Source organism: Chiloscyllium plagiosum, unplaced genomic scaffold (assembly GCF_037043375.1).
Source record: "Chiloscyllium plagiosum isolate Xiang-an unplaced genomic scaffold, Cpla_swu_hap1 HiC_scaffold_22, whole genome shotgun sequence".
NCBI lineage: Eukaryota > Metazoa > Chordata > Chondrichthyes > Orectolobiformes > Hemiscylliidae > Chiloscyllium > Chiloscyllium plagiosum.
The window spans coordinates 70,362,067-70,506,245 of NW_028270160.1; positions in this window are offsets into that span (position 1 = coordinate 70,362,067).

Below are 144,179 nucleotides of genomic sequence, written 5' to 3' on the forward strand. Positions count from 1 at the left end.
TGGGGCACATAGACGTTGACGAAGGAGCTGAAGATGTTTGTGCTGAGGAAGTTAATCTGAGGATTTCCTGAAGAGATGTCCCGGGACTGAGAGGATTGTCGGCCACCGACCACAAACATCTTCCTTCGTGCTCTGAAAGACCCCAAACAGTGAGGAGGTGAGACCTGATTCTCATTAAGCTCAAATAAGTAGACGGTCTCGATGACATCCTCAGTCAACTACTGCGTTGATATCAAGGCCATTCACTCTTTCCTGAGCCCCTGTGTTCACCTCTTGTTCATATCAATAGGTGACGGTGTATGTGTAGAGAGTGTTTTCCTCTCACAGAGGGTAATCAATATCAGGAATTATCTGAACTAGAGAGTTCGGGGAGCTACATCACTGAAAGTATTTAAAGAGGTGGTACATGAATCTTTGACCTGTCAGAGAGCTGACGGCTGTGAAGAACTGGGCATTAAGGAGGAGTTAATACTAACAGTACATCAGCCATGATCGTATACAATATCTTGACCGTCCGAATTACTTATTCGTGTTCCTTATGTTTTCATTTTCTGTAATTTCAAAGTAAACGGCTGTAATTTTCCTGGATGTACTGTATTTGTATGTTGTAATGAGAGAGAGCAAAGCATTTTTGAGTCATCTCTGAGTGAGGTATGGAGCTTTATTCATAACGAATCCTGGTCTAGACCAAGACCAACAAATGCAAACAGACCAGAGGCGTCATTCAAAACTAGTCTGGATTTCCAAATAACATTTTCCAATGCATACCAATCTGTGTGTGACAGTTGTGAGGGATTATTTGAGATCCTGTGTTACTGTGGACCAGGTATTTGGAGCAAGTGGCCCCCATCTGCACCTTACAGGAGTTGTGAGAGGCTGAAGGCACCATAGTAACACAGGACTGTGGAGCAAGAGTGGGTCATCAGACACTTTGTCATGGCTCTACCATGCACTATGATCTGATTAAGGTCTCAGCAGCACTTTTCTGTCAGTGTACCATTTGTCTTTCAAATGTCTTAAAAGGATAATTTTGAACAAATGGAAATATCCAGGCATCACAATCTTCTGTGGAAGGGAATTCACACCTTAACAACCCTTTGAGAATCACTTGTTCGTGTTCTGACCAATGTTGGAGGGTCACTGATGTCTTCTCGCACTCCTCTATTAGAGAAAACAAATTTTAAATGTTACCAGTTGAGTACTGTGTCCAATGATATAGGTATCAGTCTGGGTAATTTTCTAGAAAGATCTGAGACACAGAAAGTTGAACTGTGAACAAATGGTAAAATGATAGAGTGTCTCAAAAATTTTTCTGACTTTGAACTTATTCTGCTCACAGAAATGTCTGGGATTGAGGATTTCTTCCCAGAACAGTTGGATTTGGCTGAATTCCCTTTGCTTCGAGCTGTACAGAGATTCCTATGAATCCTCATCAGGAATCTTCCACGAGTGGTAAAGATGACTCAGGAATTTTCTGCTCTCACACCTTGTTTTCAGGCAGAACAAAGTAAGAGAGAGAGAGAGAGAGAGAGAGAGACAGAGAGACCAATTGGCTGCTGCTTCTGAGGCAGGTAATATTTTTCTCCGTCTCTGTGTGGGAAAATACAAGAATGTCAACTGTACACCAAACTGGACCATGTGCACTCTCCATGTACGTTCTCTGGAATGAGTGATAATAGACTGTATGTTGTATGCAGCATCATTGCTGTAGTTGTGCACAGTGCCTTTCATTAGCAAAATAAAATAATGTGCCCGGTTTATGATTTGATGAGATGTTTATATGCATCTGTGTAATTTTTAAAAATGGGTTGATATCTTCATAATATTTGTGTTAATATCAATGCATCTCATTCAAAAAAATATTATCTAGCTTTAGTTTTCTTAACAAGAAAAAATATGTATCCAGCTGAAGGACTTCTCTGAAAATCGTGGTTCAGTAAGATTTCTCATCTAAGATCTAAACAGATAATCCCCGATAACAAAAGGCCTTCATTTCAGGAATGAGTAAAGGGAAGCATCTTTGAACATCTTTGAAATGAATTGTATCTGGTTTTTAGTTTAGAGGATCAGACCTGCACCCTACAGTGATCGCTGAGTCAAAACTAGTTACAGTTTTGTTTAAAATATCATATATCACAACTGTCTATTTCCTGTTAGTGACAGCATCCCTGTTCCTATGCAGCTGTTCAGGCGGGTTGAATGGCCTCGTCCTGGGCTGTGGGCTGTGTAATGTACTCATTGAGCTGAATTACTTCATCCTATATTCCTGTGTAATTCTTTGGAGGGGCAGAATGGTCTCCTCCCGTCTCATTGTAACGATCCAGTCTGGCTGAATGGGATATGCCTCTACCCTGTAATCGCACTGAGGGGTGGATTGAGGGAACAACATATGGAGTGTGGTCAGCAGTATATCTCTGTAACAGCATCGAGGGGTGGATTGAGGGAACAACACATGTGGTAGGGGCAGCAGTATATCTCTGTAACGGCCGGGAGCGTGGATTGAGGGAACAATACATTGGAAAGGGGCAGCAGTTGGCCATTTGGTGGCACCATTCAGAATGCTCATGGCTGATCCGAGTGTGTCTGACCATCCGTCTCCTGTCTGTTCCCAATAAACATTGACTCTCCTGTCCGACAAAGATCAGTCAATCTCAAACTAAAATACCTAAATTAACCGAGTCTTCACTACTCCCTGAGGATGAGGACACCACAAATAGCACAACAGTAAAGGGAAAGGGACATCCTTCTTTCATTGTGGGACACAATTCTTTAAAAAAATTGTGTTGACCTCATATCAAATCACTGCCCCTTTTCGGATAAAGTGGTACAATAACTAGGAATAGACATTAACCAGTCTGCCCTCCAATCTTTTCCCACATTACCACTGACTGTTTCCAATCAAATATGTTGCTGCTACTGTCTCATGAAGAGAATAGCTGATAGCATAACACCACACGAGCGTTAAAAAAGGAGCAGAATTAGACCATTTGGCCTATCGAGTCTGATATACCATTCAGTTATTTCTAATATGTTCCTCAACATCATTCTCACACCTTGCCCTGGAATCCTGGATCTCCTTATAAATCAAAAACTTATTTATTTGTGTCCTAATGACACTCTTGTCTGTGTCTTAATGTGCATTTATGTATGTGTGTGTCCATGTACTTGTTACTTTTGTATTTGTGTGACTATGTCTGTCTGTCTTTTATCAGCCTGTGTGTTTCTATCTCTGTTTGTGTCTATTTGTGTGTGACTGTTTATGTCTTTGTGTGCTTCTCCGTGTGTGCATGCTTATCTCCTTGTATGCATTGTGCATGTTAATATAATGGGGCATTTACCAATACGTCTGTGTATTTCAATGCCTGCATCTCTGTGCAATGGGGTATTTGTTCTTCTGCGAGTGAGAGAGATGAAGCTGGAACTGACAGCAGGTTTGAATTGAGAATTGCTCTTTACTGAACACTGCTTCTTATTCGGTAGGTGGGACGTGGATGTTTCCGAATCTCCACACAAGGCCTCCTGGTCTTTTCCGGTTATCTCCAGGATCCTCCCCACATATCAGGGTAGGGGTTGAGGGGACGGATATCCGGCACTCCACCACCCGGCTTGACCCTTTCTGTCCTATTCCAGGCTGTTTCTCCTGGAATGGGAGAAAGGGATGGAATGAGTGAGGGTGGGAGTGGATGGCCCTGCTGTTAGTGCTGGGCTGGGTAAGGTGTAACATGGTGAGGTGGCCGGAGGGAGTCTGTCCATAGTGTTGTATCCATGTAGTGCTATTAGTGTGCGGGGCTATTGCACCAGGGACAGAAAATGTGGGGGAGGGAAGGTGCTGAATTCAACAATGAGAGTGGTTGTTCTTGAACCTTATCTGGAGATAGAGTGTGAGCCTTGGTCAAGGGTAGGTGCTATAAGAGACATACAGTGAGTGTGAGGGAGCAGTGAGAATATACGGTGACACTTATCCTGACAGAGCGGGTTGGATATTGATGCTTGTCCTGTATTGCTTGACATGTCTTCAGATCATCTCAGCATCGAGATGAGCCTCCCCGAATGCCTTATCCAACTCTATCACTAATAACGACACAGGCTCTGTCCCTCAGATTCCACAGAATGAGTTTGGGTGGGTCTTACAAATAGCAAGGAGAAACAAACTTGTGTTATACATCTGAACCAAAACTGTCGCACAAATATTTTGCATCATATGCTCTGGAAATCATATATGCAACTATATGCAAAGGGAAGCTATGACATACTGATATTAACGCTGGGCTCTTAACCCAGAGACCCAGGTAATGTTCTGGGGACATGGTTTCAAATCCTGCCATGGCAGATTGTGGAATTTGAATTCAATAAGTATCTGGAATCAAGGATTTATGGTGATCGGGAATCCATTCCTGATTGTTGGAAAAACGCATCTGGTTCACTAATGTCCTTTAGGGAAGGAAACGGCTGTTCTTATCTGGTCTGGCCTGCATGTCACTCCGATCCAAGGCAATGCTGTTGACTCCTAACTGCCGTCTGGCATGGCCAGTAAATGCTGGTTATCCAGCTAAGCCCTCATTCTGTGAATGAGTAGCAAATATTTGTGGGTTCTGCAGTAATAATGGATGGTGTCAAGTTGCATCGAAACTGAGTTAACTAAGTGACTGCTAATGTTGTGAAAAATAAATTCCTTTAGTGTATATCAGGTAGGTTGAATAGAATGTTGTGAACCAAATAGAGAGCAGATTATTTCGGATTTGGTGTTGTGGGATACTGATTAAGGATGATCAGTCATGATCATATTGAATGGTGGTGCAGGCTCGAAGGGCAGAATGGCCTACTCCTGCACCTATTGTCTCTAGTCTATTGTCTATTGTGTGATCGGAAGGACTAATTACTGACCTTGCTCTGAAGCAGCTTTGGAGGAATAGTGACATGAATATTTTGAATTTTACACGGCGTCTGCATTCAATGTGGAATGTTTGAACATTCTGGTCAAACATCATGGAAGCCCAGAGGCTAGAGTGTCAAGTTCGCTCCAGTGAATTGAGAAAATACATTATAACATTCAGTAGGAGAACAATGGTTGTTAGACCCATATAGTCTTACAGCACGGAGAGAGGCTATTTTGCCCAAACTGGTCCATTTTGAACAAAATGTCCATTCACACTAACCCCATTTCCCTGTCATTTCCCTGTATCCTTCCAATCCTTTCCTACCTATGTATTTGTCCAAATTTATTTTAAATTTTGTGAATGTACCCGCCTCAACCACTTCTGCTGGCAGCTCATCCCATATGCATACCACTCTGTGTTTAAAAGAAATTGCCCCTCAGGTTCCCTTTTACTCTTTCCCCTCTGACCTTAGTTTGATGCCCTCTAGTCCGTGATTGCCCAATCCTGGGGAAAAAAGACTGAGTGCATTGACTCTACCCATGCATCCCATCATCTTATACACTACTATCAGATCCCCCTCAACCTCATACATTCCAAAGTAAAAACTCCTACCTTGTTCAATCCCTCAGTACAACTCAGACCATTGAGTCTTGGCAACATCCTTGTAAATTTCTTCTGCACTCTTTCCAGTTTAATGACATCCTTCCACGAGCAAAGTGAACAAAACTGAACATGACGCTACAAGTATGGATTCGCCAATATATTGTATAACGGCAATATAACTCCCTAATTTCGATACTCAGTGCTCTCACTGATGAAGGCCAGTGAGTCAAATGCCTTTTTCAGTGCCTTGTCTACCTGGGACTCCACTTACAGAAAACCGTGCACCTGAATTCCAACGTCACTCTGTTCCACTGCACTGCTTAAGGCCCTGCCATTCACCATGAAACTCCTGCCTTGATTTGACTTTCTAAAATGCAAGACCTTATACTTATCTGAATTAAATTCCATTTGCCATTTCTCGGCCCACTTACCCACCTGATCAAGGTACTGCTGTGATTTCTGAAATTTCTGAGAACCTTCCTCACTGTCCACGATACCACCTATTTTAGTGTCACCTTGAAAGTTAAAAATTATGCCTGCACATTCTCATCTCAATCATGGATATTTGTAATATATGAATATGTGGTCCCAGCACCGACCCCTGAGGCATTCCACTCATCACAGGCCTCCAGTCCGACAACCATCCTTCCACGATTACCCTCTTCTTCCTATCATCAAGCCAATTTTGGACCTAATTTGCCAGCTCCCCCTCAATTCCATATGATCTAACCTTCCAGAGCAGAGTACCATGTGGAACCTTATTGATGGCCTTACTGTAATCCATACAGACTATATATACAACCGTGCCCTTGCCAAAGTTACTGGTCACTTCATCAAAGCAGTCTAACAAATGTGTGAGCCATAATCCCCCATTCACAAGGCCCTGTCTTTCCAAATGCACGTATATCTTCTCCCTCAGAATCTTCTCAAGTAACTTACCTGCGACATATTTTAGGTTTACTGGTCTATAGTCCCCCGGTTTTTATTTGTAGCCCTTCTTGAATAACGGCACAGCATTCACTACCCTCCAATCCTCCAGGACTTCACCCGTTGGCTCCCGCTGATGCAAAAGTACCAACCAGGGCCCCCGCTATTTCTTTCCTGTCCTCCTGCAATGTTCCTGAATATAACTGGTCAGGACCAGGAGATTTATAGAAATACTACAAAGTTTGAAAAAAATGTCTATTTATGCGGAGTGGACTCGATGGGCCGAATGGCCTTAATTCCACTCCTATGTCTATGTCTTATGGCCTTATTTAGGTAAAACACTCAAGAGTGAGAAAATGAGTTAACAATGGTTAACATAATAAATTAAAGATTACATGAATCACAGGAAGTGACTTCAGAAGAATTCCAGACATTGTGGAATCCTGAGAATTCTCAGAAATTTACGATCCAGAAAAGGAGGGCCATGAAACGGGTAAGGAAATCAAAAAGCGAACACACATGCAAACAAACAGGAACACAAAGACTGCATAAATCTATGTTCTATATTTCAAAGGAAAGAGAAAAGCAAAGTCAAATGTGGAAATCTGCAATCAGGAAAGACGAGATTATTATGGATAACAGGGAAATAGCCTAGCAAATAACCAATTACTTTCCATCTGTCTTCATGGAGGAAGATCCGGCAAATCACTCAGAAATACAACGTCATTATATAAGACTTGTGGATCGAAAGACATAAAGTCAATTTATATTAGTAACAAGGCTCTACTTTAACACGCAGCTGGATTGAGCATTGCTAACCTTGACAAACAAAATGTACTTCAAACCAAAATCTTCTGAAATAAACCACTAATAGAAGTATTAGTTGCACTGTCGATGACTGTGTTCTATTACCCCGTGCATTCTACAACGGAAGCCGTTGTAGATAAATGGACATTCGTAAACGTGATCCAAGCACTATAGATATACGGTAGTGATCCAAGCATCCAGAAAGGGAAGAAGAGTTAGTGTGGAAAACTGCAGACCAATTAACTTGACATTTGTGGGGAAACTGTTGGAGTCTATTATATAGGATGTGATATTCGTTATTTAGAAATTAACAGCAACATTGGAGAGAATCAGTATGCATTTCTGAAAGGGCAATCATACTTGACAAGCTTTGGAATTGTTTGAAGTTGATTCTTACAACATAGATAATGGGGAACCAGTACAACTGGCATATTTTAGATTATCAGAAGGCTTTCTATAAGAACTCACACAATGAGTTCGTAAATGCAATGAATGTGAAGGGTATTTGGAGGAATATATGCAAGTGGTCAATTAAAGATTGGATTGCCTTCCTTTAAGGGAGTCAGAATATAGATGTAAAGACATGTTGAAGCAGTTGAACAGCATGTTAGTGAGTAATGTACCTGGGATATTGAGTACAGTTTTGATTACCAAATCTGAGAAAGAATATACTGACCACAGAGGAAGCTCAATGGACATTCTCCAGATTAATCCCTCAATTGGCGAGATTGCGTGATGAGGAAACTCCGCCTGTGTTCTCTAGAGTTTCAAAGAATGAGAGGTGGGTCACTGTGAAATGTATAAAATTCACAAAACATGTGACAAGTTGGAAATTAATAGGATGTTTCTCCGGCTGCCTAATACACAATCAAGGGAAATAATGGCAGGATAAAGGTCAGACCATTTAAGACTGCAATAAGGAGGAAATTCTGCACGTGTAGGGGACTAACTAACACAGGGGCATGGAAACCTGCTGGCAGGGCAAGATTAGGGAGAATTCACAGATATTCTACAAGTGTGTCTAGCGGAACAGAATGACCAGGGAACAGGTAGGACTCATTAGTGACTTGCCAAATTGCATCCAAATGAAGTTTTGTGGTAGGAGACACAAGATGGTGGTTGACTCCTTGTGTGACTGGAGGCCATTGTCCAATCGTATACCACAGGGATCAGTGTTGTTTCCCTTATTATTTGTGATTCGGAGGTGCTGGTGTTGGACTGGGTGGACAATGCGAAAAATCGCATAACACCAGATTATAGTCCAACAGCTTTATTCGGCAGCACTGGCTTTCAAAGTTCTGCTTCTTCATCAAAGCGCACAATCACCTGATGAAGAAGTAGCACTTCGAAAGCGAGTGCCTCCGAAGAAACCTGTTGGACTCTAACCTGATATTGTGCGATTTTCAACTTTAATATTTGTGATACTCATAAATGATGTAGCTGTGAATATGGACGAGGAATTGTGAATACGGTGGGGAATGAGAAAAATAAGTTTGTGTTTGATACGCAGATTAGCCGGTTGGTTGGCAGTGGGGAGGAAGGCCTTAAGTTACGGGAAGATACAGATGGAATGGTCAGCTGGGAAGATCAATGGCAGATGGAATATAACCCTGATAAATATGAGGTGATACACTTTGGAAGAAGGAACCAGACAGGAGAGGACTCAATGAATGGCAGCACACTAGGAAGGTCAGAGGGTGCTTCTCCACACATCCCTGAATGTGATGTACAGGTTAAGACACAATTTGGGAAAGCATAGGGGACTGTAAACAAAACCTTGATTCATTGAGGCACAGATTATAAGAGCTATGCGGAACTTTGGTGAGGCCAAGATGGAATACTATGTGTAGTTCTGAGAATCACATTGCAGGAAGGATGTGAATGCACTGGAGGGGTTGCAGAGGAGATTCACCAGGATGTTCCCTGAGATGGAGCATATCAGCTATGGAGAGAGGCTGGATAAGCTTGGGTTGTTTAGTTTGAGGGAGTAGAGGCTGAGGGAGACGTGATTCTAAAGGATAGGATTACGAGGAGCATGGACGGGGTGGATGGACAGCAGCTGTTCCTTTTAGTCAAAGGGCCACACTTTTAAAGTGAAGGGTTTGCGGTTTAGTGAGGATTTGAGGATTGCTTTTCACCCAGAGTGTGTTGGGGTCTGAAATGCATTTCTTGAGAGGCGAGTTGTCATGGTAACCTCAAAATTATGAGAAAATACCCGGCAGCGCACTTGAAATGCCTTAAGATTCACGGCTATGGTTATTGTGTCGCGAAGTGGGTCTAATGTAGACCGTGCTGTATTTATGATAGTACAGAGTCTTTGCTTCTGTAATTGTATGGCTGTGGAAGGCCAATCACTGAGTACCTTAAAATAGGAATTGATAGGTTTCTGAAGAATATCTTAACAAAGTTTATAAGACAGAACTTATAATATTTTCTGAAAATATGTCAATGTCAAAATTAAGGGAAATAAATGTGCAGCTTTCCTACGGTTTGATACCAGATAATTGAGGACCGGGAAATAGCAGAACTATGGAGCAAATACTTCAGTTATGCCTTTACGGAAGAAAGCAAAACAAAAAAGAAAACTTCCTAGTAATACGAGGGAACTTTACTCTGGTGAGCAAAGGGGAATAGAATTAAATTATCAACTAAACAGTTTAGAGAAAGTATCAGACTGAAATTAATGGGCATAGACAAAGTCAACAGTGATTCATGAAATAGGAATCATATTTGAGAAAGCGGCTTTAAGCAAAATTATGTAGAAGCTATCATTGCAATCCGAGTGGAATTTCAGAAAGATTTTTGATAAAGCCCCAAGCCTATTGTGCAAATTCGAATCCAGTGGGACTGGGGCTAATACATGGTCATTGTTCTCGAAGGACAGAGCTGGCAGGAAACAGTGAGAAGGAATAAAACAACATTTTTTTTTAGTGGAAGGCTAGGGATATATCGCAAGGATCGTGGCTTGAGCGCCAGTTCTTGCCAATATACATCATATATTTGGTTGAGTGTCTCAAATGCAATATTCCCAAGTTTGCTGACAGCAGTAAACAATGTCAGTTTGTGAGTGGGTGAGGAGGATGTAAAAAAGCTCCAAGGTGACTGAGATAAGTGAAATGACTGGACAAATACGTGGCGGATGGAGAGCAATGGGAGAGATGAGATGCTGTGTACTTTGATGGGAACAAAAGAATGGCAGCCTATCATTTGAAAAGGGAGTGTTTGAAAAATGTTGCTCTATAAAGGAACTTAAGCTGCATTTTTGTTTATTTCTGTGCAGCCTCCGAATCCATGTAAGGCAGTGAGTTCTGAATCCAGGTGTCAATACTGGGAATGGCGTTGGCACGCTGACCAGTGTATATAGACCCAGCAAGTGGGGAGCTGTAACATTGAAAGGAATCTTGATCTCCCTGTCCACCAGTCACTGAAAGCAATATTTCAGGAGCAGCAAGTAGGGAGAAAGATAACTGCTGTATTCACCTTCATTTCAGGGGATTTGAGTACAGGAGTGCGAGTCTATTACTGCAGCGGTACAGGGTCTTGGTGAGACGCCATCTAGAACATTGTGCAGCATTGTGTGCAGTTTTGGTCTCTGTTCCTAATCGAGGACAAACCTGACATTGAGAGAGAGCAGTAAAGGATGACCAGAATGATCTCTGGGATGACAGACTTGTTATGGGATCTGAGTTTGGGGGTCTGGACTTGTATTCCATGCGGTTTAGGAAAATGAGTGGAGATCTCAGTGAAATATATAACACTCTGATTGGTCGAGACAGATTGGAAGCAGGGATGGTTATTCCCCTGGCTCGGATGTCTGAAGCAAGGGGCCACAGTATCAGGTACAGACAGGCCGCTTTGCATTGAGGTGAGAATAAATGTCTGCACTCTGAGACTGGTGAACCAGGGGTACTCTGTCCCAGATCAGGCTGTGGAAGTCATGGCGCTGAATATAAATAAGGATTTCTGGAAATTAAAGGGTAGGGATAGAGCAGGAGTACGGTGTGAAGATTGCAGATTAGCTATCAGTCCAAGTTGTTCTCCAATAACACAGTAACTGTGTTTCTGTGAAACAGTGTGTTGTTGAAAATCGTGCAATATTAATAATGGGGTCTATGGAAAAAAGAGAGTAAGGGGCAAACCCCCCAAAAAATCAGTAAAAACCAAAAATTAAGTTTGGTCTAACAACCATACTAGTTCAGTCTAAATAAATCTTTAAATCACATGTTGTAATGGAACAGTGCCGTAAATGTAACACTTTCACACTACAGTCACTCACTGGAGCACTGTACCGTTCACCAGAAAGCATGTGGGGGCTGAATAACCACGTGATGCCGATGGGGAATTCCGGTTCTCCTCAAGATTCTCTCCACAGTTTGAAATAAAGTTATTTCTAAATGTAGTCTACAATTTCCAGTTTGAGGCTCAGTTCAAGGCCTCCTGTGCGCATTGCATTCCTGTTTTAGCTGACCACATTGTTTGTACATTTTGCAGAGAGGATCCTGAGACAGGGTTTTGCTGTTCAGCTGGTTCCTGGCAAGGAATCGCGTCAAAGTGAACGGGAATTCACTTTATAGAAAAAAAGATTCACGAATCACATTGCAGCCAAATTGTATTTAATCAACACGTGTTTTCGGAGAACGGAGGAGCAAAACTGATGGGCTAAGGCAGATTTCATTTTATATTCACAATGTTTAAACATATTAAGGGATATCTGGATCAGTGGTGCTGGAAGAGCACAGCAATTCAGGCAGCATCCGAGGACAGGCAAAATCGACGTTTCGGGCAAAAGCCCTTCATCAGGAATAAAGGCAGAGAGCCTGAAGCGTGGAGAGATAAGCTAGAGGAGGGTGGGGGTGGGAGAGAGTGGCATAGAGTACAAAAGGTCAGTGGGGAAGGAGATGAAGGTGATAGGTCAGGGAGGAGAGGGTGGAGTGGATAGGTGGAAAAACAGCTGGGCAGGTCGGACAAGTCCGGACAGGTCAGGGGATCGAGTTTCTGGAGGTTAGAAGCTAGGATGAGGTGGGGGAAGGGGAAATGAGGAAACTGTTGAAATCCACATTGATGCCCTGGGGTTGAAGTGTTCCGAGGCGGAAGATGAGGCGTTCTTCCTCCAGGCGTCTGGTGGTGAGGGAGCGGTGGTGGAGGAGGCCCAGCACCTCCATATCCTCGGCAGAGTGGGAGGGGGAGTTGAAATGTTGAGCCACTGGGCGATGTGGTTGATTGGTGCGAGTGTCTCGGAGATGTTCCCTAAAGCGCTCTGCTAGGAGGCGTCCAGTCTCCCCAATGTAGAGGAGACCGCATCGGGAGCAACGGATACAATAGATGATATTAGTGGATGTGCAGGTAAAACTTTGATGGATGTGGAAAGCTCCTCTACACCTCCATCGATATCCAATCCCTCTACACCTCCATCGATATCCAATCCCTGAATTGCTGTGCTCTTCCAGCACCACTGATCCAGATATCCCTTAATATGTTTAAACATTGTGAATATAAAATGAAATCTGCCTTAGCCCATCAGTTTTGCTCCTCCGTTCTCCGAAAACACGTGTTGATTAAATACAATTTGGCTGCAATGTGATTCGTGAATCTTTTTTTCTATAAAGTGAATTCCCGTTCACTTTGACGCGATTCCTTGCCAGGAACCAGCTGAACAGCAAAACCCTGTCTCAGGATCCTCTCTGCAAAATGTACAAACAATGTGGTCAGCTAAAACAGGAATGCAATGCGCACAGGAGGCCTTGAACTGAGCCTCAAACTGGAAATTGTAGACTACATTTAGAAATAACTTTATTTCAAACTGTGGAGAGAATCTTGAGGAGAACCGGAATTCCCCATCGGGGGGCGGGGTTAGGCGCGGTGACGGAACACGGCCGGGGGGCGGGGTTAGGCGCGGTGACGGAACTCGGCCGGGGGGCGGGGTTAGGCGCGGTGACGGACAACGAGCACCCGAGCTACAAATATTCTCGCAAACTTTGAAGCCCTGCTGCCAATTGAAACCAGACACACAGAAACAAAATTACCTCGCCTCATAGTCTGTAAAAGTGTGAGTGACAAAGAACGACGAAATCCCACTATTTATAGAAACAATAACAGTTTATTCTTTAACTCGAAGAAAAAAAAAGAACGTCGATTTTCCTATGAATCTCCCTCTGTCGGTTTTCCAGGGTCCTTTCTTCGGTCTTCTGCTGCACAGATTTCATAGAAACAGGTACCTTTCAGAGAGCGATTCTGCAGGCAGTCTGCATTAGTGCTCTTTGCTGCTCTGACTAACTGTTCAAAATGCCCGCTTTTATACCACAAAACATCAAATTGTCTCATTGGTTTTATATCATTAAAATTAAATTCAATAATACTCAGCTCAGTTATTTGTTTCAGCCAAACTTTTCAGCACACTTTGTGCTTGTTAAGTCCTTGCCAACTTTCACACTCTTTAAAAGGTACAGTACCCGCCTATGCATTCATAACAATCAATACATTTTATTTTTTAAAATGTATTCCGTAGTTTTAAACACTCTAACAAGAGAAAATATGTATCCAGCTGATTTTTCTCAAAATCGTGTACGTTTCAAAAAAGATTTCGCATCCAATACATAAACTGATAATTCTTCATATCCCAGGAACGTGTGTACAGGGAGGAGGAGAGGCATGTTTCGGGCACGTTCCTGATGAAGGGCTGATGCCCGAAACATTGGATTTCCTGCTCCTCTGATGCTGCCTGACCTGCTGTGCATTTCCAGTGCAACACGTTTCGACTCTGACCTCCAGCATCTGCAGTCTCGCTGTCCAGATGCAGTAAACAATTCTGCGACTAGACCCGATACCCTTTCCCAGAAACAACATCATTTCAAACCACTTGCTACATCTGCAGACTAACTTCATGGATAGGAGCAGCAGTTGACCATTCGGCTGCACCATTCAGAATGCTCATGTCTGATCCGAGTGTGTCTGACCATCCATCTCCGGTCTGTTCCCAATAAACATTGACTCTCCTGTCCAGGAAAGATCACTCGAGCTCAGCCTTGAATATCTTCAATAATCGCGTCTTTACTGCTCTCTGAGGAATAGGGCACCACAGATAGCACAACACGAAAGGGGAAGGAATGATTTTATTTCATGGCAGGACCGATTATTTTAAAACTGTGTTAACCTAACATCAAATTGTCACCTTTTTGGAAACATATGGACAGTTTAATTAGGAATAGACGTGTCCAACATTACCACTGACTCCTTCCCTGCTCCTGTCCCAGGAAGAGAATACCAGATAGCATAACACCACACGAGCATTAAAAAAAGGAGCAGAATGAGGCCATTCGGCCCATCGAGACTGAATGTCATTTAATAATGGCTGAGAGGTTTCTCAACATCATTCTCCTGACTTCTCTCTGTAACCCTTGGTACCCTTATTCATCAAAAACCTATCTATCTCTGGCTTATAGACTCAAGTGTATGTGTTTCTTTGCGTCTGTCTGCATGCGCATCTTTTTGTTCATGTGTTTGCGTGTCTGTGTATTTGTATGTATACATTTGTTCTTCCGTGTATTAGCCTCTGCGTTTTATCTGTTTAAGTCTGTTTGTGTGTGACTGTGTATGTCTCTGTATACGTCTACATGTGTGCGGGTCCGGCTCAGTGCATGTGCTGTGAGTGTTAGTATATTGGCGTGTTTACATCTGTCTCTAAGTAATTCTGTGCCTGCATCTTTCTGCAATGGGATATTTGTTGTTTTGGGAGGGAGAGAAGTAGCAGAACAGACGGAGCGGTTAAAGTGAGTACTGCCCTCCACAGAACATTGTTTCTTATTCAGTTGTTTGGATGTGGATATCACAGAATCTCCATACGATTCACTCAGTCCACTTCGGCTCATGCTAGAGTCCTGCCAACATGGCGGGGAGAGGAGGGAAAGGGAACGGATATTGGACACGCCACCACCCGGCTTGGCCCTTTTTGTCTTGTTCCAGGCTTTTTATCCTGGAATGGGAGAAAGGGAAGTGGGGAATGATATGTTCGTACTGTTGTAGGTGGGGGAGAGCGTTGCTGAATGGTGAGGTATCTGAAGGGAGTCAGTCCACAGTGCAGAATCCATAAGATGTTATTGGTGTGGAGTTATTGCATAGGCAACAGACAAAATGATGGAAGGAAGCTGCTGAATTCAAGTTAGAGTGGTTGTACAAGAAGTTTATTTGGAGATAGAGCGTGAGCCTTAGAACATAGAGCATAGAAAATACAACGCAGTACAGGCCCTTTGGCCCTCGATGTTGCACCGATCCAAGCCCACCTAACCTACACTAGCCCACTATCCTCCATATGCCTATCCAATGCCCGCTTAAATGCCGATAAAGAGGGTGAGTCCACCACTGCTACTGGCAGGGCATTCCATGAACTCACGACTCGCTGAGTAAAGAACCTACCACTAACATCTGTCCTATACCTACCACCCTTAATTTAAAGCTATGCCCCCTCGTAATAGCTGACTCCATACGTGGAAAAAGGTTCTCATGGTCAACCCTATCTAAACCCCTTATCATCTTGTATACCTCTATCAAGTCACCCCTAAACCTTCTTTTCTCCAATGAAAACAGCCCCAAGTGTCTCAGCCTTTCCTCATACGATCTCCCTGCCATACCAGGCAACATCCTGGTAAACCTCCTCTGCACCCGTTCCAGTGCCCCCACATCCTTCCCATAGTATGGCGACCAAAACTGCACACAATACGCCAGATGCGGCCGCACCAGAGTCTTATACAAATGCAACATGACCTCAGGACTCCGGAACTCAATTCCTCTACCAATAAAAGCCAGTACGCCATATGCCGTCTTCACCGCACTATTTTCCTGGGTGGCAACTTTCAGAGATCTGTGTACATGGACACCAAGATCCCTCTGCTCGTCCACACTACCAAGTATCCGATCATTAGCCCAATATCCCAACTTTTTGTTACTCTTACCAAAGTGAATCACCTCACACTTACCTATATTTAACTCCACTTTGCCACCATTCTGCCCAGCTCTGCAGCTTATCTATATCTCGCTGTAACCTGACACATCCTTCCTCACTGTCAACAACTCCACCGACTTTCGTATCATCCGCAAACTTGCTCACCCAACCTTCTAGCCCCTCCTCCAGATCATTTATAAAAATGACAAACAACAATGGTCCCTAAACAGATCCTTGCAGAACACCGCTAGTAACCGCTAGTTCCTTGCTCAGCGGTAGGTGCTATAAGAGATATACAGTGAGTTTGAGGGAGCAGAGAGAATATAGTGACGCTTATCCTGGCAGAACGAGGGTACAGAATGTCCTGTATTGCTGGACATTTCTTCAGATCATCTCAGCGTCGAGGTGAGCCTCAATGAACGTCTTCTCTTCGTCTGTCACTAATAATGCCACCGACCCTGTCCCTCAGATCCCACAGAATCGGTTTGGTAGAATCTTAGCAATGAGAAACAAGCATTGGTGTGTTCTGCCGTGCAAAATTGTCGTGCAAATTTTGTATGTCTTATGCTGTGGAAAATTCGTATTGTTGGTGCTGCAGTAATACTGAATTATCTCACGTTACATCTAAACTGCGGAAGCTAAGTGACCGCCAATGCTGTGAAAAATAAATTCCAGAAGTGTGTATCAGGTAGCTTGAAGAGTGTGTTGTGATCCAAACTAGAGACAAGGTTAGTTTGGATTTGGTGATGTATGCTCAGAAGGATTAATTAATAACCTTGTTCTGAGGAAATGTGACATTAATATGTTGCATTTTGCACGGCATCTGCATATAATATCGAATGTTGAACATGATGGTCAAACATTATGGAAGCCTGGAGGCTGGAGGATCAAGTTCACTCCATTGAATTGGGAAAGTACAATATGGCATTCAGTGGGAGACAAGCAATGGTTGTTAGCGTCATAGAGTCCTCAAGCACAGAGGCAGACCTTTTGTTCCAAACCGGTCCATTCCGACCAAAATGTGCATTCACACAAACCCCATCTCCCTGCCATTGCCCCGTTTCCATCTAATCCTTTTCAATCCGTGTATTTGTCCAAATTCGTTTTAAATGTTATTAATGTAAACCCCTCAACCACTGGCTGCTCATTCCATATGTGCACCAGCCTCTGCGAAAAAAAAGTTGCCCCTCAGGTTCCCTTTAATTATTTCCCCTCTGACATTAAACTGATGCCCTTTAGTCTATGATTCACAACACTGGGAAAAAGATTGAGTGCATTCGCCCTATCTAGTCTCTCATGATCTTATATACTTCTGTAATATATCTTCTCAGTCTTGTACACTCTAAAGAAAAAAAATCTAGCCTGTCCAAACTCTCCCTATCATTCACCTATTGAGTACTGGCGATATCCTTGTGAATTTCTTGTGAACTCTTTCCAATTTCATCACATACTCATGGAGCAAATTGAACAAAACCGAACACAGTATTCCAAGCGCAGCCTCACCACCATCCTGTATAACTGCAATGTAACTCCCCAACTTCGATGTTCAATTCCCTGACTAATGAAGGCCAGTATGCCAAAAGCATTCCTCACTGCCGTCTACCTGTGACTCTACTTTGAGAGAACCGTGCACCTGAATTCCAAGGGCCCTCTGTTGCACTGCACTCCTTCAGGCCCAACCATTCACCATGAAACTCCTACATTGATTGGATTTTCCAAAATTCAAGACCTCACATTAATCTATATTTTACTCCATTTGCCATTTCTCGACCAACTACCCCAGCTGATCAAGGTCCTAATTCAATTTCTGATAACCTTCCTCACTTTACACGATACCGCCTATTTTAGTGACATCAGCAAAATTACGAATCATGCTTTGTACATTCTCAACAAAATCATTGATAGAGATAACAGCAATGGTCCCAGCACAGGCCCCTGAGGCACTCCACTTGCCACAGGCCTCAGTCCGACAAGCATCCTTCCACTATTACACTCTGCTATCTAACATCAAATCAATTGTGTGTTCAGTTTTCCAGCTCCCTCTGGATTCCATCTGATCGAACATTTCAGAGCAGCCTATCATGTGGAACCTTGGGGCGACGCGGTGGCTGAGTGGTTAACATTGCTGCCTCACAGCGCCAGGGACCTGGATTCAATTCCCGCCTCAGGCAACTGACTGTTTGGAGTTTGATCATTCTCCCGTGTCTGCGTGGATTTCCTGCGAGTGTTCTGGTTTCCTCTCACAGTCCAAAGATGTGCAGGTTACGTGAATTGGTCATGCTAAATTGCCCGTAGTGTTAGGTGCATTAGTCAGGGTGGGATGCTCTTCGGAGGGGTCGTGTGGGTTCCCACACTGTAGGGAATCTAATCTAATCTAAATGCCTTTCTGAAATCTATGTAGACTACGTTTGTCACCCTACCCTCGTCTATATTCCTGGTCAGTTCATCAAAGAACTCGAAACAATAGTAGTCATGATTCGGAGATGCCGGTGTTGGACTGGGGTGTGCAAAGTTAAAAATCACACAACACCAGGTTATAGTCCAACAGATTTAATTGGAAGCACACTGGCGTTCGGAGCGACGCTCCTTCATCACTTGATGAAGGAGCATCGGTCCGAAAGCTAGTGTGCTTCCAATTAAACCTGTTGGACTATAACCTGGTGTTGTGTGATTTTTAAATTTAAAAAATAGTAAATTGCGATCTTCCATGCACAAAGCCGTGCTGACTGCACCGTGATTTTCCAAATTTATGTGTATCTTATCACAGAGTCTTCTCAAGTAACATACCTATCACATTTGTGAAGCTAATTGGTTTCTTGTTCCCATGTTCTTCGTTGCAGCTCTTCTTGAATAAGTGCACAACATTCGCTCCCCACCAGCCTTCAGTGACTTCACCTGTGGCTAACGATGATGCAAAATTATCAGCCAGGGCTCCCGCAATTTCTTCTCTCTCTGATTGCTGTATTCTTGGATATATCTGGTCAGGGCCTGGAGATCTATAGAAATAGTGCATAGTCTGAAAATACATATTTTTAAAGGTACAATTACCAAAGAAAGGGCAAGTGATTTAATGATGGTTCCCATAACAAATAAAAAATTATATTAATCATAGGAAGTGACTTCAGGATAATTTCAGACATTGTGAAAACGTGAGAATACTCAGCAATTTGTCTCTATGGAGTTTCCAATGCTCCCCCTGTCTCCGTTGGTTTCCTCCGGATGCTCCGGTTTCTTCCCACAATCCAAAGATCTGCAGGTTAGGTGAATTGGCCATGCTAAATTGCTCCATAATGTTTAGGGATGTGTACCTTAGGTGCATTAGTCTGGTGTAAACGTAGAATTGTATGGAAATGGGTCTGCGTGGGTTACTCTTCGAAGGGGCAGTGTGGAACTGCTGGGCCCAACGGCCTTTTTCACAATGTTAGCATGCTCAGAGCACAAAATCTGCATAAACCTACAATCTGTATTTCAAAGAAAACAAAATAAAGCAAGTCCAAATTGGAAATTGTGTAATTGGGAGAGGAGAATATATTGTTGGAAACAGGGAAATGGCCGAGATATCAACCAGTTACTTTGCATCTGTCTGCATGGAGGAAGAGCCAGAAAATCACCCATAAATACGAAGTGATCATATGGAACTTGTGACACTAAAGACATAAAGTCAATTTATGTCAGTAACAAGGTAGTACGTGAACCTGTAGCTGGATTGCGCATTTCTAAGTCTGACAAACCAGATATACTTCACATCAAAATATTAGCAATAAATCAGCAAGAGAATTATTAACTGTGCTGTCGATGACTGCGTTATTTTCCTGCTCTTTGTGCAGAGGCCGGAAGCCATTGTAGATAAATGGAAGGAAGTAAACGTGTTCCAAGAATTGTAAGTAAATAGAATGGATCCGAGTATCTGCAACTGAAGAAGAGACAGTGTGGACAACTGCAGACCAATTAACTTGATATCTGTAAGAAAACCGTTGGAATCTTCTACATACCACGTGATGTTCAATATTTAGAAATTAACAGCAACATTTGAGAGTATCAGCATGTGTTTCTGACAGAGAAATCATACTTGACAAACTTCGGAATTATTTGAAATTGCTTCTTACAGCATAGATAATAGGGAACCAGTAGAATTGGCATAGTTGGATTTTCAGAAGGCTTTTGATAAGAAGTCATGCAGTGAGTTCGTAATAAAATTCGTGTGAAGGGCATTTTGAGGAATATATGTAAGTGGAAAGTTAAAGTTATGTTCGCCTTCATTTAAGGGAATCATAATATAGATGGAAATACATGTTGAAGCAGTTTCACAGCGTATTGGTGAGACTGTATTTGGAGTATTGTGTACAGTGTTTTTGATTCAATCTGAGAAAGTATATACTGATCGCAGAGGAGGTGTAATGGACATTCTCCAGATTAATCCCTCAGATGGCGAGATTGAGAGATGACTGCAGTGAAATTTAGAAAATTCACTGAACATATGACAAGCTGGAAACATATGGCAGGATAAGGGACAAGTCATTTAAAATAGAAAGAAGAAGCAAATCCATGACTTGAAGGGACTTACGAACACAGGGGCATGAAAACTTGCTGGCAGGGTAAGATTCGGGAGAATCCCCAGATATTCTGCAGGTATATCAAGCGGCAGAGTCGCTCAGTGGTTAGCACTGCTGCCTCACAGCACCAGGGTCCCAGGTTCAATGCACACCTTGGACAACTGTCTGTGTGGAGTTTGCCAGTTCTCCCCGTGTCTGCGTGGGTTTCCTCCGGGTGCTCCGGTTTCCTCGAACAGTTCAAAAATGTGCAGTTCAGGTGAATTCGCTATGGTAAATTGCCCATAGTGTTAGGTGCAATCGTCAGAGGGAAATGGATGGGGTACTCTTTGTGGACTGGTTGGGCCGAAAGGCCTGTTTCCACACTGTACGGAATCTAATCTTATTAAAAAGGGAACAATTCGCACTCATCAATGACTTGCCAAATTGCATCCAAATCAACTTAGTGTTAGCATACAGAGCATGGTGTTAGAAGGCTGTTTGTGTGACTGCAGATTGATGTCCAAAGTGCACCACAGGGATCAGTGCTGTGCCCTTGTTACTGGTAATTCGGATGTGCCAATGTTGGACTGGGGTGGACAAAGTTAAAAGTCAGATAACACTAGATTATAGTTGTTGTGGTTCTATTCGCCGAGCTGGGAATTTGTGTTGCAGACGTCTCGCCCCCTCAATGACATCCTCAGTGCTTGGGAGCCTCCTGCGAAGCGCTTCTTTGATGTTTCCTCCGGCATTTATAGTCGTTTGTCTCTGCCACTTCCGGTTGTCAGTTCCAGCTGTCCGTTGCAGTGGTTGGTATATTGGGTCCAGGTCGATGTGCGTATTGATTGAATCTTGGATGAGTGCCATGCCTCTAGGAATTCCCTGGCTGTTCTCTGTTTGGCTTGTCCTATAATAGTAGTGTTGTCTCAGTCGATTTCATGTTGCTTGTCATCTGCGTGTGTGGCTACTAAGGATAGCTGGTCGTGTCCTTCGTGGCTAGTTGGTGTTCATGAATGCGGATCGTTAGCTGTCTTCCTGTTTGTCCTATGTAGTGTTTTGTGCAGTCCTTGCATGGGATTTTGTACAATACATTGGTTTTGCTCATGCTAGGTATCGGGTCCTTCGTCCTGGTAAGTTGTTGTCTGAGAGTGGCTGTTAGTTTGTGTGCTTTTATGAGTCCTAGTGGGCGCAGTAGTCTGGCTGTCAGTTCGGAAATGCTCTTGATGTATGGTAGTGTGGCTTGACCTTTAGATTGTGGCATGTCTTCATTCCGTTGTCATCCCTTATGCATCTGTTGATGAAATTTCGGGGGTATCCTTGGACATCATCAGACATATACACATAGACAAGGAAGAAATTATGGTCTCATTCGATGTCATGTCACTGTTCACCTCTATCGACAACACCCTAGCCAGAGAAACAATAGCCAAACAGGTGGACATACAGAACAGACAACAGGACGGTGAACCTATCAACAAAGACGGCATACTCAAACTACTGGACCTGTGCCTCACAACAACACTTCACATTCCACAAACAAATATATGAACAAATCAACGGCACACCCATGGGCTCACCCATCTCTGGACTCATAGCAGAAGCGGTAATGCAAAGATTAAGATAAACAGTCTTACCGCAAATTCAACCCAAACTCTGGGTCAGATATGTGGACGACACCTTTGTATTCATTAAAAACACAGAAATCGAGAACACACACTGGATCATCAACACCACACTCACAGAATCCTATTCACTAGAGAGGAAGAAAAGGACAACCAACACCCATTCCAAGGCGTGATGGTACAGAGAACATCGAACGGATAATTCACCACAAATGTATACAGGAAAGCCACACACACAGACCAAGTCCTGAACTCCAAAAGCAACCACCCCAACGCACAAAAGAAGTTGCATCAAGACACTGTTCAAAAGGGCCACAACACACTGCAGTACACCAGAACTGCAAAAAGAGGAAGAAGAACACCTATACAATGTACTCGCCAAAAATGGATACCCGTGCAATTTCATCAACGGATGCCTAAGGGAAAGACAACGGAACGAGGACATGCTGTAACCCAAAGGACTAGCCACACTACCATACATCAAAAACATTTCCGAACTGACAGCCGGACTACTGCGACCACTAGGACTCATAACAGCACACAAACCAACAGCCACTCTCAGACAACTCACCAATTCGAAGGACCCGATACCCAGCATGAGCAAAACCAATGTAATGTACAAAATCCCATGCAAGGACTGCAAAAAACACTACATAGGACAAACAGGAAGACAGCTAACGATCCGCATCCATGAATGCCAACTAGCCACGAAACGACACGACCAGCTATCCTTAGTAGCCACACAGACAGATGACAAGCAAAATGAAATCGACTGGGACAACACTACCATTATAGGGCAAGCCAAACAGAGAACAGCCAGGGAATTCCTAGAGGCATGGCACTCATCCACAGAATCAATCAATCAACACATCGACCTGGACCCAATATACCAGCCACTGCAGCGGACAGCTGGAACTGACAACCGGAAGCGGCAGAGACAAATCACTATAAATGCTGGAGGCAACATCACATAAGCGCGTCACAGGAGGCTCACAAGAACTGAGGATGTCACCGAGACAGGGGACGAAACGACTGCAACACAAATTCCCAGCTCGGCGAACAGAACCACAACAATGAGCACCTGAGCTAAAAATCTTCTCCCAAACTTTGAACAAGATTATAGTCCAACAGATTTATTTGGAGGCAGCAACTTTCGAAGCACATCGTCACCTGATGAAGAAGCAGCGCATCGAAAGCTAGTGCCTCTGAATAAAATTGTTGGATTATAACCTGGTGTGATTTTGCAACCTTAAAAGCAATTAGCCAGTTGGTTGCAAATGAGGAGGAAAGTCTAAATTTACAGGAAGATGTAAATGGAACGGTCAGATGGGCAGATCAATGACAGACGGATCGTAACCCTAATAACGGCGATGATTAAGGGTCGTACTAAATGAATGGCAGCACACTAGGAAGCTCAGCGATTGCTTCTCCACACATCCCTGAATGGGTATGGACAGGGTAACACACAAGTTGATAAATCATATTGACTGTAAACAAGGTCTTTTTTGATCGAGGCATAGATTATAAGAGCTATGCAGAACGTTAGTTAATCCAAGATGGAATAATTTGCGTAGTTCTGGGATCCACGTTACAGGAATATTGTGATTGTACTGGAGGGGGAGCTTACAGAGGAGATTCACCAGGATGTTCACTGGGATGTACCATATCAGCTAAGGAGAGAGGCTGGATAAGCTCCGGTTGCTTACTTTGGATCAGAGAAGGCTGAGGGGGAGGTGATTCAGGAGGATAAGATTACGAGGGGCATGGAGAGCGTGGAGAGACAGCATTTGTTCCTTTTAGTCAAAGGGTCAAGAACAGGTCAGCGCAATTTTAAAGTGGAGAGTTTGAGGTTGAGTGAGAATTTGAGGATTCTTTTTAACCCAGCTGGTGGTGGGTCCTGGGATGTACTTCCTGAGAGGGGAGTTGTCACGGATAACCTAACAACTGTGAAAAAATGATTCAAGGTTGGGCACTTGAAATGCCATAACATTCCCGATTACGGGTCGTGGTTCAGGAAGTAGGACTAATGTCGACCGTTCTGTATTTGTGACGGTACAGAGTCTATGCTCCTCTGATTGTATGGTTGTGGAATGTCAGTCATTCAGCACCTGAAGCCGGAATTGATGAGTTTCTGAAGAGTATATTAACAAGGGTTATAAAAGTGAATTTATAATTGGTTCTAAAAACATGTACGTGGCAAAATTAAGGGAAAAACGGTGCATTTTCCTGACAAGCTGAAACCAGAGAATTGAGGACAGGGTCATGGCAGAACTATGAAGCAAATATTTCAGTTTTGTCTTCACAGAAAAAAATCAAATAAAAAAACAATCTTCCCAGAAATACTAGGAAACTTTAATCTGGTGAGAAAGAAAGTAAATAGAATGGAATTGGCAACTAAACAGTTTTAGAGGAAGTATTGGAACCAAAAGTAATGGGCAGAGACAAAGTCAATAGACATTTATGAATCATATTTGAGAAACTGACTGAGCAAAATTATGGGGAAGCAATCAATACAATATGAGTGGATTTTTTAGGAAAATAGGTGATAAAGCTCCAAGCCTACCATACAAATTCTAATCTTATGGGACTGGGGTTAATATGTGGACATAATTTAGAATGGGAGAGCTGACATGACACAGCGAATAGGAACAAAACAATGTGTTTTCGAGTGGAAAGCTGGGCGGGGGGGGGGGGGGGTGGGGGGGCGGTTGGTGGTATAGCAGGAATCGGGGCTTGGGTCCCAGCTATTCCCAATAAACACCAAACTTATGGGAATCAAATGCAATATTCCCAATTCTGCTGATGGATCTAAATGTCGATGTCGGATTGTGAGTCGTTGGGCAGGATGTAAAAAAGCTCCAAGGTGATTGAGACAAGTGAAGTGAATAGGCAAATACGTGGCAAACGGAGAGCAATGTGGGTAGATGTGACGTCGTGCCCTTTGGTGGGAAAACAGGACGGCAACCTAAAATTTGAAAAGGGATTCGTTGAAAAAATATTGATTTATCAAGGAACTTATGCTGCATTTTTGTTTCGTTCGGCGCAGACCTCCGAGGTCTATGCAAGGCAGTGCGTTCTGAAGCAAGCAGTCAATACTGGAAATGGCTTCGGCACGCTGACCAGTGTACACAGAGCCACCAAGTGGGGAGCTGTAACATTGAACAGGGTTTGGATCTCCCTTCACACCATTTACTGAAAGCATTATTGCAGGAACAGAAAGCAGTTAGGAAGATAAATGATGTGTTGACCTTCATTCCAGGGGGATTTGAGTCCAGGGGTAAGGGTGTCTTACTGCAGCTGTATAGGGCTTTGGTGAGACCCCATCTTGAACACTGTGCAGTATTGTGTGCAGTTTTGGTCTCCTTACTTAATAAAAGACAAACCTGACATTGAGGGAGAGCAGCGAAGGATGACCTGACTGATCTCTGGGATGACAGGCTTATTGTGGGAGCAGAGTTTGGGGCGACTGGGCCTCTATTCAATGGGCTTTAGGAAAATGAGTGGTGATATCAGTGAGATATATAAAACTCTGACAGGTTAAGACAGATTGGAAGCAGGGATGATAATTCCCCTGACTGGGATGTCTAAAACAAGGGACCACAGTGTTCGATACAGGCAGGTCAGTCTGCATTGAGATGCGAATAAATGTCTGTACTCAGAGACTGGCGAATCTAGGGAGCTCTCTCCCAGATCAGGCTGTGGAAACCAGGACATTAAATATAAATAAAAATTTCTGGACGCTAAAAGGATCAGCAGACAGATGGAGTACAGCTGTCACAGGCTCTCAGATGTTAAGAAGGAGATCTCAGCAGTGTGAACAGGACTGTGTTTCCCGTTCGCTTTTCCAACAACTAATTTTCTGTCGGTTTTATCGTTGCAAATCTTGGAGCAGTTTGATGATGGTGCAATATAAATACCGGGGCTATGGGAAAGAAGAGGTTCGGGGCGAACCCTGAAATATCAGTAAAAACCAAAAATGAAAGGTGGTCTAACACATACGCTAGCACAGTCTAAGTTAATATTTAAAACATATATTGCAATGAAATAGTACTTTACATGTAGCACTTCAACACTACAGCCACTGACTACAGCCCTGTACCTTTCACGATGCTCTTCACCAGATGTTTTCGGGGCTGACTGACCACGTGATGTTGCCATGGAATTCCAGTTTCCCCCAAATTCCCACCCAGTTTGAGATGATGTTTCTTCGAAATGTAACCTATAATACCCAGTGTGAGGCTCAGTTTCAAGGCTTGCACAGGGATTGCATCCCTGTTTTAGCTGAACACACTGAGTGTGCATTTTTCAGGTAGAGGATCACGAGCTTGGGTTTTGTTGTTCAGCCAATGTTGGAAATGGAATCGCGAACAGTGAACAGGAACTTGCTCTTTTTTTAAAGAAAAGCACACAATTCATGAACGGCACGGCAGCCAAACCATGATGAATAGGCATGTGTCATCACAGAACGGCCTGTATATTGATTGGACGAGCAAAATTGATGGACAACATGGATGACAGCAGTTCTTATTATATATTTCACGATGTTTAAGCATATTAAGGGAATCGAACACTGTGTGAGGAAAACTGTACTGAGGACATTTTCTCCATTAGCTAGAATGGGGAAGCCTCAATGTGTTGAATGCCCTACTCCTTTCTTGATGTTTCTGTGTAGTCTGTGGGAAAGCTCAGCAAACGTTGTCAATAGCTCTTAACATGTTCGGAAAGAAATCTCTTCAGGGTCGACAGGATTGTGTCTCTCGTTCCCTTTTCTGATACCGAGTCTAGTGCTGGGTATTGGGTCCGGTTTTACCCTTGAAGTACTCGAAGCAGTTTGATACAATTGAGAGACTTGCTTGGCCGTTTCAGAGACCATTGAAGAGTTTATCACATGTCTGTGTGTCTGGAGTCACTTTTAGGCCAGATCAGGAAAGTACGGGAGATTCACTTCCTGAAAGTACATTGGGGAAAGAAATAGATGCTTACAATCGACAATGGCTTTAGGGTCACCATTACTGACACCAAATTTTAGATATTTATATGTTATTAATTGTTTTATCTTCCACCAGCTGACAGAGCATTAGTCCGGTCTGGATTAGTAATCCAGTGACATTTCCACAATTGCACCATCTCCACATTGGGACCTATCAGAAACCACACTGAGTAGGTTATTTCTGTGCTGCATGACAACTCTGTCAGAAAGAACTCCCACCAATTTGAGTATCCAGATGGGACTGAGGGCGTGGTAATTTGTCAGAATGCAATTATTCTCCTCTTAGCAGACTGGACATAATTGAGTAATTTTTCGCATTGCCAGGGAGATGTCAGAGTTGGAGCTGGAATGAAACAACTTCTCCAGGGACACGGCTTGTTGTGCAGCACAAGTGTTAAGTCCTATTGCAGGAATGGTGTCACAGCACATTGCCATTGTCGTATCTACTGTGTCCAGCTGTTTCTTCATCTCACATGCAGCAAATCGAATTGATTGAAGACTGGTATCTGTAATTCTATAGGCATCATGGCGAGGGTGATCTGCATCATCCAAGCAACACTTCTTGCTGAGGATGGTGCACACACTGTATTGTTGTCTTTTACACTGATGTGCAGGTTTGTTCCATTATTTAGGATAGTGGTATATCTGGAGTCCTCTCCTCCAGTAAGTTTTTTTTTAATGATCCGTTGACATTTATGACTGGATGTGGCAGGATTGCAAATCTTAGATCTGATATGTTAGTCTTGGGATACTATCTCCCTCTGTCCCAAATGTTAGCCCTGATGTTTGGAATCCAACCAGTCAAGTGTGGTAGCTTTAATGAGTTATCATTACGTTTAGATACACATGATTCTGACTCTGGCACGTTCACCCCTCATTCGTCACTGAACCATAGATCAGTTTGATGCTCATGGTAGACTGGTGGATTATCCTGGGTAAACAGTTACAGACTGTGATTGATTACAACGCTGCTTCTGCTGCTGCTGTTGTCCACAGCATCACATGATAGAACCAGTTCGAAATGCAATATCTGTGATTCCATTCTCCTGACCATCCTGCAGTTCATATCGAGACCCATTCACCCATCAGCCCTGTACTCAGTGACCTAAACTGGTTTCTGATGTGGTACCACTTCCATTTTCATATCCTCATTCTGCTGAGGGTTTCTGCCGAGTGTCACGTGTCCAATTTGTTACATTACTCAAACACTTCAACATATTCATCTGAAACTTTTCCATTCCCGCAATGCCATCTTCTGTGTTTGAAGTGAATGTGCTTCCCTCTGTTTTTCTGCCTGACTATGATTATGACCTCTGTAGTATCAGTGGTGCCAAACGTATGGAAGCAAGGAATTTGTGCACCTTGTGTTATCGTTCACTTCCTGGTGTATGAAAGTCCACACTGAACAGGGCGTATGAGCGGCTTTGACACACAATTTTGGAACTTGTTCAAAAACAGAAATTGCTGAACAAACTATGCAGGTCTGGCAGCATATTCTGGAGTGAATACAGAGTTAATCTTTCAGCTAAGTGTCCCTTCTACAAAGCTCCCAGATCCTCCAGCAATTTTTGTATTTTTATTTCCAGTATCCATCGTTGTTTGTTTAATTGAAAATTTGTGCTGTGCCTATTCTGGAGAAACTCAGCAGGTCTGGCAACACTTGGAGAGACATAGGCACAGAGTTAGCGTTTCAAGTCCAGTGTGACGCTTGTTCAGAATTGCAAATGATTCTAAAATGGGCTTTTTAATCCCTTGTCAGAGGTGGCGGATGGATGACCGTGTAAAAAGAGTGTGGCAAAAGATAAATCGGACTTTTATCAGTGGTGAACGAGAAGATGATTTAAAATGTGTATAAATTTAGATGTGAGTTGGGGAAAGGAGTTCTCTATTATGAGTGCAAGCTAAAGAAGGCACAACCACATAGGGAGACCAGGAGGAAGAATGTTGACTATGTGGTATTACATAGATTTGGGCAGAGATACGTTTTCACTGTAGAGGTTTTCGCCCCCTTCAGACAAAGAAATTCAGGTGCTTGACTTCTTATTGGCACTAGTAAGAGTTTCATGCTGCCTTTGTAATGTAATATGGAGAAAAACAAATCACGGTATGAAGTTTTGGGCTGAGTGTTGTTTACCATTCGCTTTTAATATTGTTTCAACTTTGCAGTGATTATATTTAAATGCTTGATCTTGAAGTTAATATCAGATGGAGTGTAGGGGGTTGAGGGGTGAAATGAAAGAAGGGTATAAAATCATGAGAGACATGGATCGGTTACATAGCCAATGTCTTTTCGACAGGATAATGAATTTCATACATGGAGGACATAGCTTTAAGGTGAAAGGGGAAGATTTGAAAGGGACGAAGAAGCAAATTTTTTATGCAGAGGGTGACGTGTGCATGGAATGCGCTGCCAGAGGAAAGGTGGTAGATACAGCTACAATATTGCAAAGACAGTTGGACAAACATATTAATGGGAAACGAACAGAGGCATTTGGGCCAAGTGCAAGCAGGTGGAACTAGTTTAGTTTGGAAAACCTGGTCAGAATGGACAAGTTGGACCAAAGGGTCTGTTTCTGGGTGATATGGCTGTATCATTCTAGAAAGTGAGGAAAAAGAAATAAAAGATATGAGGTAAGTAAATTGGTAAGAAATATAAAAACAAGCAGCATGAGCGTTTCTGTGTTGATAACAAAAAAAAATGTTCAGGATGAGTGTGTGACTTTTTGTGGAAGTGAAGTCAGGAAAGTATATTAAGGATATTTGTAGGGTGTGACGGGGGAATTGCCCAGAGGGAATTTACAGGTAATTTACACGAATATTTTACATTGGTCCTGACAAGGTGAAGCACTGTAAATATTTCAATGCTGTAAAAAAACTGGTATTAGTAGGGAAGTTCTAACAAAAGCAACAAGGTTTTATTTTAAACAAATAGAGAAATGTAAGGGGGGGACAGGTCAGCAGAAGTTCATAGCTGGTTTTAAAGGAAAAGGTTACAGAGTGACTGGTGGCAGTGTGTAATATATTCCATAACTCTCTGGATTACAGGAGTGTTCCAGCGAAACTGGAGACCCTCCAATGTGGCGCCTGTCTTCAAGAAAGGAGCGAGACTGAAAGCAGGAACCATTTAGCTTCACCATTATTGCTGGGAATCTGCAAGAGTTTGTTATTAAGGAGGGAGTTGCAGGGCATTTAGAAATGCTTCAATCAGGGTCAGTATGGTTTTATGCAAGGGGATCTATAAAAAAATCATGAAAATTTTATCTGGATACCCCTGAGAATGTAACAAGCGGACTTGATGAAAGGGAACTGGTAGACATGAGGCTTTCGAGAGATTTTCCATAAGGTATCACAAAATAAAGGTTCTTACATAATACAGGAGCTCATAATATGACGGATAATATGTTTGCATGGAATGACGATTGGTTAACACATAGAAATTGGAGAGTAAGGATTAATAGATCTTTATGATAAAATGTATCAAGTGGAGTACCACAAATGGCATGAGTTATTGACCATCAATACTGATAGCCTGACGGTGGAGACTGAGTGCAATATACATCCGAGTTTGTGGATGACACTGAGAACCAAAAGATAGGCTATTATTTAATGAAAATGACTCCCAAAGAGCCAGCAGTTCAAAGGGATTGGAGTGTTTCTGTGTATGAAACATAAAGTCAGCATGCTGATGAAGCAAGTAACTAGGTTGGTTCATTAGGCAGATTCCTCGGATGAAAAGGTTGAATTATTGAGTACATCTAAATTGATGAGGCGATTGTTTATTGTGCCCAAAATTAATGACGGTGATATTACTGAAACGTACAAAATACAGAGAAGGCTGAAAGGTAAATATAGAGAATATGGTCCATTCTTGGCCAGAGTCTTGAATTCGGGGATTATAGGTACAGAATAAGGGATACCGAATTCAAACTGAGATGCAAAAAATGTTTTCTTTCTGAAGATAGTGAATATCTGGAATACACTCACGCAGAGAGTTGTGGGGGATGGGACACTGAATGTATTTACAGACTGAGTGGAATGGTTTTTGACATATCAGGGAGTTGAAGGATACAAGGGGTTAGCAGGAAAGTGGAGTTGAGCCCCTGTAGTAGATCAGCCATGTACTTATTGAAAGACAGTGTAGGCTTGAGCGGCCGAATAGACCTCTCCTGTTCCTATTTATTTCGTTCTTATGTTATGCTTTTGGAAAGTAACCGGTTATTTTCCTGGAAGTCGCGTTGCACAATCTTGCATTCAGGGAGAGTAGAGAAATTGTTTGAGCAAACTCTGGATGGGGTATGGGGGCTGTATCTGCAACGAATCTTGGTCTGTAACATAACCCAAGTGGGGAGCAGAAGATACAGAGAGGGGAGGCCTGGAAAGAGGGATTGGGGGGTGGGGGTCACTTGCTGACTTAGCCTGGATTTTCCAAGTACATTTCTGAAACTACACCTAACCACCGGAGTGGCCTCGATCAGCCTCTCTATAGCAGATCCGAAGGGATGAATGGAACATCCGAACATAGGGCTGACAGACACGATTGGGCCTTTCGGCCCTTTGACACTACTCCACCATTAAATAAGGACATGGCTCATCTCATTGTGTTCCCAGCTGTTCTTTCCTCTCCATGCACAATTATCCCTGATTCACTTGTATATGGAAAATCAGATGAATCCAGCAACGATATAATATAAAGATTCAGCCATTCCAAACTTCTGGGAAAGTGAATTCCCACTTGAATGAATTCGCACTTTGTGAATTTCTCCTCACTCTGGTTCTGACTGAGGTTGGAGGGTGTCAACATTTTCCCTTTCTTGCCCCATTCCTCCATTACTCACAACAAACTTTAACCAGGTTGGTGTTATGGCCGATGATAAAAGTCTCAGACTGCGTCAGGTTCAGTGACAGGAACAGTCATACAGTTTGTTTTTCTTAAGCTATAAGGAGCATGGTGGATCTGTATTCAGCACTGATGCCTCACATCACCAAGCAGCTGACGTTAATTCCAACTTTAGGCAACCCTCTATGTGGAGTTTAAACATTCACCCCCGTGTCTGTGTGGGTTTCCTCCCAGTGCTCCAGTTTGCCCCCACAATCTAAAGATGTGCAACTTAGAGTGGATCAGCCATGCCAGATTTCCCATAGTGCCCAGGGACGTGTAGGTTAGGTGGGTTAGTCATGGGAAAAGCTGTGTTACGTGGAAGGGGCAGGGCTGTCTGGGATGCTTTTCAGTGGGTCAGTGTGGACTCGATGGAGAGAATGTCGTGCTTCAACATTGTCGAAGTTCTACGAAAATGACACAAGTTTCGACTATAAACATTCCCAGTGTGTATTTACCTGATTCACTGTCCTCAAGGTTTGTGTGTTTAAATCAAGTCATGTCTCATTCCAAGAGTAACCTGTTAAAGCCTCCATAATATAAGCTCTTCATCGCAGTGATGTGAAATGTCTCTGAACTGCTTCCAATGTAATTATATCCTTTCTCAGATAAGGAGACAAAGAAAAATCTGACAGACAGATATGAGGTTAATTTTGTTTTTGTTAATTTGTTAATTTCTTTGCAGATCATTGGAGGCAGAGATGTTGATTATTATTTTAAGCACAGACCGCAAGGTTCATAAATAACGATGGAGTCATGGATTTTGGGGGAATGGGCAGGAATGTACAGTGTGGGGGAAATGCTGACAGTGGTACAAAATGACACTGCTCCACAACATTCAGGAATATAAGGCAAAACGAAATGATGACATGTACAACATTTTAAAATGTTACCAGTGATAGAATACAGTTCCAAAGGACCATGGGACTGCTCTGTCAATAGAGAGAGAAACCACTCGTGGTGGTTTACGCTGTGGGTTACCACGCCTCGGGTGATGGGGTGATGATGAGAGAGCGTCCCCTTCATGGTAACCTCTGTCAGGGTGGGGAATTGAAACTGGGCTGTTGGTTTCCCTGTGCATCACAAACCAACCGTCCAGCGAACTGCGTGGGAGACTGTGTAACTGCTACATACAGAAAAAGACACAGACAAAGGGCAATAGAAATTTTCATAACAAGGAAAAAGGTACAATTCAGAGAACGGTCAAGATAATGGCTGAGGATAAAAATGTTCTTTGCTATGATTTATATGTTATAATGAGAAAAGTGTTTAGAAGCTGACTTTAGCTGAATATAATAAGGTGAAACAAGTGAAATAACCAGAATTATTAATTGTAATTTTATATTGATAACCATAAAATAAGAGTATATTTTTGATTGGTCTGTGTAAAATGTGCTTACCATTACATAGACGTATACAGCTGGTGGAATATATTGTTAGGAGAGTCCGTCCCCCATGGGAAATGGCCTCGAACAGGTGCTTGAAGAAAACCGGGGTAAAAGTTCTTAAGTGTTGTCTGGTCAGTGACATAAACCCAGGGGATGAATGCCTGAAGCTCCTCTAAGATGGAGCTCAGGGCACAATCAGATCACCCCAGATCTTATTAATACTAGAGCACGTTTAAATGGTTGAATGGTCTCATGATGGATTTGAATAGCATGTGATTTTAAAAACATACATCTCTACTCCTTCCCCTTACGTATTACATACTGGGGCACTGACGTTTTTCTGAAAATTGGAATTACTTGGAACGTTGTTTGGAACATTCCATAATTGGCATTCTTCAGAACATTCTATCGCCGTGTGGAGGTATTGCAAAGGTGAGGGGAGGGGGAGAGAGAGAGAGAGAGAGAGAGAGAGAGAGAGAGAGAGAGAGAGAGCTGCATGCAGTAGAAGGAGCACCATTGAATGAGTGGGACACCATGGGGTGGGGCGGGTAGTTAATGAGGTGAGTACCATAAGATAGCACCAGGAAACTAGCTCAGCCTCGTACAGACAATCCCTCTGACACACTCAATGAAAATGGCACTGAGACAAACTATTGTTCAATTCAGCCCAATGAGTCATACACTCTGCTGACCTCACTCCCAGTTACAAAGCTGCAGAACAAATGCTTATCCAAAATTCTCCATCATCTGAACTGACACCAATGTCTCATTCACCCATCATTCCTGAGAATACTGGCTCTAGTTGAAGGATGGTCTCGGAATATCTTCATTCCAGCATTCAGAAACCTGTGATCTTCCATGAAGTTGTCTCTCAATCTCTCTTTCTCTTTTTCACAAAATGCTTTTGTTTGTAGGTATTTTAACTGATTCCTCTGTGATCACTCTCTGCCAGTGATTTATACACCCACAACACCCCTTGCCATTGCACAACGGAGGTATGGAGCTGTAAAAGGACGGGAGCTGCATATCCTGTCACTTCCAGCATGGGCTGCTAGTTTCTCCACACTGGGCAGGGATCTAACACAGTGTTACTGAACAATGCACTGGGGTGGTGCACACAGCTCTGCATGGTGGGAGGGTAACAGATGAATTCACTGCTATTCACAGTACAGCTCCCCACACTGAACATGTCCGCGTTTATAAAGGAAGACTCTGGTGTGGGCTATATGTTTCCTCAATTGGTTTTTGGACAAGTGTGCGTTTCTAGGATGTTACCATTTTGGAACCGTTACTATTTAGTAATTAAATAACCTATTAATCTGATAAGTTCTGTTACCCTCCCACCATCTGTTACCCTCCCACCATCGCCCTTGCTGGACAAACTGTTTTGTCCAGGCTTCATAATCAATGCACCAGTGTGGTCTGTACTGCTCCCCATGTTGGATAGATAGCTAGTGGATTACTGAGAGCTGCACAGTATTCCATCTTGGACAGATTGCTGAGTTGTACTGAGCCTGGTCTGCACAGTACTCCGTGCTGAGCAGATATCTCAGCTGGTCTTATACCTGGGCCGGAACTGTGATGTGGATTGTGTATCTGATATAATTTCTGATAGAGTTATCACTCATCCAGCTCGGCGCATTCAGCTGTCAAACCCCGTGTTCCTGAAATAATCATCCAATTAAAACATTATTATCTGTCCTTCTTGTTATGGACCCGAACAGACCCCTCTCATAATATGTGACGAAGGTCGTCTCGACCCGAACGTTTACTTATTTTAAAAGTAATTGTGAGGTGCTGTGTTTCAGGTGCACTTCGTTTGGTCAAAATATTTGAGATTAAGCAAAAAGCAATTTATTCAAACGCTGTAGACAAAAAAACAAAACAAAAAAGAGGAACTTGGAATAACTTTATTTATTGGAAAACTTAACAGATTAATAGGTTATTTAATTACTAAATAGTAACGGTTCCAAAATGGTAACATCCTAGAAACGCACACTTGTCCAAAAACCAATTGAGGAAACATATTGCCTGACCTGCAGTTCTCCAGTCCAGGAGGAATGAACATCAAAAGACAATTCTGAGAGAAATCTCAGAGTGTGCAGCAGCCAGGAGAGATTTTCTGCCTTCCAGCCCTGCTGAGACCCCAGCAATAACTGGTGAAAGGTAAAACTACGAAACCTAGTTCAGTGAGAGTTTGACCATCACTCTACAGGACCAGGCCGCGGCTGCAAGGACAACAAGGAATGAACTGTATCTACACCGTCTATACAGCTATAGTAGCTCTCTCAAAAATGCCTAACCCCACCTAAGACATGCAATGTTGGTAAGATCAATGTCAAAGTTAAATAGAAATAAATAAAGCCAAAGGATGCAGCAGGCCCTGTAATCAGACACAGCCTCAGGAGCCACGCAATTCCTAAACTGCCAAAAGAGAGGAGAATCACTGAGCTAGTGAAGAGAAAGCATCATCTCTCTGCCTCACCTCTAACTTTAAAATTCGTGACGTTACATTAGTCAGCAATGTCAACATCTCAGGAAGACCAAGTATTATTGCCATTTGTCATGGTTGTTGTGAAAGGTGTCAAATTGAGCTGTTTGTTCCGTGACTGTGATTGATGTCAGTCTTCATGGATCCTGTGTCCCTGGAGGCTTTCCTCTTCTATTAATAAGGGCCTTTCTTCAACCTGTTATCACATAGTATCAGCGGCAGTGTCATCCTCAAGATGATTGGGATCAGCAGCTACAGAGAGAGGGAGAGGAAGACAATCTTAGAACAATAGACTGGAATGTTCCATCAGTGGATCAGAATCTGAGAGTATTCAACTGGAATGTTCCAACAATGGACAGGAGTTTATCTGCGGGTCTTTACTGGCTTTCTCAGGATTGGGCATGGATAGAGTTGCGGATAGAAGCCGTACTGAGGCTTATTCAAGCTGGGTATTATCCCATCCTCGCTATTATCGGTGTTCCTGGTCAGCCAATTTATGGCCATTTTATAAACGATGGTGAAGGTTATTGCTGTTTCGATTATTTATATATTAAAAATGCATAAACTGTTATCTTCAGTTTTAGTCAAAAGCTCCACTTCATGTACATCAATATCAGACTCCTCACTCATAAACATCTAAGAAGGAACAATACAGTTCAGACCATTGAGTCTCCCTTTTTCCCCGAACTGCTTTATGATTTTGTATTCTCTCTGTCATCAAACATGCCTACACCAAACTTTATAATATCCCCAGTCTCCAACTCTACCTCAGTGCTGTTGCTGAATTAGCCATCATCTGCCTCCTTTATAACTTCATATTTTATGGCTCCAGTTCTTTTCTGACAACTCTTCCAGTTACAAAATCTTTGACCACACACTTTTTCTTGTCTCTCCAGTTATTTCAAAATAGGGATCTCATATCAGAGTAATAATGTCACTGGCCGTGTAATTCAGGTGCAATTCACAGCCACATGTTATGACTTTAAAAGCATTGGTTCAAATCCTCCCACAGCCGATGTTAAAACTTAAATTTGAATGGAAACAATTAGGATTAAACCTCATTTTACAAACGGCAACCATAAACAATCAGGATTTCTTTTATTATTTCACTGATAGCCTTTGGTAAAGAAATTACGTGTGACAAAAAAAAATCAGCTCCATACTGTCTTAACAAATGGTCTCGCAGTCAACGGCAATTAGTGATGGATGACAAATGCTGCCCTTGCCAGTGATGCTGACATTCTGTGAAACAACAGCATTAAAGGCGAAATAAACCAAGGAACTGTAAATAATGGAGATCTGAAATAAAATTCTCCAGTGTCTGAAAACGTTGGAGAATCTCAGCAAGTACGGCAGCGTCTGTCAGGAGAAAAAACAGGTAGAGAGCGAGCGAGAGAGAGAAAAATGGAAAGCGAACAAAGGGACAGCTGATGATGAAGCAGAAAGACAAAAAAATGGGAGCTTATTCTCAGATTTCCCCTTTTCACATATTCCTGAATATCATATTAATTTTGATGTGTCCCTGTTTAAACTGAGTTATATTCCCTCTGCCCTTCTTCTCTAAGTGTGGTAATCTACTACATCTGCAATACAAGTGCTGCCATTATAGTTGCTGAGATACAGAGAAAGGTAACGTTACATCTTCTCTGGAGAGAGGAACTGTGACTGTTGGACTGTGGAGAGATGTAACGGCTTTTTCTGCTAAGAAGAGAAACACTTTCAACACTAAATGGGTGCACCGTGTGCGTGAGGATTTGACTTGCTCCTGTCATTACAGAGTAAACAAAGGTTCTATGAACGCTTTTTTCGGGTTTGTGTTATCAGCTGCTGCGTCCATTCAGAGAGACCCAAACATATGGTGACCCCCTAAACATCGCGGCATAGAGAGAGAACACAGGGGGCCAACACCTTCAACATACTGTCCAGCTATCACCATAGTTAACAGCTAACCAGACAATGCACTTTTCAAAAATGTTTTGTGATTTACGTATGAAAGAAGTGAAACTATCACGGTATATTAACAGATGAAAGGCTTAACAGGCAGTCAATTTTTCAATGTATCATTTCAGTTACATCACACTGTATATTTTTGCTAAAAATTCTGTGTTAGGATTGAGCCCTCCACTACCACCTGATGAAGGAGCGACACTCCGAAAGCTAGTGTGTTTCCAATTAAACCTGTTGGACTATAACCTGGTGTTGTGTGATTTTTAACTAAATATTTAAAATAGGATGAACAAGGCAAATAGGAAAATAAACAGCATTACATCAGCTGTGAGAAACACATTGTAACATTTTATAAAAAACGTGACAACTAGACGCTTCGAGAATAAAGATATGATATGGTAGATTCAGCCGAGATTCAGGAAAGGGAAATTATCTTTGATAAACCTGCTGGGGTTGGTGGAGATTGTCCGTTGTGATGTCGACAACTGAGAATCAATGGGAGCAGAGTATTTGAATTTTCACAAAAAGGTTTGACACGGTTGAATACTGGTGAGTGGGGAATGTTAGAGTACATGGGTAGGTCGGTGTGGAATACACCAAATGGATCAAAAATTGGATGATGGGCAAAATGAAGAGAGTATTGTTTTTCTCTGGGTGGAAGTCTTGTCGGGTAACAGAAGGATCAGTGCTTGGGAAATAGCTATCCGCTTCGTATAAAATGATTCAGAAGGGTACAACAAATATTATGATGCTCATTAATATTTATTAAATCGTGAGAGGTTGGGAAGTTCTGTTGTTGAAAAGGACCTGAATTTCCTTGGATATAAATCAGTAACAGAATTCATACGGGGCAGGAAGTAAATGATATGTGGCTCTTCGTACAAAATGATTGAAGTACCAGAGTTAGTATATCTTTCCTAATGGTGTGTTTTGTTGAGAGAGTATTTTATTGCATTGTGTACATATTCAGTCAGCTTTATCAATAATGATGTCTTTGTCACCAAGACAATGCAAAGGAGTTTCAACGGACTAAACCCTGGCATGATGCCACCATATGGAGAGAGGGCATAACTCTGTGTTTAATATTTAGCACTGTGAGACAATAAGAAGTTGAAACTTGATGGCTATAGACGAATACTCATTACATCCCAAACAGCTGAATAGGGTGAAAATTCCATATTTTTAACTGGATGATTGACTCCCGATAATTTACATGCCTGTCAGAACCCTCATGTCCATTCACAGAGAGGTAGAGGGACTGAATGACCCCTGACATTTAAATGCACAGTTACTATGTGACACTGAATTGAATGTCACTTTGGACACAATCCTGTCAGCAGTCACAATACCATCAATCTGAAAGAGTTAACAATTCTGCACCATATTCTGACCTCCATGGAGACTATGGGTCTACTATCTTGGAGATGCAAGACACCTTGAGGAAAGGCTATAAAAAGTTGGCTTCATTCCTACTGCCAGAAAACCATGTTAAAGTTACACATATGTACTATGAGTAATTAAGCCACGAGGAACAAGATGGTGCAGTCTATTTGTTTAGTCCCGGCTCCATTTGTTTGTGAAGCTGGAGCATCTCTGACACCTTCCTGGTCCTGGGTTATTGACTGGAGAAGCTGAATAATTGCTTTCTGTCCCTCAGGAAGTAACTCCAGGTGTAAAACACTCTATTTCTGATCCCATGTAAGTGAGGGAGTGAGCAGATTCCTTCTCTTACTGTTTATTTGGCAGGAGGGATTGAATGAGCTATCATACATCTTGTCCAATAGTTTGATGGGCTGAATGACTTCCACATATTCTTGTGAACACAGTCCGAGGTGCCGAATGAGCTGCACCTTTTACTGTGAAAATGTACAATGTCTAGCAGTGCTGTTACATAAATGTTACCCAGACTTAACAGCAAGATATTGAATGGTGTCCAGTTCTTGTTACACATGGACACAGACTGCTTCAATATCTGAGGAGGGTCACCTTGTTCTGAAAACTATGTAACCGTCAGTGAATATCCCCAAATCTGCTCGGTTTGAACTCAATGGGCTGAATGGCCTCCGTCCACGCTGTAAGGATTCCATGATGACAAATTGGGAATGTCTGGGCTGAGGGAGCTACGCTGAGAATCTCTTGCAGTGATGGCCCACGGCTGAGATGATTGATGTCCACTAATGATAAATATCTTCCCTTGTGATGTGAATGATTCCAAACAGTATAGAGACTGTAATCAATTCTCATTAAGTGCGATTTTCCTCAAACTCCTTCATGTCAACCTCAGTCTAATACTGCCTTGAGTTCAGGGCCAGTCTCTCTGTCTAGTCCCTCGTGTTTCCTCTTTTGTTCATATCAATCGGTCATGGTGCAGAAGCAGAGAATGTTTTCTTCATACAGAGGATAGTGAATGTCAGGAATTCTCTTGCACAGAGAGTTAGGGGATCAATCTGAAAGCGACCAGTGGTGTCCCGCATGGATCAGTTCTGGCACCTCTTCTCTTTGTGATTTTTATAACTGACTTGAATGAGGAAGTGGAAGGGTGGGTTAGTAAGTTTGCCGATGACACGAAGGTTTGTAAAGTGGTACATGGGTGTTTGCAGGGCTTTTGTAGGTTGCAACAGGACTTTGAGATAATGCAGAGCTGGGCAAAGAAGTGGCTGATGGAATTCAAGCTGGAAGAGCGTGAAGTAATTCCCTTTGAACACTCAGCTTTGCAGGATATAGGGTTATAGGCAGGGTTCTTGGCAGTGCGGAAGAATAGAGGGACTTTGGCGTCCATGTCCATAGATACCTCAAAGTTGCTACCTAAATTGATCGGGCTGCTAAGGAGGCGAATGTTGTGTTAGCTTTCATTAGAAGGGAGATTGACTTTAAGAGCCGTGTTGTGATTATGCTGCAGCTCTGTAGAGCCCTGGTTAGACCGCACCTGATGTATTTTGTTCACTTCTGGTCACCTCATTATAGGAAGGATGAGGAAGCTTTAGAAAGGGTGCAGAGTAAATTTACCAGAAAGCTGCCTGTACTGGAGGGCAGGTCTTATGAAGAAAGGTTGAGGGAGCTAGGGCTTTTCTCATTTGCATTAAGAAGAATGAGAGGTGACTTGATAGAGGTGTAAAAGGTATAAAAGGTGATGAGAAGCAAAGAGAGAGTGAATAGCCAGAGACTTTTCACCAGGGCAGAAATGTCTATCATCAGCGGTCATAATTTTAAGGTAATTAAAGGAAGATTCAGAGGAGATGTCAGTGGTAGGTTGTTTCACACAGAGAGTGATGGGTGTAGAGTCAAATACATGAGGGAAACTTGGGAGACTCTTGGATAGGCACATGGAAGAAAGTGCACGGAAGACTGTAGGTGAGTCTGATCTTAGAGTAGGATAAACGTGTGGTACAACATCAAGGGTGGAGAGCCTCTACTGTGCTGTACTGTTCAATGTTCTGTGTTCTATGGATGTGTTTGGAGAGGTTGGAGATGGATTTTGAACTGTCAGAGAGTTGAGAGTTATGAAGATTTGGACTTGAAAGAGGATCTGAGACTAAGAGCAAATCAGCCACTATCTTAGTGAAGGGCAAGGCAGGCGAGGGGGAGGGGGGCGGTGTGAACAAAATGCTTTTGTTTCTGATGTTCTCACATTCTGTTATTGGAAAGTTAGTGTGTGTTATTTTCCTGGAAGGTCCATTTGAGTGTTTTGGCTTGGGAGACGAGAGAAGTTTGTGAGCCATCTCTGGGTGAGGTATGGGGGCTGTATTCACAATTAATCTGGGTCTGCAACATGACCAATAAATGACACACAAGTTGCAGAGAGGGGTAGCTCTGTAAGGAGAGATGAGGGTTCTCTTCCATAATCATTCTGGGATTTCCAATTGCATTTTCCAAATCACACCAAACCTTATGTGACAGTATTAAGGGACTGAATGGTAGCCTCTGTTTCTAGCACAAGTTTATAGCAGCAAGTGGTCTCCAACTGCTCCTGTCTAGCAGATGTTAGGGGCTGAATGGAACACAGAAACATGGGACTGAGGAGCAGGAGTGGGTCATGAGATACTTCAAGCTTTTTCCACTAGGCACTAAGATTGTAAAAGGTAAAAACGAGGTAAAAACAATGACTACAGATGCTGGAAACCAGATTCTGGATCAGTGGTGCTGAAAGAGCACAGCAATTCAGTCAGCATCCGAGGACAGGCAAAATCGACGTTTCGGGGGCTTTTGCCCGAAACGTCGATTTTGCCTGTCCTCGGATGCTGCCTGAATTGCTGTGCTCTTCCAGCACCACTGATCCAGAATCTGGTTTCCAGCATCTGCAGTCATTGTTTTTACCTCGTTGATTTTAACCCTACTGCGAATCCTCTTGCAAGGATGCCTGTCTTGAAGAAATTTTCCTCCTCTCTCTACAAGAATCTCAGGGAGTCTCTCTCTCACGGCAACTCCCAGGTCATTTCCTCAGCCCTGAAGCTCTTCAACCATGTCCTGAAACAAACTCGCTATCACAGCCACATCTGCTTCCTCAGTGCCTGTCTCCGTAACCAACTCACCCCACACGGACTCCGGACCACCTTTCCTAATGAAGGGCTTTTGCCCGAAACGTCGATTTTGCCTGTCCTCGGATGCTGCCTGAATTGCTGCGCTCTTCCAGCACCACTGATCCAGAACTAAGATTGTAGCTGATCAGGTTGTGTTGTCATCCCCACTTTAATGTCTGTATTCCATTATCCGTGACTCACTTCTCTGTCAAATATTTAACTAATTCAACTTTGAATTCTTGTAATCAGAGAGGCATCTCAAACTTCTGGGGAAGAGAATTTTCACTTGCAAGGCCATTTTTAGAATTTTTCCTCATCCCTCATATTCAATTAGAGAGTCATACAGCGGGGAACAGATCATTTATTCCAGCTAGTCCGTGCTGACCAGATATCACAATCTGATCTAGTCCCACTTGCCAACATTTAGCTCATATCGCTCTGAACCATTCCTATTGACGTACCTGTCCAGATACATTTAAACATGTAATTGTATAAATGGTTCAACCACTTCTGCTGGCAGCACATTCCGGTTGTGTACCACTCACTGTGTAAAACAGTTTCCATCAGTTTCCCTTTATTCTTTCCCCTCTCACCTTAAACTGATGTCCTCTCGTCCTCAATTCCACAACTCTGGGAAAATAGGTTGAGTCCATTCACCCTATCCATGCCTGTCATAATCTTGGACTTCTCTTGGATCCCGCTGAGTCTACTACACTCTAAACAAAAAAGTTCTCGCTTGTCCGACCTCTCCCTATATGTCATACTGTTGAGTCCTGGCAACATCTTTGTAAATTCCGTCTGCACACGTTCCAATTTAAAAATATCCTTCTGATCGCAATGTGACCAAAACTGAATGCAACACTACAACTGCAGCCTCACCAACATCCTGTATAACTGCAACATTTAATCCCAATTTTCTCCTCCATGTGCTGACTGATAAATGCCAGTGTGCCAAAAGCCTTCTTCACTGCCATGTCCACCTGTGACTCCAATTTCAGAGAACGGTGCACCTGAACCTCATGGTCCCTCTACTCAGCTGCACTCCTTAAGGCCCTACCATTCACCGTGAAACTCCCACCCTGATCTAACTTTGCAAAAATATTTCTCGACCCACTTCTCCTGTTGATCAAGGTCGTGCTGCAATTTCTGATATACTTCCTCACTGTCCACGATACCGCCTATTTTAGTGTCAACTTCAAATTTACTGATCATGCCTTGTACATTCTCAAGAATATCATTGACATAGATAATACACAGCAATGGACGCAGCACTGACCCCAGAGGAACGTCAGGCCTCTAGTCCAAGAGCATCCTTCCACTATTACGCTCTGCTTTTACCATGAAGCCAATTGTGTATCCAATTTGCCAGCTCCCTCTGGATTCCATGCGATTCTAACCTTCCAGAACAACCTATCAATGGAAACCTTGTCAAAGGCCTCACTGAAAACCATACAGACTACATCTACCACCCTGCCCTCATCAACATTACTGGTCACTTCATCAATGAACTCAAATAAATTTATGAGGCATGATCTTTCACACACAAAGCCATGCAATCTGTTCAGTCTAAACAACAATTAATAATAATAATTAAAATTAATAATAACAATCAATAATAAATAATAATAATATGACATTTTCAGTGGATAGTAAACTATCCATGGTATGTTTTATTGGAACTTGCATCATGGGTGAAGGGCAGAATAGATTTTGTACCTGTGTCTTTGAATTGTGTTGAAAACAAGCAACTGTGGCATGATGGCTCACTGCTGCCTCGTAGTCCCATGGATCTGGGCTTGATTCTCGCTTCGGGAGACTCTCTGTGTGGAGTTTACACATTCTCCCTGTGTTTGTGTGGGTTTCCTCCGGGTGCTTCACTTTCCTCCCATATCCAAAGATGTACAGGTTAAGTGAATTGGGCATGCTAAGTTACCCATAGTGTTATGTGCATTCGTCAGGGGTAAATATAGGGTAGGGGAATGGGACTGGGTGGGTTACTGTTTGGAGGGTCGGTGTGGCCTTGTTGGGCCAAATGGCCTGTTTCCATACTGTAGAGAATCTGAAAAAAGCAATTTCTAATCAAAAGCTGTCTTTCCAAATGCATGTATATCTTAACCTCAGAGTCTTCTCAAGTAACCTACGTACCACAGATATTAGACTTCTTGGCCTATAGTTCCCAGGTTTTTCTTTTCTTCCCTTCCTAAATAATGGTACAACATTTGCTACCCTCCAATCTTCTGGAACCTAACCTGTGGCTAACGATGTTGCAAAAATATCAACCAGGTCCCCGCAATTTCTTCTGTAGCCTCTTGCAGTGTTCTTGGATACATCTGCTTAGGATCAGGAGATTTTCCCACCTTCATACATTCTAATACATCCAACACATCCTCTCCTGTGATATGGACTCACCCCAAGATAACATCACGACCTTTGTAAGCTCCCAAGTCTTCATGTATTTCTCCACCGTAACAACAGAGGAGAAATATTCATTGAGAATCTTGCAAATCTCCTACGGTTCCAGACATGCATGTCCATTTTCGACCTTGAGGGGTCATATTCTCATTTAGTTATTCCTTTTACTTTAATATACTTAAATAACGTCTTTGAATCCACCCTAATCTTCACAGGCAAGGCTATCTTGTGCCCCCTTTTCGGCCTTCTGATTTCCATCTTCAGTAAACTCCTGTATCCCCTGCACACCGCCACAGATTCCCTTGATCGCAGCTGCATGGATCTGAGCCACGCCTCCTTTTTGCTGGTCAAAGCCTCAATATCTCCTGACATCCAGGGTTTCCTATTCCTCCCAACCTTGCCTTTCACCATCGCAGGAACATATAGACGTTGAACTGCAGACATTTCACTTTTAAAGGCCTCCCACTTACCAGAAGTCATTTCGCCTGCAAACAAACTCCACTAACCAACCCCTACAAGCTCCTGTCTAATTCCGTCAAAGTTCGCCTTTCCCAAATTTAGAACTTGAACATGTGGACCAGTTTTGTCCTTCTCCATAACAACTTTAAAATTAATTCATCTATGGTCACTGGTCCCAGAGTGCTTCGCCACTGTCACCTCAGTCACCTGTCCTGCCCTAGATCTTAGAGTAGGTCAAGTTTCGTCCTTCCCGAATTGCACTCTCTACATACTGCTTGAGGAAACTATTCTGAACACACTTAATAGATACAGCCCATCTCGTCCGTAATTCTATATAATCCGAAGTCTATGTTAGGAAAATTAAAATCGCCTACTATGGCAATCCTATTGAACCTGCAAGTCTCACCAATCAATTTACATATTTTTATTCCTCTAATTCCCCGTTTACTATTTGGGGGTCTCTAGAATAACCCAAATACTATCACCATTCCCTTCTTACTTCTTAGCTCCACCCACCCATGTATGGATCTATTAAATTCTGGTGAACGTTACCTAATTTTACAGGGGACATTTCTCGTTGAAAAATGTACAAGTTAATCGCCTTAACTGTAGGATGTTGAGTGCATTTGCTGTGCCATTGAGATAAATAATGAAGATCTTTAATTGCTTGGCTATCATTCCTGGTTGAAATGGCTATTATCAGTAGTCGCCTATATTAGGGGAAGAAATCCTGCAACACACTGTGCACTATGCATGATCTCGAGTAGATATCAATACTGAACACCAGATATGAGGAAGGAGCACAATTCTGGGCCCAAAACGCCGGTCACCATTTCAAATCTCTATCACGTGGCTTCCCTCCTCCTAAAATCATTCATTGATACAAGGCAACTGTTTCCTCTCCAGCTTTTGCTTACCGACTCCTCCTTCTGCCTGCGCAAGGCAAACCAAGCTCTGGGTCTTTGGGAAACTCAAGGGTGGTGTCTGTAGGCCTTCTGGAGAGGGGATTGTCGTTTTAATCCGAAGGGGGAATATGAGGGAACAGTAATATCATTCACTGGGCTGAGGTGTGGCAGATGGAGTTTAACATGGATACATGTGAGGTACTGCATTTAATGCTGGGCTTTGGTAGTTATATACAATTAATGCTGGGCTTTGGTAGTTATATAGAAAAGAGGGACCCAGGGGCGCAGGTTTAATTCTTTGAAGTTTGTGGCGCAGGGTGTTTAAGGTTACTTCATTGCTCAGACCATTGAGTTTAGAAGTTGGGAAGTCATGCTGAGATTGTGCAGGACATTGATAAAGCCTCTTCTGAAATACTGTGTGCAGTTCTGTTATAGGAAGGAGATTATTAAGCTGGAGATGGCTCAGAAGATATTTACTAGGACGTTACCAGTAACACCTCATCTTCTGCCTCGGAAGCCAGCAAAAACACAGCATGATCATTGGATTCACTGATTTACAAATCTCCCCTGGCCAACCCAGATCCCAGATCCAACCCCCGGATTCACATCTGCCCTTTCCCCCATCTGATCCACACTCCCCACCGATCTATTGCTATCACCTAACACCTAACACTTCTCTCACCGAACACTTTTCCCCAGCCTAATCCCATCACCCAGTTTCTCTTAGCCCCCCTCTCCCTCTCCTGTCCTGAAGAAAGGTCCTGCCTGAAACGTCGACTCTCTTGCTCCTCGGATATTGCCTGGCTTCTTGTGCCTTTTCCCCGCCATGCTTTACCGACACTGAATATTCAAACATCTGCAGTCCCCATTGTCTCTTAGGTACCATGTCGTTGTCTGTTATAACCGCACGTAGTCTTAGGGATATTTTCTTCTCAGATCATGGACGATAAAAGTTCTCTCAATGTCTTACTGATATTTCAGTGCCTGATCAGTAGATACAGAATTTATGTTTCAATTTATAAACGGAGAAGCATGCTTACATTCTGATAAACCTCTGGCATTGCTCCCATATCCAAGGAAGATTGAATGCTTACACATGATTGACCTACCAGACCCAACATTTGTTCCCTCAGTTACCCCCACATATCCCATCCAGAATGTGTAAATTTTAATCATAATTTTGAATTTTAATAAAACGTATTGAATTGAAATTGGTCAACGGGAGGTATTTGCTCAGCGACTGTGATTGATGTCAATCTCCGTGCATCCTAAATGTGTAACTGGAGGGCTTTCCTCTTCCATTAATTATGGACTCGGTTCAATGTGTTATCCCATAGTATCAGCGGGAGCATCACCGACAGCACTAACAGGGATCAGCAGATCTAGAGAAATGGGGTGGAGAGATCAGAATCTGAGAACATTAGCCTGGAATGTTCCAACAATGGATAAGGGGTTTATCTGGGGGTCTTTACTGGCTCTCTCAATCTTGGATGTCATTAGTTTTGCGGATCTATGATGTATCGCTGGTTCTTCAAGCTGGTTACTATCTCATCCTCGCTATAGTTGGTGTTCCTGGTACGTCATTATATCTGATCATTAAGCCAGGTTGGACTGAATTGCTGCTCATATTATTTAAAATTTAGCAAGGTAGATGTCAAGACTTTCAATTTCAAAGAAATATTCCATTCCTCACAAATTATATCGAACAAATTATTCAAGACAAATTACTCACCAATGTGTGAGAAGAACCAGACTGTTCTCAAACTCCATAATACTTCTATCCCTGCACAGATGTAAATTTCTATATCCTCCCCACTCACGAATCCTGTCCAACACCACCATCATGATATCCCCGTCTCCTCCTGAGCCTCAGTGCATCTTCTGAATAAACCATCAACTGTGCCTTTGTTAAATCTGGATACAATTTATTAAGTCCTTTCTAACCACATGCCAATTACAGAATAATTGTTCTTGAGTATGTTGAACTTGTTCACTGCACATATTCTGTCAGAGGGGCAGACACTACATGCTGCTGAAGTCACTGACATATAATTTACAGGCACAGAGTCCATCTGGTCCAGGTGATTTACTTACCTTCAGGCCATTCAGTTTTCCCAGCACCTTTTCCTAGGTGATGGCCACCTTACTCAGGTCTGTCCACTAAGTCTTTTCAATGTTTGGGATATTACTCGTGTTTTCAACCGTGAAGACTGACGTGAAGTAATTTTTCAGCTCCTCAGCCATTTCCTTGTTCCACATTACTATCTCTCCTGTGTCAATTTCTAGCGATCAGATGCCCATTTTTGCCTCTCGTTTGCCCTTTATGTATCGAAAGAAACTCTTACAGTCTTTCTTCACATGACTGGCTTACTTACCCTTATATTTAGCCTTCTCACTCCTTTTTTTTTGGCTCTCTGTTGGTCTTTGCAAGTGTTACGACATGGTGGTGAACTCCTCTGTTAATTAAACCAAACATCCAGGAGAGCTCACCTCACCTCGTAATCTATTATAATATGAGTGACAGAAAAATCCCAAATTCCACTATTTAAAGAAAATAACGCCAATTTATTTTTAACTACAAATGTTAACATTACGCCACAAGTATTTAGATTTTTAACCAACCCACCCCCCACAATTGCCCCCAAATCTCTAACAATATGCTGTTTCAATAAGACACTTATGAAGATTAAATCAACTTAATTTCAAAACCACACAGCCACTGTCGTCCTCTGTGATGTTACTCTTCTGGCTGCTGAATTCCCTGGGTCATCGTATTTCTGTTTACTGTGAATATGTTTCATATTAAAAAATATATATGATTAGTGAGCATTTCCTAATTTCTTGCGGAGCATGATAGTTGATCCCCAGGCTTCTTCCGTCTCGATGACATCTGCTCTCTCCCTAATTTTCAAAATGTTCGCATTATTATGTCCTCAGCATCAAATTGTCTCACTGGTTCAATGTTGGCAAAACAAGAAATTCAATCTCGATTTGCTTTCAGTGACAGAGAGAGTGAAGGAAAGAGAATGTTGCGTGCAATAGTGAGAGTGGTGGAGCAAGGGCCTTGTTCGGGGTTAGGTGCTGTAACAGATATACAGAGAGTGTGAGGGAGTAGAGAGAATAGGGAGACATTTGTCCTGGCCGAGCGGGGAAGGTTATTGTTGCTTGTCCTGTATCGATGTGCATTTCTTCAGATCATCTCAGCATCTCCCCAATGTCTTGTCCACGTCTATCACGAATAATACCACAGAGCACATCCCACAGCTTCTTCAGAATCAGTTTGTATGGATCTTGCAAACAACAAGAAGGAACACACATTGGTGCCTTACATATCTAAACCAAAACTGTTGTGCAATCTTGTGAATCCGATTCTCTGGAAATTAGATATGCAAATATCGTGGGTGCTGCAGAAATACTGGATCTAAAATTGCATCTAAACTGCGTTAAATAAATGATTGCTAAGGCTGTGAAAAATCAATTTCTTGTGTATATGAGGTAGATGGAAGAGTATGTTGTGAACCAAAATAGAGAGCAGGTTATTTTGGCGTGGCGTTGTGTGGTCAGAATGACTAATTACTTACCGTGCTCTGAGGCAGCTATTGGGCAATCGTGACATTAATATGCTGCATTTTACACGGTGCCTGCAAGCAATACAGAATGTTTGAACATTACACTCAAATATCATGGAAACCCGAAGGGTAGAGGGTCAAGTGAATTGGAAAAATACAATATGACATTTAGTGTGAGACAGACATTGGCTGTTAGTGACAGAAATACTGTAAAGTCTGAAAAATACGTACATATCACTAAGTTACAAACACCAACGAAAGAGAAAGTGACTCATTAATGGTTTACGTAAGAAATTAATGATTGCATTAAATCTAAGGAAGCAGCTTCAGAAAAATTCCAGATATTGTGCAAACCTGAACATTCTGAGAGATTTACTTTTCTGAAAATAAGGACGACGAAAGTGTTAAGGAAAGCAAAAAGAGCAAGAATGCAAACAAACAGGAAACACGAAGACTGCTGCTTACATCTATGATCCATACACCAAAGAAAACAAAACCAAGAGCAACGTTGGAAATTTGTAAGGTATAGGAGAATTTATTGAGGGGAACAAGGAAATTGCAGAGAAACTAACCAGCTACTTTGCATCTGTCTTTATGGAGGAAGCTCCAGGCAATCTTTGTGAAAAGCAAGTGATCACATGGGACTTGTGGAACTAAAGACATAAAGTCAATTCATATCAGCAACAAGGTAGGACTTGAAAATGGAGCTAGATTGATCATTGCTAAGTCTGATGGGCCAGATATACTTCATATCAAAATGTCAAATATAAAACAGCATATTAATTGAACTGTTGGTGACTCTGTTTTAGTTTCTTGCAGATCCTTCAAAGGCCATAGCCATTGCAGATAACTGAAAGGTAGTAAACATGGTCCATCTATGTACGCAGGGAAGAAGAGAGAATGTGGAAGACTGCAGACCAAATAATTTGACATATGTAAGGAAACAGTTAGAATCCATTATATAAGATGTGATATTGGGTATTTAGAAATGAACAGCAAAATTACAGACAATCACAAAGCATTTCTGACAGAGAAATCATGCCTGACAAACGTCGGAAATATTTGAAGTTGTTTCTTGCAGCATAGAGCAAGGACAACCAGTGGAAGTAGTGTATTTGGATTTTCAGAAGTCTGGGCGGGAAAGATGTAACAGCTGCTCCTTTTTTGAGGTATTTTAGGTGTTGGAAGTCATTTCCTCGAATTTCAGGATCAGCAATTACTGTTTTGTCTGCGGTTGCATAGTTTTGGAACTTTGGGGGAAAAAAGTCAAAGCAACAGCAGTTTTAAGAGGGAGAAGAACAGACAAAGGCAGCACATGGTGGGGGAAGAAACTGACAGGACAGCGTACCTGCACAGTTCCTGCCTTTGTTGTTTGAATTCATGTATCGCTGGATATCGGAGTGCGTCTAGGAAAATTAACAAGCAGTGACATTTACAACTGGTTTGGAGAAACTTTTTGGGCAAAGTTTCCATCCACGTAAGTGAATTGTTTTAACTGTGTCCTACAGAAAGTCTGCAGAAGTGAGTAGAGTGGGTTCTTCTTTAATTATATGTTTTTGAGATATGTCTCTTGATTAATCTTAAAATATAATCCATAAATATTCATTTAACCTTGGGCAGTGTTTTGTAGAGGAATAAGACAGTTTTGTTTTTCTGGGTCTGTAGATTGTGAAGGAGCACAAATGGCCTTAGTAGAATCATATGCACTTCTTGTCAGATGTGGGAGTTTAAAGAGGATTTAAGGATTACTGCGGATTATATCTGCAAAAAATGCTTCTGGTTGCGAATCCTATCAGATCGAATGGATCAGTTGGAAGGAAAGTTAAAGACAATGCAGAATTTGTAACAGCAACAGTATGTGATGGATGGCAGTTATAGGAAGGGGGGTATGTCTCAGATACATTCACATAGATGGATTAACTCCAAGAATGGTAAGAGAGGTAAGCGGCTCGTGCAGGAGTCTTCTGGGGCTGTCCCCATTTCAAACAAATTTGCTGTTTTGGAAAATGTAGGGTGTGATGGATTCACGGGGGAACGGAGCACGAACAGGCAAGTTTCTGGGATTGAGACTGGCTCTAATGCAACAAGAGATACGTCGGATTCCACGAGATCATTTATGTTAGGAGACTCTCTAGTCTGAGGAACTGATAGACGGTTCTGTGGCCAGCAGAGAATAAAGCAGAATGGTGTGTTCCTTCCCTGGTGCCAGGATCAAGGATGTCACAGAAAGGGTGCAGAATGTTCTCACGGGGGAGAGGGGCCAGCAAGAGGTCATTGTCCAAATTGGAACCAACGACATAGGAAGGGAAAAGTTTGAGATTCTGGACAGAGATTGCAGGGTGTTAGGCAGAAATTTAAAAAGGAGGTTTTCGAGAGTAGTAATATCTAGATTTCTCCCAGTGCTACGAACTAGCGAGGGCAGGAATAGGGGGATAGAGCAGATGAATGCATGGCTGTGGAGCTGGTGTATGGGAGAAGGATTCACATTTTTGGATCACTGAAATCTCTTTTGGGGTAAAAGGAACCTGTATCAGAAGGACGGATTGCACCTAAATTGCAAGGGAACGAATATACTGACAGGGAGATTTGCTAGAGCTGCTCGGGAGGATTTAAAATAGTAAGAGGGGGTTGGGGGGAGGGGGCAGGGAGATAGTGAGGAAATGGATCAATATGAGATTGGTACAATTGAGAACAGAAACGAGTCAAATAATCAGGGCAGGCAAGGACAAGGTAGGACTAATAAAGTAAACTGCATTTATTTCAATGCAAGGGCCTAACAGGGAAGGCAGATGAACTCGGGCATGTTTAGGAACATGGGACTGGGGTATCATAGCAATTACAGAAACATGGCTCAGGGATGGGCAGGACTAGCAGCTAAATGTTCCAGGATACAAATGCTACAGGAAGGATAGAAAGGGAGGCAAGAGAGGAGGGGGAGTGCATGTTTGATCAGGGATAGCATTACAGCTGTACTGAGGGAGGATATTCCTGGTAATACATCCAGGGAAGTTATTTGGGTAGAACTGAGAAATAAGAGCGGGATGATCAACTTATTGGGATTGCATTATAGACCCCCTAATAGTCAGAGGGAAATTGAGAAACAAAGTTGTAAGGAGATCTGAGCTATCTGCAAGAAAGTAGGGTGATTATGGTAGGAGATTTTCCAAACATAGACTGGGACTGCCATAGCGTTAAAGGTTTAGATGGAGAGGAATTTGTTCAGTGTTTACAAGAAAATTTTCTGATTCAGTATGTGGATGTAGTAGAGAAGGTGCAAAACTTGACCCACTCTGGGGAAATAAGGCAGGGCAGGTGACAGTGGAGGTCCACGTTGGGGCCATCTACCATAATTCTGTTAGATTTAAAATAATGATGGAAAAGGATAGACCAGATTTAAAGTTGAAGTTCTAAATTGGAGAAAGGCCAATTTTGAAGGTATTTGGCAAGAACGTTCAAAACCTGATCGGGGGCAGATGTTCATATATAAGTGGACGGCTAGAAAGTGGGAAGCCTGCAGAAATGAGATAACAATAATCCAGAGAATGTATATTCCTGTTAGGATGAAAGGAAAGGCTGGTAGGTATAGGGAATGCTGGATGACTAAAGGGTTTGATTAATAAAAAGAAGGAAGCATATGTCAGGTATAGACAGGATAGAACGAGCGAATCCTTAGAAGAGTACAAAGGCAGTAGGAGTATATGTAAGAGGGAATTCAGGAGGGCAAAAAGGGGCCATGTCATAGCCTTAGCAAGTAGAATTAAGGAGACTCCAAAGGGATTTTACAAATACATTAAGGACAAAATCATAACTAGGGAGAGAATAGGGCCCGTCAAAGATCATCAAGGCAGCTTTTGTGTGGAGCAGCAAAAAATAGGGGAGACACTAAACGAGTATTTTGCATCAGTATTTACTGTGGACACAGATATGGAAGGTATAGAATGTCAGGAAATAGATCGCTACACTTTAAATAATGTCCATATTACATAGGAGGAAGTGCTGGATGTCTTGAAACAGGTAAACGTGGAAAAATCCCCAGGACCTGAACAGGTGTACCCTAGGACTCTGTGGAAAGCTAGAGTGGTGATTGCTGGGCCTCTTGCTGAGACGTGTGTACCGTTGATCGTCACAGGAGAAGTGCCAGAAGACTGGAGTTTGGCAAACGTGGTGCCACTGTTTAAGAAGGGTGGTACGGACAAGCCAGGGAACTATAGGCCAGTGAGCCTGACGTCGGTGGTGGGCAAGTTGTTGGAGGGAATCCTGAAGGACAGGATGTACATGCATTTGGAAAGTCAAGGACTGATTAGGGTCAGTCAGCATGGCTTTGTTCGTGGGAACCCATATCTCACAATCTTGATTGAGTTTTTTGAACAAGTAACGAAGAGGATTGATGAGGGCAGAGCGGTAGATGTGATCTATATGGATTTCAGTAACGCGTTCGACAAGATTCTCCATGGGAGACTGGTTAGCAAGTTTAGATCTCAGGGAATACAGGGACAACTAGCCATTTGAATACAGAACTGGCTCAAAGGTAGAAGACAGAGGGTGGAGGTGGAGGGTTGTTTTTCAGACTGGAGGCCTGTGACCAGGATCAGTGCTGGCTTCTCTATTTTTGTCATTTACATAAATGATTTGGATCCGAGCGTAAAGGGTATCGTCAGTAAGTTTACAGTTGACACCAAAATAGGCTGTGTAGTGGACAGCGAAGAAGGTTACCTCAGAGTACAACAGAATCTTGATCAGATGGGCCAACGTGCTGAGAAGTGGCAGATGGAGTTTAATTCAGATAAATGCGAGGTGCTGCATTTTCGAAAAGCAAATTTCAGCAGGACTTATACACTTAATGACAAGGTCCTGGCGAGTGTTGCTGAACAAAGAGACCTTGGAGTGCAGGTCCATAGCTCCTTGAAAGTGGTGTCACAGGTAGATAGGATAGTTACTGCGGCGTTTGGTGTGCTTTCCTTTATTGTTTAGAGTATTGAGCATTGGAGTTGGGAGGTCATATTGCGGCTGAACGGGACACTGGTTAGTCCACGGTTGGAATATTGCGTGGAATTCTGTTCTCCTTCCTAATGTAAATATGTCGTGAAAATTGAAAGGGTTCAGGAAAAATTTACAAGAATGTTGCCAGGATTGGAGGATTTGAGGTATAGGGAGAGGCAGTACAGGCTGGGGCTGTTTTGCCTTGAGCGTTGGAGGCTGAGGGGTGACCATATAGAGATGTACAAAATTATGAAGGGCATGGAGAGGATAAATAGACAAAGTCTTTTCCCTGGGGTCGGGGAGTCCGAACTAAAGGGCATAGGCTTAGGGTGAGAGGAGAAAGATGTTGGGCGACACGGTGGCACAGTGGTTAGCAATGCTGCCTTACAACGCTCGAGACTCAGGTTTAATTCCCACCTCAAGCTGTGTGCAGTTTGCACATTCTCCCCGTGCCTGCGTGATTTTCCTGCCACAATCCAAAAATGTGCAGCTTAGGTGAATTGGCTATGCTAAATTGCGTATAGTGTAAGGTGAAGGTGTAAATGTAGGGGAATGGGTCTGGGTGAGTTGTGCTTCGGCGGGTCGGTGTGGACTTGCTTCCACACTGTAAGTAATCTGATTTAAATCTAAACGTAAAAGAGACCTAAGGGGCAACTTTTTCACACAGATGGTGGTACGTGTACGGAATGAGTTGCCAGATGATGTGTTGGAGGCTGGTACAGTTGCAGCATTTAAAAGGCATTTGGATGGTTATATGAATAGGAAGGGTTTGGCGGGATATGGACCGGGTGTAGGCAGGTGGGACAAGATTGGGTTGGGATATCTGCTAGACATGGACGGATTGGACTGGAGGGTCTGTTTCCATGCTGTACATCTCTATGACTCTATAACTCACACGGTCAGTTCGTAAATGCAATTAGTTTGAATGGTATTTGGAGGATTATGTGTCATTGGAAAGTTAAAGTTAGGTTGGAGTTTGTTTAAGGGAATCGGAATATAGAGGTAAAGACATCATGAAGCAGTTGCATAGAGTGTTGGTGAGAGTGTGCCTGAGGTATTGAGTGCAGTGTTGGTGACCTAATCTAAGAAAGAGTACACTGATCACAGAGGACGTGCAATGGACATCCTCCAGATTAATTCCTCAGATGACAAGTTTTTCTGATGAGGAGATTTGTCTTGCGACCTCTGCAGCTTCAAAGCATGAGAGGTGATCGCATTGAAATTTCAAAAATCTATGATACATGTGATGAGGTGGAAATAAACAGGATGTTTCTCCAGTTGTCTACTCTATATTTAAGGCAAATAATGACAGGATAAGGTTTATGCCATTTAAGACCGTAATAAGGAGGAAATTCCTCCCTTGGAGAGGACTGTCTAACACAGGGGTATGGAAGCCTGTTGGTAGGGCAAGATTAAGGAGAATCCCCAGATATTCTTCACGTATTTCAAGTGGAATAGAACAACCAGGGAACATGTAGGGCCTATTAGTGACTTGCCAAGTTGCATCCAAACTCACCTTCATGGTAGAAGGGTGTTTGTGTGACTGGAGCCCAATTTCCCCTGGTGTACCGCAGAGATCAATGCTGTGTCCCTTATTATTTGTTGTATTCATAAGTGATGTGAATGTGAAGTTGGTAGGGGGAGTGTGATAGGTAAGTTTGTGTTTGACACAAAGATTGGCCGGGTGGTTGGCAGTGAGGAGGAAGGTCTTATATTACAGGAAGATACAGATAGAATGATCAGATGGGTAGATCAATGGCAGATGGAATGTAACCCTGATAAGTATGAGGTTATGTACTTTGGAAGAAGGAACCAGACAGGGGAGTACACAAAGAATGGCATCACACTAGGAAGCTCAGAGGGTGCTTCTTCACACATCCCTGAATGTGACTGGACATGATAATTGATGAGTTCAGCATGACTGTAGATAAAGCCTTTATTCATTGACCCAAAGATTATGCGAGTTATATATAGCATTTCGGTAAGGCCAAATTAAATATTGTGTGCAGTTCTGGGAGCCACATTACAGGAAGGATGTGATTGTACTGGATGAGGTGCAGAGAAGATTTACCAGGATGTTCCCTGGGATGGAACAGATCAGTTGTCGAGAGAGGCTGGGTAAGCTCGAGTTATTTATTTTGGAGCAGAGGAAGTTGACTGGGTAAGTAATTCAGGTTTAATATTACAAGGGGCATGGACAGGGTGAATAGACAACAGCTGTTCTTTATAGTCAAAGTGTCAGCTTCCTTACTGTCTGAAACCAGGGAATGGAGAATGGATAACAGAGAAACATGACACAACTACTTCACTTCTGTCTTCACAGAAAAATACATAAACAAAGCCTTCCCAGCAATAGGAGAAAACCTGAGTCTGAGGAGAAAATGATATAGAATGAAATTAGTAAATAAACTAATTTGGAGAAATTATTGGAACTGAATATAATGGGCATAGAAAAAAAATCAAAACACATTGAAGAAATGGGAAACATATTTGAGAAACTGACTGGTAGATTAATTACAGAAAAAAACAATAGAGGCACTGAACTTGGATTGTAATAGAGTCCCAAGCCTAATGTGCAAAGTAAAAACACATGTGATAAGGGGTAACATATGAACATGGTGTTAAAATGGAGTGTTGACAGGAAACAATGCGTAGGAATAAATGGAAGGTTTTCAGTTTGGAAGGCACACGAGGCATCGCAATGATTGGTGCTCGGGCGCCAGATATTCACAATACATCTCAAACATCTCATTGAGGGAATCAAATGCAAAGTTTCCAAGTCTGCTGACGGAACTAAGATTTTGAAAAGTGAGGACGATGTGAAAAAAACTTCAAGGTGATTGAAACAAATGGATTGAAACAAATGGTCTTCATGTGGTAGATGAAGAGCAGTGTGGATAGATGTGATGTTGTCTACTTTGTTGGGAAACACTAAAATACCAGCCAACCATTTCGAAAGGGAGTGGTTGAGAAATGTCGATCTATAAAGGGAACTGCACTTTTCTTTTGTTATTCTTTGGACAGACCTCTGAGTTCCATGACGGGCAGTGAGTTCTGAAGACAGAAGCCATTACTGGGTATACATTGGCACACAGACCAGTTTATGCAGATCCACAAAGTGGGGAGCTGTAACAATGAAAAGGATCTGGGATCTCCCTGTACACCAGTCACTGAGAGCAATATTGCAGGAGCAGAAAGCAGTCAGGAAGATAAAGATGGAAATGACCCTCATTTCAGAGGGACGTGAGTCCAGCAGTAAGGGTATCTCAGTGCAACTGTACAGGCCCTTGGTGAGACCTCAACTCGAACATTGTGCAGTATTGTGTGCCGTTTTGGTCTCCGTACCTACTAAAGGACAAAGCTGGCATTGAGGGAGCGCAGCGAAGAATGACCAGACTGATCTCTGGGATGACAAACTTTTTGAGGGAGCAGAGTTTGGGGCGACTGAGCCTGTATTCCATGGGGTTTAGGAAAATGAGTGGAGATCTCAGTGAGATATGTAAAACACTGACAGGGTTAGATAGATTGGAAGTAGTGATGATAATTCCCCTGGCTGGGACGTCTAAAACAAGAGGCCACAGTGTTAGGTACACTCAGGTCACATTGCATTTAGATAAGAATAAATATTTGCACTCAGAGACTGGTGAACCTGGGAATTCACTCTCACATAAGGCTGTGGAAGACAAGGCACTGAAGACTAATAAGGATGTCCAGACACCAAAAGGATGGGGGAGAGAGCAGGAGTATGGTGTAGAAATAAAGTGTTAGCCATCATTATATTGACTTGGATAGCAAACTCGACAGACCAAGGGTACGACCGCAGTTCCTAGTTTATAGCTTCACAAGGTTAATCACATTAAGGCATGTGTACAGTGAGTGGGGAAAGTGCATTGAGGAGATGTTCAGACATTAACTAGAATGGGACAGGCTCAATGTACTTTATGGCCTATTCCATTCCCGATGTTTCTGTGCAGTCTGTGGGAAAGCTCTGTAAATGTTGTCACAAGTTCGCAGATGTTAGAAGGGAGGTCTCTGCAGGGTCAACAGGACTGTGTTTCCCGTTCCCTTTTCCATACTGAGGCTGGGCCTAGGTGTTCTGTCCGGTTTCATCCTGTAAGACGTCGGAGCAGTTTGATACAATAGAGTGTCTTGCTTGGCCTTTTCAGAGACCATTGAAGAGTGTATCACATTTCTGTGTGTCTGGAGTCACTTTTAGGCCAGACCAGGAAAGCACGGGAGATTCACTTCCTGTAAGTACATTGGAAAAGCAAATTGGTGTTTACAATCGACATTGGCTTCAAGCTCACTGTTACTGACACCAGATTTGAGATCTCGATATTTTATTAATTGTTTTTAACTTCCACCAGCTGCCAGAGCATTAGCCTGGTCTGGATAATTAATCCAGTGACTTTTCCAAAACAGCACCATCTCCACATGGGGACCTATCAGAAACCACACTGAGCAAGTTATGTCTGTGCTGCTTGACAGCTCTATCAAAAAGAACTCCCAATTTGAATATCGTGATGAGACTGATAGGGTTGTAATTGGTCAGATTGTAATTATTCCCCGCTTAGGAACTGGACACACTGAGTAATTTTCCACATTGCCAGGGAGATGTCAGATATGGAGCTGGAAGGAAACCGCTTCCCCAGGGACACGGCTTGTTGTGCAGCACAAGTCTTCAGACCTATTGCAGGAATGGGGTCAGGGCCCACTGCCTTTGTCGTATCTACTGTGTTCAGCTGTTTCTTCATGTCACGTGCAGCGAATCGAATTGGTTGAAGACTGGCAACTGTGATCCTGTGGACATCATGATGACGGTGAGTTGAATCGTCGACTCAACACCGCTGGCTAGGATGGTACAGACACTATTTCCTTGTTTTTTACACTGATGTGCAGAGCTGATCCATTGATAGAATGGGAATAATTCAGTTAGTTGTTTAATCGTCTATCACGATTTTTGGCCGGATGTGGCAGGCTGCAGTGTTCGATCTGGGTGTATTGACCTTTTGACAATTTCTCTCTCTCTATCATTAGATTTGGTTTCATTTGATTTGATAGGATACATTGACGCTTGTATCTAAGTGGAGAGAAACTCTTTGTTTATACACAGTTCTGGCAGATCATAGTGAGAGTTGGAGCTGCCTTTTTTTAGAGACATGGAGTGGCCGAAATTGAAAAGTCTACTTCAACTGTCTGTTTTTGAAGAGCCACAAAATAGCCAGAAATTAAAATAGATTGCATCAGCATTAGTGAAAAAGGGCCTTTGAGAAGGAAATTATTCCAAGGCAAAAGAAAGGATAATCTGATTCGCAAGATTCTGAAACATGCCAACATAGTGATAAAGAAAGTTCTTTTTTTAAAAAAAAATGCTGATTTGGAACAGAACACAGATGAAATAATGAAATTGTAGCACAAAAACTTTGAAGAATCACTACAAAGGTAACTTATTCTGATCTCCACTCCCGGCACCTTCCCCTGCAACCGCAGGAGGTGCAAGACTTCCCCAGCCTGTCTCAGTCAAATCCATCAAATTCAGCACCGCCTTCCTAACCTGCAATCTTCTTCCCGACCTCTCCGCCCCCAACCCAGTCTGACCTATCACCCTCACCTTGACCTCTTTCCACCTATCACATTTCCGACGCCCCTCCCCCAAGTCCCTCCTCCCTATCTTTTATCTTAGCCTGCTGGACAAACTTTCCTCATTCCTGAAGAAGGGCTAATGCCCGAAACGTCGATTCTCCTGTTCCCTAGATGCTGCCTGATCTGCTGCGCTTTTCCAGCAATACATTTCCATCTCTGATCTCCAGCATCTGCAGACCTCACTTTCTCCTCAAACACATCTACTTGGGGTTCGGTTATCGTCACTTCAAGCAACTTAATGCTTTCCACTCTTTCAACTTCAGTTCCATTGATGCAGATGGGGACATGTTATCCTCCTTTCTTTCTAAAGTCATTGATCAGTTGGTTAGTTCTGCCGACGTTGAAAGAGAGGATGGTCTCAGTGCAGCACATCACCAAGTCCTCTATTTCCGTTCTGTATTTTGACTTGCCATCATTACATACCTGTCCTACTATGATGGTGTCATCAGTGAACATGTAGATGGCATTCGATCAAAATTTGGCAATACAGTCGTGAGTGTACAGGGGTATAGTAGGGGGCTGAGGACACATCCTTTGGGATTTCAGTGTAGAATGTTATCATGGAAGAGACACACTTACCTATTTTCACTGATTGTGAACTGTAGGTCAGAAAGCTGAGGATCCAACTTCAGAGGGTGGAGCCAAGACTAAGGTCAGGGAGTTTTGTGATTATTCTGAAGGGAATAATGGTGTTGAAGGTGAACCTATCGTCAATGAGCAGGAATCTGACGTGGGTGTCCTTGTTGTCCAGATGGTCCAGGGATATGGCACCCGCTATGGACCCATTCCACTGGTAGGAAAATTGTAGGGGATCGAGGCAGGGTGGGAGACTGGAACTGATGTGGGCCATGACGAGCTTCTCGAAGCACTTCACTCACCTCAGTCCCCTGCACTCTAAAGAGAAATGTCCCAGCTTATCCAACCTCTCCCTATGACTCAGACCCTTGAGTCCTGGCAACATCCTTGTAAAGTTCCAGTTTAATACCATCCTTCCTACAGCAAGGTGACCAAAACTGAACACAATGCAGAACTTGGAAATATTTGGAACTGTAAGTTTTACTCTGCTGCCAATTATTATGCTGCTGTGATATTGCTTTATTTTTTGTGTTATTCTGAAATCTGATTATTCATTGAATCCTCTGACGGCAATCCCCTCGCTTGAACGTTCTCCTGACTGCGTGAATTTGAATCAATCTATTTTGTTTGGACTGATATTTTGAGGCCGCTGTATATCAGAAAACAGGAAGAGATGATGGATGACTGTGCAGTGTGTGTCCTTTACTGTACCAGCTTGTCTCTCCAGGCACCTAAAGCTTTTATTGTGGGCCAGAGTACCTCAGAATCGTTACATCACAGAAGGAAGCTATTTAGCGCATTGTAGGTCCATGCACATAGAACATTACAGCTCAGTTCCTACAACGTCCTTCAGCACTGCCGACAGATCCACCGACCTTTCTGCCAACCGTACATTTACTAACCCATCCTTCTATACCCTCATTAAGGTCATTTTCAGAAGGACAAACAACAGTCACTCCAAAGCAGATCCTTGCAGTATACCACGAGTAACTAAATTCCAGGATGAACATTCCCCATCAACTACCACCTTCTGTCTGATTTCAGCGAGCCGATTTGTGATCCAAACGTTAAGTCACCCACAATTCCACGTCTCCATATTTTCTGGGAGAAAGTAAGGACTGCAGATGTTTGAGATCAGAGTCGGGAATGTGGTGCTGGAAACGCACAGCAGGTCAGGCAGCATCCGAGGAGCGAGGAGAAAATGAAGACTTCAGATGCTGCAGACCAGAAAACTGATTCCTGATGAAGGGCTTACAAGAGAAACATCAACTTGCATGCATCTTGGACGCTGCCTCATCTGTTCTGCTTTTCCAACACCACACTCTCCATATTTTCTTCAATAGCCTGCCATGGGGGATCTTATCAAACGCTTCACTGAAATCCATACACCTCACTTTACCCTCATCCACCTGTTTGATTACCTTCTCAATGAACTCGGTAAGATTTGTGATGCATGGCATACCCTTCACAAAACCTTGTTGACTATTTCTAATCAAATGATTCCTTTCTAGATGATAGTAAATCCTTTCCCTTATAATAGTTTCCAACACTTTACGCACAACCGAAGTAAGACAGGTATATAATTACCAGGGTTGTCTCTTCTCCATTTCTTGAGCAAGGGGACAATGTTTGCTGTCCTCCAATCTTCTGGCACTGTTCCTGTAGATAATGGCGATGTAAAAGTCCGAACAAATGGTTGCATAACCTCCTCTCTAGCTTCTCAGAGAATCCTATGGTAAATCCCATCTAGCCCAGGGGACTTATCTGTTTTCACACTCTCAAGAACTGCTAACATCTCCACGTTACGAACTTCAATCCTGTCCAGTCTAATAGCTTGTATCTCAGTATTGGCCTTGACAGCATTTTCTTTTTCCATTGTGAATGCTGATTCAAATATTAATTTACAGTCTGTCCTATCTCCTCAGACTCCACACAAAACTTAACACTACTGTCCTTGGTTGCCATTAATCTTCATTTGGTCATTCTTTTATTCGTGACATACTGATAGAAAGCTTGAGGGTTTTCCACGATCCTACTTGCCAAAGACTTCTCATGTTCTCTCCTGGCTATTCTTAGTTCTTTTTTTAAGTCATTCCAGACTAACTTGTAACTCTCAAGCATCCGAACTGAGCCTTCACGTTTCATCTTTACATAAGCCCCCTTCTTCCTCTTGACAAGAGATTCAACTTCTTCAGTAAACCACAACATCCTCATTCGAGCACTTCCTCCTTTCCTGACATGAATAAACTTATCAAGGACACACAGTAGCTGTTGTTTGAAAACGCTCCGCACTTAAATTGTACCCATCCTCTGCAGCTTCCTTCCCCATCCTATGCATCGTAAAACCTTTCCTAATCGCATCATAATTGCCTTTCCCCCAGCTATAACTCTTGTCCTGCCGTATACACCTGTCCCTTTCCATCGCTCATGTAAACATAACTGAATTGTGGTCGCTATCAGCAAAGTGTTCACCTACCTCCAAATCTAACACCTGGTCTGGTTCATTACTCAGTACCAAATCCAATTTGGCCTCGGCCCTTGTTGGCCTACCTACATACTGTGTCAGGAAACCATTCTGCAAGCATTGGACAAAAACTGACCCCTATAAAATAATTGAACTGCAGCATTTACAGTCAATATTTGGAAAGTTAAATTCTTCCATAACAACTACTCTGTTATTTTTGCTCCTATCCAGCATCATCTTTGTAATCCTTTCCTCTACATCTCTGGAACTTTTCAGACGGCAATATAGAACTTTCAACAGGATGTCCTCTCCGTTTTTGTTTCCAACCTCTTCCCATACTATCTCAGTAGGCAAGTCCTTATCAAGCATCCTTTCTACCAACGTAATGCTGTCTTTGATTTTCAATGCCACCCCACCCTCCCCCACCCCAACCCCCACCCCGCCCCACTTTTAGTACCTTCCTTGTTCTTATTGAAGCATCTAAACCCCGGACCCTCCAACGATCAGTCCTGTCCCTGCTCTATCTATTTCTCCAAAATGGCCACAACATCAAGCTGTACAACTACACAATTTGGAAACAAGGATGTTAAACGAGGGTGAGTTGGAAAGGTCAGAAGACAGCATGAGGGGAGATAGACAGGACCGGCAGAAAATGGAAGTTTTATTTAGAAATTCTCACGGACGGCAAGGTCTTTATCTATTGCCATACCGTTTGAGCACTGTGCGGATACTGGCTGTGGTCCTAGAGCATTTATCGCCAATAATATCACAGAGCTGAGTTTCTGACAGTTAAACAGAGTCCAAAAGGCCAAGTGATTTTTTTTCTCTACAGTGAGAAGGTGATTTAATTTGAACAGACTGGGTGAACAGCAGCAGGAACTGAGAACCCCCTGAATACTGAGATACTGCGCCAGAGAATCTCAATGAGGTGGATCACTCACAGAGGGGAAATCAGCATCTCAGTGTGGGCCAAATAATGATTGAGAAAGATTGCACACCACTTTCGTGGTTTTGTAATACACATTTCAATTTAAGGAGCTCAATATCATGAGTGTACCTTATTTCTTTGTACTTCCCATAATTTAGTACGGACAGAAAATCATTTTGTCACAGTATTTTGTGTTCAATAAACAAATTTTACTCCTCATTCCTCACTTTAGATGTATCCTTGAATCTTTTCTTCATATGAGTTGTAAAGAGTGACATTCCAATACTGATGACTGAGGAATATTATTGTCCCTCCCTCCAGTCTGAACTGCCATGTCCCCCAATTCTCTCTGTTTTCTGTCTCCTCCACAATACCATATTCACACTGTAATTGAAGTCCAGTAAATGACACTTCATCACTGTTCACTAACATCGATAACATCAATAGTACAGGCCTCATCTGCCTCTCTCTAAACCTGGAATAACAATCTGAATTGCATTTGTCACGTACAATTCTCTGTTATCCATGCCATTTGACTGTTACAACCCTACGTTTCTCAGACATACATTCGCCTCAGATTATGAATTATAAAAATTGTTTAATTGAAATTCTGATGCTTGATTAATAGTTCCAGGATGCATGTTTCCATTTATAATCAGAGACGCATGTTTACGTTCTGATAAACTTATGGCATTATCCCTGCATCCAAGACAGATTGAATGGTTACACTCAATTGATCTACCGGCCTCAAAATTTATTTCACCTGTCACCCTCACATAACCCATCCAGAAAATGACAGTTTGAATCATTGTTTTGAATTTGAATAAAACAATATTGTATTGAAAGGCGTTGGCTGGAGCTATTTGCTCAGTGATTGTGATTGATGTCAGTCTCCGTGGATCCGAGATGTGTCACTGGAGGGTTTGCCTCTTCTATTAATTAAGGACTCGGTTCAATGTGTTATCCCAATATGGGTCGGAGCATCAATGATTGGATTAACAGGGATCAGCAGCTCGAGAGATAGGGGAAGGAGAGATCAGACTCGGAGAACATTAGACTGCAATGTTCCATTAATGGATCAGAATCTGAGAACAATAGACTGGAATATCACAATAACAGGCAGGAGTTTATCCTCGGGTCTTTACTACCTTTCTCAGCCTTGGATATCATTAGCATCACGGATCGAAGATATCCTTTGGATTATTCAAGGTGGTTACTATCCCATCCTCGCTATAGTTGGTGTTCCTGGTAAGTCATTCCATCTGACCATTAAACTGAGTTGAACTGAATTGCAGTTCATATTCATATTTTAAAATTTGGAAGTCATCATTTTCATATCCAGTCAAAAATTTTATTCATTACTGATTATAACTAGCAAATTACTATTCACAACTTACTCAACAATACACGAGGAGAAAGCACACTGTTCTTAATCTCCATTATCTTTTTTCTTCATTCATATTTACATTTCTATATATTCTCCCCACTCACCAATCCTGCCCAAGTCCACATACCGGATATTTCAGTCACCGTCTCAGCCTCAATGCAACTGCTGAATAATTCATTGTTTGTGCCTTTGGCAAATCCAGATATAAACGTTTCAAGTCCCTTCAAACTATGCTTACGTCACAAAATATTTGCACTTGAGATGGGTAATTTGTTCTCTCCACAGAATCTGTCAGATGGACAGACAGTGCATGGTGGTCAAGTCATTTACTCATAATCGAGCGGCACAGAATAATAATCTTTTGGTGTCTCCTGAAGGAAGTTGATGAAATGCAAATGAAATTATCACCATTAGTTTTCAACAGAAGCATATCTGTTTGCCTCATGTCCTCTAGAGAAGGCAATGGGTTTTCCTTTCATGTTCAGGTCTCTGTGTGACTGCAAACCCACAGCAATGTGGTTCACTCTTTATTATCCTGTGCAACAGCTGAATCAGCCACTCAGTTCAAGATCAGCATTGTTGGTGGCACGGTGGCATGTGGGAGGCACGGTGGCACTGCAGTTAGCACTGCTGCCTCATAGTGCCAGAGACCCGGGTTCAATTCCCGCCTCAGGCGACTGAATGTGTGGAGTTTGCACGTTCTCCCCGCGTCAGCGTGGGTTTCCTCCGGGTGCTCCGGTTTCCTCCCACAGTCACAAAGATGTGCAGGTCAGGTGAATTGGCCATGCTAAATTGCCTGTAGTGTTAGGTAAGGCGTAAATGTAGGGGTATGGGTGGGTTGCGCTTCGGTGGGTCGGTGTGGACTTGTTGGGCCAAAGGGCCTGTTTCCACACTGCAATGTAATCTAATCTAATCTATAACATGCTGGCCTGACCAGGGCTGCACACATCCCATGAGGGAAGAACAAAAGGAAAGATAGCTCCCTTTTTCTGCCTGATTTCCATGTTCCTGCAAGTCATTTCCATTCAGGTAGGTGACCATTCCCTGTTTCAAGAGAATTCTTTCTGATTGAATCTCCCTCTGAACGTGATATACATCTCCATCGACACCTCTGGTGATGACTGACGCACAGATGTAAGGAACTTCAAAATTCCAGAGAGAATTCAAACTGCAGACAGAAGGAATGGCTTTTCATACACAGGAAAGAAGCGGAGACAGCTAAGTGAGGGAACAGAATTATTGCGATCAACCCTAGATTGTTGTTGAGATAGTATTTGGAGTATTGTGCACAGATTTTGTTTCCTTTATAAGGAATAATCCTCTTGGCAGAAAGAGTATAAAGGAATTTCACCAGACTAATTGTTGGGATGATTGTACCATCGGGAGTGCATGAGGATTAATCTGTTGCTCTTTGAAGAAATAAGAGGTAATTACATTGAAACTTAAGGTGATGGACAGTCACTCATTATATTCCGAACAGAACTAATACGGTGATAAATTCCATGTTTTTTTTACTTGATTTACATGATGCTCGGTGGCTTAAAAGACTCTGAGAACGTTCCTCTCAGTCCACGCTACTCCCCATTTCGATTGAGAGAGAGAGAGACAGTCATAACTAAACTCTTCCAACATTAATATAGTGCATTTGGTGTGTGATCATACATAGAACTTCACGTTATCCACCATTCCGACAGGAGCCACAATACCTTCATTTTATTCCCACCAGCTTCTGAGCCCCACGGTGAACATGGGTCTGTCTTCTTGGAGATGGAAGATGCCTCCTTGAGGCTTGGCACAAAACATTTGGCTTCCTTCCTCACTGCCAGCAAAACATGTTAAAGTATCATTTGTTCCACAGGCAATGGAGTCACGAGGAACATTGTGAGCAATCTATGAGTGCAGTCTCTGCTCCATTCGTTTTCCAGGTTGGAGCATCAATGACACCCTCCTATTCCTGTGTAAGTGTCTCGAGGGGTGAATGGTCTCCTCCTGGTTCCATAGAACAGGTTTAGGGGTCTTACTGGACTCTGCCTGTTCCTGTTTAACAGCTCAATGTACTGACCAGACGCCTCCTCTTGCTGTGGAACAGGTAGGAGGATTGAACGGGCTGTCCCTCTTCTTGTTCAGTCATTTCGATGGGCTGAACAGTTTCCACGTATCCGTGTGTAACCAGCTTGAGGTGCTGAATGAGCTCTTGTTTTAACTGTGGAAATGTGTAGTGCCTGGCCGTTCTGTTACACGAATGTTACCGACACTATAACAGCACAAACATGAATGTTGTTTGGGTCTTGCTGAATATAGACACAGACCGCTTCAGGAGCTGAGTGGGGGAAAATGTTCTGAATATTGTGAGATCTTCAGTGATCACTCCGCTTCTGATCTTGGGATAGATGGGGGGCGCCGGGCATGGGGCACATAGACGTTGACGAAGGAGCTGAAGATGTTTGTGCTGAGGAAGTTAATCTGAGGATTTCCTGAAGAGATGTCCCGGGACTGAGAGGATTGTCGGCCACCGACCACAAACATCTTCCTTCGTGCTCTGAAAGACCCCAAACAGTGAGGAGGTGAGACCTGATTCTCATTAAGCTCAAATAAGTAGACGGTCTCGATGACATCCTCAGTCAACTACTGCGTTGATATCAAGGCCATTCACTCTTTCCTGAGCCCCTGTGTTCACCTCTTGTTCATATCAATAGGTGACGGTGTATGTGTAGAGAGTGTTTTCCTCTCACAGAGGGTAATCAATATCAGGAATTATCTGAACTAGAGAGTTCGGGGAGCTACATCACTGAAAGTATTTAAAGAGGTGGTACATGAATCTTTGACCTGTCAGAGAGCTGAGGGCTGTGAAGAACTGGGCATTAAGGAGGAGTTAATACTAACAGTACATCAGCCATGATCGTATACAATATCTTGACCGTCCGAATTACTTATTCGTGTTCCTTATGTTTTCATTTTCTGTAATTTCAAAGTAAACGGCTGTAATTTTCCTGGATGTACTGTATTTGTATGTTGTAATGAGAGAGAGCAAAGCATTTTTGAGTCATCTCTGAGTGAGGTATGGAGCTTTATTCAAAACGAATCCTGGTCTAGACCAAGACCAACAAATGCAAACAGACCAGAGGCGTCATTCAAAACTAGTCTGGATTTCCAAATAACATTTTCCAATGCATACCAATCTGTGTGTGACAGTTGTGAGGGATTATTTGAGATCCTGTGTTACTGTGGACCAGGTATTTGGAGCAAGTGGCCCCCATCTGCACCTTACAGGAGTTGTGAGAGGCTGATGGCACCATAGTAACACAGGACTGTGGAGCAAGAGTGGGTCATCAGACACTTTGTCATGGCTCTACCATGCACTATGATCTGATTAAGGTCTCAGCAGCACTTTTCTGTCAGTGTACCATTTGTCTTTCAAATGTCTTAAAAAGATAATTTTGAACAAATGGAAATATCCAGGCATCACAATCTTCTGTGGAAGGGAATTCACACCTTAACAACCCTTTGAGAATCACTTGTTCGTGTTCTGACCAATGTTGGAGGGTCACTGATGTCTTCTCCCACTCCTCTATTAGAGAAAACAAATTTTAAATGTTACCAGTTGAGTACTGTGTCCAATGATATAGGTATCAGTTTGGGTAATTTTCTAGAAAAATCTGAGACACAGAAAGTTGAACTGTGAACAAATGGTAAAATGATAGAGTGTCTCAAATATTTTTCTGACTTTGAACTTATTCTGCTCACAGAAATGTCTGGGATTGAGGATTTCTTCCCAGAACAGTTGGATTTGGCTGAATTCCCTTTGCTTCGAGCTGTACAGAGATTCCTATGAATCCTCATCAGGAATCTTCCACGAGTGGTAAAGATGACTCAGGAATTTTCTGCTCTCACACCTTGTTTTCAGGCAGAACAAAGTAAGAGAGAGAGAGAGACAGAGAGACCAATTGGCTGCTGCTTCTGAGGCAGGTAATATTTTTCTCCGTCTCTGTGTGGGAAAATACAAGAATGTCAACTGTACACCAAACTGGACCATGTGCACTCTCCATGTACATTCTCTGGAATGAGTGATAATAGACTGTGTGTTGTATGCAGCATCATTGCTGTAGTTGTGCACAGTGCCTTTCATTAGCAAAATAAAATAATGTGCCTGGTTTATGATTTGATGAGATGTTTATATGCATCTGTGTAATTTTTAAAAATGGGTTGATATCTTCATAATATTTGTGTTAATATCAATGCATCTCATTCAAAAAAATATTATCTAGCTTTAGTTTTCTTAACAAGAAAAAATATGTATCCAGCTGAAGGACTTCTCTGAAAATCGTGGTTCAGTAAGATTTCTCATCTAAGATCTAAACAGATAATCCCCGATAACAAAAGGCCTTCATTTCAGGAATGAGTAAAGGGAAGCATCTTTGAACATCTTTGAAATGAATTGTATCTGATTTTTAGTTTAGAGGATCAGACCTGCACCCTACAGTGATCGCTGAGTCAAAACTAGTTACAGTTTTGTTTAAAATATCATATATCACAACTGTCTATTTCCTGTTAGTGACAGCATCCCTGTTCCTATGCAGCTGTTCAGGCGGGTTGAATTTCCTCGTCCTGGGCTGTGGGCTGTGTAATGTACTCATTGAGCTGAATTACTTCATCCTATATTCCTGTGTAATTCTTTGGAGGGGCAGAATGGTCTCCTCCCGTCTCATTGTAACGATCCAGTCTGGCTGAATGGGATATGCCTCTACCCTGTAATCGCACTGAGGGGTGGATTGAGGGAACAACATATGGAGTGTGGTCAGCAGTATATCTCTGTAACAGCATCGAGGGGTGGATTGAGGGAACAACACATGTGGTAGGGGCAGCAGTATATCTCTGTAACGGCCGGGAGCGTGGATTGAGGGAACAATACATTGGAAAGGGGCAGCAGTTGGCCATTTGGTGGCACCATTCAGAATGCTCATGGCTGATCCGAGTGTGTCTGACCATCCGTCTCCTGTCTGTTCCCAATAAACATTGACTCTCCTGTCCGACAAAGATCAGTCAATCTCAAACTAAAATACCTAAATTAACCGAGTCTTCACTACTCCCTGAGGATGAGGACACCACAAATAGCACAACAGTAAAGGGAAAGGGACATCCTTCTTTCATTGTGGGACACAATTCTTTAAAAAAATTGTGTTGACCTCATCTCAAATCACTGCCCCTTTTCGGATAAAGTGGTACAATAACTAGGAATAGACATTAACCAGTCTGCCCTCCAATCTTTTCCCACATTACCACTGACTGTTTCCAATCAAATATGTTGCTGCTACTGTCTCATGAAGAGAATAGCTGATAGCATAACACCACACGAGCGTTAAAAAAGGAGCAGAATTAGACCATTTGGCCTATCGAGTCTGATATACCATTCAGTTATTTCTAATATGTTCCTCAACATCATTCTCACACCTTGCCCTGGAATCCTGGATCTCCTTATAAATCAAAAACTTATTTATTTGTGTCCTAATGGCACTCCTGTCTGTGTCTTAATGTGCATTTATGTATGTGTGTGTCCATGTACTTGTTACTTTTGTATTTGTGTGACTATGTCTGTCTGTCTTTGTATCAGCCTGTGTGTTTCTATCTATGTTTGTGTCTATTTGTGTGTGACTGTTTATGTCTTTGTGTGCTTCTCCGTGTGTGCATGCTTATCTCCTTGTATGCATTGTGCATGTTAATATAATGGGGCATTTACCAATACGTCTGTGTATTTCAATGCCTGCATCTCTGTGCAATGGGGTATCTGTTCTTCTGCGAGTGAGAGAGATGAAGCTGGAACTGACAGCAGGTTTGAATTGAGAATTGCTCTTTACTGAACACTGCTTCTTATTCGGTAGGTGGGACGTGGATGTTTCCGAATCTCCACACAAGGCCTCCTGGTCTTTTCCGGTTATCTCCAGGATCCTCCCCACATATCAGGGTAGGGGTTGAGGGGACGGATATCCGGCACTCCATCACCCGGCTTGACCCTTTCTGCCCTATTCCAGGCTGTTTCTCCTGGAATGGGAGAAAGGGATGGAATGAGTGAGGGTGGGAGTGGATGGCCCTGCTGTTAGTGCTGGGCTGGGTAAGGTGTAACATGGTGAGGTGGCCGGAGGGAGTCTGTCCATAGTGTTGTATCCATGTAGTGCTATTAGTGTGCGGGGCTATTGCACCAGGGACAGAAAATGTGGGGGAGGGAAGGTGCTGAATTCAACAATGAGAGTGGTTGTTCTTGAACCTTATCTGGAGATAGAGTGTGAGCCTTGGTCAAGGGTAGATGCTATAAGAGACATACAGTGAGTGTGAGGGAGCAGTGAGAATATACGGTGACACTTATCCTGACAGAGCGGGTTGGATATTGATGCTTGTCCTGTATTGCTTGACATGTCTTCAGATCATCTCAGCATCGCGATGAGCCTCCCCGAATGCCTTATCCAACTCTATCACTAATAACGACACAGGCTCTGTCCCTCAGATTCCACAGAATGAGTTTGGGTGGGTCTTACAAATAGCAAGGAGAAACAAACTTGTGTTATACATCTGAACCAAAACTGTCGCACAAATATTTTGCATCATATGCTCTGGAAATCATATATGCAACTATATGCAAAGGGAAGCTATGACATACTGATATTAACGCCGGGCTCTTAACCCAGAGACCCAGGTAATGTTCTGGGGACATGGTTTCAAATCCTGCCATGGCAGATTGTGGAATTTGAATTCAATAAGTATCTGGAATCAAGGATTTATGGTGATCGGGAATCCATTCCTGATTGTTGGAAAAACGCATCTGGTTCACTAATGTCCTTTAGGGAAGGAAACGGCTGTTCTTATCTGGTCTGGCCTGCATGTCACTCCGATCCAAGGCAATGCTGTTGACTCCTAACTGCCGTCTGGCATGGCCAGTAAATGCTGGTTATCCAGCTAAGCCCTCATTCTGTGAATGAGTAGCAAATATTTGTGGGTTCTGCAGTAATAATGGATGGTGTCAAGTTGCATCGAAACTGAGTTAACTAAGTGACTGCTAATGTTGTGAAAAATAAATTCCTTTAGTGTATATCAGGTAGGTTGAAGAGAATGTTGTGAACCAAATAGAGAGCAGATTATTTCGGATTTGGTGTTGTGGGATACTGATTAAGGATGATCAGTCATGATCATATTGAATCGTGGTGCAGGCTCGAAGTGCAGAATGGCCTACTCCTGCACCTATTGTCTCTTGTCTATTGTCTATTGTGTGGTCGGAAGGACTAATTACTGACCTTGCTCTGAAGCAGCTTTGGAGGAATAGTGACATGAATATTTTGAATTTTACACGGCGTCTGCATTCAATGTGGAATGTTTGAACATTCTGGTCAAACATCATGGAAGCCCAGAGGCTAGAGTGTCAAGTTCGCTCCAGTGAATTGAGAAAATACATTATAACATTCAGTAGGAGAACAATGGTTGTTAGACCCATATAGTCTTACAGCACGGAGACAGGCTATTTTACCCAAACTGGTCCATTTTGAACAAAATGTCCATTCACACTAACCCCATTTCCCTGTCATTTCCCTGTATCCTTCCAATCCTTTCCTACCTATGTATTTGTCCAAATGTATTTTAAATTTTGTGAATGTAACCGCCTCAACCACTTCTGCTGGCAGCTCATCCCATATGCATACCACTCTGTGTTTAAAAGAAATTGCCCCTCAGGTTCCCTTTTACTCTTTCCCCTCTGACCTTAGTTTGATGCCCTCTAGTCCGTGATTGCCCAATCCTGGGGAAAAAAGACTGAGTGCATTGACTCTACCCATGCATCCCATCATCTTATACACTACTATCAGATCCCCCTCAACCTCATACATTCCAAAGTAAAAACTCCTAGCTTGTTCAATCCCTCAGTACAACTCAGACCATTGAGTCTTGGCAACATCCTTGTAAATTTCTTCTGCACTCTTTCCAGTTTAATGACATCCTTCCACGAGCAAAGTGAACAAAACTGAACATGACGCTACAAGTATGGATTCGCCAACATATTGTATAATGGCAATATAACTCCCTAATTTCGATACTCAGTGCTCTCACTGATGAAGGCCAGTGAGTCAAATGCCTTTTTCAGTGCCTTGTCTACCTGGGACTCCACTTACAGAAAACCGTGCACCTGAATTCCAACGTCACTCTGTTCCACTGCACTGCTTAAGGCCCTGCCATTCACCATGAAACTCCTGCTTTGATTTGACTTTCTAAAATGCAAGACCTTATACTTATCTGAATTAAATTCCATTTGCCATTTCTCGGCCCACTTACCCACCTGATCAAGGTACTGCTGTGATTTCTGAAATATCTGAGAACCTTCCTCACTGTCCACGATACCACCTATTTTAGTGTCACCTTGAAACTTAAAAATTATGCCTGTACATTCTCATCTCAATCATGGATATTTGTAATATATGAATATGTGGTCCCAGCACCGACCCCTGAGGCATTCCACTCATCACAGGCCTCCAGTCCGACAACCATCCTTCCACGATTACCCTCTTCTTCCTATCATCAAGCCAATTTTGGACCTAATTTGCCAGCTCCCCCTCAATTCCATATGATCTAACCTTCCAGAGCAGAGTACCATGTGGAACCTTATTGATGGCCTTACTGTAATCCATACAGACTATATATACAACCGTGCCCTTGCCAAAGTTACTGGTCACTTCATCAAAGCAGTCTAACAAATGTGTGAGCCATAATCCCCCATTCACAAGGCCCTGTCTTTCCAAATGCACGTATATCTTCTCCCTCAGAATCTTCTCAGGTAACTTACCTGCGACATATTTTAGGTTTACTGGTCTATAGTCCCCCGGTTTTTATTTGTAGCCCTTCTTGAATAACGGCACAGCATTCACTACCCTCCAATCCTCCAGGACTTCACCCGTTGGCTACCGCTGATGCAAAAGTACCAACCAGGGCCCCCGCTATTTCTTTCCTGTCCTCCTGCAATGTTCCTGAATATAACTGGTCAGGACCAGGAGATTTATAGAAATACTACAAAGTCTGAAAAAAAATGTCTATTTATGCAGAGTGGACTCGATGGGCCGAATGGCCTTAATTCCACTCCTATGTCTATGTCTTATGGCCTTATTTAGGTAAAACACTCAAGAGTGAGAAAATGAGTTAACAATGGTAAACATAATAAATTAAAGATTACATGAATCACAGGAAGTGACTTCAGAAGAATTCCAGACATTGTGGAATCCTGAGAATTCTCAGAAATTTACGATCCAGAAAAGGAGGGCCATGAAACGGGTAAGGAAATCAAAAGGCGAACACACATGCAAACAAACAGGAACACAAAGACTGCATAAATCTATGTTCTATATTTCAAAGGAAAGAGAAAAGCAAAGTCAAATGTGGAAATCTGCAATCAGGAAAGACGAGATTATTATGGATAACAGGGAAATAGCCTAGCAAATAACCAATTACTTTCCATCTGTCTTCATGGAGGAAGATCCGGCAAATCACTCAGAAATACAACGTCATTATATAAGACTTGTGGATCGAAAGACATAAAGTCAATTTATATTAGTGACAAGGCTCTACTTTAACACGCAGCTGGATTGAGCATTGCTAACCTTGACAAACAAAATGTACTTCAAACCAAAATCTTCTGAAATAAACCACTAATAGAAGTATTAGTTGCACTGTCGATGACTGTGTTCTATTACCCCGTGCATTCTACAACGGAAGCTTGGATCTATAGTGATCCAAGCACTATAGATATTCGGTAGTGATCCAAGCATCCAGAAAGGGAAGAAGAGTTAGTGTGGAAAACTGCAGACCAATTAACTTGACATTTGTGGGGAAACTGTTGGAGTCTATTATATAGGATGTGATATTCGTTATTTAGAAATTAACAGCAACATTGGAGAGAATCAGTATGCATTTCTGAAAGGGCAATCATACTTGACAAGCTTTGGAATTGTTTGAAGTTGATTCTTACAACATAGATAATGGGGAACCAGTACAACTGGCATATTTTAGATTATCAGAAGGCTTTCTATAAGAACTCACACAATGAGTTCGTAAATGCAATGAATGTGAAGGGTATTTGGAGGAATATATGCAAGTGGTCAATGAAAGATTGGATTGCCTTCCTTTAAGGGAGTCAGAATATAGATGTAAAGACATGTTGAAGTAGTTGAAAGCGTGTTAGTGAGTAATGTACCTGGAATATTGAGTACAGTTTTGATTACCAAATCTGAGAAAGAATATACTGACCACAGAGGAAGCTCAATGGACATTCTCCAGATTAATCCCTCAATTGGCGAGATTGCGTGATGAGGAAACTCCGCCTGTGTTCTCTAGAGTTTCAAAGAATGAGAGGTGGGTCACTGTGAAATGTATAAAATTCACAAAACATGTGACAAGTTGGAAATTAATAGGATGTTTCTCCGGCTGCCTAATACACAATCAAGGGAAATAATGGCAGGATAAAGGTCAGACCATTTAAGACTGCAATAAGGAGGAAATTCTGCACGTGTAGGGGACTAACTAACACAGGGGCATGGAAACCTGCTGGCAGGGCAAGATTAGGGAGAATTCACAGATATTCTACAAGTGTGTCTAGCGGAACAGAATGACCAGGGAACAGGTAGGACTCATTAGTGACTTGCCAAATTGCATCCAAATGAAGTTTTGTGGTAGGAGACACAAGATGGTGGTTGACTCCTTGTGTGACTGGAGGCCAGTGTCCAATCGTATACCACAGGGATCAGTGCTGTTTCCCTTATTATTTGTGATTCGGAGGTGCTGGTGTTGGACTGGGTGGACAATGCTAAAAATCGCATAACACCAGATTATAGTCCAACAGGTTTATTCGGCGGCACTACCTTTCAAAGTTCTGCTTCTTCATCAAAGCGCACAATCACCTGATGAAGAAGTAGCACTTCGAAAGCGAGTGCCTCCGAACAAACCTGTTGGACTCTAACCTGATATTGTGCGATTTTCAACTTTAATATTTGTGATACTCATAAATGATGTAGCTGTGAATATGGACGAGGAATTGTGAATACGGTGGGGAATGAGAAAAATAAGTTTGTGTTTGATACGCAGATTAGCCGGTTGGTTGGCAGTGGGGAGGAAGGCCTTAAGTTACGGGAAGATACAGATGGAATGGTCAGCTGGGAAGATCAATGGCAGATGGAATATAACCCTGATAAATATGAGGTGATACACTTTGGAAGAAGGAACCAGACAGGAGAGGACTCAATGAATGGCAGCACACTAGGAAGGTCAGAGGGTGCTTCTCCACACATCCCTGAATGTGATGTACAGGTTAAGACACAATTTGGGAAAGCATAGGGGACTGTAAACAAAACCTTGATTCATTGAGGCACAGATTATAAGAGCTATGCGGAACTTTGGTGAGGCCAAGATGGAATACTATGTGTAGTTCTGAGAATCACATTGCAGGAAGGATGTGAATGCACTGGAGGGGTTGCAGAGGAGATTCACCAGGATGTTCCCTGAGATGGAGCATATCAGCTATGGAGAGAGGCTGGATAAGCTTGGGTTGTTTAGTTTGAGGGAGTAGAGGCTGAGGGAGACGTGATTCTAAAGGATAGGATTACGAGGAGCATGGACAGTGTGGATGGAGAGCAGCTGTTCCTTTTAGTCAAAGGGCCACACTTTTAAAGTGAAGGGTTTGCGGTTTAGTGAGGATTTGAGGATTGCTTTTCACCCAGAGTGTGTTGGGGTCTGAAATGCATTTCTTGAGAGGCGAGTTGTCATGGTAACCTCAAAATTATGAGAAAATATCCGGCAGCGCACTTGAAATGCCTTAAGATTCACGGCTATGGTTATTGTGTCGCGAAGTGGGTCGAATGTAGACCGTGCTGTATTTCTGATAGTACAGAGTCTTTGCTTCTGTAATTGTATGGCTGTGGAAGGCCAATCACTGAGTACCTTAAAATAGGAATTGATAGGTTTCTGAAGAATATCTTAACAAAGTTTATGACAGAACTTATAATATTTTCTGAAAATATGTCAATGTCAAATTAAGGGAAATAAATGTGCAGCTTTCCTACGGTTTGATACCAGATAATTGAGGACCGGGAAATAGCAGAACTATGGAGCAAATACTTCAGTTATGCCTTTACGGAAGAAAGCAAAACAAAAAGAAAACTTCCTAGTAATACGAGGGAACTTTACTCTGGTGAGAAAAGGGGAATAGAATTAAATTATCAACTAAACAGTTTAGAGAAAGTATCAGACTGAAATTAATGGGCATAGACAAAGTCAACAGTGATTCATGAAATAGGAATCATATTTGAGAAAGCGGCTTTAAGCAAAATTATGTAGAAGCTATCAATGCAATCCGAGTGGAATTTCAGAAAGATTTTTGATAAAGCCCCACGCCTATTGTGCAAATTCGAATCCTGTGGGACTGGGGCTAATACATGGACATGGTTCTCGAAGGACAGAGCTGGCAGGAAACAGTGAGAAGGAATAAAACAACATTTTTTTTTAGTGGAAGGCTAGGGATATATCGCAAGGATCGTGGCTTGAGCGCCAGTTCTTGCCAATATACATCATATATTTGGTTGAGTGTCTCAAATGCAATATTCCCAAGTTTGCTGACAGCAGTAAACAATGTCAGTTTGTGAGTGGGTGAGGAGGATGTAAAAAAGCTCCAAGGTGACTGAGATAAGTGAAATGACTGGACAAATACGTGGCGGATGGAGAGCAATGGGAGAGATGAGATGCTGTGTACTTTGATGGGAACAAAAGAATGGCAGCCTATCATTTGAAAAGGGAGTGTTTGAAAAATGTTGCTCTATAAAGGAACTTAAGCTGCATTTTTGTTTATTTCTGTGCAGCCTCCGAATCCATGTAAGGCAGTGAGTTCTGAATCCAGGTGTCAATACTGGGAATGGCGTTGGCACGCTGACCAGTGTATATAGACCCAGCAAGTGGGGAGCTGTAACATTGAAAGGAATCTTGATCTCCCTGTCCACCAGTCACTGAAAGCAATATTTCAGGAGCAGCAAGTAGGGAGAAAGATAACTGCTGTATTCACCTTCATTTCAGGGGATTTGAGTACAGGAGTGCGAGTTTATTACTGCAGCGGTACAGGGTCTTGGTGAGACGCCATCTGGAACATTGTGCAGCATTGTGTGCAGTTTTGGTCTCTGTTTCTAATCGGGGACAAACCTGACATTGAGAGAGAGCAGTAAAGGATGACCAGAATGATCTCTGGGATGACAGACTTGTTATGGGATCTGAGTTTTGGGGTCTGGACTTGTATTCCATGCGGTTTAGGAAAATGAGTGGAGATCTCAGTGAAATATATAACACTCTGATTGAGCGAGACAGATTGGAAGCAGGGATGGTTATTCCCCTGGCTCGGATGTCTGAAGCAAGGGACCACAGTATCAGGTACAGACAGGCCGCTTTGCATTGAGGTGAGAATAAATATCTGCACTCTGAGACTGGTGAACCAGGGGTACTCTGTCCCAGATCAGGCTGTGGAAGTCATGGCGCTGAATATAAATAAGGATTTCTGGAAATTAAAGGGTAGGGATAGAGCAGGAGTACGGTGTGAAGATCGCAGATCAGCTATCAGTCCAGGTTGTTCTCCAATAACACAGTAACTGTGTTTCTGTGAAACAGTGTGTTGTTGAAAATCGTGCAATATTAATAATGGGGTCTATGGAAAAAAGAGAGTAAGGGGCAAACCCCCCAAAAAATCAGTAAAAACCAAAAATTAAGTTTGGTCTAACAACCATACTAGTTCAGTCTAAATAAATCTTTAAATCACATGTTGTAATGGAACAGTGCCGTAAATGTAACACTTTCACACTACAGTCACTCACTGGAGCACTGTACCGTTCACCAGAAAGCATGTGGGGGCTGAATAACCACGTGATGCCGATGGGGAATTCCGGTTCTCCTCAAGATTCTCTCCACAGTTTGAAATAAAGTTATTTCTAAATGTAGTCTACAATTTCCAGTTTCAGGCTCAGTTCAAGGCCTCCTGTGCGCATTGCATTCCTGTTTTAGCTGACCACATTGTTTGTACATTTTGCAGAGAGGATCCTGAGACAGGGTTTTGCTGTTCAGCTGGTTCCTGGCAAGGAATCGCGTCAAAGTGAACGGGAATTCACTTTATAGAAAAAAAGATTCACGAATCACATTGCAGCCAAATTGTATTTAATCAACACGTGTTTTCGGAGAACGGAGGAGCAAAACTGATGGGCTAAGGCAGATTTCATTTTATATTCACAATGTTTAAACATATTAAGGGATATGACAATTGTATGGGGAAAACTGCACTGAGGAGATGTTCAGCCATTAACTAGCACAGGGAAAGCTCAATGTGTTGTATGACCTGCTCCTGTCACAATGTTTCTGTGCAGTGTGTGGGAAAGCTCTGTAAATATTGTCACAAGCTCTCAACTGTTAGGAAAGAGGTCTCTGCAGGTCGACAGGATTGTGTTTCCCATTCCCTTTTGTACTAACGAGGCTGGTGCCTGGTGTTCAGAACGGGTTTATCATTTAAGACCTCAGTGCAGTTGATATAATTGAGTGCCTTGTCTGGCCGATTCAGAGATCATTGAAGAATATATCACATGTCTCTGTGTCTGGAGTCACTTTTAGGCCAGACCAGGAAAGCACGGGAGATTCACTTCCTGAAAGTACATTGGGGAAGGAAATCGAAGTTTACACTGATATGGAACACAAGATCACTATTACTGACACCAGATTTTAGATCTTGATTTTTTATTAATTGTTTTTATTTTGCATCAGCTGCCAGAGCATTAGCCTGGTCTGACTTAGTAATCCAGTGACATTTCCACAACAGCAGCATCTCCACATGGGGACCTATCGGAAACTACACTGAGCAGATTATTTCTGTGCTGCTTGACAGCTCTGTCAAATTTGAACTCCCACCAATTTAACTGTCGTGATGGGACTGAAGGACTAGTATAGAGTCAGATTGCAGTAATCCTTCTTTTAGCAGATTGGATATAGTTGAGTAATTTTCCGCATTGCCAGGGAGATGTCGGAGTTGGAGCTGGAATGAAACAGCTTCCCCAGGGGCACGGCTGGTTGAGCAGCACAAGTCTTCAGTCCTATTGCAGGAATGGGGTCAGGGCCCGCTGCCTTAGTCATATCTACAGTGTCCAGCAGCTTTTTCATGTCACATGCAGTGAATTGAATTGGTTGAAGACTGCCATCTATGATTCTGTGGGCATCATGATGAGGGTGAGGTGGATAATCGACTCAATACTTCTGGCTAAGGATGGTGCCGATACTGCATCTTTTACACTGACGTACAGAGCTGTTCCATTATTTAGGGTGCGTATATTTGTTGAATCATCTCTTCCAGTAAATTGTTTAATGGACCATCGACTTTTATGCATGGATTTGACAGGCCGACAGAGCTTAGATCTGATTTGTTAGTCTTGGTATCATTTCTCCCTCTGTATCAGATGTTAGTCCTGCTGTTTGGAGTGTAACCAGTCAAGTGTGGTCGCATTAATGGGTTGTCATCAGGCTTAGGTGCTCGTGATTCCGACCCTGGCATGTTCACACACACTCGTCACTGAACCATGGATCAGCTTGATGGTAATGGTAGACTGATGAAGTATCGTCGGGAAAATGTTACAGATTGTCATTGAATACAACTGTGCTTCTTCTGCTGTTGATTCTACAGCATCAGATGATAACCCAGTTTTAGCTGCATTATTTACAATTCAATTCTACTGACTGTACCCCATTTCACACCGAGACCCATTCACCCATCAGCCCTGTACTCAGTGACCTACTCTGGTTTCTGATGTGGAAATACTTCAATTTTCATATTCTCATTCTGCTGGAGTCTTTCTTTGATGCCTCGCCTCCAATTCGTTGCATAAACTCAATCCATTTAAGGTACTAATCTGAATCTTCTCATTTCCATAATGCCATCTTCTGTATTTGAAGTGAATGTGTTTCCCTCTGTTTTTCTCCCTGACCATGATTCAGAGCTCTGTAGTGTCAGTGATGCCAACCTTATGCAATTTCAGAGTCAACAAACTTCTGCACCATGCGTTATTGTTCAGTTCCCAGTGTACGGCGCTCCATGTTGGACAAGATGTTTGGGCATCTTTGACGTCATTGGAAATTGTTCAAAAACAAAAATTGCTGAAGATATTGCTAAAGGTGTTGCATCATTTTCTGGAGTGAATACAGAGTTAAAGTTTCAGGTCCAGTTAATCTTCTATAAAGCTACCAGTATCTCCAGCATTATTTGTAGTCTTATTTCCAGTATCCATTGTTATTTGTTTAATTGAAACTTTTTTCTGTGCCTATTCATTTCTGGTGAAACTCAGCAGGTCTGTCAGCATCTGCAGAGAAAGAGAAACAGTGTTAGCGTTTCCAATGTGACACTTCTTAAAAACTGAATACAATTGCAAAATGGTCTTTTAATCCCTTGCCAGAATTGGGGAATGTGCGGCAGGGAAAGGAGGGTGTGGCAAAAGATAAACGGGCTTTTAGCAGTGGTGAATGAGAAGATTCTGTAAAAGGGGTTTAAATTAAGGTGTACATGGGGAAAGGGGTTCTCTCTATTGATTGCAAGATAAAGAAGACACAACCACATACAGTCACAGGGAGGCCAGGAGGGAGAATGTTGACCATATGGTATTATATAGATATGGCCAAAGTTACGTTTTCACTGTGGTGATCATCATCCCCTTTAGACAAATGAATTCAGATGATTAACTTCTTATTGGCACTAGTAAGCGTTTCATGTCGCCTTAGTATTGTAACATGGAGAAAAACAAATAACAGTATGAAGATTGGGCTGAGTATTGGTTACCTGTGATGTTTAATATCGCTTCAAATTTGCAGTGCTTATCTTTAAATGCTTGTTCTTGAAGTTAGTATCAGACGGAGTGTAGAAGGTTGTGGGCTGACATTGTAGAAGCTTATAAAATCATGAGAGGAATGGATAGGGTGAATAGCCAAGATTTTTCCACGGGCTGGGGGAGTTCAAGCATAGAGAGAATGGGTTTAAGGTGTTAGAGGGAATATTTAAAAAGGACGAAGGGACAACGTTTCTACACAGAGTGTGGTGTGGGTATGGAATGGGCTGCCAGAGGAAGAGTGGTACATGGCGTGTACAGCTGCAACATTAAACATTATTTGGACAAATATATGACTGGGAAACACTTAGAGGCGTATGGGTCAAATGAAAGCAGATGGGAATAGTACAGTTTGGAAAACTTGCCCGGCATGGACGTTTAGAAAAGCTTCACGCAGTGTCAGTGTGGGTTTCTGAACGGGAAATGATATTTTGCCTCTAAATTCATGCGAAGTACTTCTGGAGATGCCTGAAAATGTAACAACGGACTTGATAAAGGGGATCTGGTAGACGCAAAACTTTCCAGAGATTTTCCACAAGTATTACAAAATGAAAGTTCTTACACAAAACAGAAGCTCTCGGACGTCGGATACTGTATTAACATGGGATGATGATTGGTTAACACAGAAATCGAAGAATCAGGATTTATGGATATTTATGATAAAGGTGTATCTGCTGGAGTACCACAAATATCAGTCTGATGGCATCAGTTATTTGCAATCTATGCTGACAGCCTGAAGGACGGAGCTGAGTGCAATATACATCCGAGTTTGAGGATGACACTGAGAATCAAAATGCAGGCTGTTATTTAATGGAGAGGACTTCCAGAAAAGGAGCAGTAAAAAGGGTTTGGAGTGTTCCTATGTGTGAAACATAAAGTCAGCATGCTGGTGCAGCAAGTAACTATGTTGGTACATTAGGACTTTTCCTGTGATGAAAGGGTTTAGATATAGAGAATCTCTAAAAAAAATTGATGTGATCATTCATTGGGTTTAAATGAATGATGAGTGATCCTGCTGAACCATACAAGACACAGCAGGGGCTTGAGAAATTAGATGTTGAGAAGTTGTTTCCATTCTTGGGCAAAGTGTCGAACTCGGGGATATAGATTTCGAATAAGGAACATCGATTTCAATCTGAGATGCAAACCGATGTTTTCTCTCAGAAGGTAGTGAATGTATGTAATTCCCTGACCCAGAGAGGTATGGAAGGATACAAGGAATCGGCAAGAAAGTGGAGTTGAGCCCTGCAGTAGATCAGGCATGTTCTTTTTAAATGACAAGGCTAGCTTGAGGGGCCGATTGACCTACTCCTGTTCCTATTTATTAATTTCACATGCTATGCATTTGGAAAGTAACGGGTTATTTTCATGGAAATCGTGTTGTAAAATGTTGCATTCAATGAGGGCAGAGGTTTTGTTGTTTTAACCCTGCATGGGGGTTATGGGGTTGTATTCCCAGCGTATCTGGGGCTGCAATATGTTCCTCATCTGGAGCAGAATTTACAGAGAGGGGAAGACTGGAAGCAGGGATTGGCGGGGGGGGGGGAGTGGTGGGGGCACTTTCTGTCCCAGCCTGGATTTTCCGAATACATTTCCGCAACTGCACCTAACCGTCGGAGTGGCCTCGATCTGCCTCTGTGCAGCAGGTCCGAAGGGCTGAATGAAACATCAGAACACAGGGCTGAGCAACACAAGGGGGCCATTCGGCCCTTTGACACTACTTCACCAGTAAATAAGGTCGTGGCTCATCTCATTGTGGTCCCAATTGCACTTTACTCTCCATGCACCATTATCTCTGATTCACCTGTCTATAGACAAAGCCAGCCTCGGTATAATGTAAATATCTGGCCATCCCAAATTCTGGGAAAGAGAATTCCCACTGGAATGAAATACCACTTTGTGATTTTTTTCTCACTCCAGTTGTGACTGAGGATGGAGGGTGTCACTCTTTCCTTTTCTAGTCCCACTCTTCCAAATTTTAAATGCAATCAGGTTGGTGATATGGCCGATGATAAAGGTCTCAGAATGGGTCAGGTTCAGTGACAGGAACAAGTCAGGCAGATTTCTTCAGTCAGCCACAAGTAAGTAATAGAACTAATGGATGCACATAGTGGATCTGTGGTTAGCACTGCTACCTCCCATCGCCAAGGAGCTGCGTTCAATTCCAACCTCTGGCAACCCTCAATTTGGATTTTGAACATTCTCCCCATGTCTGTGTGGGTTTCCGACCAGTGTTCCAGTTTCCTCCCACAGTCCAAAGATATGCAGCTTAGAGTGGATTAGCCATGCTAAATTTCCCATAGTGCCCAGGGATGTGTAGGTTAGATAGGTTAGTGATGGGAAATGCAGGGTTACATGGATAGAGTAAGGTGGCAGGTCCGGGGGGAATACAGTTCTGAGGGTCAATGTGGACATGATGGACGGAATGTCCTGCTTCCACACTGTAGAGATTCTATAAAAATGACAAGAAGTTTGGACTATACAAACACCCAGTGGGTATCAATCTGATCCACTCTCCTCTCGGTTTTGTATGTTTCAATAAGATCACCTCTCATTCCAAGAGTAACCTGGTAAAGCCTTCATAATATAAAACCCTCATCCCTGGAATACATTAAGTGAAACATCTTTGAACTGCTTCCAAATTAATTATATCCTTTCTCAGGTAAGGAGACAAAAATGATCTCACACACAGTTGAAGTTAACTTTTGATTTCTCAGTGGTGAGAGTATTTGGAACTCTCTTCGCCGCAGAGCTTTGGAGAAAGAGATATTGAATATTTTTGAGGCACAGACAGAAGGTTCATAAGTAGCAACAGAGTCAAGGATTATCGAGGAATGGGCAGCAATTTGCAGTGTAGCGGTAAATGTAGACAATGATACAAAATCACACTGCTCCAGAACATCCAGGAATTTAATGCAAACCGAAATGATAATATTGATAAAATGTTCAGGGGGAATCCAAGATAGTGGTGATCTGGAAGGTTTGCTTTGTTGGGCTCTGCATCACAGCATGGGCAAAGTGGTTCCCTAACCCACTCCACCCCAGCAGCTTACTTAAAATTCAACCCTAAAAGAGTGATAGAATCTTTACTGATCCCGGTTTATCAAGTGGAGATGACAAAACATGGGAAAGGATCGAGTCAGTCCCAACAAGCGGTGCACCCGTCAGAAGCATCGAGCCTGCCTGAGGCTGCAGCTGCAACCCACTCTGCTCGTTCCATTGACCCAGTTACTCACCAGGTCTTGGTCACTGAGTTCACCAAGTTAGGTGAAATGATTGAAGCTATGATTGAAGAAGGGTTCAGCCGTGGCTAGAACCACAACGACTCTCAGGCGCGCTCCAAAAACACGAGCAGCAACTTGACAGCCTTGGAAACAAAATGGATGATGTCAAGCGCCGAACTGCATGACAGAGTCTGCGGTAAATTCCTCACAAGAGAGGATCCTCACCTTTGGAAAACAGGTCTGTATCTTAATTGAACATGATGACGACCTTGGGAACAGGGGCAGGATGAAGAATGTTCACATCGTCTGTCTGCTAGCCCATACAGCAGGTGGTCAGCCAGTGAGTATTTTTTGAGAACTGGCTGCAGCGATTCCTTCACTTCGAAACTGAAGAGGGACGGGTGAAGACTGAGACAGTCCATCGGGTTACGGTGCACAGGACAGGCTCAGACCAGCGCTCTCGCCCTGTCTGCGTGTGGTTACATAGTTATGGGGATAAACAAAGACTAATGGAAGCTTCCAAAACCCAGCGGAAAGATCCAATGCCTTCAGGCGGCACGGTGGCACAGTGGTTGGCACTGCTGCCTCACAGCGCCAGAGACCCGGGTTCAATTCCTGCCTCAGGCGACTGACTGTGTGGAGTTTGCACGTTCTCCCCGTGTCTGCGTGGGTTTCCTCCGGGTGCTCTGGTTTCCTCCCACAGTCCAAAGATGTGCAGGTCAGGTGAATTGGCCATGCTAAATTGCCCGTAGTGTTAGGTAAGGGGTAAATGTAGGGGTATGGGTGGGTTGCGCTTCGGCGGGGCGGTGTGGACTTGTTGGGCCGAAGGGCCTGTTTCCACACTGTAAGTAATCTAATCTAATCTAATTCACGGGCTCCAGGATTATGTCCTTTCAGAACGTTTCGGCGGCGGTGATTCAGAAAAAAATCTTTTGATGATATAGAACATACAACATTACAGCGCAGTACAGGCCCGTCGGCCCTCGATGTTGCGCCAACCTGTCATACCAATCTGAAACCCATCTAACCCACACTATTCCAATTACGCCCATATGCTTGTCCAATGACGACTTAAATGTACTTAAACATGGCGAATCTGCTACCGTTGCAGCCAAAGCATTCCATACACTTAATACTCTCTGAGTAAAGTAACTACCTCTGACATCTGTTCCATATCTATCACCCCTTAGTTTAAAGCTATGCCCCCTCATCTTCACCGTCACCATTCTTGGACAAAGGCTCACTCAATCTAACTCTCTTATTATCTTATATGTCTCTATTAAGTCACCTCACAACCTTTTGCTCTCTAACGTAAACAGCCTCAAGTCCCTCAGCCTTTCCTCCATACCAGACAACATCCTAGTAAATCTCCTCTGCACCCTTTCCAAAGCTTCCACATCCTTCTTATAGTGCGGTGACCAGAACTGTACACAATATTCCAAGTGCGGCCACACGAGAGTTTTGTACAGCTGTAGCTTAACTTCATGGTTCCTGAACTTGATCCCTCTATGAATAAAAGCTAAAACACTGTATGCCTTCTTAACAACCCTGTCAACCTGGGTGGCAACTTTCAAGCATCTGTGCGCCTGGACACCGAGATCTCTCTGCTCATCTACACAACCAAGGATCTTACCATTAGCCCAGTACTTTGCATTCCGGTTACTCCGACCAAGGTGAATCACCACACATTTGTCCACATTAAACTCCATTTGCCACCTCTCAGCCCAGCTCTGCAGTTTATCTATGTCTCTTTGTAACCTATAACATCCTTCGTCACTATCCACAACTCCACCGACTTTAGTGTCATCTGCAAATTTACTAACCCATCCTTCTACACACATCCAGATCGTTTATGAAAATGACGAACAGCAGTGGACCCAACACCGACCCACTACTAACTTGACTCCAGGATGAACATTTCTCATCAACCACGACCCTCTGTCTTCTATCAGCAAGCTAATTACTGATCCGAACTGCTATATCTCCCATAATCCCATTACTCCACATTTTGTACAATAGCCCACTGTGGGGAACCTTCTCGAATGCCTTGCTGAAATCCATATACACCACATCTACCCATTTACTCTCATCTACATGTTTGGTCACCTTCACAAAGAACTCAATAAGGTTCGTGAGGCACGACCTACCCTTTACAAAAGCGTGCTGACTATCCCTAATCAATTTATTCTTTCCTAGATGATTATAAATCCTATCTCTTATAAACTTTTCCAACACTTTATCAATAACTAAAGTAAGGCTCACTGGTCTATAATTACCAGGGTTGTCTCTACTCCTCTTCTTGAACAGGGGAACCACATTTGCTCTCCTCCAGTCTTCTGGCACTATTCCTGTAGACAATGACGATTTTAAGATCAATGCCAAAGACTCGGCAATCTCCTCCCTGGCTTCCCAGAGGATCCTAGGATAAATCCCATCCGGCCCAGGGGACTTACGGACTTTCACACTCTGCAGGATTTCTAATACCCCCTCCTTGTGAACCTCAAACCCAACTAGTCGAATAGCCTGAATCTCAGTAATCTCCTCGACAACATTGTCATTTTCCATAAAATGTTGAAAATATTATTGAAAAACATTCATTTAGTGCTTCCCCTATCCCCTCTGACTCCACACACAACTTTCCACTACTATCCTTGATTGGCCCTAATCTTACTTTCGTCATTCATTTATTCATTAAATACCTACAGAAAGCCTTAGGGTTAATCCTGATTCTATCCGCCAACAACTTCTCATGTCTTCTCCTGGCTCTTCTGAGCTCTCCCTTTAGGTCTTTCCTGACTACCTTGTAACCCTCAAGCGCCCTAACTGAGACTTCACATCTCATCCTAAAATAAGCATTCTTCTTCTCTTGACCAGAGATTCCATTTCCTTCGTAAACTATGGCTCCCGCACTCTACAACTTCCTCCCTGCCTGACAGGTACATACATATCTCGGACACACGGTACCTTTTCCTTGAATAAGCTCCACATTTCCTATGTGCCTATCCCCTTCAGTTTCCTTCTCCCTCCTATGCTTCCTAAATCGTGCCTAATCACATTGTAATTGCCTTTCCCCAGCAGTAACTCTTGCCCAGTGGTATACACCTATCCCTTGATATCACTAAAGTAAACATAAAGAATTGTGATCGCTATCACCAAAGTGTTCACCTGCTTCCAAGTATAACACCTCTCAAGAGAAGAGTAAGGGAACTCGGGAATCAGTATTCCCTCTGGTACCCAACGATTCTCCGTATTGCATTTAATGGATCCATGAACTCGTCTGACTCTGCAGAGAAAGCGAAAACATTGTGGAAATTTTAAATTCCCCTATCGATTTTTTTAGTTTTTTGGATTTTTTATATGTTTAGTTTTGGAAAGTTTTCAGAGCTTGTCAGTTGTAATAGTTTTCGATTGTGTAGTTTTTAAGCTCTATGAGACTTTGTTTATTAATGATCAGTAATTCGAGTTCTTCCTCTCTCGAGTTCAAATGTTGCTACAGTCTGTTCTTGAAAATGATATGCTTAAATGGTGCACCTGGAACATTAAGGGGAGCCATTGCCCAGTCAAGAGGAAAAACTTACTTTCTAGTCTTAAAAAAGAGAGGGTGGATTTTGTCCTATGGCAGAAGATGCACCTCGATGACTCGGAACATTTGACGTTATAGCAGGGCGGGTTTGAACGGGTTTTTATTTTCGTCTTTTAATACTAGGAGTAGGGGAGAAGCCATACTGGAAAAGAAGAAACTTCCATTTAAATTACTAGATTGTATTTGATACTCACGGAAGGATCATAATCCCCCAAGCCTTGAACTATGGTAAATAATCCAATATTTTGAATAGTAATTGCGACCCCTCACCCCCACCCCGGCGCACCCTCTTAAAATACTGGTAGATGCATTTTCCAAATTCAGTTATTTTGCATCATGGCACATTATTGTAGAAGGAGCTTTCAACTGTCTTATGGAACCACGGTGGACAGAATGTCCGAAGGTCCCTCAATACCCTCATTATAATGTAACCAATTGGTGGATTTGTGTGCAGAACTAGAGCTGGTGGATGTCTGGAGGCACATCTACCTCACAAGTAGGGCTTTTAATATCTTCTTTAACCCGCAGAAATGCACACCAGGTTTGATTTCTTCCCCATCCCTGCAACAATCTTAGATTCGGTGGCATCCTGCACAATTGGGAATATTACCATTTGTGACCATACTTATAGATAAAGATTTAGGGAAATATAACAGATTCGAGACACTGGCGAATGTATCACTTTATTGTTAAGACTAGTTAGTTCATTGAGTATTTCTGTAATGAATTCAGATCTTTCTTAACCATTAATTCAGATTCAACCAGTAAGCCATCCATTCTATGGGAAATTGCTAAGGCTTATGCCAAGGGAATAATTATCCCTTAGGATGCAGCAGAAGGGGGAGCAGGAACGCTGGTTTGAGGCAAAGCTGAGGGCAGCCGAGAGGGCATACTGTGATAGACCCTCGTGGCTAAGCTGCAAAGGATCACAACGCTTCGGTCTACGGTGAATTCCACGCTCACACACACAGCCAAGAAGGAACTTACTTTTGCTAAACAAAAGCTGTTTGAACATGGTGATAAGCCAGGCAGGTATTTAGTCTATCTTGCCAGGAAAACGAGCGCCCCTCTCAAGCCATTACCTCAGTTAGGGAAGGTACTGGGATTCTTACCTTAATTCCAAAAAGATTAATGCCGCCTGTCCAAGATTGTTCTCCGAGTTATTTCAGACAGAGCATTATGTGGATAGATGGAATAAGATGGAGTCATTTTTCATTTTTCAGGAGTAACCCTTGAATAAGTGTTGTGCCTTAATGCTCCATTGTCAGCGCAGGAGGGTGTGAAGCAGCTTTAGAATGCAAAGGTGCACGTTCCTGGCAGATTTCCTCGTGAATTTTATAAATAATTTATAAACCTATTGTCAGGGCTGATGTTTAACATGTTCTGTCACTCATACAGTCACGAACCCCTCCTTCCATCCTTAAGAGAGGCTCATCTCTCTGATGCTGCAGAAAGGAAGACCCTGGAGGATTGTGCTTCTTACACGCCAATCTCACATTTAAATGTTGGTTTCAAAATCTTGTCTGAGACCCGTGCATTAAGGCTGGAAGCTTTGCTGCCTTCCGTTGCCAAAGAGGACCAAACAGGCTTTATAAAGGCCACAGATCTTCCTGCAATGTGAAGAGGTTACTCAATATGATCCAAGAGTGTCAACAACAATCTGTCCAGGGATTATTGATCTCTTTAGATGAGAGACGGCATTTGATTGAGTTGGGTGGCCGGATCTCTTCTGTACAGTAGAACGGTTTGGTCCACGCAAAGTTTTTATCAAGTGGGTGAGGGTCATTTACAGCGATCCTCTCGCTGCAGTTCTCACTAATGGTGTGGCCACCCAGTAATATTAATATTTCTCCAGGCAGCCGCAATGTTGACACCTTTCACCATTATTGTTTACGTTGGGGATTGAGCCACTGGCGGAGGCCACCCGTAGGGATGCCAACATATCTGCCACAGAAGTGAATTGAAGTCACATTGTATGCAGATTACATTGTATGCAGATGAGGGTCTTATGTTTTTTCGTCAAATCCCGCAATTTCGGTCCTTCATGTGATGCAATGCATTAATTCGCTTGTTGTCTTTCTGGGTGATAAGATTAATTTTACAAAGTTGGAGGCCATGCCTATGGGAGATCTTAGGGAAATACCTGATACTGAGGCCAAATCCTGGTTTCCTTTTAATTGGTCACTGGGGTGGTTTCCCTATTTTAGTATATTCATTACATCTGTCTTTGATCATTTATTTAACGTGAACTGTGTCCATTTGTTTGACAAAATTAAACAAGACCTTCAAAGATGGGAGGCATTTCAAATATTCTGGCTAGATCAGATAGCTGTTATTAAATGAATGTCCTTCCTCATTTCCTAGACACCGTGCAAATGCTTTTTTGATGTTTCCCAGACAGATACTTAGGAAACATAATGGCTGATTTAGCTCTTTTATTTGGCACCATAAGCGATTGCTTATCAAGCTAACAAAATTGCAACTGCACCACAGATTCTGGGGAGTAGATATCCCAGATGAAAAGCAATCAATTAAGCTTTTGTTTATCATCCAATGTTCGTGTCTGGGCCGCTGAGGACTCGGCGTCAATACGGCTAGAAATTGAGCCCTCTCAGAAAAAGTGAACCCTTATTAGTCTGTTGTTCTTAGATAAAATGACAACATTTATGGAGTATTGTCAAAAACTAATGATTATCAATACTGTTAAAACTTGAAGAACTATGCGTCAGATCGAGGGCAATACAGCCAAAATCATACTTCTTACCCCTTTAATTGGTATACCTGGTTGTCAACCGGGGATAATGGATTCCAGGTTTAAACTGTGGGCAGCGAGGGTGGTACCTTGCTTGGGTGATTTAGAATTAGTAGAATCTCTACAGTGTGGATACAAGTCCTTGGGCCCAACAAGTCAACTTCGACCCTCTGAAGAGTAACCCACCCAGACCCATTCTCCTACCATTCTATATTTATCCTGACTAATATCTGAACTTACAGATTCTGGAACACTTTGAGTGATTTAGCAATGGCCAATTCATCTAACATACACATGATTATGACTGTGGGAGGAAACCTACGCAGACACAGTTGAGAACATACTGACTCCACACAGCCATTCACCCAAGACTGGAACCAAACCCCTGACCCTTGATCGGTGAGTCAGCAGTGAAAACCACTGAGTCACCACGTGTTACTTGAGGGAGAAACAATGATATCATTTGATCAACGAACTCATAAGTATGGACTACCTAGTAGAGATTTCTTCTGCTTTTTTTTCCAGATTAGAGATTTTATTTTAAAAACACACACTTTTAACAGACTCTTACAGATCCGATACAGAGAAGCGGGTGTTTATTGCTAAGAATACACTCTTTGTCAGTACCGTTTATCATTTGTTGGAGAGTGTCCCCTTAGACAAGACTGTGCAGCTTCGTGACATCTGTGCGAGAGAGTAGGTGGGTTCAGATCTCTTTGGAGACATGGGAGGATATTTGTGAAAATGCTCGAAGGATTTTGATCTGTAATAGGACCCATTCCATGCAGTTGCAAATTCTTCATAGGGTATATCTGACACCAGATTTTCTCTCAAAATTCAATGTGGGATATCGTCAGCATGTCCTAAATACATAATGACCACAGGCACTCTTACTAATTGCATGTGGTCCTGATGCAGGCTTCATATATAATGGAGCTCTGTGTTAGGTGTGGTAGAGTGGGTCTTGGGGACCGAATTGGAGATGGACACGGTTTCTCTTTTCCTGCACCTGCCCAGAGTATCTTACGCAGAAAAAAAAATATATCCTTACTTTCTATGCTAGGAAATAATATTCTGTTGTGTTGGATGTCTGAAACTCCGAGGATGTGTTGGGTCTTTGTAATCTCATCATGGAGAATATCCCTTTGGAATTTCTCACCAGTATGGAGCACCACAAAACAGAGATTAATATAAGTCATACAATCATAGAGATGTACAGCATGGAAACATACCCTTCGGTCCAACCCGTCCATGCTGACCACATATCCCAATACAATCTAGTCCCACCTGCCAGCACCCGGCCCATACCCCTCCAAACCCTTCCTATTCAATAAACTCATCCAAATGCCTCTTAACTGTTGCACTTGTACCAGCCTCCCCCACTTCACCTGGCAGCTCGTTACATACATGTACCATCCTCTGTGTGAAATAGTTGCCCTGTAGGTTTCTTTTATATCTTACCCCTCTCACCTTAAAATTATGACCTCCACTCTGGAACCCCTGACCCCAGGGAAAAGACTTTCCTTATATACCCTATCTATGCCCCTTATACTTTTGAAAACATCTATAATGTCATCGCTCAGCATCCGAAACTCCAGCGAAAACAGACCCAGCCTATTCAGCCTCTCTCTATAGGTCAAATCCTCCAATCCTTATAAATCTTTTCTGAACCCTTTCAAGTTTCTCAGTATTTTTCCGATAGGAAGGAGAGCAGAATTGCATGCAATATCCCAACAGTGGCCTAACCAATATCCTGTACAGCTGCAACATGACCTCCCAACTCCTGTACTCAATACTCTGACCAATCAAGGAAAGCATACCAAACGCCTTCTTCACTATCGTATCTACTTGCGACTCCACATTCAAGAAGCTATGAACCAGCACTCCAAGTTCTCTTTGTTCAGCAACACTCCCTGGGACCTTGCCATTAAGTGTATAAGTCCTGCTATGATTTGCTTTCCCAAAATGCAGCACCTTGCATTTATCTGAATTAAACTCCATCTGCCACTTCGCAGCCCATTGGCCCATCTTGTCAAGATCCTGTTGTAATCTGAGGTGACCTCTTCGCTGTTTACTGTACCTCCCATTTTGGTGTCATCTGCAAACCTACTAACTGTACCTCTTATGCTCGCATCCAAGTCAATTATGTCAATGACAAAAAGTAGTGAATCCAGCACCGATCCTTGTGGCACTCCAACGGTCAGATGCCTCCAGTCTAAAAAAACAACCATCCACCACCACGCGCTGTCTTGTACCTTTGACCCAGTTCTGTATCCAAATGGCTAGTTCTCCCTGTATTCCATGAGATCTAACCTTGCTATAACAGACACACAGTGAGTGTGAGGGAGCAGAGAGAATATGGTGACCCTTATCCTAACAGTGTGGGGAAGGTTATTGAAGCTTGTCCTGTTTTGCTGGACATTTCTTCAGACTGCAGATACTGCACTGAGGTGGGTGGTGAGCTCAGACCATGTTCGGTGTGTCTGGTGGTGTGGCCCCCTCTGGGAAGAGAATGGTCCCCCTCTTTACTAGCCCATCCACCAGGACCTCTGTGCCCCTGTCGACAAACCGTGATGTAATTTCCCCTTATCTGCCATACTCGGGGTAAACTGTGCAGGACATCTCCAACTGAGAAAGCTCAACTGAGTGCCCCTTGGCCTTTTAAAGATGGCCCGAGTGTCAGGGGTCATGGAATATCCAGGGGCATCCGGGCAATTTTGAGTACCTCCAGTCATGATGGGTGGGACAATCGAGCTGGCATTGTATGAGAGGTACACCATAGAGTGGGATGCGTAGTTGATGAGATGAGTTTGGTAAGATAGCATCAGGAATCTAGCTCAGTCTCGTGCATACAACCCCTCTGTCACACTCAAAGAAAATGTCACTGAGACAGATTTTTGTTAGATTCAGCCCAGTGAGGTGAAGACTCTGCTGTCCTCACTCCCAGTTACAAAGCTGCAGAACTAATGCTCATCCAAAAGTCCCCATCGCCTGAACTCACAGCAATATCCCTTTCACTGATAATTCTTAATAATACTGACCCGTGTTGCATAATACTATCGAAATGTCTTCATTTCAGCATTCTGAAACTGTGAACATATCCATCAATGACATTTTTTTTCAGTCTCCCACACTCTGCATCCACTCCATAACACACTCATTTACAGTCATACTGCACGAGACTGCCAGTATGACTCGCCATTTGGCCCAGCTGGTCCATGCCAAACAAAATGTCCATCCACACTCACTCCATTTCCCTGCCCTTGCTCTGTATCCCTCTAATCCTTTCCTATCTGTGTATTTGTCCAAATGCCTTTTCAATGTTTTTATTGTACAACCTCAATCACTTCCACTGGCAGCTCAGTCTGTATGCATACCACACTCTGTGTAAAAAGGTTGCCCCTCAGTTTCCTTTTTATATTTTTTATCCTTTCCAAACATTAATGGACGTCCTCTAGTCCTCGATTCCCCAACCTTCGGAAAAAAAATTGAAGTATTCACCCCATGCACGCCCATCATGATTTTATAAGAGTTACACTTCTATAAGAACCTTCTCAGTTTCCTACGCTGTAAAGAAATAAGTTCTAACCTGTCCAACCTCTGCCTATAACTTAGAGCCTTTAGCCCAGGAAACATCTTTGTAAATTTGGTCTACACTCTTTCTCGTTCAACACTATCTTTTCTAGAGCAAGATGAACAAAACTGAACACAATACCCCAACTGCAGCCTTACCAACATCCTGTACAACTGCAACATAACGTCCCAACTTCTATACGCAATGTGCTGATGAAGACCAGTGTACCAACAACCTTCTTCATTGTCCTGTGTATCTGTGATTCAAATTTCAAACAACCGTGCACCTGATCTCCAACGTCCTTTTGTTTAATTACACTCCTTAAGGCCCTCTCATTCATCATTAAACTTCTACCTGGATTTGACTTGCCAAAATGCAAGACATCACACTTATCTGTATTAAACTCAAATTGCTATTTCTGAGCCTACTTCCTTAGCTGACCAAGGTAATGCTGCAATTTCTGATAATGTTTCTCATTGTAAATGATGCCTCCTAATTTAGAGTCATCTGCAAACTTACTCACCTTGCGTTGTGCACTCTGGTCCAAATCATTGGTATAAGATAACGAACAGCAATGGGACCAGGACCGACCACTGAGGCACTCCACTAGTCACAGGCCTCCAGTCCGACAAGCATAACTCCACTATAGCCATTTGTTTCATAACGTCAAGCCAATTGTGTTGCCAATTTGCCAGTTTACATTGGAGTCCATGCGATCTAACCTTCCAGAGCGGCTTACCATGTGGAACCTTATCGAAGGCCTTACTGAAATCCATATAGACTATGTCCAACACCCTGCCCTTGTCAACCTTTATGGTCACTTCCTCAAAAACTCGAACAAAAATTCTAAAGCATGACCTGCCACGAACAAAGCTATGCTGACTGCTCCAAGTCAAACTCTGTTTTTCCAAATGCATGCATATGTTTTACCTCAGAACCTTCTCAAGTGGTTTACCGAAAACAGAAATGAAACTTACGTGTCTATCTTTCCCAGTCTTTTCTTTGCAACCCTTCTTGAATAAGGGCACAACATTTGTTATCGCCCAGTCTTCCGGGTCCTTGGCCCCTGAACTCTCTTCTCTCGCTACCTGCAGTGCTCTTGAATATATCTGGTCAGGACCAAGAAATTTATCTGACTTTCTGCATTCTAATATGTCCATCAGCACCTCTACTGTGATATGGACAGTACCAAGATATCACAACAAACCTCCCAATGGTCACAGGTCTTCATGTCTTTCTTCATGATAAACACAGATGGGAAATTGAGGACCTCACTCATCTGTTGAGATTTTACACATGCGTGCCCATTTTGGATTGTAAGGCGTCCTATTCTCTCTCTAGTTGTTCTTTTTCTTTGTTATACTGAATTTGGATTCACATTAATCGGCTCAGCCAAGGCTATCTCATACCCCCTTTTCGCCTTGCTGATTTCCTTCTTCCGTAAGATCCTGTATCCCCTGTGTAACTCCAAGGATTCCCTTGGTCCCAGCTGTCTGTACGTGAGCCACGCCTCATTTTCTTTCTGGTCAGAGCCTCAATATTTCTTGTTATCCAGGGTTCTCTCTTCCAGCCTCACTTTCCCTTCATCCTCAAAGGACATATAGACCTTAAACTCGAGCTATCTCACTTTTGAAGCCCTCCCTTCCCCAATAGGAACCTTTCTATATTGCTTGTGGAAGCTTTCCTGAACACACTTAACAAATTACGTTCCATCTAAGTTCTTAACCATCTGGAAGTCCCAGTCTATGTTAGGAAAATTAAAATCACCTAATATGACAACCCTATTGCCCCTGCAAGTCTCGCCAGTCTCCCTGAATATTTGTTCCTCTAATTCACATTGATTATTTGGAGGCTTATAGTGCAAACACTATAACATCACCATCCCCCTCTTCCTTCTTTGCACCGTTCACAAAACCTCATTGGATATTATCTCAGTTATTTCAACTTTAAATACTAGAGTGATATGCGCATTAATCAGAACTATTGGTATTTAAATTGTTTCCATTTATATCTCTTCCTCACATTGATTTTCACATTCGCAGCACCCCTTGTCAAGGTACAGTGCAGATATGGAGCTGTAAATGGGTGGGAACTGGACATTCTGTCACTTCCTGCATTGGTTACGTGTTTCACTACACTGGGCAGTGATCGAATACAGTGTTACCGAACAATGCAACAGCCTGGGTTTATATATGAATGAACCAGTGCGGTCTGCACAGCTCCCCACGCTGTACATTTAGCCCAGGATTATAAATCAAGTATTGGTGTAGGCTGCACAGAGTTTCACTCTGCACATAGCTGGGTTGCATACAGCTGTACACTAGCCGGATCAACACAGTGCTCCATCGTGGATATGTAATGGATGGGCTGGTTATGCGACTTGGATTGCGAATGTGAGAGTACGGAACATCTGACAATACCTTTATTTTTTTGTTTTCATTCTTGTCATTGGACTCCTCAAATCCTGACTTATCCTGTTTGACCCATCCTTCTGGATGAGTGATGGTGAGTGTTGTTGCAGCATCTGAGTCTGCAACATGACCAAGAAACGGAGCAGAGGCTGCAGAGAGCGGAGTCTCCGTAAAATGGAATGAGGGAATCACAATCAGATCAGCCGTGGTCTTAGTGAATGTTGGGGCAGGATTGAATGGACCACTAATGCAACCTATTCATATACTTGTATTTGTTCCAAGCAAACTCCCCTTCTCTCTCAGTGTCCCATACTGGTGGGGAGTGAGTCACCTCCTCCTGTCCTTGCATAACAGGATGCTGGGGCCTCACTAACCTCCAGATTTCCCTGTGCTTCAGTTTCGAGCTCTGAGTGACTGCCTCCTGCCCCTGTGTCACAGTCTCAAGCAGTTGAATGACTGCGTCCTGTTCCTGTGTACCAATCTTGGGCAGCAGAGAGACTGCCTCCTGATCCAAGGTTTGCGAAAGTAGATGTCCTCCTCTGCTACTGACTGACAGGCTCCAATAGCTCTGTGCTCACCTGCTGCTCCTGTGGAAAGGGGTCGAGGGCCTGAATGGCCTCTTCACATTCCTTACAGCTTCTCTTTGCTAAAAGCCTTTCTCCTGTTTTTGTAAAACACCATCAAAATCTGAATGATGTATTTTTGTATTTTACTCTCAGCAATTGAACAAACAAGTTGCCTGACAGAATTCAGAAGCTGAATAGCCTCCTCCTGTTCCTGTGTTATACACTCAAGAGGCAATAGAGTTTCAGAGATGTACAGCATGGAAAAATACCTTTCGGTCTGATCGCCCATACCGACCAAATATCCGAAATAAATCTCGTCCCCCTTGCCAGCACTTGGCTCATCTCCCTCTAAACACTTCCAAAGCATCTATCCACCCAAATGCCCTTTAAATGGTGTACCTCTACCTGCCTCCACCACCTCCTTTGGCTGTTCAATCCATACACACAGCAGTCTCTGTGTGAAAATATTGTCCCTCATGTTCCTTTTTAAATCTTTCCCCTCTCACTGCAAACCTTTGTCTTCTAATTTTGGATTCGCCTATCCTGGGTAAAAGACGTTGACTGTTTACCTTATTTATGCCTCTCATGATTTCATAAAACTCTTTAACGTACCCCTCAGCCTCAACACTTGAAAATAGCTCCAACCTATTCAAACTCTCCTTGTAACTCTAACCATCCAACACCTGTAACATTATTTTAAGTCTCTTCTGCACCCTTTAAAGTTTGACAACATTTTTTTTTCCACAGCAAGGAGACCAGAATTAAAGGCAATATTACAGAAGTGGCCAAACCAATGTCCTGTACAGATGCAACACGTCGTGAAAATGTGAAGACTCAAAGCACGCACCAATAAAGGGCAGGTCACCAAGTGCCTTCTTCACTGCGCTGTCTACCTGTCACGGCACTTTCGAGGAACAGAGAACCTGCACCACAAGGTGACACAGTATCTCAGTGACTAGCATTGTTGCTTCAGAGCGCAGCGAGCTGGGTTTAATTCCATCCTTGAATGACTGCCTTTGTGGGGTTTGCATATTCTCCCCGTGTCTGCATGAGTTTCCTCCGGATGTTATGTTTTCCTCCGACAGTATAAAAATATACAGATAAGGGCAGATTGGCCATGCTAAATTGCGTAAAGTACCCAGGGTTGTGTAGGCGAGGTGGATTAGCCATGGGAAATGCAGGCTCAGAGGGTTAGGGTAGGGGTTGTCCAATGGGATACTTTTTAGAAGGTCGGTGTGGCCTCGATGGGCCGAATAGCCTGTTTCCTCACTCTAGGGATTCGATAATTTCTATGGAGTTCTCCTTGATTGGAAGCTTTCAACAGGAGCATACCTACATGTCTTGCCTTGATTTGTCTTGCCAAAATGCAACACCTCAAATTTAAGTAAAATAAACTCCATCTGCCACTTCTTGGACCACCTAAGCAAAGTCCCATTATACTCTGAGAGATCATTCTTCACTGTCGACTACACCACCAAATTTGGTATTATCTACAAACTTACTGACCATACTTCATATACTCAAATGCAAATGATTTGTATAAGTGACAAAAGGCAGTGCACCCACTATTGATCTTTGCGGCACGCCACTGATCGCAGTTCTCTAAATTTAAAGAACAAATGTCCACTGTCATGCCCTGTTTCCAATATTCAAGAAAATTCGGGATCTAACAGGCGAGCTCGCCCTGGATTCCAGGCAGTCGAACCTTGCTAACCAGTCTACCATGTAGTACATTTTGGTTTTCATATTGAATTCCATTAAGTCAACACCCACTGTCCTGCGTTCATCAATCATCTTCATCGCTTCCTCAAAAACTTCCACCGAGTCAGTGAGACGTGATCTCCAATGTACAAAGCCCTCTTCAGTCCTTATCTTTCCAAATGCACATACATCCTTTTCCTCAAAATCCCTCCAACAATTTAGTCACCATTGATGTCAGGCTCACCAATCTATAGTTATCTGGTTTTTCCTTACTTTCTTAAATAATGACACTATGTTAGCAGCCCTCCAGTCTTTTGACACCTCACTTGTGGAAATCAATGAACAAACATATCAGCAAAAGGCTGAGCAATCTCTTTCCTAGCCTCCCACAAACTTCTGGGATACAACTCATCAGTCCAAGGAATTTGCTCACCTTCGTATGTTTTAAAATGTCCTACATCTCCTTGTAATATAGATACGTTTCAAGATATCACGATATATTTTTTCATTCTCTCGCTCTTGTAACCCCCTCCACATTAAATACAGTAGAGAAATACTTGCTTCATATCCCTCCCATCTCATGTGGTTCCACATATAGGTAGCCTTACTGATATATAAGGGGACCTATTCTCTCCCTAGTTAATCTCTTGCCATTAAAGGATTTGTAGAATTTCTTCAATGCCTCGTTAACCCTATTTCTAAAGCCATCTAATGTCCACATTTTTCTGGCCCGATTTCCCCATTGACTATGCACTTTCTGCCCTTATACACCCCTCGGGATTTACTTGATCTCAGCTCTGTTTATCTGACATATGCCTCCTTCCTTACCTTCACCAGAGCATGAATATATCTAGCCATCCAGCACTCCCTGCACCCACCAGCCTTGCCCATCTCACAAAAAGGACCACGTTGGCTCTGGACTCTCTGAATCCAAGTTTTGATGGCTATGCATTTTCCAACAGTCCCTTTACCTGTGAATAGGATATCCCAACCAGCCTTTCACAGGGCTCGCCTAACACTTTCAAAATTGGCCTTATTCAAAGTTAGAAATTTACAGCAGGTCTTTCCCATTCTACAACTAGTGTAAAACTAATATTTATGCGTAACAGATTTGAAAGTTAAATAGGCACTTCCTGCCCCTCTGTAACAGGCTTGAGAGGCTGAATGGCCTCCTCCTGCCCCTCTGTAACAGGCTTGAGAGGCTGAATGGCCTCCTCCTGCCCCTCTGTAACAGGCTTGAGAGGCTGAATAGGCTCCTCCTGCCCCTCTGTAATAGACTCAAGAAGCTTAATGGCCTCCTCCTGTTCTTCTGTAACACATTCGAGAGGCTTCATGGCCTCCTCCTGTCCCTGTGTAACAGACCCGAGACATTAAATGACACAGCAACCCGTGGATTACGAGCAGCGGTTAAACTGTATCTGACGGAGGTCCATCCTTTCTCAGTTACAGAAACACAGACAACAAAATGTACTCCAGGTGCCCTCTCAGTAACACCTCATACAGCTGCAGCGACACATCTCTTTGTTTTGAATGATTCTGTTGGCAACATGTGCCAATATTCCAGCTTTCCACCTTTCAATTAGCAACAGGCTAATATGGGCTGAATGGTCTTCTCTTATCCCTCTGTAATAGGTCCATAGGGACAGAATTGCTTCGGCCTGTTCCTGAGCAGCAGTCTCAATGCTCTGTCTCAAGGTTATGAATGGATTTGATAACGGGGCATTAAAACTAGGAGTAGCCGCACACTAGTCATTAAGTACAGTACTTTGTGTTAAGGTATATAGAAACCTGTCCACCCGACTTTTTCTATATGTAGGTAAAAACAATGACTGCAGATGCTGGAAACCAGATTCTGGATCTGGAATGCCTGATGAAGGGCTTTTGCCTGAAACGTCAATTTCGCTGCTCGTTGGATGCTGCCTGAACTGCTGTGCTCTTCCAGCACCACTGATCCAGAATTTTTTTATGCAGCCGATCTGTTATTTTATAACTGCCTCCATTCATAAACAGAGTGGAACATATATAGACCCCTGCAGTGTTCTGTTAATACTCTCATATACAAGGCAAAAAAAGATTAAAAACATTGAAAGATTTATGGTCCATCCCTCAGCAACCCTCATCCATTCCATCCAAATCCAGTAAATGTTCCGTTTTATAGTGTTATGAAAAGTGATGCATGTAACTGGTTAACTGAGCCTATTTGTTCAGTGACTGTGATTAATGCCAGTGTCCATGGATTCTAATTATCCCAGTGGAGGGTTTCCATCTTTTAATGATAAATGGGCGCCGTTCAATGTGTTATCCCATAACATGAGCGGAGCATCACCGACAGCACTAACAGGGATCAGCAGTTCCAGAGAAAGGCGGAGGAGAGATCAGAATCTGAGAACATTATACTGGAATGTTCCAACAATGGATCAGAATCTGAGAACATTATACTGGAATGTTCCAACAATGGATCAGAATCTGAGAACATGAGACTGGAATGTTCCAACAATGGATCAGAAAATGCGAACATTTGACTGGAATGGTTCAACAATGGATCAGAATCTGAGAATATTAGACTGGAATATTCCAACAATAGACAGGAACTTATCTGATTATGTTTGGTATCTTTCTGCATTTGATTGGTTGTCATTATCATTGCGGATCTATTACGCTCTTCTCATTATTCAATACTTTTATTATCTCTTCCTGGTTATCGTTGGTGTTCCTGGTAAGCGTCACTGTCCAGATTTTGTTTTCAATAAACCAATTATGACTGTATTATTGTTCTTTTATATAGTCTACACTTCTTGTCACTATTACTGTTCCTGTTGTAACTCTGAATCCAGATATTCACTCTACTGACCATTACTAACTACATTCATGAAGGTGTTCAATTATTGTTGTCCTCTCTGGCAGTGTTATTCACGGGTCTCTATGTTGACCTACACAGTTTCAGCGGAGAACCATAATGCATTGTATCATTGCTTTCGTTATTTAAATATTAAGAGCATGGAGGTCACTCTCTACTGTTCTGGTTACAAATTCCACTTCCTTCCACTGTTTCCATCCCATCCCTGGCCAATATCTGCGGCTGAAGCACACAAGTCCCAACTGTGGGGCATCCCTTTGACCATGAGCTGAATCTTGACACCATTCCCTGACTATTTCTAACATGAAATACTCACCACTCCAGAATATATCTCACTGGCTTATTCCATCTCCTGTTTAAATCTTGAGCTATGAAGTACAGTCTTAATGAAACCAATGCTGCTGACGCTCCCGGCTTCAAACCTGCCGAAGCAAATCTGATTCGAACTCACACCAAACTCCCATCCATCTGTCAGTCATGTGCACGCCGATGTATATTGCTGTTATGTCTGGCAATTACTTTATTTAAACACTATCAAACACTTTACCGCATCTGTCCATGAAACTTCTCTCGTTCTCTCTGTTGATTAACAAAAAGCCTGCCAGTTGTTCGTATTTAAAATAGTTTCCTCCATGTGCGTTCCTCCTCAAACAATGAGTTTCACATTCAACCACGCCTATCGCGCGCACACACGGACTCTCTCTCAGTCTCTGATGAGCACACAAACACACACGCAGAGAGAGCAAACCTTCCCATTGTAGGCAGTAATCTGATGCGAGTATAGTAAGCAAATGGTAGTAAAGTTTGCAATACTCTTTATGCTGGGCAGATAGTGCAGTTTACTGAGCAACACACCAGCATGGTCGGCACAGCTCTCCATGCTGGGCTGTCATCTTGTCCCAGTTTATGTTGTTTGTGGTGTTCTGTGAAGCAGATTCAGAATTTGATGTAACAAACCATTTCAGCTGATCTGACAATGCCTTTATTCAATGTTCTCATTCTTGTAATTTTACTCTCGGAGGTCTCACTTCTCCAGTTCCTCCCATTGTCTTTTTCCACATATTTCTACAACATTTTCTCAGTTAATTAACTGTCTGTTTCTGTCTTTACTGTGAATCTCTCTGTCCCTCTGTATCTTTCCCTGGCCTTGGGTTTTGGCTCCCTAGTGTATCGAGTGCTGGAACTGTGTAGCTCAGAAATAATAAAATGGGATGTGTAAAGCTCTTGTTCCCATCCCAGTATGTCCGATGTGATAATCCATGAACAGGCGTTTTTCAGAAGTCATGAGACACATTCCTGTAACTTGGTCTGTACCTGTGTTTGCCCCTCTCAGGTGATCTTGCTATCAGTAACACGAGGAAGCCCCTTCAGTAAAGGGCCAGGCATCTAAATTGTATGACAATACTGTCACTTTTTTGTTAAAAAAGGTTATTTTCTCCTTTTTTTGTAGAAAGCGATCTTAAAGGCCAAACTGCCTACTGAAAACGGCTCAAGTAAACAACTTATGAGGCTTTTAGTGTTTTTAATAAATAGTAGTAACAATGGCCCAGCTCGCACAGACGGGTTTTCCAGATTTTTTCTTGTAGATGTAAAAGTTACCAAGTGCTTGGGGTCCCAGAAGGGTTGGGAGTTTTAGAAAATATTCCTCTATGCTATTCTCTCTGAAACCTCACTTGATACTGTTTCCTCTTGGATTGGAGAACTGTGTGCAAGAATGCATGTCTGAATGGATTGGATTACTTACAGTGTGGAAACAGGCCCTTCGGCCCAACAAGTCCACACCGACCCGCCGAACAGCAACCCACCTAGACCCATTCCCCTACATTTACCACTTCACCTAACACTACGGGCAATTTAGCATGGCCAATTCACCTAACCTGCACATTTTTGGACTGTGGGAGGAAACCGGAGCATCCGGAGGAACCCCACGCAGACACGGGGAGAATGTGCAAACTCCACACAGTCAGTCTGAGGTGGGAATTGAACGAGGGTCTCTGGCGCTGGGAGGCAACAGTGCTAACCACTGTGCCACCATGCCACCCACGGTGCCGCCCTGTGATGTTAATAAATTGGAACAGTTCATTTGTAGAAGGAACTGTATCCATCATTCAGTTAAAGGTTTGGAATAGTTAAGTTATTCTAAATTCCTCTTCATTTTTTATGGATTTTCATTAGAGTGTTTAAATATATTGTGTTTTGCATAATGGTGAGTGGTTTGACTAGTCGAATCACATCTGTAACACCCACTTCCTATTTACCTTTAAAATAAGAAAGGTTTGGCATCCAAGCTACCCTCTTAAACTGGTTTGAGGCAGTCCAGTTCGTCTATAGCAAACTGGGGACTCTTGTCTGGTTCTAAATAGGTAACACCAAATTGGGTTTAGAATTACAATCCCTACAGAGTGCGAACAGGCTATTCGACCCAACAAGTCTACACCGACCCTCCGAGGAGTAACCTACCTAGACCCATTCCTCTACCCTATTATTACACATTTACCCCAAGGCAACTAACCCACACGTCCCTGAAAACTACGAACAATTTAGCATGGCCAATACACCTGACATGCACATCTTTGGGTTGTGGGAGGAAACCAGAAAATCCAGAATAAGCTCATGCAGACACTGGAGAGTATGCACCAGGAGGCTATTAGGTTTAGAGGTCGCGCATGGTAGTTGTTCGTGTCTTTGGTTCCGGATGCTGAATTCGGTTGGTTTAAGCAGTGTTTTTGTGCATCAAAATTCTTTCAGTCACAAAGAGTTCTCTGGGTGTGGAAGAAGTGAAGTTGGGGGTTTTACAATAGGTAATGAAGACAAGGCTGTAGGAATTGACAGACAAGCTGGTGTTGGGATTGCATTTGTCTGTGCGAAAATGAGAGATAATTACAGCTGTAGCTCGGCAATTACATTTGGTGGAACCGCCATCAGACTCTTTGGAAATGGCGAGAATTCAATTTCAAATGAGGGACGTTGAACATGAGAAGGAATTGAAACAGTTTGAATTAAGATGAAAAGTAGAAATAAAAAAAAAGGAAATGAAGAAGAAAGAGAGAAAAGGACAGAAGAAAAGCATAGAGTTCCAACTTAAACAGTAAGAAATTAGAGAGTAAAGTTGACATAGAAGGCGGAGATGAAGGTAGACGGTCGGTGGGATGAGGAGGATAGTGAGGTTGAGCAACCCTATAGTAGTCAATGGCCTAATGGGGTTCTGTTTAAATACATCCAGGCATTCTCTAAATTTGATGAGAAGGATGGGGAAGCCTTTTGAATTTCATTTGAGAAAGTGTCTAAACCAATGCAGTAGCCAGTGACCATGTGGATTTAGTTGATCCAAACAAAGCTGGTAGGTATTTGCATCCCTATCGGAGGAGGTATCTGGGGAGTATGAGGTGGTGCAGAAAGCCATCTGAAGTGCATATGAGCTTGGGCTAGAAGCCGACAGACAACATTTCAGGAATCTAAAAAAACGGTAGCTGCTTAAACGCACATTGAGTTTGAAAGGATCAAACAAAGTAATTTTGAAAGGTGGGTAAGGGTATTAAAACAGAGCAAACCTATGACCCTCTTAAAGAGATTTTTATTTTGGAGAAGTTCAACAATTCATTTCCTGCAGTCGTGAGAGCTTGTGTGGAAGAGCAGAGAGAAACAATGGCAAGATTAGAAGCTGAAATGGTTGATGATGATGATTAAGTTCAGAAATCAAAGTTTGGTTGCTGTGAGAGATTGAGAAGAATGTGCAAGATCTTATTGTTTGTGTAAGTGTTCCAACATATAAGCTATTCCAAAATGTTCTTTTTTTGATTGTATTTTAACTAAAGCATTTGAATAGATTATATTTTGCTTAATGTCGAGTGGTTTGACCAGTCACAACATATCTGGAATGCACACTGCTGACTCTTAACTGCCCTATGGCATGGGCAATAAATACTCGTTATCCAGCGACGCCCTTATCCTGTGAATGAGTAACAAATAATCGTGGGTGCTGCAGTAATAATGGATGGTCTCAAATTGCACCGAAACGGCAGTGACTACTAATACTGTGAAGGATAACTTCCATAAGTGTGTATTAGGTAGGTTGAACAGTATGCTGTGAACCAAACTAGAGAGCAGGTTATTTCAGATTTGGTGTTGTGTTGTCAGGAGGACTAAGTAATAATTTGCTCTGAAGCAGATTTGGAGGAATAGTGACATCAATATGTTGCATTTTTACACGACGTCTGAATACAATATCGAATGTTTGAACATTCTGGTCAAACATCATGGAAGCCTGGAGGCTAGAGGGTCAAGTACGCTCCAATGAATTGGGGAAGTATAATATAACATTCAATGGGAGAAGCAATGATTGTGAGAGTCATAGAGTCCGACAGCTCGGAGAAAGGCCCTTCAGCCCAAACTGGTCTATTCCAAACAAAATGTCCATTCACATTAACCCCATTTCTCTGCCCTTGCCCCATATTCTTCTTATTCTTTCCTATCCGTGTATTTGTTAAAATACATGTTAAATTTTGTGCATGTACATCCCTCAACCACTTCTGCTGGCAGCTCATTCCATGTGTATACCACCCTGTGTGTAAATGAAATTGCCCCTCAGGTACCCTTTTAGTCTTTCCCCTCCGATCTTAAATTGATGCCCTCTAGTCGTGGGTTGCCCAATCCTGTGAAAAATAAACTGAGTGCATTCATTCTATCCATGCTTCCGATGATCCTGTACACTTCTATCAGATTCCCCTCAGTCTCGTACACTCTAGAGTAAAAACTCCTAGCTTGCCCAACCCCTCACTATATCTCAGGCCATTGAGTCCGGGCATCATCATTGCAAATTTATTCTGCACTATTTCCCGTTTAAGAACATCCTTCCTATAGCAAAGTGAACAACACTGAACATAACACTACCAGTATTGCCTCACCATCATCCAGTATAACTGCAACATAACTCCCTAATTTCGATACTCATTACTCTGACAGATGAAGGCCAGTGTGCCAAATGCCTTTTTCACTGCCCTATCGACCTGTGACTCCACATTCAGAGAACCTTGAACCTGAATTCCAAGGTCCCTTTGTCTCAATACACTCCTTAAGATCCTGTCATTCACCATGAAACTCCTACCTTGATTTGACTTTCTAAAATGCAAGACCTGACACTTATCTGTAAATAATATATACAATATACATGCATAAGACAAACAGTAGTAGTCCCAGAACCGACTCCTGAGGCATTCCACTCATCACAGGCCTTCAGTCCGACAAGCATGCGTCCACTATTACTCTATGTTTCCTACCATCAAGCAAATTTTGGATCTGATTTGCCAGCTCCCCCTCAATTCCATATGATCTAAACTTCCAGACCAGCCTACCATGTGGAACCTTACTAAAGCCTTACTGAAATCCATATACATTACGTATACCACCATGCCCTTGTCAAAGTTACTGGTCATTTCACCAAAGCACTCTCACGATTTTTTAAGCCATGATCCTCCATGCACAAAGACGTGCTGACTGTTCATAATCACACGCTGCCTTTCCAAATGCATGTATATCGTCTCTCTCAGAATCTTCTTAAGAAACCTTCCTACTAGAGATGTCAGGTTTACTGGTCTATAAGTCCCAGGTTTTTCTTTGTAGCTCTTCTTGAATAAAGGCACAGCATTCGCTACCCTCCAGTCCTCCAGGACCTCACCCGTTGGCTACCGATGCTACAAAAGTACCAACCACGGCCCCCGCTATTACTTCTCTGTCCTCCTGCTGTGTTCCTGAATATATCTGGTCAGTATAAGGAGGTTTATAGAAATACTGCATAGTCTGAAAGATATGTCTACTTATTTCAGGTGAAAATACCAAAGAGTGAGTAAGTGACTTAATGATGACTAACATAACAAATTAAAGAATATATTAATTACAGGAAGTGGCTTGGGAAGAATTTCAGACATTGTGGAATCCTAAGAATTCTCAGAAAATTGCAATCCAGAAAAGGAGGGCCATGAAACTGATCAGGAAATCAAAAGGCGAACAGGCATGCAAACAAACAGGAACACAAAGTCTGCAAAAATCTATAATCTATATTTCAAAAGAAAAAAGACATAGTCAAATGTGGAAATTTGCAATCGGGAGAGATGAGTTTATGGTGGATAACAGGGAAACGGCAAAGCAAATGATCAGTTACTTTACATCTGTCTTAATGGAGTAAGATCCAGAAAATCACCCAGAAATACGAAGTGATTGTATAGCACCTGTGGAAGTAAAGACATGAAGTCAATTCATATCAGTAACAAGGTAATATTGAACATGCAGCTGGATTGAGCATTGGAAATCTTGACAAACCAGATGTACTTCATACCAAAATCTTCAGAAATAAATCACAAATAGAAGCATTGATTGCATTGTCGATGACTGCGTTCTATTTTCCTGTGCATTCTGCAGAGTCTGGAAGCTGGTGTCGATAAATGCACATTAGTAAACGTGATACAAGCACAATAGATGAATGGTAGGGATCCAAGCATCTACAAAGAGAAGAAGAGATAGTGTGGAGAACTGATGACAAATTAACTTGACATTTGTCAGGAAACTATTGGAATCTATTATATAGGATGTGATATTGGTTATTTAGACATTAACAGCAAAATTTGAGAGACTCAGTATGCATTTCTGAAAGGGAAATCATACTTGAAAAACTTTGGAATTGTTTGAAGTTGATTCTTACAGCATAGATAATGGGGATCCTGTAGAATTAGTATAGATTTTAGATTATCAGAAGGCTTTCTATAAGAACTCACGCAGTGAGTTCGAAAATGCAATGGCGGGAATGGTATTTGGAGGAATATATGTAAGTGGAAACTTAAAGTTTTGTTTGCCTTCCTTTAATGGAGTCAGAATATAGATGTAAAGACACGTTGAAGCAGTTTCACAGAGTGTTGGTGAGACTGTACCTGGAGTATTGTGCACAGTCTTGGTGACCGAATCTGAGAAAGAATATACTGACCACAGAGGAAGTGCAATGGACATTATCCAGACAAATCCCTCAGGTGGCAATGTTGCGTGATGAGGAAACTCGGCCTATGTTCTCTCGAGTTTCAACGAATCAGCGGTGTATCACTGTGAACTTTATAAAACTCACAAAACATACGGCAAGTTGGAAATTAACAGGAAATTTATCAGGCTGTCTAATCCACATTCAAGGCAAACAATGGCAGGATATGGGACAAACCATTTAAGACTACAATAAGGAGGAAATTCGGTGCGTGGAGGGGACTGACTAACACAGGGGCAAGGCAGGGCAAGATTATGGAGAATCCCCAGATAACCTACAAGTGTGTCAAGCGGAACAGAATAACCAGTGAACAGGTAGGACTCATTAGTGACTTGCCAAGTTGCATCTAAATCAACTTTAGTAGCAGGAGAAAGAGGGGAGTGGTAGAAGGCTGTTTGTGTGACTGGATGCTAGTGTCCAATGGTGTACCACGGGCATCAGTGCTGGGTCCCTTATTATTTGCGATTCGGAGGTGCGAGTGTTGGGCTGGGGTGGACAAATCTAAAAATAACATAACAACAAACTATAGTCTAACAGGTTTATTCGGCAGCACAAGTTTTCGAAATGCAGCTTCTTCATCAAAATGTGCAACCACGTGATATAATGATGTTGACAGATTTTTAACCTTATTATTTGTGGTATTCATAAATGATGCAGCTGTGAATATGGACGAGGGGTGGGGTGTGTAAGAAATAAGTTTGGATTTGATACAAAGATTGGCCGGATTGTTGGCAGCAGGAGGAAGGCCTTATGTTATGGATAGATACTGATGGAATGGTCAGATGGGTGGATCAATGGCAGATGGAATGTAACCCTGATAAATCTGAGGTGATGCAACTTTGGAAGAAGGAACCAGTCAGGGGAGTACTCAATGAATGGCAGCACACGAGGGAGCTCAGAGAGTGCTTCTCCAGACATCACCGAATGTGACTGCACAGGTTAATACACAATCTGGGAAAGACTAGGGGAATGTAAACGTAGCCTTTATTCATCGAGGCATAGATTATAAGAACTATGCGGCACTGTGGTGAGAGCAAGATGGAATACTGTGCGTAGGTCTGGGAACAACATTACAGGAATGATGTGATTGTAGTGGAGAGGGTGCAGAGCAGATTCACCAGGATGTTCCCTGAGATGGAGCATATCAGCTAAGGAGAGAGGCTGGAAAACCTCAGGTTGTTTAGTTTGGTGGAGAGAAGGCTGAGAGGTTGTGATTCAGAGGGATAGGATTACGAGGTACATGGACAGGGTGGATAGACAGCAGCTGTTGCTTTGACTCAAAGGGCCACACTTTTAAAACGAAGGATTTGCGGTTTAGTGAAGATTTGAGAATTGTTTTTCAACCAGAGGGTGTTGGGGTCTGGAATGCACTTCTTGAGAGTGGAGTTGTCATGGTAACCTCAAACCATTAGAAACCACATGGTTGTGCAGTTCAAATGCTTTAAGATTCACGGCTACGGTCTTGTGTCGGAAAGTGGGCCTAATGTTGACCGTGCTGTATTTCTGGTAGTACAGAGTCTGTGCTTCTGTGATTGCATGTCTGTGGAAGGTCAATCATTGAGTAGCTTAAGATAGGAATTGATGGGTTTTTGTAGAATATCTTAGCAAAGTTGTTAAGAGCGAACTTGTAATATTCCCTGGAAATATGTCAATGGCAAAATTAAGAGAAAAAAGTTGCAGATTTCTTAGTCTGATTCCAGATAATTGAGGACCGGGAAATAGCAGAACTATGGAGCAAATACTTTAGTTATGCCTTGACAGAAGAAAACAAAACAAAAAAGAAAAGTTCCTAGCAATACTAGGAAATTTCAGTCTTGTGAGAAAAATGGAATAGAATGAAAATAGCAACTAAACAGTTTAGAGAAAGTATTGGACTGAAATTAATGGGCATAGACAAAGTCAACAGAAATTTATGACATGGGAATCATATTTGAGAAAGTGGCTTTAAGGAAATTTATGTAGGAGGTATCAATGCCATGCGAGTGGAATCTCAGAAAGATTTTTAATAAAGCCCCAAGCCGATTGTGCAAATTCGAATCCTATGGGTATCGGGCTAATATATGGTCAGAGATTTAGAATGGGAGAGCCGGCAGGAAACAGTGAGTAGGAATAAAACAATGTTTTATTTTTCAATGGAAGGCTTGGAAGATATTGTAAGGATTGTGTCTTGGGCTCCAGCTATTCCCAATACACATCATATTTTTGGGTGAGGGGCACAAATGCAATATTCACAATTCTGCTGACAGCACTAAACGATTTCAGCTTGTGAGTGATTGAGGATGATGTAAAAAACGTTCCAAGGTTTTTGAGACAAGTGGAGTGACTGGGCAAATACGTGGCAGGTGGAGAGTAATGGGGGATATGAGATGTTGCGTACTTCGATGGGAACAATAGAATGGCCTCCCATTTGAAAAATGAGTGTTTGAAAAATGTTGCACTACAAATGAACTTAAGCTGCATTTTTGTTTATTTCTGCGAGGCCCTCAGAGTCCATGTAGGGCAGTGACTTCTGAAGCCAGAAGTCAAGGGCACGGTGGCATGGTGGCATAGTGGTTGGCACTGCTGCCTCACAGCGCCAGAGACCCGTGTTCAATCCCGCCTCAGGCGACTGACTGTGTGGAGTTTGCACGTTCTCCCCGTGTCTGCGTGGGTTTCCTCCAGGTGCTCCGGTTTCCTCCCACAGCCACAAAAGATGTGCAGGTCAGGTGAATTGGCCATGCTAAATTGCACATAGTGTTAGGTAAGGGGTAAATTTAGGGGCATGGGTGGGTTTCCCTTCGGTGGGTCGGTGTGGACTTGTTGGGCCGAAGGGCCTGTTTCCACACTGTAATGTCATCTAATCTAATCTAATACTGGGAATGGCTTTGCCACGCTGACAATTGTATATAGGCCCAGCACGTGGGGAACTGTAACTTTGAAAGGAATCTGGATCTCCCTGTACACCAGTCAGTGAAAGCAATATTGCAGGAGTAGAAAGAAGGAAGGAAGATAAATGCTGCATTCACCTTCATTTCAGGGGGATTGAGTACATGAGTAAATGTATCTTACTGCAGCTGTACAGGGCCTTGGTGAGACCCCATCTCGAACATTGTGCAGTATTGTGTGCAGTTTTGGTCTCTTTTCCTAACAGACGACAAACCTGACATTGAGGGAGAGCAGCAAAGGATGACCAGACTGATCTCTGGGATGACAGACTTGTTGTGGGAGCAGAGTTTTGGGTGACTGGACCTGTATTCCATGGGCTTCAGGAAAATGAGTGAAAATCACAGTGAAATATATAACACTCTGACAGGGCGAGACAGATTAGAAGCAGATCAGTAAATCGCCTGGTTGGAACGTCTAAAACCAGGGGCCACAATATTAGGTACAGACAGGCCACTTTGCATTGAGATGAGAATAAATGCCTGCACTCGGAGACTGGCAACCCAGGGGTACTCTCTCCCAGATCAGGCTGTGGAAGTCAAGGAGCTAAATATAAATAAGGATTTCTGGAAACTAAAGGGATAGGCAGAGAGCAGGAGTATGTGAAGATAGAAGATCAGCTATTATTCCAGGTTGTTCTCCAATAACTCAGTAACTGTGTTCCTGTGCAACACTGGGTTGTACAAAATCGTGCAATATTAATAATGGGGTCTGTGGAAAAAAAGGGTGAGTGGCGAACTCCCCAAAATATCAGTAAAAACCAAAAATTAAATTTGGTCTAACACACAATAGGACATTCTAAATAAATCTTCAAAGTACATGTTGTAATGGAGCAGTGCTGTAAATGTAACGCATTCACACTACAGTCACTCACTGGAGCACTGTATCTTTCACCACAATCTTCACCAGAAAGCACGCGGGGGCTGACTGACCATGTGATGCCGATGCCGAATTCCAGTTCTTTCCAAGATTCTCCTCACAGTTTGAAATAAAGTGCTTTCTAAATATAGACTACAATTCCCAGTTTCCGGCTCAGTTTCAAGGCCTGCAGAGCCGATTGCATTCCTGTTTTAGCTGAACACATTGATTGTACATTTTGTAGACAGAGGGTTTCTGAGGCAGGATTTGCTGGTCAGCTGGTGCCCGACAAGGAATCGCGTCACAGTGAACGCCAGTTCACTTTATAGAAAATGGTTCATGAATTGCATTGCAGCCGAAATGTATTTAATCAACACGCGTTATCAGTGAACTGCCTGTACATAGAATGGAGCCGCAAAACTGATGGACTGAATGAACTACAGCAGTTCTCATTTTATGTTTCACAATGGTTAAACATATTCAGGGATATGAATATTGTATGGGGAAAACTGCGTTGAGGAGATGTTCAGCCATTAACTAGAATAGGGTAAGCTCAATGAGTTGTATGACTTATTCCTTTCCCGATGCTACTGTGCAGTGTGTGGGAAAGCTCTGTAAATGTTGTCACAAGCTCTCAGCTGTTAGGAAGGAGGTCTCTGCAGGGTCGACAGGATTGTGTTTGCCATTCCCTTTTCTGATATCGAGGCTGGTGCCGGCTGTTCTCTCCGGGTTTATCCTTTAAGACCTCGGAGCAGTTTGATACAATTGAGTGCTTTGCTTGCCCGTTTTAGAGACAATTGAAGAGTGTATCACATGTCTGTGCGTCTGGAGTCTCTTTTAGGTCAGACCAGGAAAGCACGGGGGATTCACTTCCTGAAAGTTCACTGGGGAAGGAGATCGACGTCTATAATCGACATTGAACACAAGATCACTATTATTGACACCAGATAATATATCTCGATATTTTATTGATTGTTTTTAACTTGCACCAGTTGCCAGAGAATTATTCTGGTCTGGATTAGCAATCCAATGACAATTCCACAATAGCACCATCTCCACATGGGGGCTTATCGGAAACCACACTGAACCGATTATTTCTGTGCTGTGTGACAGCTCTATCAAAAATAACCCCAACCAATTTGACCATCGTGATGGGACTGAGGGCGTGGCAATTGGTCTGATTGTAATTATTCCCTTCTTAGGGGAGGGGACATAGTTGAGTAATTACCCACATTAGGAGAAAGTGAGGACTGTAGTTGCTAATTACCCACATTGCCAGGGAGTTGTCAGAGTTGGAGCTGGAATGAAACAGCTTCCTCAGGTACACGGCTTGTTGTATCGCAAAAGTCCCCAGTCCTATTGCAGGAATGGTATCAGGGCCAAATGCCTTTGTCGTATCGATAGTGTCCAGCTGTGCAGTGAATTGAATTGGTTGAAGACGGGCATCTGTGATTCTGAGGGTATCATAGTGAGGGTGAGGTGGGTAATCGACTCAACACTTCTGGCTGAGGATGGTGCAGATACTGCATCTTCTACATGGATGCACAGGGCTGTTCCATTATTTAGGATGCAGATATTTGTGGAGTCCTCTCCTCCTGTAAGTTGTTTAATGGTCCAACGACTTTTATGCATGGATTTGACAGGACGACAGAGCTTATATCTGATTTGTTAGTCTTGGGATCATCTCTCTCTCTCTGTATCAGATGTTAGTCCTGCTGTTCGTAGTGTAACCAGTCAAGTGCGGTAGCTTTAATGGGTTGTAATCAGGTTTAAGTACACGTGATTCCAACCCGACCATGTTCACCCACACTCGTCACTGACCCATGGATCGGCTTGATGGAAATGGTAGACGGATGGACTATCCTGGGGGAAAAGTTACAGATTGTCATTGAAATCTACAGCATCAGATGATAACCCAGGTTTAGCTGCAATATCTCCAATTCAATTCCACTGGCTGCCCCCCAGTTCACACCGAGACCCATTCACCCATCAGCCCTGTATTCAGTGACCTACTCTGCTTTCTGATGCGGAAATACTTCCATTTCCATTCTCATTCTGCTGGAAGTCTTTACTTGGTGTAACGCCTCCAATTTGTTACATAAATAATATCCATTTATGGTACTAATCTGAATCTTTTCCTTTCAGTAATGTCATCTTCTGTATTTGAAGTGAATGTGTTCCCTTCTGTTTTTCTCCCTGACCATGATTCAGAGCCCTGCAGTGTCAGTGATGCCAACCTTATGCAGTTTCAGAGTGACACCATGCGTTACTGTTCACTTCCCAGTGTACGGCACTCCATGTTAGACAGGATGTTTGGGCAACTTTGACAATATGTTTTTGGAAATTGTACATAAACAGAAATTGCAGAAGAAATTGCTGAAGATGTTGCAGAATTTTCTGGAGTGAATGCAGAACTAAACTTTCAGGTCCAGTGAACCTTCTATAAAGTCTTTTTTTTATTTCCAGTATCCATAATTATTTGTTTAATTGAAAAATCTTTCTGTGCCTATCCATTTCTGGAGAAACTCAGCAGGTCTGTCAACATCTGCAGAGAAAGAGAAACAAGGTTAGCGTTTCCAGTCCAGTGTGACAATTCTTCAAAACTGAATACAATTGCAAAATGGTATTTTCATCACTTGCCAGATGTGGAGGATGGGTGGCAGGGAAAAGAGGGTGTGGCAAAAGATAAACGGACTTTTAGCAGTGGCGAACGAAAATATTCTGTATAACGGGTCGAATTTAAAGTGTGAATGGGGGAAAGGGGTTCTCCCTATTGAATGCAAGATAAAAAAGACAACCACACAAAGTTATACATAGGCCGGGAGGGAGAATGTTGACCATGTGGTATTATATAGATCTGGCCACAGATACGTTTTCACTGTGGTCATCATCACCCCCTTTAGATAAAGGAATTCAGGTGCTTGACTTCTTATTGGCACTAGTAAGCGTTTCATGCTGCCTTAGTATTGTAATAAGGAGAAAAACAAATCACAGTATGACATTTGGGCTGAGTGTTGGTTACCTGTCATTTTTAATATTGTTTCAATTTTGCAGTGCTTATCTTTAAACGCTTCTTCTTGAAGTTAGCATCAGATTGAGTGTAGGATGTTGAGGAGTGACATTATAGAAACTTATAAAATCATGAGAGGTATGGATAGGGTGAACAGCCAAGGTCTTTTCCAAAAGGTAGCGGAATCCAAACATAGAGGGAATAGATTTAAGGTGAAAGAGGGAAGATTTAAAAGGGACTAAGGGGCAGCTTTTTTACACAGAGGGTGGTGTGGGTGTGGAATGAGCTTCCAGAGGAAGAGTAGGAGATGCAAGGACAGCTGCAACATTTAAAACTCATTTGGACAAACATATGAATGGGAAACGTTTAGAGGCACATGGACCTAATGAAAACAGATAGGACAAGTATAGTTTGGAAAATCTGGCAAGCATGGACATTTAGAAAAGCTTCACGCAGAGTCAAGGTGGTTTTGTGAAAGGGAAATGATATTTTGCCCGGTAAACTCATGCAACGTATTTCAGGAGATGCCTGAAAATGTAACAACGGACTTGATAAAGGGGATCTGGTGGACAAGAGGCTTTCCAGAGATTTTCCACAAGGTATTACAAAACAAAAGTTCTTACACAAAACAGAAGCTCCAGGACGTCGGATACTGTATTAACATGGGATAGTGATTGGTTAACACAGAAATCGGAGAGTCGGGATTAATGGATCTTTATGGTAAAGGTTTATCTGCTGGAGTACCACAACTATCAGTCTGATGGCATCAGTTATTTACACTCTATAGTGACAGTCTGAAGGAGGGAGCTGAGTGCAATATACATCCGAGTTTGAGGATAACACTGAGGATCAAAAGGCAGGCTGTTACTTAAAGGAGAGAACTTCCAGAAAAGGAACAGTAAAGACATTGGAGTCTCCCTGTGTATGAAACATAACGTCAGCATGCTGATGCAGCAAGTAACTTGGTTGGTACATTAGGCGGTTTCCTGGGAAGAAAGGGTTGTGTTATTGAGAATCTCTAAGATGGTGAGGCGATAACTCATTGGGGTTTAAATTAATGAGGAGTGATAATGCTGAAATCTACAAGACACAGAAGGGGTTGGAGAAGGTAGATGTTGAGAAGGTGTTTCCATTCTTGATCAAAGTATCGAACTCGATGATATAGATACCGAATAAGGAACATCGATTTCAATCTGAGATGCAGAGTCATGGCTTCTCTCCGAAGGTAGTGAATGTCTGGAATTCCCGAACTCAGAGGTGTGTAATGATACAAGGAGTCGGGAAGACAGTGGAGTTGAACCCTGGAGTATATCAGCCATGTTATAATTAAATGACAAAGTTAGCTTGAGGGGCCGATTCATCTACTCCTTCCTATTTATTAATTTCACATGTTATGCTTTTGAAAAGTAACGGATATGTGACTGTATTCCCAGTGTATCTGGGTCTACAACATGACCCACATCTGGAGCAGAAGTTACAGAGAGGGGAAGCCTGGAAACAGGGATTGGGGGGTGGGGTGGGGTGGGGGGTGGTGGTCACTTCCTGATCCAGCCTGGATTTTACAAGTATATTTCCAAAACTACACCTAACCATCGGAGTGGCCTCGATCTGCCCCTGTTTAGCATGTCCGAGGGCTGAATGGAACATCAGAACTGAGGGAAACAAGCTGAGGGCTGAGGGAAACAAGTGGGCCATTCGGCCCTTTCACATTACCCCACCTGTAAATAAGGTCATGGCTCATCTCATTGTGATCCCAGCTGCACTTTTCTTTCCATGCACCATTATCCCTGATTCACCTGTCTATGGAAAATCAGACAAAGCCAGCTTCGATGTATTATAAAGGTCCAACCACCCCAAACTTCTGGCGAAGAGAATTCCCACTTGACTGAAATCCCACTTTGTGGATTTATCCTAATTCCTGCTCTGACGGATGTTGGAGGGTGTCACTGTTTCCTTTTCCCGTCCCAAACATCCACTGCTGACACCAAATTTTAAATGTAATCAGATTGGTGATATGGCCGATGATAAAGTTCTCAGACTGAGTCAGTTTCAGTGACAAACAACTCAGGCAGGAGAGTTTCCTGACACAATATGTAGACAGGCCAACAAGAGGTGAGGCCATACTGGATTTGGTTCTGGGTAACGAACCAGGCCAGGTGTTAGAATTAGAGGTAGGTGAGCACTTTGGGGATAGTGACCATAATTCGGTGATTTTTACACTCGTGATGGAGAGGGATAAGTGTGTACTACAGGGCAAGAATTATAGCTGGGGTAAGGGAAATTATGATGCGGTGAGGCATGACTTAGGATGTGTGGCTTGGAAAAGTAGACTCCAAGGCAAGAGTGTAAATGATATGTGGAACTTGTTCAAGGGGCAACTATTGAGTGTCCTTGATGATTATGTACCTGTCAGGCAGGTAGGAAAGGGTCGTGCGAGGGAGCCGTGGTTTAATAAGGAATTGGAATCCCTTGTTAAATGGAAGAGGGCGGCCTATCTCAAGATGAGACGTGAAGGTTCAATTGGGGCGATAGAGAGTTATAGGGTAGCCAGGAAGGACCTGAAGAGAGAGCTAAAAGCAGCAAGGAGGGGACACGAAAGGTCCTTAGTAGATAGGATTAGGGAAAACCCTAAGGCTTTCTATAGGTATGTTAGGAATAAAAGAATGACTAGGGTAGGAATAGGTCCAGTCAAGGATAGTAGGGGGAAGTTGCGTGTGGAGGCGGAAGAGATTGGGGAGACACTGAATGAATACTTTTCTTCAGTATTCACTCAGGAACAGGGCATTGTTGTCGATGAGAATACTGAGGCACAAATAAGTAGAATGGATGGCTTTGAGGTATGTAGAGAAGAGGTGTTGGAAATCCTGGAAAAGGTGAAAATAGATAAGTCCCCTGGGCCTGATGGCATTTATCCTAGGATTCTCTGGGAAGCAAGGGAGGAGATTGCAGAGCCATTGGCCTTGATTTTTATGTCCTCTTTGTCTACAGGAGTAGTCCCAGAAGACTGGAGGATAGCAAATGTGGTTCCCTTGTTCAAAAAGGGGAGTAGGGATAGCCCTAGTAACTATAGGCCGGTGAGTCTCACTTCTGTTGTGGGCAAAGTCTTAGAGAGAATTGTAAGGGATAGGATTTATGCACATCTAGATAGGAATAATGTGATCAAGGATAGTCAGCATGGTTTTGTGAAGGGCAAGTCGTGCCTCACAAACCTTATTGAATTCTTTGAAAAGGTGACGAAGGAGGTTGATGAGGGGAAAGCGGTAGATGTGGTATATATGGATTTTAGTAAGGCGTTCGATAAGGTTCCCCATGGTAGGCTACTGTAGAAAATACGGAGATATGGCATTGAGGGTGAGTTGGAGGTTTGGATTAGGAATTGGCTGGATGGAAGAAGACAGAGGGTAGTAGTTGATGGCAAAGTTTCTTCATGGAGTGCCGTCACTAGCGGTGTTCCGCAAGGATCTGTTTTGGGACCATTGCTGTTTGTCATTTTTATAAATGACCTGGAAGAGGGGTTAGAAGGTTGGGTGAGCAAGTTTGCGGATGACACGAAAGTCGGAGGAGTTGTTGACAGTGAGGAAGCATGTGGCAGGTTACAGCAGGATATAGAGAAGCTGCAGAGCTGGGCAGAAAGGTGGCAGATGGAATTCAATGTAGCTAAGTGCGAGGTGATTCACTTTGGGAAGAATAACAAAAAGATGGGGTACTGGGCTAATGGTCGGATACTTGGTAGTGTGGATGAGCAGAGGGATCTTGGTGTCTATGTACACAGATCTCTGAAAGTTGCCACCCAGGTAAATAGTGCGGTGAGGAAGGCATATGGCGTACTGGCTTTTATTGGTAGAGGAATTGAGTTCCGGAGTCCTGAGGTCATGATGCAGTTGTATAAGACTCTGGTACGGCCGCATCTGGAATATTGTGTGCAGTTTTGGTCGCCATACTATAGGAAGGATGTGGAGGCATTGGAACGGGTGCAGAGGAGGTTTACCAGGATGTTGCCTGGTATGAAAGGAAAATCGTATGAGGAAAGACTGAGGCACTTGGGGCTGTTTTCACTAGAGAAAAGAAGGTTTAGGGGTGACTTGATTGAGGTGTACAAGATGATTAGGGGGTTAGATAGGGTCGACAGTATGAACCTTTTCCCGCGTATTGAGTCGGGTATTACAAGGGGGCATAGCTTTAAATTAAGGGGGGGTAGATATAGGACTGATGTTAGGGGTAGGTTCTTCACTCAGCGAGTCGTTAGTTCATGGAATGCCCTGCCAGTAACAGTGGTGGACTCTCCCTCTTTATGGGCATTTAAGAGGGCATTGGATAGGTATATGGAGGATAGTGGGTTAGTGTAGTTTAGGTGGGCTTGGATCGGCGCAACATCGAGGGCCCAAGGGCCTGTACTGCGCTGTATTCTTCTATGTTCTATGTTCTATGTTCTATTGCTTTAGTTAGCCACAAGTAACTAATAGAACTAACAGATACGCATGGTGGATCTGTGGTGAGCACTGATACCTCCCATCACCAAGTAGCTACGTTCAGTACCAACCTCGGCCAACCCTCGACGTTGATTTTGAACATTCTCCCCATGTTTGTGTGGATTTCCTCCCAGTGATCTAGTTTCCTTCCATCGTCCATAGATGTGCAGCTTAGAGCGGATTGGCCATGCTAAATTGCCCGTAGTGCCCAGGGATGTGTAGGTTAGATAGGTTCGTCATGGGAAATGCAGGGTTACATGGAGAGAGTAGGGGGGCAGGTCCGGGGGGGATACTGTTCCGAGGGTCAATGTGGACTTGATGGATGGAATGTCCTGCTTCCACACTGTAGAGATTCTATAAAAACAACAAGAAGTTTGGACGATACAAACACGCACTGGGTATCTATCTGATCACTCTCCTCTAGGTTTTGTATATTACAATAACATCGCCTCTCATTCCAAGAGTAACCTGTTAAAGACTTCATAACATAAGACCATCATTCCTGGAATACATGAAGTGAAACATCTCCGAACTGCTTCCAATTTAATTATATCCTTTCTCAGGTAAGGAGACAAAAATAATCTCTCACACAGATGAAGTTATTTTTTGTTTTCTCAATGGTGAGAGTATTTGGAACTCTCTTCCCTGCAGAGCATTGGTGGCAGAGATATTGAATATGTTTGAGGCACAGTCAGAAAGTACATAAAGAATAACGGAGTCAAGGATTATCGGGGAATAGCAGGAGTGAGCAGTGTTGGGGAAAAAGAATCCAGGAATATAATGCAAAATGAAATGATAATATCGATAAAATGTTAAGGGGAAATCCAAGATGGTGGCGATCTGGAAGGTCTGCTTTGTTGGGCTCTGCATCACAGCACGGGCAAAGTTGTTCCCTCACCCACTCCATCCCAGCCATTTACTTAAAATGCTTAGTTTTGGAAAGTTTTGAGAGTTGGCAGTTGTAGTAGCCTTAGTTTGTGTAGCTTTTAAGCTCTATGAGACTTTGTTTATTAATGATCAGTAATTCGAGTTCTTCCTCTCTCGAGTTCAAATGTTGCTACAGTGTGTTCTGGGTAATGATGTGCTTAAATGGTCTACCTGGAGCATTAAGGGGAGCCATTGGCCAGAAAAGAGGAAATCTTTACTTTTTAGTCTTAAAAAGAGAGGGTGGATGTTGTCCTATTGCAGGAGATTCACCTTGATGACAAGGAACATTTGACATTACAGCAGGAGAAATTGAGGTCTGCAGATGTTGGAGATCAGAGCTGAAAATGTGTTGCTGGAAAAGCGCAGCAGGCCAGGCAGCATCCAGGGAACAGGAGAATCAACGTTTCGGGTCCTGAAGAAGTGTATTTGACACTCACGGGAGGTTCATAATCCCCAAAGCCTTGAACTATAGTAAAGAATATAGTATTTTGAATGTTCATTGCCCTTCACCCCACCCCACCCCCCACCCCCCACCCCAACCCACCCCGGCGCACCCTCTTAAAATCCTGGTAGATGCATTTTCCAAATTCAGTTATCTTGCATCGTGGCACTTTATTCTGTAAGTTTTCAAAAGTCTTATGGACCCCACGGTGGACAGAATGTCCAAAGGTGCCCCAATACCCTCGTTATAATGTAAGTAATTCGTGGATATGTGTGCAGAACGAGAGCTGGTGGATGTCTGGTGGCAGATCCACATCACAAGCAGGGATTTTATTTTCTTCTTTAACCCGCAGAAATGCCACACGAGGGTTGATATCTTCCCCATCCCTGCAACAATCTTAGATTGCCACACGAGGGTTGATATCTTCCCCATTCCAATTGGGAATATTACCATTTCTGACCATGAAGCAGAGTACTTACTGATTAAGATAAAGAACAATATAATAGATTCGAGACACTAACGAATGTATCCCTTTATTTGTAAGACTATTTGGTTAATTGAGTAGTTAGATTAGATTACTTACAGTGTAGAAACAGGCCCTTCGGCCCGAAAAGTCCACACCGACCCAGCTCCTGACATTTACCCCTTCACCTAACTGTACAGGCAATTTAGCATGGCCAATTTACCTAACCTGCACATTTTTGGACTGTGGGAGGAAACCCACACAGACACTGGGAGAATGTGTAAACTCCACACAGACAGTCACCTGAGGCAGGAATTGAACCCAGGTCTCAGGCGCAGTGCTAACCATTGTGCCACTGTGCTGACCACTGCAATGAATTCAGATATTTCTTAACAATTAATTCAGATTCAACCAATAACTCATCCACTCTATGGGAAATTGCTAAGGCTTATGCCAAGGGAATAATTATTCCTTAGGATGTGGCAGAAGGGGGAGCAGGAACGCTGGTTTGAGGCAAAGCTGAGGGCAGCCGAGAATGCATACTGTGATAGACCCTCAGTGGCTAAGCTGCAGAGGATTACAACGCTTCGGCCTACAGTGAATTCCACACTCACATAGACAGTCAAGAAGGAACTTAATTTTGCAAAACAAAGGCTGTTTGAACATGGTGATAAGCCAGGCAGGTATTTATTCCATCTTGCCAGGAAAACGATCGCCCCTCTTAAGCCATTACCTCAATTAGGGAAGGGAATGGGATCCTTACCTTCAATTCCAAAAAGATTAATGCCTCCTGTCTGAGGTTTTTCACCGTATTATTTCAGACTGAACATTGTGAGGATAGATGGATTAAGATGGAGTCATTTTTCAAGAACCTGGGTCTTCCAGGAGTAACCCCTGAAGAAGTGTTGTGCCTTAATGCACCATTGTCAGCGCAGGAGAGCGTGAAACAGCTTCATAATGTAAAGGCGCACATTCCTGATGGATTTCCTACAATGTTAAGAGTTTACTCAATACGATCCAAGAGTGTCAACAACAATCTGTCCAGGGATTATTGATCCCTTTAGATGAGAGAAAACATTAGATTGGGTTGAGTGGCCGAATCTCTTCTGTACATGAGAACGGTTTGGCCTATGCAAAGTTTTTATCAAGTGGGTGAGGGTCCTTTACCGCGATCCTCTGGCTGTGGTTCTCACTAATGGTATGGCCACCCAGTAATATTAATATTTCTCCAGGCAGCCGACAAGGCTGACACCTTTCACCATTGTTGTTTACGTTGGTGATTGAGCCACTGGCGGAGGCCATCCGTAAGGATGCCAACACATCTGACCCAGAAATGGGATAGAAGTCACGTGAGATTACATTGTATGCAGATGAGGGTCTTATGTTTTTTGTCAAATCCCGCAATTTCGGTAGTTCTTGTGATGCAATGCATTAATTCGCTTGTTGTCTTTCTGGGTGATAAGATTAATTTTACAAAATTGGAGGCCATGCCTATGGAAGTTCTTAGGGAAATACCTGATACTGAGGGCAAATCCTGGTTTCCTTTTAAATGGTCACGGGGGTGGTTTCCCTATTTCAGTATATTCATTACATCTGTCTTTGATCATTTATTTAACGTGAACTGTGTCCATTTGTTTGACAAAATTAAACAAGACCTTCAAAGATGGGAGGCATTTCCAATATCCTGGCTCGGTCAGATAACTGTTATTAAATGACTGTCCTTCCTCATTTCCTATTCCCGTGCGAATGCTTTCTATGATGTTTTCCAGACAGATATTTCGGAAACATAATGGCTGGTTTTGCTCTTTTATTTGGCACCAGAAGCGATTCTTTATCCAGCTAACAGAATTGCAACTGCCTCACAGATTGTGATAGGTAGATATCCCAGATTAAAAGCAATCAATTAAGTTTTTTTTCATCGTATGTTAGTGCCTGGGCCGCTGAGGTCTCTATGGCTAGACATTGAGCTCTCTCAGGCAAAGTGAATCCATATTAGTCTGTTGTTCTTAGATAAAATGACAACATTTATGGAATATTGTCATATAATGATTATCAATACTGTTAAAACTTGAAGGACAATGTGTCAGATCGAGGCAATACAACCAAAAGCATGTTTCTTACCCCTATAATTGGTATGCCAGGCATAATGGATTCCAGGTTTAAACTGTGGGCAGCGAGGGGGATACCTTGTTTGGGTGATTTAGAATTAGTCGTATCCCTACAGTGTGGAAACAGGTCCTTGGGCCCAGCAAGTCCACTTCGATCCTCTGAAGAGTAATCCACCCACACCCATTCCCCTACCACCTTATATTACCCTGATTAATGCCCCAACTTACAGATCCTGGAATACGATGAGCGATTGAGCAATGGCCAAGTCATCTAACATGCACATGTTTGTGACTGTGGGAGGAAACCTACGCAGACATTTTTGAGAATATACTAACTCCACACAGCCAGTCACCCAATGTTGGAACCAAACCTGTGATCCTGGTGCGCTGAGTCAGCTGTGCAAACCACCGAGCCACCATGTGTTACTTGAAGGAGAAACAATGATACCGTTTGATCAAATAACTCGTAAGTATGGACTACCTAGTAGAGACTTCTTCTGTTTCTTTATTCCAGAATAGAGATTTGATTGAAAAACACAATTTTACAAAACACTTATAGATCTGATACAGAGAAGCAGGTGATTATTGTAAAGAATACCCTCTCTGTCAGTACCCTTTACCATTTGTTGGAGAGTGTCCCCGCAGACAAGACTGTGCAGCTTCGTGACGTCTGTGCGAGAGAGTTGGGGGTTTAGATCTTTTCAGAGACATGCGAGGATATTTGTGAAAATGGTCAAAGGATTTTAATCTGTAATAGAACCCACTCCATGCAGTTGAAAATTATTCATAGGGTTTATCTGCCCCCAGATTTTCTCTCAAAATTCAAAGTGGGATTATCTTCAGCATGTCCAAAATGCAGAATAACCACAGACACTCTTACTCATTGCATGTGGTCCTGCTGCAGGCTTCGTATACATTGGAACACTGTGTTAGGTGTGGTAGAGTGGGTCTTGGGGACCGAATTGGAGATGGACCCAGTTTCTCTTTTCCTGGGCCTGCCCAGAGCATCTTACGCAGATGCACATGCGAAAAAAGAACTTACTTTCTATGTTAGGAAAAATATTATGTTGTGTTGTCTGTCTGAAAACTCCCCGGGTCTGTTGAGACTTTGTAAGCTCATCGTGGAGAATATCCCTTTGGACTTTCTCACCAGCATGGTGCACCAAAAAACAGAGATTAATATAAGTCATAGAGTCATGGAGATGTACAGCATGGAAACAGTCACTTCGGTCCAACCCAGCCATGCCGACCAGATATCCCAAACCAATCTAGTCCCACCTGCCAGCATCTGGCCCATAACACTCCAACCCCTTCTTATTCTTTCACCCATCTAAATGCCTCTTAAATGTTGCACTTATAAAGCCTCCCTGACATCAACTGGCAGTTCATTCCATACACATACCACTCTCTGTGTGAAATAGTTGCCCCGTAGTTCTCTATTATATCTTTCCCCTCTCACCCTAAACCTTTCCCCTCTCGTTCTGACTCCCCTACTCCAGGGAAAAGAGTTTACCTATTTACCATATCCATACCCCTCATAATTTTGTAAACCACGATAAGGTCAGCCCTCAGCCTCCGACGCTCCAGGGAAAACAGCCCCAGTCTGTTCAGGCTCTCTCTATAGCTCAAATCCTCCAACGTTGCCAACATCCTTGAAATATTTTCTGAATCCTTTCAAGTTTCACAATATCTTTCCGATAGGAAGGAGACCAGAATTGCACGCAATATTTCAACACTGGCCTAACCAGTGTCCTGTACAGCTGCAACATGATCTTACAACTCCTGTACTCAATACTCTGACCAATAAAGGAAACGCCTTCTTCACTATCCTATCTACCTGCGATTCCACTTTCAAGGAGCTATGAACCTGCACTCCAAGGTCTCTTTGTTCAGCAACACTCCCTGCGACCTTACAATTAAGTGTATAAGTCCTGCTAAGATTTTCTTTCCCAAAATGCAGCACCTCGCATTTATCTGAATGAAACTCCATCTGCCACTTCTCAGCCCTTTGGCCATTTGGTCAATCTGAGGTGACCCACTTCGCTTTTCACTACACCTCCAATTTTGGAGTCATCTGAAAAGTTACTAATTGTACCTCTTATGCTCGCATCCAAATAATTTATGTCAATGACAAAAAGTAATGAATCCAGCACCGATCCTTGTGGCGCTGCACTTGTCACAGGCCTCCAGTCTGAAAAACAACCCTCCACCACCACCCTTTGTCTTCTACCTTTGAGCCAGTTCTGTATCCAAATGGCTACTTCTCCATGTATTCCATGAGATCTAACCATGCCATTCAGTCTCCCATGGGGAACCTCATCAAAACCCTTACTGAAATCCGTATAGATCACATCTACCCCATATGCCCTCATCAATCCTCTATGTTACTTTCCCAAAAAACTCAATCAAGTTTGTGAGACATGATTTCTCACGCACAAATCCATGTTGACTATCCCTAATCAGTCCTTGCCTTTCCAAATACATGCAATTCCTGTCCCTCAGGATTCACTCCAACAACTTGCCCACCACCAACGTCAGGGTCACTCGTCTATAGTTCCCTGGCTTGTCCTTAACACCCATCTTATACAATGGCACAACGTTAGCCAACCTCCAGTCTTCTGGCACCTCACCTGTGACTATCTATATTACAAATATCTCAGCAAGAGGCCCATCAATCACTTACCGAGCTTCCCACAGAGTTCTAGGGTACACCTGATCAGGTCCTGGGGATTTATCCACCTTTATCCGATTCAAGACATCCAGCATTTCCTCCTCTGTAATATCGATATTTTGCAAGGTGTCACCATCTATTTCCCTACATTTTATATCTTCCATTTCCTTTTCCACAGTAACTCCTGATGCACAATACTCCTTTAGTATCTCCCCCATACTTCTTGTGCTAGTAAAAATATTATGTTGTGTTGGATGGCTGAAAAACCTCTGTTGGGTTTGGTTGTAAGCTCGTCATGGACAATATCCCTTTGGACATTCTCACCAGTATGGTGCACCGAAAAGCAGAGATTTATATAAGAATGGCAACCCTTTTTGGATTACCACGATACAGACTTATCTGCCACTCCAGAAAGTGCTTTTATATAGCCATGACGATATTGTCTAATGAATCACATATTTAGAATTATGAACGTATGAATGTGTGTCAGTTCATGCTCTCGAAGAACGAGAGCTATCACTTTGGTACACTGAGCCGTATTATTTATTTATTATTTATTGTTTATTTTTGTTTTTCTTCTGTCCGTTTAGAAACTAACTTATTTTGTATATACATGCACATTCGTGTAATTTTGTTCAGTTATTTGAGTTGTTTTCTTATTGGTTTAATATAATAATAAAAGATCTTTTTCAATAAAAAAATTTGTTAAAAAATTAAAATCCTAACATTGATAGAATAGAGTCCCAAAGAACTCTCATTAGAGAGACCACTCATGGTGGTTTATGTTGAAGGTCACCACACGGGTGATGGGGTGAGGTTGCGAGAGCATCCCCTTCATGGTAACCTCTGTCAGTGTGGGGAATTGAACCTGCGCTGGTGGCCTCCCTCTGCATCACAAACCAACCATCCAGCCAACTGAGTGGGAGACTGTGTAATGTTGCACACAGAATCAGTCACAAAAAAGGGCAAGAGAAATTTTAATGACAAGGGAATTCGAGATAAAGATGTTCTCTGCTAGAAATTATATTTTATAATGAGACAAGTATTTGGAAGCTGTATTTGGTTGAATACAATAAGGTGAGAAAAATGAATGACTAATTGTGATTGGATATCGATAACTATAAAATAAGTGCGTGTTTTTGATTGGTATATGGAAATAATGCTGACTGTTGCATGAATTTATAAATCAGATGAAATACATTGTAAGCAGAGTCCGTCCCCATTTGAAATGCCTTCTGAACACATGCTAGAAGATACCCGGGGTATGAAGTGTCTGAGAATCGTCTGCTCGGTAACAGGAATATAGGGGTTGAATGACTGAAAGTTCCTCTAACATGGAGCTGAGAAAACCATCAGATCACCCCCAAACGAATTGAACGTTGGAGCATATTTGAAGTACTGAATGGCCTCATGATGGATTTTAATTGTGTGTGATTTGAAAAACGTACATCTCTATTCCATACTGTTATGTGTTACGCACTGGGGCACAGCCGTTTTCCTGAAACTGGGAATAAGTTGGAACAATACCTGGAACATTCCATAATTGACATTCTGCAGAAAATTCTCTAACTATGTGGCGGGGGGGGGGGGGGGGGGGCGGGGGGAGGCATTAGAAAGGCAAGAGAGAAAGAGAGGGAAGGTACTGCATGCAATAGTGTGAGTGGTGGAGCATGAGCCTTGTTCGGGGATCGGTGCTATAACAGACATACAGTGAGTGTTAGGGAGCAGAGGAAATATGGTGACCCTTATCCTGACAGAGTGGAGAAGCTTATTGATGCTTGTCATGTTTTGTTGGACATTTCTTCAGACCCCAGAAACTGCATTGGGGGGGGGGGGGGGGGGGTGGTGAGCTCAGTCCATGCTCGGTGGATGTGGTAGTGTGCCCCCCTCTGGGAAGAGAATGGTCCCCTTTTGTACTAGCGCATCCACCATGACCTCTGTGCTGCTGTCGACAAACCGTGGTGTAATTTCCCCTTCATTGCCATGCTTGGGGAAAATGTGCAGGGCAGCTCCAAACTGAGAAAGCACAATCGTATGCCCATTGATCTTTTAAAGTTGGCACCAGTGTCAGGGGTTACGGAATATCCAGGGGCATCCGGTCGACTGTGAGTACCCCCAGTCATGATGGGTGGGAGAATCGGGCTGGCATTGTATGAGAGGGACACTCTGGAGTGGGGTGTGTAGTTAATTGGATGAGTTTGGTAAGATAGCACCATGAAACTAGCTTGGCCTCGTGCCGAAAACCCCTCTGTCACACTCAATGAAAATGTCACTGAGACAGTTTTTTGTTAGGTTCAGCCCAGTGAGGCGAAGACTCTGCTGTCCTGACTCCCAGTTACAAAGCTGGAGAACAAAGGCTCATCCAAAACTCTCCATCGCCTGAACTCACAGCAATATCCCTTTCACTCATAATTCTTCTTAATACTGACCGGTGTTGCATTTTACTATCGAAATGTCTCCATTTCAGCATTCTGAACCTGTGAACATATCCTTCCATGACATTTTATCTTAGTCTCCCTCCCCTACCCTGTCTTCACCCCAAAACACACTCATTTACAGTCATATTGCATGAGACTGCCAGTCTGACTGGCCATTTGGCACAGCTGGTCCATGGCAAACAAAATGTCCATCCAGACTCACCATATTTCCCTGCCCTTGTTCTGTATCCCTCTAATCCTTTCCTATCTGTGTATTTGTCCAAATGCCTTTTCAATGTTGTTATTGTACCGACCTCAATCACTTCCACTGACAGCTCAGTTCATATGCGTACCACATTCTGTGTAAAAAAGTTGTTCCTCAGTTTCCTTTTTATATTTTTTATCCTTTCCACACATTAATGGATGTCCTCTCGTCCTCGATTCCACAACCTTGGGAAAAAATTTGAAGTATTCACCCCATGCACGCCTCTCATGATTTTATAAGGGCTACACTTCTATAAGAACTCCCTCGGTTTCCTACGCTGTAAAGAAATAAGTTCTAACCTGTCCAACCTCTGCCTATAACTTAGAGCCTTTAGCCCAGGGAACATCTTTGGAAATTTGTTCTACGTACTTTCTTGTTCAATAATATCCTTTCTAGAGCAAACTGAACAAAACTGAACGCAATACTCCAACTGCAGCCTTACCAACATCCTGTACAACTGCAACATAACGTCCCAACTTCTATACTCAATGCGTTGATGAAGGCCAATGTGCTAACAGCCTTCTTCACTGTCCTGTGTATCTGTGACTCAAATTTCAGACAACTGTGCACCTGATCTCCAACGTCCTTTTGTTGCACTACACTCCTTAAGGCACTACCATTCGTCATTAAATTCCTACCTGGATTTGACTTTCCTAATTGCAAGACATTTATCTATATTAAACTCCATTTGATATTTCTCAGCCCACTTCCCCAGCTGATCAGGGTACTGCTGCAATTTCTGATAACGTTCCTCACTGTAAATGATGTCTCCTAATTTAGTGTCATCAGGAAGCTTACTAACCTTGCGTTGTGCACTCTGGTCCAAATCATTGATATAGATAACAAACAGCAATGGGCCCATGATCGATCACTGAGGCACTCCAGTCGTCACAGGCCTCCAGTCCGACAAGCAGACCTCTATCATAGCCATTTGCTTCATAACGTCAAGCCAATTGTGTCGCCAATTTGACAATTTACATTGGAGTCCATGTAATCTAACCTTCCAGAGCGGCCTACCATGTGGAACCTTATCAAAGGCCTTACTGAAATCCATATAGATTATGTCCACCACCCTGCCCTCGTCAACCTTCCTGGTCACTTCCTCAAAAACTCTATCAAAATTTGTCAGGCATGATCTGCCAGGCACAAAGCCGTGCTGACTGCTCCAAGTCAAACTCTGTCTTCCCAAATGCATGCATATCTTATATCTCTGAACCTTCTCAAGTGGTTTCCAGAAACAGATGTGAAGCTTACTGGTCTATATTACCCAGGCTTTTCTTTGCAGCCCTTCTGAATAAGGGCACAACAATTGCTACTGCCCAGACTTCCGGGACCTTGCCCCTGAACTATATTCTCTCGCCTCGTGCAGTGCTCTTAGATATATCTGGTCAGGACCAAGAGATTTATCTGACTTTGTGCATTCTAATATGTCCAACAGCACCTCTACGTTGATATGGACTGTACCAAGATATCGCAACTAACCTCCCAAAGATCACAGGTCTTCATGTCTTTCTTCATGATAAACACAGAAGGGATATTGAGGACCTCATCCATCTCTTGAGGTTCTACACATGCGTGCCTATTTTGGATTTTAAGGCGTCCTATCTCTCTCTGTTGTTCTTTGTCTTTACTATACTGAATTTTGATTCACACTAATCTGCTCAGCCAAAGCTATCTCATACCCCACTTTAGCCCTGCTGATTTCCTTGTTCAGTAAACTCCTGTATCCCCTGTGTACCTCCAGAGATTCCCTTGGTCCCAGCTACCTGTACCTGAGTGACGCCTCCTTTTTTTCTGGTCAGAGCCTCAATATCTCTTGTCATCCAGGGTTCTCTCTTCCAGCCTTACTTTCCCTTCACCCTCACAGGAACATATCGACCTGGAACTGGAGCTATCTCACTTTTGAAACCCTCCCACTTTCACGGGATCCTTTTACCTGGAAACACACTACTCCAATCAAGCCCTGCAATCCCCTGCCTAATTCCATAAAAATTCGCCTTGCCCCAATTTAGAACTTGAATCTATGGACCAATTTTGTCCCTACCATACCTATTTTAACATTAATACAGCTCTGTTCACTTTTCCCAAAATGGTCGCCCACTTTACCTCCGCCACCTATCCTGCCCTATTTCCCAACAGTAGGTCGAGTTTGTCCCTTCCCGAGTAGGATACTCTATATAATGTTTGTGGAAACTTTCCTGAACACACTTAACAAATTACGTTCCATCTAAGTTCTTAACGCTCTGGAAGTCCCCGTCTATGTTAGGAAAATTTAAATCACCTATTATGACAACCCTATTGCTCCTGCAAGTCTCGCCAGTCTCCCTGCATATTTATTCCTCTAATTCCCATTGACTATTTGAAGGCTTATAGTACAACCACTATAACATTACCATCCCCCTCGAACTTGTTTGCATCATTTACAAAATCTCTTTGGATATTATCTCGGTTATTTCATCTTTAAATACTAAAGTGATACGCGCCTTAATCAGAACTGTTGGTATTTGAATTGTTTCCATTTACATCTCTTCCTCGCAGTGACTTTCACATTCGCAGCATCCCTTGTCAAGGCACAGTGGAGATATGGAGCTGTAAATGGATGGGAGCTGCACATCCTGTCAGTTCCAAAATTGGCTGCGAGTTTCTCCACATTGAGCAGCGATCTAACACAGTGTTACCGAACAATGCAACAGCCTGGGTTTATATATGAATGAACCAGTGCGGACTGCACAGCTCCCCACGCTGGACATTTAGTCCAGCATTTTAGATCAAACATTGGTGTGGGCTGCATAGAGTTTCACTCTGGACATTGCTGGGTGACATACACGAGCCGGATCTACACAGTGCTCCATCCTGAATATGTAATGGATGGGCTGGTTTTGTGAGTTGGATTGCGAATGTGAGCGAACTAAACATCTGGCAATGCCTTTATTTTGTGTTTTAATTCTTGTGAATGGACTCTTCAAATCCTGACTCATCCGGTTTGACCCATCTCTCTGGATGAGTCATGGTAACTGTTGTTACAGCATCTGTGTCGGCAACATGACCAAAAAATGGAGTAGAGGCAGCAGAGAGGAGAGTCTCCGTAAAATGGAATGAGGGAATCACCATCAGATCAGCCGTGTCTTAGTGAATGTTGGGGCAGGATTGAATGGACCACTGATGCAATTTATTCATATATTTCTGTTTGTTCCAAGCAAACTCCCCTTCTCTCCCAGTGTCCCATATTGGTGGGGAGTGAGTCACCTCCTTCTGTTCCTGCGTAACAGGATCCTCGAGCCTCAGTAGCCTCCAGATTTCCCTGTGCCCCAGTTATGAGCAGTTGAATAACTGGCTCCTGTTCCTGTGTCCCAGTCTCGAACAGTTGAGTCTCCTTTTCCTGTGCCTTACTTTCAAGCAGTTGAATGATTCCCTCCTGATCCCAAGTTTGTGAAAATACATGTCCTCCTCCTGCTCCTGAGTAACAGGTTCCAATAGCTCTGTGCTCACCTGCTGCTCCTGTGGAATTGAGGTGAGGGACTGAATGGCCTCTTCACATTCTTTACAGTTTTTCTTGACTAAAGGCCTTTCTCCTGTTTCTGTAAAACGCCATCAAATTCTGAATGATGTATTTTTGTATTTGACTCTCAGTAATTGAGCAAACAAGCCGACTGGCAGAATTCAGATGCTGAATAGCCTCCTCCTGTTCCAGTGTTATACACTGAAGAGCCAATAGACTCTCAGAGATGTACAGCAAGGAAAAATATTGTTCAGTCTGGTCATCCATACCGCCAAATATCCTAAGTAAATCTCGTCCCCCTTGCCAGCAGGTGGCCCATCTCCCTCTACACACTTCCCATGCATATATCCATCCAAATGCTTTTTAAATGGTGTAACTGTACCTGCCTCCACCACCTCTTTTGGCTGTTCAATCCATACACACAGCAGTCTCTGTGTGAAAATGTTGTCCCTCATGCCCCTTTTTAAATCTTTCTCCTCTCACCTTAAACCTTTGTCTTCTATATTTGGACTCGTCTATCCTGGGAAAAGACATTGACTGTTTACCTTATCTCTGCCCCTCATGATTTTATAAACACCTTTAAGGCCCCCCTCCATCTCAACACTTGAAAATAGTCCCAGCCTATTCAAATTCTCCCTGTAACTCTGACCCTCCAACACCTGCAACATTCTTTGAAATCTCTTCTGCACCCCCTTTCAAGGTTGACAACGCCTTTCCGACAGCAGGGGGACCAGAATTAAAGGCAATATTACAAAAGTGGCCAAACCAATGTCCTGTACAGATTTTGTCATGCAAACGTTTCACTCAAAGCACGTACCAATAAAGGGAAGATCACTAAGTGCCTTCCTCGCTGCGCTATCTACCTGCGACGGAAATTTCGAGGAACGGAGAACCTGCACCACAAGGTACCTCACAGGGCAGCGACCTGGGTTTAATTCCATCGTTGAATGACTGGTTGTTTTGTACATTTTCCCCGTGTCTGTGTGAGTTTCCTGCGGGTGCTATGTTTTACTCCGACGGTATAAGGATATACAGGTAAGGGTAGATTTGCCATGCTAAATTGCGCACCGTACCAAGGGATGTGCAGAGAAGGTGGATTAACCATGGGAAATGCAGGCTCAGAGGGATAGGGGAGGGGTTTGTCAAGTGGGATTCTGTTTAGAGATTCGGTGTGGCCTCCATGGGCCGAAAAGCCTGTTTCCTAACTGTAGGGATTCGATAATTTCTATGAAGTTCTATCATGTCTTGCCTTGATTTGTCTTGCTAAAATGCAACACCTCACATGAAACTAAAATATACGCTATCTGCCACTTCTCGGCCCACCTAAACAAGGTCCCATTATAGTCTGAGAGATCATTCTTCACGGTCACAAAATTTGTTATGATCTACAAACTTACTGACCATACTTCATATTCTCAAGTGCAAATGATTTGTATAAGTGACAAAAGGCAGTGCACCCACTATTGATCTTTGCGGCACGCCACTGATCGCACGTCTCCAAGTTCAATGAACAAATGTCCACTGTCACGCCCTGTCTCCAATATTCAAGAAAATTTTGGATCTAAATGACGAGCTCTCCTGGATCCCAGGCAGTCTAACCTTGTTAACCAGTCTACCATGTAGAACATTTTGGTTTTCTTACTGAGTTCCATAAAGACAACATCCACTGTCCTGCCTTCATCAATCATCTTCATCACTTCCTCAAAAGATTACACCGAGTCTGTGAGAAGTGATCTCCAATATACAAAGCCCTCTTCAGTCCTTGTCTTTTCAAATGTATACACATCCTTTCCCACAAAATCCCCTCCAACAATTTAGTCACCATTGACGTCAGGCTCAGCGATCTATAGTTACCTGTTTTTTTCCCTTACTTTCTTAAATAATGTCACTATGGTAGCAGCCTTCAAGTCTTTTGACACCTCACTTGTGGAAATCAATGATACAAATACATCATCAAAATGCTGACCAATCTCCTTCTTGGCTTCCCACAAACATTTGGGATACAATTGATCAGGTCCCAGGGATTTGTTCACCTTTATGTGTTTTAAAATGTCCAACACCTCCTTGTAATATAGACAGTTTTCAATGTATCACTATATATTTATTCATTCTCTCGCTCTTGTAACCTCCTCCTCATTAAATACTGAGGAGAATTTTTTGTTTCGTATCCCTCCAATCTCCTGTGGTTCCACACATAGGTAGCCTTACTGATCTTTAAGGGGCCCTGTTCTCCCTCGAGTTAATCTTTTGCCATTAAAGGATTTGTAGAATTTATTCAATGCCTCGTTAACCCTATTTTTAAAGCCATCTCATGTCCACATTTTTCTGGCCTGATTTCCGCATTGACTATGCACTTGCTGCCCTTATACACCTCTCTGCATTTACTTAATCTAAGCTCTGTTTACCTGACATATGCCTCCTTCCTTACCTTGACCAGAGCATCAATATGTCTAGCCATCCAGCACTCCCTGCACCCACCAGCCTTGCCCCTCTCACTAATAGGAACACGTTGGCTTTGGACTCTCTAAAACGAAGTTTTGATGGCCTTTCATTTTCCAACCATACCTTTACCTGTGAATAGGGCTCGCCTAACACTTTCAAAATTGGCCTTGTTCAAAATTAGAACTTTAATGTTTTCATCAGGTCTTTCCTATTCCACAACTAATTTAAAACTAATATTTATGCGTAACGGAAAGTTAAAGAAACACTTCCTGCCCCTCTGTAACAGGCTCGAGAGGCTGAATGGGTTCCTCGTGGCTCACTGTAATAGACTGGAAAGGCTGAATGGCTTCCTCCTGTCATTGTGTAACAGACCCGAGACATTAAATGAAACAGCAACCGATGGATTACGAACAGCCATTAAACTGTATCTGATGGAGGTCCATCCCTTCTCAGTTACAGTAACACAACCAACGCAATGTACTCCAGGTGCCCTCTCAGTAACACCTCATACAGCTGCAGCGACACATCTCTTTGTTTTGAATGATTCTGTTGGCAAAATGTGCTGAAAAATGTGTTGCTGGAAAAGCACGAAACGTCGATTCTCCTGCTCCTTGGATGCTGCCTGATCTGCTGCGCTTTTCCAGCAACGCATTTTTCAGCTCTGATCTCCAGCATCTGCAGTCCTCACTTTCTCCTTGTTGGCAAAATGTGCCACTGTTCTAGATTTCCACCTTTTCATGTAGCAACAGGCTAATGTGGGCTGAATGGCCTTCTCTTAGCCCTCTGTAAGAGGCCCATAGGGACAGAATTGTTTTGGCCTGTTGCTGAGCAGCAGTCTCAATGCTCTGTCTCAAGGATTTGGTAGCAGGGCACTTAAAACCAGGAGTAGCCTCACACTGGTCAATAAGGAATCTAGAAACTTGCCCACCCACGTTTTCTTTATGCAACCGATCTGTTATTTTATAACCGTCTCTTTCATAAACAGAGTGGAACATATATAGACTCGTGCAGTGTTCTGTTAATACTCTCATTTCCAAGTTTAAAAAAAGATTTAAAGATTTATGGTCCATCCCTCAGCAACCCTCATCCATTCAATCCAAACCCAGTAAAAGTTCTCTTTTGTAGTTATATGAAAAGTGATGTGTGGAACTGGTTAATTGAGCCTGTTTGCTCGTCGTGATTTGGAGATGCCAGTGTTTTACGGCAAGTCCAAATTCATCCCACAAAATATATGTGTGCATGTGGGTCTTTGTCGGTTTGTATATGTGTGTCTGTGTCTGTCTGGGTTGGGGGGTTGTGAGTGTGAGAGAGAATGTATATGTGTGTGTAGTGATGTATAGTGTGAGGGGGTGCATGTGTGAGTGTGGGAGTTTGTGTGCGTGTCTGGGGTGGGGGGTTTTGAGTATCAGTGAGAGAGAGTGGTCTAAGTTTCTGTGAGAGTGCCGTGTGAGTGTGGGAGTGTGTGTATCTGTAAGGGTGTGTGTGAGTGTCTGTGTACGTGCCTGTGTAATATGTGTCCGTATGTATGTGTGTGTAAAGGAGTGCCTGTGTGTGTGTGTGTATAGTGCACTGGTGGTCACCTGTAATGTGACACGAACCCAAGGTACCGGTTGAGGCCCTCCCTATGTGTATCAAAATTCGCTATCAGCATCTGCTCGGCCACTGTTCGCTGCTGCCTGTCCTGAAGTCCGCCTTGGTGGATGGTCACCAGAAAGTCCGAGGTTGAATATCCTGGACCACTGAAGTGTTTCCCAACTGGGAGGGAACACTCCTGTCTGCTGGTTGTTGTGCGGTGCCCATTCATCTGTTGTCATAGCCTTTGCTCGGTTACCCAGTTTTTGTTCAGTGACTGTGAATAATGCCAATCTCCATGGATTCTAATTATTCCAGTGGAGGATTTCCATCTTTAAATGATAAAGGGGCGCCGTTCAATGTGTTATCCCATAAATGGGCGGGAACATCACAGACAGCACTGACAGGGCTCAGCAGATTTGGAGAGAGGCGGAGGAGAGATCAGAATCTGAGAACATTACACTGGAATGTTCCAATAATGGATCAGAATCTGAGAACATTAAACTGGAATGTTCCAACAATGGATCAGAATCTGAGAACATTAAACTGGAATGTTCCAACAATGGATCAGAATCTGAGAACATTAGACTGGCATGTTCCAACAATAGACAGGAGTTTATCCGATTATGTTTGGTATCTTTCTGCATTTAATTGGTTGTCATTATCATTGCTAATCTATTACGCTCTTCTCATTATTCAATATTTTTATTATCCTTTCCTGGCTATCGTCTGTGTTCCTGTTAAGTGTTGCTGTCCAGATTTTTTTTTTCTGTAAACCAGTTATGACTGTATTACTGTTCTTTCATATAGTCTACACTTCTTGTCACTATTATTTTACTGTTGAAACTCTCGATCCATATATTCACTCTACAAACACTAATAACTACATCAAGGAATGTGCTCAATTACTGTCTCCCTCTCTGCTCTGGCAGTGTTACTCATGGGTCTCTATGTTGACTTACTCAGTTTCAGCGGAGATCGACAATTTATTGTACCATTGCCTTTGTTAATTAAATATTAACAGCATGGAGGTACCTCTCTACTGTTCTGGTTACAAACTCCACTTCCTTCCACTGTTTCCATCTCATGCCTGAACAATATCTGCGGCTGAAGCAGACAAGTCACAACTGTGGGTGATCCCTTTGACCATGAGCTGTTTCCTGACACCATACCCTGACCATTTCTAACTTGAAATACTCACCACTCCAGAATATATCTCACTGGTTTAGTCCATCTGCTGTTTGAACCTTGAGCTACGAACTACAGTCTTGATGAAGCCAATAATCTGCTGCTGACGCTTCCGGCTTTATACCTGCTGAAGCAAATCTGATTCGACCTCACACCAAACTCCCATCCATCTGTCATTCATGTGTATTGCCGATGTATATTGCTATTGTGTCTGGCACTGCCTTTATTTTGACATTCTCAAACACTTTATCTCATCTGTCCATGAAACTTCTCTCGTTCTCTCTCTGTCGATTAACAAAAAGCCTGCTAGTTGTTCTTATTTAAAATAATTTCCTCCCTGTGCGTTCCTTCTCAAACAATGAGTTTCGCATTCAACTTCGCCTATCGTGCGCGCACACACGCACTGTCCCTCAGTTTCTGATGAACACACACTCACAGCAAATCTTCCCATTGTAGGCAGTAATCTGATGCGAGTATGGTTAGCATATGATAGTAAAGTTTGCAATACTCTCTATGCTGGGCAGATAGTGCAGTTTACTGAACAACACACTAGCATGGTCTGCACAGCTCTCCATGTTGGACTGTTATCTTGTCCCAGTTTATGTTGTTTGTGGTGTTCTGTGAAGCAGATTCAGAATTTGATGTAACAAACGATTTCAGCTGATCTGACAATGCCTTTATTCAATGTTCTCATTCTTGTAATTTTACTCTCGAAGATCCCACTTCTCCAGTTAGTCCCACTGCCCTGTCTTTTTCCCCATATTTCCACAACATCTTTTCAGTTAATTAACTGTCTGTTTCTGTCTTTAATGTGAATCTCTCTGTCCCTCTGTATCTTTCCCTGGCTTCGGGTTTCGGCTCCCTGGTATATCGATTGCTGGCATTGTGTAGCTCAGAAGCAATGAAATGGTGTGTGTCAGAGCTGTTGTTTCCTTCCCGGTATGTCCCAAGTGATGGTCCATGGACAGACGTGCTTCAGCAGTTATGAGATACATCCTTGTAACTTGGTCTGTACCTGTGTTTGCCCCTCTCAGGTGATCTTGCTGACAGTAACACGAGGAAGCCACTTGAATAAAGGAACAGTCATTTAAATTGTGTGGCAATGCTGTCACTTTTTTTAAAGAAAAGGTTATTATTATTATTACTTCTTTTTCGTAAGACATCTTAAAGGCCAAAGTGCCTACTGAAAACGGCTCAACTAAAAAAAACTTATGAAGCTTTTATTTTTTTAAAATAAATATTAGTAACAATGGCCAGCTGGCACAGAGCAGGCTTTATAGTTTTTTCCTTGCAGATGTAGCAGTTACCAGGTGCTTGGGTCCCAGAAGGGTGGGAAGTTTTAATAAATTATCCCTAGCTGCTATTCTCTCTGAAACCTCATTTGATACTGTTTCCTCCTGGACTGGAGAACTGTATGCAAGAATGTATGTCTGAATGTTCATTCTTGCCAAGGGGTGTGTTTAGGTAATGCTAGTATATTGGAACAGTTCATTTGTAGCGGGTTCTGTGTCCATCATTCAGTTAAGGTTTACAACAGCTAAGTTATTCTAAATTCCTCTTCATTTTGTATGGATTTTCATTAGAGTGTTTAAATATAGTGTGTTTTGCATAATGCTGAGAGGTTTTACGAGTGGAATCACATCTGGGACATACAATTCCCATCTATCTTGTTATTAAGGAAAGGCTGGCATCCAAGCTACCTTCTTAAAATAGTTTCATGCAGTCTAGTTGGTCTATAGCAAACTGGGGTCTCTTGTCTGGTTCTAAATCGGTAATTGGGTTTAGAATTACAATCTCTACAGCGTGCAAACATGTTATTCGTCCCAACAAGTCTGCACCCGACCCTCCGAGGAGTAACCTACCCAGACGCATTCCTCTCCCCTATTATTACACATTTACCCTCACTAAGGCACCTAACCCACACACCCCTGAAAACTATGAACAAGCTAAGCATGGCCAATTCACCTCACATGCACATCTTTGGATTGTGTGAGGAAACCATAGCATCCAGAATAAGCTCATACAGACACTGGAGAGTACGCACCAGGAGGCTATTGGGTTCAAAGGTCACGTATGATAGTTGTCAGTGTCTTTTGTTCCAGATGTTGAATTCGGTTGGTTGAAACAGTGTTTGTGTATAAAGATTCTTACAGTCACTAAGAGTTCTCTGTGTGTGGAAGAAGTAATGTTTTACAAAAGGTAATGAAGGCAAAGCTGTAGGAATTGGCAGACAAGCTGGAGTTGGGGTTGCGATTGTCTGAGAAAATGAGAGATAATTACAGCTATAGCTCGGCAATTACATTTGGTGGAACTGCCATCAGACTCTTTAAAAATGGCTCGAATTCAATTTCAAATGAGGCACCTTGAACATGAGAAAGAATTGAAATAGTTTGAATTATGATGAAAGTAGAAATAAAAGAAAAGGAAATGAAGAAGAAAGAGAGAAAAAGACAAAAGAAAAACAGAGAGTTTCAACTTAAACAGTTAGAAATTAGAGAGCAAAGTGGACATGGAAGGCAGTGATGAAGGTAGACGGTAGGCTAGATGAGGAGGTTAGTGAGGATGAGCAACCCGAGAGTAGCCAAAGGCCTGATGGGGATCTGTTTAGATACATCCAGGCATTATCTAAATTTGATGAGAAGGATGGGGGAGCCTTTTAAATTTCATTTGAGAAAGTGGCTGAACAAATGCAGTGCGCAGTGACCATGTGGATATAGTTGATCCAAACAAAGCTGATAGGTATTTGCATTCCTATCGGAGGAGGTATCTGAGGAGTATGAGGAGATGTAGAAAGCCATCTGAAGTGCATGCGAGTTCGTGCCAATAGCCAACAGACAGCGTTTCAGGAATCTAAAAAAGCGTCCCTGGTTAAACGCACATTGACTTTGAAAGAATCAAAAAAATAATAATTTTGAAAGGTGGGTAAGGGTATTAAAAACAGAGAAAAGCTATGACACTCTTAGAGAGATTCTTATTTTGGAGAGGTTCAACAATTCACTTCCTGCAGTCGTGAGAACTCGTGTGGAAGAGCAGAGAGTTAAAATGCCAAGATTAGAAGATGAAATGGCAGCTGATGATGATTTCGTTCAGAAATCAAAGTTTGGTTTCTGTGAGGGATTGAGAAGGATGTGCAAGATCTTCCTAAAACATATCCCTGTGAGAGTAAGGTTAATTGGCATCGGCCAGGAGAAGCCGGTGAAGAGGTTACAGCATTAAGAGGCACAGAAGCATGTAATTCTTTTATGCTGAGACATGAGGAGCTATATCATTCAGAGGGAGTGTTGGAGAGATGAGAAGTGCTCCATTATGTAACGTGTGGTTGAAGCGTCCAGTGGAAACATTAACAGATTTGTTACACAATGGGGAAGGAGGCCTTGAGCTTGACGTTGGCGTTACAACATTTCAGCATTTAAATTGTGAATAACATACCTGAGACAATTTATTTTATCACTGATCGTGACACCTTAAAGATTTTGGAGAGGTTTGGGGAGAATAATTCCAGTCTGTTTCGATTGAGCTTATTATTGCTGCCATTCAATTTGAAATTATACAGTTGACAGGGCGAGAAAACCTAAGTTTTGACACGTTGTGGAGACTTGGATGAAGAAAGACAAAGGCATTCTGTGGCAGGAGTAAAATGAATGAAATCGAATCTAGTTGTGAACAATTGTATGCTCAGAGTCAATATAATATATATATATATATATATATATATATTTGCATTGCAGTCTGCTAATAGAGGAAGGTTAGGAGGTCTATAATGAATCCATTTTTGTATATTGATGGATCATTTTATTGATGGTGGAGTTGTGAGTATACTATCACTGTAAAAAGGTGATTTTCTCTTGGGTTATTTTTTTGAAGAGAGGTTTTAAAGGCAGAGGTGCAGAACTGCTGATGATAACAGTTTAAGTAAATAACTGAGAAAGCCTTTAGGTTTCATTAAAACATTGCTAACATTGGAAGGGCAGTGGCCAGCTCTCCCAGACCAGGTTTTCTCATTTTGTTTTTAGCTGCAGCATTAAGAAGCTGCTCGGGGTCCCAGAAGGGTTGGAAGTTTCAATACATGATCCCTAGCTGCTTTTCTCTCTGAGATCTCTGTTGATGTTGTTTCCTCCTGAATTGGAAAACTGCTGTAAGCATCTGAATACATTTAAATATATCTTTGTGCCAAGCGGTGTAAACCAAGAAGGTATGGTATCTATTTTGTTTGTGCAAGTGTTGCAACATATAAGCTTTACCAAGTTTTTCTTTTCTTTGATTATATTTTAACTGAAGTATTTGAATAGATTATATTTTGCTTAATGTCGAGTGATCAGTCACAATATATCAAGAAAGCACACTTCACATCTATATTCAAAATAAGGAAAGGTTTGGGTCTAAGCGGCCCTCTTAAAATATTTTGCGGGGATTGGTCTGGTCCACAACACTTGTAGCCGAGGGGTTTCTGACTGACTCCTGTTATTAAAAAATTAGTGGAGTTGCAGGGGATGGTTTGCTGGAA